We start from the raw sequence: 141,438 nt of genomic DNA, 5'->3' as shown, positions 1-141,438 counted from the left end.
CGAAAAAAAATTACCTTCCTACTGCGTTTGTTCTTCCTTCCTCCCAACTGGCCTGAATTATTTTGTCTTGCCTCTTATTTTTCACTCTGTGTCCTGAAGCTAAACATCTGAAATCATGTGAAATATTTACGCAGAAATGTGCAAATATCAGCATTTAATATGATGTATGATGGGACCAGGAGAGCTGAGCTCCAGAGTTTCATTTTGCATAATCAGTCCCTGAGATTGGATGGTTTCCCTGCACAGCAGCACATGCCAGCATAGCGTGTTCAAATAAAAAGAACAGAAGACCATAAATATTATCTACTGCAAAATGTGTGAAAAAGTTATTGCTTCTTTGCATATCTTGTTCTTGAAAACTGACATCAGAGATATGAGATACCAAGGTGGAGTATAAAACCAGACCTTAATTGGTTTAATTTTTAGCTCTGAACAAGAAAGATATAGGGTACACTAATGGCATACTGTCAAGTTGCATGTGCTTCTATTAAAGGGTCTTTATTTACCTGCCTCAATAAAAACACCAACACAGAGACCAGCAAGAAGCCAATATTCAGCGTGTTACTAGTCTCCTGGACATGTCCTTGTCCAGTTTGCCTTGGCCCCTTGGTTGATTTGGACAAAAACACCCTCCAGCACTGCCTTTGCATGCACCGGGAGGCTTCCCCTGCTTGTTTACAGATGGATGCTCACCCTGCACAGCCAGGAGTCCCTGCAGAATGACTACGTCCCAGGCACTGGGAAATGTCCCCCTCGTTCTTCTTGTGGGAGACACCACTGGACACCACTTCCTTGGGCTTTGCTGGAAACAGGACCATAGCCTCAGTATATAGTATTAACTAAGTTGGTCTCGGGACAATTTTTAGACCCTTATACGAGCACATCACAACTCACACTCACACTGCTAACGTTTTCCCCCCTCCAAAATGCCGTGGGCAGCTCCTAATTGCTTGTCTGTGCACCTAAATACTTCTGTTTCAAACCTGAAGCCCAAGTTTCTGGCTTACACCCAGGCAATAAAAAGGCAGCTCGCTGGCTGGCACACATATAGCAGGAAGGAAGGAAGACCCCTCTGCCAGCATTGCCCAGTGGGACCCGTGCCCCCCATCCCACCACGCTGCCACAGCTGATGAGTCCTCTCCCACTCAGCTCACTAGTGGGAGCCACCCTCCATGATGTGCTGTAACTCTAGAGGCAAAATGATTATAAAAGCAGGTTCTGTCCAGACAAGGGATACCTTCCCCATCCTCTGCACTTGCTCTATGTCCTTGCAGCATGTGGCCATCCAGCCTTCTCAACGTTCTCTTCACTTCTCAGAGAGCTGTGCAAGCCACCTTCACAGACACTTCAAAGGCAGAAAGCAATGTTTGGTATTATAGAGTAAATTCATTTTTGGTCAGTCTTGAAAAGAAAGAGCATGTTTGCACAAAATTCAGTGTATTTTCCTCAAACATCGTGTTTACTGTATTCTCTGTGCTACTTCAGTCAGATGGATTTTGTGCCAGTTTTCCACTGCTGTCAATGTTCTTTTGTTCCATCCCACAATAAGGCCTGTTTCATACAGCCTGGTGAATGGGCTGTCAGTCTCTCAGGGCAGAAAGGACTCCAGTGCCACACTTCTCACTGCTGTGGCTTCAGTAAATTATTCTAATAAAAGGTGTCCCCTGCTTGTATCCTTATCTGCGTTTTCGCAGAAAAACAGACCCAACCAGAGCTTATTTATAACTATTAAAGTGATGATTAAAGTTCCAGATGTTACATTATTGAAGACTAATTTGTACAGAGTGATTCCCTAGAAGCACTCTTGCTTACTTGGATTATGGGGGGACTCAGAGAAAGCACTCTCTAGAAGAGTGAAGATGATGATGACTGAAGTTATTATAATGAAACTACATCTCAGAGAAAATTAGAACGTAGAATCAGTTGATTTCAAGTAATATTTCTGTTTGTATTTTCCAATTTCCTGAATTTTCTCTGCAATTGTGTTCTCAGTTTCATTAATATGTTCCAATACTCTAGCACAGGGAAGGGGCAGGAATAAATCTTCATTGTCACACTTCTGAAAAAGGTACAGCCTGTTTACATAGACTGAGATTTACCTTTCCTGAGTTTAATGGTCTCTATTTGGTCTATTTTCTTTAGATTCCCCTTTTTAATGAAAGGAAAGAAAGGACAACTTTAAAAATGTAGTTTATCTGATCAATTTTAGGCATCTTTAAGCTGAGAATAATGAGATCCTTATTTCTCCCCACTGACTAGAGACAAGAGTCTAGTCTCAGATGTAAAACTTTACATGGTACAAAACCTCATTTGTCTATTTACTATGTTTCTAGATTCTACTTAGATCAAGACGTGCAATGTTTTCTATGCTTCCCGACAATTCATCTTCTGTTGATCTAATAACAGTTGTAGAAATTATTTCTTCTGCATTTTTTTTTTCACATACCTCCTTCTCATTGAAGGCTAGCAATAGCTAGAAACATGATGTAGAACTGTACCTTGTAATTCCTTGGGGTACTGATCTCATTTACGTGTTTGGTACCTCGTGTTCACATTTTCAGGACTAAATATTTGGTGACAGGAGGAATATTTCTTTCCCTTCTCCAGGTAAGATTGGAAGGAGGTGCTAGCCTTTTTGTGCTACCTCGCAGCCCAGTGTTGGGGCCATCTGCTAGGTACCTCTGGCAGTTTGATTAAATAAGTTTTCTCTCTTACAGGGACTTGCATCACTAGTAGTATTCTCATGTCTTCTGCTCACTGCCTGTGATGTATTACAGGTGTAAGAAAGCATGGTGACATTTTGGGTTGATGTCCTGTAAGAGCTTCCCAAAACACCTCTTCTTAGAACTCAAGGCAGTTGTTAATCAGATTATTCCAGTCCTTCCAGTCCTATACTCTTATAACTTGTCAGCCAGCAAATACTTTATCTGATTTCAGGGAAGAAAACAGGAGAGGCTAAGAGGAGATAAAGGTGAATTAGTACAAGAGTATTATTAAGTGATTTTCCCTATTATATTACTCATTAATTTTAATAATGTTTTGAACTGTAACTAGTCATTATAAACATTTTAGATGGAAAAAAGGAATACAATTTTACTACAAATTCCACACAACATGTTTAAGAAGCGGTTATAACCCTTGAGACCTTAGTCCCATGGCACGTTTCACAGCAGGACAAGTCACATGTAATCAAGACCTAAATTAATATGAGAGGCTTGGAGAAGGCAGGAATATGAAGCATCACTCAATTTATTCTAAATTGCATCTCCTGGCTAGCAGATCTTATTGTACATTTCTTTTTCCACTCATCCATGTGCAAATTATGTTATTGGAGGGCTAGGTGCTTGCAGAACAGCATAAAGGATGCTGTGCACTGTGTGTGCTACACAGACACTACCATAGCGAAGATGGGGGACACAGTCTTTCCCTTCTCCTCCCACCAATAAATCCATCTTTATGCACCCCAGTGCTCTTGGGGGCCGTATTTGAGCCCTTTTCCTTCGCTCCCCCTGCAGTTCCATCCACACATCACCTTGAATGGAGAGGTTTTATTGCATAGACTAAAACTTCATACTGGATCAGGAGATGGTATAAGACCACGTATTCATTGACGTATGCACCTCAGGGAAGTCATTTTGCGTTCTATCTAATCTGCCTAAGCCTTTATACTGCTGTCATTACTATGACTTCTAAGCATTTAATTATCATAGGTAATAGTCTGCAAAGATTGCAACACAATATTTCTATCTGGTTCTATTGTCATTGATTCTGAATTTGCTGACTCAAATGACAGGAGTCTACCTGGGAGTGTCTTCAAATATGCATGCTATGAGATGAAGAAGTTCGGTTTCCCATGGCGTATATGGCAACAGCATTTTGATGTTAAAATAAATTCCTTTCTTTAATGAATTCTTTATTCTTCATTGTGGTAGTCTCCACTGAGACTTTTCCACAAGATACCTATGCCCCAATTTAGTCTCTTTCAGGCATGTATTTACCAGAAAAAGAAAGACCTGAACTTCTTTGCACCTTTAGTAGTACCATCTGGCTCTACCACATGCATGCCCTGACATAAGGCAGCAAAAGTCTTCAGTAAGGCACCAGCTGCCCTCTCCACTTCCCATTATAAGTGCATTCAACCTAAATCTTCTCCCAAAATAGGGGAAAGCTGCTTCTTTTAGTGTGGTGGAAGAGCCCTGCACAACAGCCCAGAAGGTTCAACTATCAGGCTTTGGGGAAAGCTCCTTGTAGGATGGCACAGCCGGCAGGCAAAAAGAGTCAGCTAGCACTTAACACTCACATGCTGAGCTATGGCAAAAAGAATGTGAACAGGTCCATTTCCATCCAATTATATTTTATGTTCGCAGACCTGTCCTTTAGAGATTTTGGTTTTGTCTTTCATGCTAATTGGCCCAAATAACATAAATCAGATCTGATCAAAAACATTCAGCGTGCACTAAATGAGGGAAAGTTGAGAGGGGAAGGTCAATCATGTAAAGGTGTGATACGGCCAGTGTGAGCCAAGTTGCTAAAGGGTTAGCCCTTTAAATGGCCAAGTTAAATAAGATACAACTGGTGCTAAGTCAGCTTCCAAGAGCTCCCAAGTGTAGGCTTATGCATGCCTGGAGGGACAGGTTCAGTTCAATTGTGCCGTATTTAACTTGGCAATTTAAATGGCAAAAGTTCTTTCTAACTTGGCTCTTGATATATATATCACACCTTTATATGGCTTAACATCTTTTCTAAAGAGGATTTTCTTTTTCTTTACGTTAATTAGATATTGCCATATGTGTGTACATAATATTCAGAAATATAGACATACACAAACACACATAAAATGTATGCATCTATTCGATGTTACTGAAAATTCACATGAGGTAGGTAAAATTTTCCTACTTCCGGCATGTAACCTATACTCATAATTTTAGTCCTGAGGGAACTGGTTTTCTTAAAGCAAGCTCCTAATGCCCCAGATAGGCCAGGGAAAGAGAAAAGTGCAATGAAGGCTTCTAGAAAGAGATCCTGCCTAGTTAGCGTAAAAACACCGTGTTTGACTTGTTCCATTTTTTCATCTGGTAATTCTGTTGGATTTTGTCCACTTAAGGATCAATTGAATCATCAAATAAAGAGAACCTGGGTTTCCAGTGATACCCCTTTTCCTGATATCTCCCTTACAGGTTGATGGGAGTGTGCTAAAGATTAGATGAGGTCACATTGTGGGGCTATGGTGGGCATTATACAGATGTTCTCCACCATGGGAACCAAAATCAAATGACTGAGGGCTAAATCAGGTGGTGCGATTAAATCCTTAGTAAATCAATCTCTAGCACTGGCATGACTGAGACCAGAACCTCCTTCTCTCTTAGCTTATCTCTTAATTTTTGCTGTGATATGCAATTAGGCTCCACTACTATTTGCTATTTTGGTAACCCAGGTGTTCTTCTCTAGGATAGCAATAAGAAAATAATTGGACCTGAGTTGATCTATATTGAGTTTTTCTAGAATGCCAGCCTCATTTACCCTCAAATTTTAAACTGTACAACCTTAATCATGAAAGCTGAAATTAAAGCACTTCAACCCTCTGATTTCTAAAGGAGCACTTTTCTCTCCTAACAGTCAACCTGTTCAGATAATACAAAGAAAAATAAATATATAATTTTTTTGTTTGTTTGCATTGATTTAAATGATGGAGATACAGGAAAGCAGAAATGGATTAAAGGACTGAGAAGAGGTGTGTTTTCTGGCAGAAACAAGGAACTGTTTGGTTTGGGAACCTCTGGTCTGGAAAGTGTTTATTCCCAGGATGGGCTATTCCTTTATTGCATATCAGATTATAAAGTCAAATTTCACTTCCCCACCTTCTCCCAACAAAAGCATTGAAGTTAGAAGGCAGATTACATGCTCATGACACTACTGAAGGCTGTAAAAGAAAGTGCTTTGAAATGAGCTGCTTCACTACTTGCTCCCCTTTCAATCACATTCGTTTAACCATTGCGTTCTTCAATATAAACTATGAAAGCATCATTTCAAAATGGGTTTTCTTCACAGTATCAGTGGCATGTTTTAGGGTTAGGGCAGTATGCTTCTGCCTGTTTGAAAGGCACATCATGTTTGGGTGAAATCAGAAGTTACAAACAGTAGACTGGGCAGCAGTTAAACTGTTAAAGACATCGAAAGAAAGTAAGCAAGCAAATCTGTTAAGACAAAGTGCAGGATTTCATTACCTTTCATCATGTTTTATTGCATTGTCCATATCATCACTTATAATCCTTACTATCAGTAGAATGCCCAATTACAGGAAGCTTCAGATATCAATTATTTGTTTAGGTGGGCCACTGTAGTACTCAACCTAATGCATAGTCTTTCAAATAGAAGTGAATATCTCAAAGGAGAACATATAGTATCTCTAGTTGATGCACGTGCAGTTGCCACCATCACAAAGCCATTATTTCTTTGCAAAAAGGCAGATGTGGCAATGTGGTCTGCCTGGATATTTTATGCAAAGACAAGTAGACATTAGGAAAATGGTTTGAAGGAAGGTTTAGGAGCTGGGTTCAATTTACTGCTTAGTCAAATGTTTCCTGGGACAACCTGCCAAGTCATTTAGGACTACACCCACAAACAAACGATGCCTGGCTCAGGAAGATGAGCACGCCAAGGTCACAGCCTGAACTCCACGTATGTCACAGAGGGAGAGGAAGGCAGCAGAGAGAGGGATTCACAGCAACAGCCTTCTGGAGCGGAGAAGGAAGTGGCAGGTTAATGTAAACTGACAAGCTGAAAATCAGTGGAGAAAGGAATATACCCAAAATGTTTGCAATGTGGGAATAAGAATTCCAGACAAAAATACCAGCCTACATTTAGACTTGAAAGTTATGTAATTGGCTATTAATGTATTCTGCTTTTAAAACATAGCTGAAGGAAAAGGAGATGGTAATACTCTTACCGTTCATCTTTTGGACAATAGCTGAAATAGTTTTTTCCTTTAGTATTTCCTTCAGTTGTCCACGAAGTCAATGGAGGAAGAAAAGTCTCTGGAGGAAAAGAAATGAATAAATAAGCATTACAAATAGGCTTATTGCTTTGCATTTCTGCAACTCAAAACCATAATGATGACTTATAAGTATTCTGCCTTTTTTTTCAAAGGCTTGGTATGTAACAGTATGTCGCTGATGGGGATCTTTAATTTATGTGGTGTATTTATGAGTCACTTCCATACTAATTATTTTTCTGACTTAGGATACTGAACGTTACCATTTAAGATACCATTAAGACTATAATTGACTTCAGTGTGGAAAGGCAGTAGCATAAGCTTCCTTGAAAATACTTGGTGAAATCTTACTATATTATACTAACTGAAAACTGAGGAAATTTTACTATGCATCTTTCATTCTGTAAATCATAATCTTTAGAAAAACAAACTTCATTGCTGAAAATAATTAGGTATAGAAAGTATTATGTACACTGCTCAAGATCTTGTAATGAATGTCCCATATTCATTAAGAAGCTCCAAACAGTTAGTAAGCCGCAGTTTGGAGCATGGGTAGGTAGCAAAGAAATGGTAGATCCAAAATCAAAAAACTGTGGGGTTTCGTAGGCTCATTAGTCCGACACAGTTTGTTTCAAATTCTTTAAAATTTTTGTTTCTGACAAAATTATGTTCTTACAGGATTCATCAAAAATAGATAAATGGGAACTTAAGATAAGTAAGCTAAATTACCTGGACCTGTCTAGAGGTATCTGGAGAAGAATCAGGTCCTCCTATGTGATTTTGCTCCGGCTAGCAGAAGGGGGCCATGAACCTGGATGGTGCTCTGATCTATTCAGTTGAGTAACAGAGGTGAGACAGAGATGCTTCTTCCTTTTTGACAGTCACTTTTCATGAACGGGCAGCCAGGCAACACAGATGTATAACTGGCCTAGGCACAGTATTTTCCATAATAGTGACTGGATATTTCTTTTCTCTTATAGTGACTACAGAATACGGCTACTGTAGCCTAAGGAACTGCTCAGAACTGATGTCTCGTAGCATCCCTAAATATCTTCAAGATATGGAAGACGTGTTAAAACAGAGAGCAGTGCCCTTGCATGTGTCAAATTCAAACACTGAAGATACTTCACATCAAGTGGTAACAGTCATGAAGCATGGAGAGAGCCATCTGTTTCCCGTATTTGAAAGAGGTGTTGAAAAGGAAGCATTTTTTTCAGTTAGCTAAGAACATGATTTTCATGATACCACAGTGTATGCCCAAAGCAAGTGAAAACGAGACCTACTGTCCTTGGGATGATGGTTATTTGAGCTATAATATTCCTCTAGTATGACTGGAGGCAAAAGAATATAGGTGGGTGAAACAAAGCACCCGAGTGCTACAGTTTTATATCAGAAAATTAGGTGTGGGCCCTCTTGTTAATCCCTAGATCCCCGCCATCCGGTGTTTGTGGGAAACGCGCAACTTGGAACACTGCCATGGTCCTGCAGTGACAGTGAGAGACTGCTGATGCCAGGCCGCGAAGGAGTGCTAGAAATAACACCTGCTCTCCTTCAGATGGAGATAACTCTGTGAGAAAACTGTGACAGCTGTTACAGATATGGGACACGGCTCTGATGGATAAGAGCATTCAGAGGGCAAATTTTGCTCTAGCAGCTCTGCGAACGCTTGATAACTTCCATAGCACAGTATGGCAGGAGATCAAAGGCAAGCACCTTCTGGAAATCCCTTTCTGTCAACAACGCACTTGGATGGTTTCAGCTTTCTGTGAAGAAATTAAAAATAAAACAGAACCTAAATTATCTGTTCCCATTGCTTGGCAAGGTCCTCATGGGCGATTCCCACAGATCTGGAATGAATGTTTGTTATACTCCCTTCTGCCTTCCTAAGAGAAAAGCACTAAGTCAACACTGGTGTGTTCCTTGTTTACTGTAGAGATACTTTACTTAAAAGTATATTATAATAAAATAGTCACAAAGGAAGCTAAAGGAAAAACTGTAAGCAGGTCTTTAGGGGCACTAATTACACAATCAGAGATACTGGTATATACTTAAAAGACAGGCCTTATGCACCTTCCAGATGGAAAGCAGCTGCTGCTTTCATGCAGCTTTGCAGCATTTTCAGTTATCCAGAACCACCAAGTCAACAGGTTATTAGTATCTATATGTTTTGTACTTTTCCCAAAGCATTGCACAGAGAGAAAAGTTTGCTGTCATCAGCAAAACCTGAAGACCTTTGTGTTTTCAAGCTGTGCAGTGGATAAGGCAGTACTTTTATGGAATGTTGTTTCAATTTCTGAAAGAAATAATATTTTGCAAAGATTCATACTCCAGTAATAATGTAAAAGTAATAGCTAATATTACCTTTGCAATTTCCTAAGTAATGACAGGTCATGCCTTAATACTCTTAACATCAGCCAGGCAAATTTTCCGTTTTCTTTTTCCCCCTTGTAGGGAATGAATATCTAATCTGATAACCTCTAAGGTTAAGGACATCAGAAAGCATGTTAAACATTAAGCATCTGATGGCATTTGAAAATCATCGTCACTAGTAAGAGCTGTAAAAGGATTCCATAAAAACTACATTTGAAATGAAAGTAGAGGTGGAGTCAGGTGAAAAATAGAAGGATCCTGTAATTATTGCTAAATAAAGCAAAGTCTGATTTCAAAAGAAAAAATGTATCTGACATTAAGAAACTCCATTTCCACACTGCTTTCATACCTGATTGTCCATTGTTGTGCAGCTTTTAGAACTATTTTCACCTGTGACTTCCCAAGCGCCTGTGAAACATAGATATTCCATTGCATGCTATAAAACCACTGCCCTGGTGGGCTGCAACACAACCACTTGCATTATTTCAGACACAATTGAACTGAAAAATCACATAAGGATAAAAATGTTGATGTCGTAAGACCACACAGAGCCCATCGGATGCCCAAAGCTAAGCTCAAGCAGCAGTGAATACAAGAAGCAAACCCTGGGCAGGGTCAGCCTTGAGGTATAGGGACGTGAGTCATTGCACACAACATGGCATAGAGCCTGCATCACTCTACAAGGCTAATGCAGATGTAACTGTGGAAACTGCAAAGCATAATGCTGGCTGTCTATATATCTCTGTAAATATAATGCCTGGAATTTATTACCCAATAAACTCTGACCGAAAGGTTACTATCTGAAGGACAACTTTACAGAAAGAATACTTCCATCTGATAAAGAAGTTAAAAATTTTATTTACAGGAGATTCATCTTGTTGATATTACAAGATTTTATGTGGTACATGGATGTTTTCAGCATAGCTGTTAACATAAAAAAAAACACCTTTATAGAATACTACCACAGCTGGCGTGAACTCCCACCTCAATTTTGTTTTAATTTTGTTTCAATTTTGTTTTAAATTGTACCAGTTAGTTCATTGCACTGATGGTCATTGCTCCCAGTTTATGCCTCTTATGTTGAAGCCAGAATTAAGGCAGGCAGGCTGCAGAGATCCTGCTGAGATATTATGTTCACCACCTAAAGAGCTCCCTGCGCTGAGAGAATCCCCGACATCCTTAGGTGAGATTCACTGTATCCTATAACAAACCAGCTATATGGTTGTGTTTTGTCTTGGTGTTTCTCCTCTGTAAATAACGCATGGAACAAAAGAGATTCAGTGTCCGCTCATTATGTAGAAAATCTGTAGAAGATCTTCAGGGGCAGGGGAGGAATGCAACAAGAAAGGTTTCTATAAGAACAGCAGCAGCAAGAGGAAGGCTAAGGAGACTGTGACAGGTAACAGGGAAAAGCCTGTGCTCCCCAATCCCTTTCTTTGCTTCAGTTTTCACTGGCAAGGATCCATGAACTACAAGATAGTCAACCTCACCTCAGCCCCCTCCACTCATATGAAGTATCAGGTGACTGCAAATGGCCAACATGAATTTACCAAGGCCAAGTTGTGCCTGATCAACCTGATTGTTTTCTGTGATGAGGTGACTGGTGCTCTGGATAAGGGCAAGAGCAGGTGATGCTGCATACCTTGACTGTAGCAAGGCCTTTGACATAGTCTCCATATCACTAGACTGGTAAGATATGGGCTGGATAAGTGAACAATAATGTGGGTGGGAAATTGGCTGGGCTGCTGGGCCCAAAGAGTTGTGTTCAGTGGTGCAAAGTCCAGCTGGCAGCCAGTTAAAGGTGACGTCCTTCAGGGATGATTACCAGGACCAACACTTTAGTGCCTTCTTTAACACGGATAGCAGCATACTCTCTGCAAGTTTGCAGATAGCACCAAATGTGGAGGAGCAGTCAATATATTGCTATTCAGAGGGACCTGGACAATCTGGAGAAACAGGCTGACAGGAACTTTGTAAATTTCAGAAAAACTTCTAATGTTTTTATAAATGATATGGACATAGGAGTCAAATGTACATTAAATAAGTTTGAGGGTGATACTAAATTAGGAGGAGCTGTGGACTCCTAATTAGAGAGGCCTCACAGAGAGTTCTGGATAGACTAGAGACCTGGGCAATCCCCAACCATATGAAATTTAACAAGAGGAGGTGCCGGATTCTCCACCTGGGATGGGGTAATCCTGGTTATACATACAAAGTGGGGGACAAGAGGCTGGAGAACAGCCCTGTGGAAAAAGATCTGGGGGGTTGAGTTGATGGCAAGTTGACTATGAGTCAATACTGTGCCCTGGCAGCCAAAAGGGCCAACCGTGTCCTGGGGTGCATCAAGCACAGCATTGCTACCTGGTTGAGGGAGGTGATTGTCCCACTCTACACCACACTGGTGTGGCCCCACCTCGAGTACTGTATGCAGTTTTGGGCACCTCAATACAAGAAGGACATCACAGTATTAGAGTGTGTCCAGAGAAGGGTGACCAAGATGGTGAAAGGCCTCAAGGGCAAGACTTATAAGGAACGGCTGAGGTCACTTGGTTTGTTCAGCTTGGAGAAGAGAAGGCTGAGGGGTGACCTCATCACAGTCTACAACTTCCTCAAGGAGGGGGCAGTGGAGGAGGAGGTGCTGATCTCCTCTCTCTGGTGACCACGAGGACACGAGGAAATGGAATGAAGCTCTGTCACGGGAAGTTCATATTGGACATTAGGAAAAGGTTCCTCACTGAAAGGGTGGTTGGTCACTGGAACAAGCTCCCGAGGGAAGTGGTCATGACACCAAGCCTGTCAGAGTTCGAGGAGTGTCTGAACGATGCTCTGAGTCATGTGGTTTAGTTTTAGGTAGTCCTGTGAAGAGCAGGGATTTGGACTCAGTGATCCTTATGGGTCCCTTCCAACTCAAAACATTCTATGATTCTATGAAAAGCAAATGTAAAGTCCTACATCTCAGGTGGGAAAAAACCCATGAGACAGCACAGGTTAGGGGGCACCCATTTAGAAAGTAACTCTGCAGAAAAGGACCTCAGAGGCCTGGTGAACAACAAGGAGAACAGGCATCAGCAACTGCAGCAAAGGCCATCAGTATTCTGGCTGTAAAACTGTAGACAACAGAGCCAGGGAAGGACTTTTTGGTACTTGTGAAACCACAGTTGGAATACTTTATCCATTCTGGGGAATCCTTATTAGAAGGAAGAGAAGGACATACAGGAGCAAGTCCAGTGGACTCATTGATTAGAGAGAGAGAGAAGATTACTATCTCAGCTTGAAAACCTACGCTGTTAGAGAGGAAGTCACGTGAATTAGTCTACTGCAGGTATCCGAGTTGAGGCTATGTTACTTAATTTGTCAATGGAAAGGCATGGAGAGACAGCCTGAAGCATGATTATAGGCAGAAATCTTTTTTCAGAATCTGAAATGTTTTTTGCGGTCTCTTATGCTCCCACTGCCTATACAAGACAACTGTAACATAATGGAACCCTCCCTGAGCCTTAATTCTTTTCTCTTTCAAGAAAAAGTTCACAATTAAGTTGTATCACAGTTTAGAAGCTTTTGGGTTATGTAGGATTCTGTGCTTCCATTGTGACACCTGGGTGAGATTTAGGAAATTTCACACTCCATCTTACTTGTCTGCAGGGAGTCTTTTTTTGGTAGGCAACCTTCTGCTGCAGTACTGGTGTCAGATTTCCAATGGAAGGGGTTGTCCCACTTGAGATTACCTGAGTGACTGAAGGGTTTATGCAATTAAACTACTGGTATTTGAAGTATATAGAGACTCCATGGCTTTGATTTACACTCTACTATGAGGCTGAGCCACAGAAACCGTGCAAGAGATAGTTGACAATGCAGTCAGGACAAAGAAATTTTAATAGGAGACACAGTGTAAATATGTTATTTCATGTTGCTACTTTATTCTTTTTTATATTAATATTTTCATTCATGTCATTCGCTGCAGATTCTTTATAATGATATACTTTTTGTGCATAATGGGACTAACACGCCCCAAAATCCACTAAACTCTTATATGTTTGTTTCTGTGTTGGATAAATCAGAAATGGCGACTTGACCAGCTAACAACTACTCCGTCCTGTGTGGTGACATGCAGTCAGGCTTTGCTTGCCCTGCATGCTCTGTGAACCTCTATTTCCTCGGCTTCCCTGAACTGACAGTCTCTAAAACACCTATATATTGTCACTCAAGGTGTTTTCTACCTGGTTAATTCAATAGCATGACAAGTGTCAGGACTCAATGCAGAACTCCCAGCGGATGCAAGTCGTCTTATACAGACACTTGCAAGGGAATTTTGTCTCTCCATTCCTCACCCGTCAGAAATACTGGTCTCATTCTCCTTTGGACTCATTCACATCCCAAGTTCAGCTACAACTGCGTGCAATTGCTGCTGCTGCAGTGTTATTGGTGCAAAGCCTGGGGAATGGGAGGTGGAAAGCTTACATATCCATAGTGACTCTTAAATGTCTGTTTAAGTGTGGAGCAGGGGACATCTTAAGGAATATCTTTGAAGAAGCTGGACCTCTATCAGGTTCAAAATAGCTACTCAAAACTGAGGCTGTTTAAATAACAAGTAATTTTTTACACTATATGCATCAGAGCCAACCTTTTTCTTTATTTGCGGAGGCTGTGATCTGTAGTTTAGCCTAAAAAATATATGAAAAATGTGATAAGGTAGAGTAGGTCTATGTCCAAAGGCCTCTCAGCAAAAACACCAAGAGCTCTGAGATTTTTCAAAATCACCTGCAACTGATCATATACAAGACAAACATCTTTTGCTATTAATCTCCCTAAAAAGCATTTGTCAGACACATAAGGACACATTTTCATCTTAACTGCATCCTTACAACACCACCGTACCTAGCAAGTTTGCATATGCGCAATTAACAGAAGAATTTGGTCCATTGCCTTCTGCCAATTTTGATGACGATCCTTGACCTGTAACAATCCTAATAAAACAATCTCATGAATTGTGTAAGGCTATTCCTGAGAACAAAACAGTAAAATATTGGTCGACATACTTTATTGTATGTTATAAAACGAGTGAGAAAGAGTTTACTAAACTACTGCAGCTCATCATAATCTTATCTGCTTAGAGAGACAGCTGGTGCTGCTTTCACTTAGCAGCAGCAACGACAAGCAGTGAGGAGCATAGAGATAAATTCTTCACTGGCCAATATTTGCTTTATAAATCTGTATTAAACTCAGAATTTTGCAACATGGATATCTGAAATCAAGGGCCCACATCAATATTTAAGCCTTTTTGAGGAAGTGACCTGGTTTTTAATTGATACTGAGCAGCCGCAGTTTCCGTTGGTTTCTCTGAGCAGAAGTTAGGCACTTACCACTGATTTTGGTGCACAATGCACGTGTTAAATGTATCCAAAAATATACTTAGAATACTTATACTTAAAAACATAAACTTTTGCCCTGAGTTAACAAAACCATCATTCATAGGTGCATAGTACCAATTCTATCGCATTGCTAATAGTCTTCAGAGCATGGATCATGATGTTATGAGTCCCCCATTACAGAGGGGGGCCTCTAGTCATTTCATGTAATCAGTCCTATAATCATTTCACAAGGCAAAGTCTCTCTTTTTTTTTTTTTTTCTCCTGGACTTAATTCCAAGATAAGTCATACATAGAAGACATCATCATCCTTTTACTATGATAGCTATTGCATTTTGGGGGGTTGGTTTTGGTGGGGTTTTTTAAAATATAAATTAAATGGATCAGCAATCAAGATGGAGAAGTTGTAAAAATGAACACAGCATTTTTAAAAACTTGGAATATATGTATGACATCCAGGTGAAGAACTCTAACAGTTCTTGATTTTGGTATGTATTTTCTGTTCCATCGCTTGTTAAGAAGTTTATCGTCGCTTAGTACCTCTGAAGCACTATGGCTTTTTAAGATTCCCACCTTTTTGTTTTCTACCAAATTCCCCCTGCAGCTGACTGTACATTTCCCACACAGAACTGTGCTGGCGCTTCCTGGATCTTGTATTCCCAGCATCCAGAGGGACAGTTTCTTACTGTTGCCAAAACGTTCTCTCTGACCTCAAGAAAAAGAGACAATGTCATTGCTGGTAGTGTTCAGCTATTCCCACTTCCTTCTACAACTGTGTCCCCTTCCTTCTACTATAGTTGGCAAAGCTGCAGCGTATAACCTTAAGGTAGAGGAAACAGTATTTTTTTCTTAGGAGGTGCCAGCACATTCATTTTCAAAGCTCACATTTTCTCTCTCTTTGAAAGAAGATGACAGGGAAGCATTCTCATCAAAGCATTTTCCTGACCCATAGTTCTTTTTATAACTTCTATAGGCCTAATTGTCTCTGTCCCAGAAGGCTTTCAAGGTGTCAGTACTGAAGTTTTTATCTTTCTGCCCATAAGCTTTAGAACTGGTGATCCTAATAAATCATCTTGAATTGTGCTACAGTACTCCTGCAATGCTATATATAGTTCTTTTGAAACTTCCAGGACATTTTTTAAGTCAAGTTCATTGTACTGAATTGTTTAAAAACCAGTTTAGCTTTTCATACTGTACCCTTGAAACAATGAGTCCAAATGATATTTTAAAATAATCTCCTGAATTGGTTACCTAGCTTTTATAAACTCACCAGGGATTTCCTACCAAGCACAATGCAATGTACAGTGTTCAAACACTTAGTCTTCAATGCATTGGAAAACATTTAGTTCTATAAGACTTTGCAAATAATCTGCAACAGTCTTGAACTAAGAACAAACAGAATTCCTAAATTATCTCATTCATTTTTATATTTTTTGTTATTTTATTTATTTAAAAAAAAAAACAAAACAACCAAACCACTTTCAGCTTGATTAGAATCATTTATATATTGCAAGAGTAAAACAACTTTGTCTGTTTCTTCAGATGAAAGAAGGAGTTATGTTTGTTTTCTCTCCACAGAATGCTTTCCTAATTTTACCCATGTAGTCCAAAAAAGTTGTTGGAAGTTTTCTGCTGGTCATTCATCTGTAAAAGCTCTTAAGCTTTTACACAACAAGCTGGTTTTTCATTTCCAGTTTAAGACTTTCAAAATCATTTCTAGAAATTAATATCACTTGTTTCTTACTTTCTTCAAATCTTTTTTTCATAAATTTTGGAATTTTACTATTAACAGATATCTTTGAAATTCTGTGTCCACTGCAAGAAACATCATGTCTAGTCTACATTTCTTATTTAATGAAGTAACCATTTTTTGAAGCCTAGAAAGCTTGGAGATAGTTTTTAATAGCTGATACAATATGAATTGTGAGGGCTTATGGTCTTTTTCTACTCTAGCTCTTCCTTCGTGTCTCTTTTTGACTATGAATAGTTTAAAAATGAACTCATGAAAAAATCTACAGCAGCAAAAACAAACATCAAAATAAGTCCCAAAAATCATTCAAGTATAATTCCACTGTTCTTCATCACTAAAATTCTTTACCACTCAAACACTGGCACTAAGATTGTCACTTTGAAAATCACTAGTAAATTTTAAATATATGCTGATCATATATAAATAGACATTTACACGTGTAAATGTACGTTGAGTGTTCAAACAGCAACAGATGGAAACATCAATTTATGCAATTTAGGTAACAGATTTGACATTTCTGGCCGTAAGTCTAAAAAACGTTATCAGAATAAGACAGGCAGAGGAAGGAATGCTAAGGTAAAAAAAAAAAAAAAACACACAAACATTTAAAACGGAGAACTCCACCACTTGCTGTTCTCAGGGTGAAAGTTTTTATCTGAAAGAAAGGCTGCTGCTACTTTCCTGCAAGGATGGGCTCGAGGCTGTGTACCAGCTCTGGGCAGAGACAGGGCAGGCTGCCCCCAGGCAGCCAAATGTGGGGTCTGGCTCCTGGGGACTTCACACCTTCCTTGATCCCATTTGGAGGTGTCGGATCACAGCAGGCATTCCTGTAGGACCTCTGCCCAACCGCATTGCCCAGCAGCATGCAAAAGGACGAATGGAAAAGGCCCAACAGGCTTTAGCATGAGGAGTTAGCCCCAACCTCACAGCATGGTGGGCAGGGGATGCCTCCAGAAGGGATGCTTGCTGTCACACAAGAACTCATCAGGCATTTCTGAGTGAAGCTCTGAATTATAGATAGCGCCTTTTGTGGTTCTGAATTGTCAAGAAAGCAAAGAATTGCTTTTTTATGGTGTAGTGATGTTTTGAAAGAAGCAAATGCATCATTCATCCCACTCCCACATCTCAGCCAAGGGGATGGCACTGCATGTGTGAGAATTGGTGCTCTCTTGGCCTACTAAATATGAGCATTTTAGCTCACTTTGCTTCCCAGTCTCATATAAACTTTCCATTCTCTCTAGATATTACAAGCACATTGTGGCACTTGCTCACTTTTGTGTTTTCTGCCAGGCCTTGAAATTTGCTGATATCATTATGAGGTGTGATCGGAAGATGTTTGCGTATGACTCAGTGCAACAGGCTGACTTTCCCATAAACCTTCTTCCTTCATGCTCTTCCTCAAAATTGAATATGCAGGACCTCCTTAAGTAATAATGAGGCCTACGGTCATTTAAACAATGAATCATAGCACTTAAAGTTCTTGTACTACATAGTTCTTAACTTGATAATACTTCTTCTGAAATTATATTCACTTTCAAATAAAATACAAAAAAGGATGAAGACTAACATTTAATGTACTATTAGTATATACATTTGTGCCAAAAAAAAGGAAAATTAGATAGCAGCATTAATGCAGAGAAAACATGACAGATTTAATCTCGATCTCCTACTGGTATGAAAGAGAAGCCTATGTTAAAACTGAAACCTTCAGCTGCTACACCTTTATCTCATGGTAATTGTAACAGTTCACATCATCCCTCAAAACATTCTACATGACAAAGACGGCTCTTTTGATGTAGCTGTCTAGTTTTCTACAAAAAGAGGGCAAAGCGATTACAAAAGGCTGGGGTTTCATTCGGCAGGTATTGTTGCTCCTTTTAAAACTTGCACTGGGATGCATGAAGCATCAGATACTAGCAAAACAGGCATAGTACAAATACTTACCTTGTCATTCTAGAAAACCGTTGACACGGTGGAGGGCTTTGCCACCACCTGCTTTTAGGCACTCACTTAGTATTTCCGACCAAGCCTGGTTTTCCTAAGATCCTTCTATGCACAATGGGGAGATAAAGGTATTTCCACGTTGAAGCTCAGCCAGTTTTGCTCCAGAGCCCTAGTCAGTGGGAGTAACACCTGCACTGCTGACTGCCACAGCCTCTGCTTTTGTACATGCCAAGTGGCTCCCCTGCTGAGGAAACAAGCCGTGGCGAGATACCATGAGACAGCTCTATTCCCGTATGCAACCTCAGAGCACTCCAAATTATATTTCTGCTTTAAATCACCCCCTAAATCAGCCTCTCCCTCTCTAAAGGGAGTTTATATTTAGACTGATAGGGAGACTACTTCCTAAGCTAGGCTGAGTACCTAAAGTTTTAGTACCCAAAGTTAGAAAGCATGAACTACCCCTGAGTTTCAAGACAGATTTTCACACAGCCCATTCAGAAATTATAGAAAGTATAGAATAATTTGAAGCTTCATTTCACAAAATTATTCTTTACTTATTATTGCTTCTTACTCTCATGGATGCATGAAAAAAGGAATATATTTTGAAGCAAATTTCTGCTGTTCACTTTAAGGGTATGTTGTCAAGCTAATCATTACATGAGTTCCAGCAATACTGCCTGCGCTGTACTATTCAGATTTCATCAACTGTTAACTCTATAAAATCAAAAAGGGATAAAGTTCAAGATAATCACTGATAAATGAGTACTGCTTCGTGAAACAAAATAGTCCTACAGCTACTGTTCATTGGAATTTAGAGAATTTAGAGGTCAGAATTGCCCAAGGTTTACATTCTCAGATACATTACAGGCATTGCCTTTGATCCAAATGAAATGCTTAAGGACTGTATCAGTTTGTACCATTCATAGGAGTGAGAAGTTAAAAAGCATAAGAATCTTAATTTAGTCTCACTGCACATCAGGTAGTTACGAACACAGCACCCCGGTGCCCTAACCTCATCGAAAAGTACTTTAAATGAGTTACTTAAAAAGAACAGTCCTACCTCATTTGTTGGCTTTCATCCCTGTGAGATCTGGAATTTGACGCATCAGTCCCTGCGATGAAAACTAATGTTTTGTTGTGTGGATTGGTTTAGACCCAGCTGACACCTGGATCAGCCCGGAGTAGAACAAGGGAAGAGGACAGAGGCTCCGGGTGTTCAGCTGGTCGCAGGTACATTGGTATACATTGAGAGGAACTAAAAAGAAATCTGTAATATTACGGTATTTCCAAATTAGTAAGAATAGGAGAAGGTCACCGGAGCAGAAGGCTTAAATAAGATGATCTGACATTTCTAGGGAAATGATCCTCCTGCCTGTTGACCGTAGTCCTAAACTAAGAAGTTGCTAGGTTTAGAAGCAAGCTTCAAAGCTCCTTCAAAACAAAAAGTCAGACTTCGGATTAGATTTGAGATTTTACAGAAAGCCATACAGAGTGTCCAAGGCACCTCTGATTGATATGCTGAGAAGTCAGGGCTCCACGCTTTCATTTGGCCTGGGGTAGGCAACAGCTTCAGCGTATGTCAGAAACGTCTCTCTTCCTTTAGGGCTTTAATATGTGAACTTCTTTCCTGTGACTTTCCTGACTTTTACTTTGAACCCAGCTGCCCAGACAGTAGTTTTAGGTGATAAGAGAGATACATCTCTGTGCTTGAGCTCTGTCTCTCCTTTCATCCCTCTAATTCTTTGTCATCACAGTAGGAACACCTAATTGTAACTGGTGCCTATCAGAAACTCGCTGGTAGCCACTAGAGAGGTCTGTGACCCACTACAAATTATTAATGTACTGATCTGGGTATAGCAAATACTAACTTGCCTTGATCATGAATATAAACACCAAAATAGTATAACTGGCAACAGTATTTAAGTGTTTTGTTACATGGTGGTGGCATAGTCAGACAGAATGTGAAACCATTTTACCTCAAGTACGTAAGCAAGAAGATCACCTTAGGGACAAAGAAAGATGGGTGTCATTGTATGTAGGATTAATATGTGACAAAAAGCTGCTAGACAAAGGACAAGATAAGCACAAGGGAAAGGAAGAAGGCAGAACGTCCTCCCAAATACACAAGAAGGACGACTGGCAAAATCAAAACCAAGATAAACAGTATCAGGAGCAGAGAAGAGCCTTTTTTGGGGGGAGGGAGGGGGCAATAGCAGAAAAACATGAGGCATAAGCAAGGCAAATTGTAGAAGACAAGCCCACTTCATCCCTGATATCTTTTATGGGTTCTCAAGCCTGATCACTTCCACCTTGGTGACAAAGGACCGCCAGTGACTGTAGCCATCCATGATAACGGCGTCAGCTCCTTGATAATGTGTACTCACAGCTAATTCAGGATAAGAGTTAAAGACTTTATACTGTTTGTATACAAAATGGTGATTAATATTGTGTGAGATTTAGCCATTATCGAGAAGTATTCTGTTAATTAATTAATTTAGTAAAGTTAAATTTTAATGTTTAATGCTGGTCTGATTTTTCAGCCTTGTAAACATTCCTATCACAGTGATCTTTAATTCCCTAATGGATATATGTTCATTTGCAATGCTGTCTTTGCCTTTGGCTTTATCCTATTCCATGAAGTAGGCAGGAGTGTTACCATTAAACTAAATGGAAGCAGATCCAGAGTGAGATTGCTGTCTAGTCTGTTAGGTAATATTCCCCTTTTCTTTGCTTTAGCCATCTTCTCTCTCTCTCTCTCTCTCATACTGATTCTCATGCCTCTTTTTTCTCACTTTTGGAAAGGGTGTTCTTCTCTCACTCAACTAAAAAAAAATTCTGCATTTCTCTTTTTTTTTTTTTTTTGGTGAACATTTATTCTTCACGAAAGGCTGCAGAGGAGCCACCCATACACATGAGTACATTTGATGTCTTTTATTTAGCCACGGAGCCGATAGAAACAGGTGGGTGGAGTGCAAGCCCCAGCCGAGATGTCTAAATCAGCAGAGATGAATCACACTGTGAAAGTGGCGATTTCTCTTCATTAACTGGAAAGGGAGTCCAGGCACTTAACTTTGAGGTGATTCAAGTTAGCGAAACAAGTGCTGCCCAGAGCAAAGAACTGATGAACATTGCTTCATAATGCTGTCAGGAGTTCAAGGCCCCTGTTTAAGTGCAGGATAATGCAGGAACCGTAGTGAGCTGCACAGGCTTATGATGGATCTCTTCATTTTCTCCCCAAGCTTCTTGCTTCCAGGAAATACTGGAGGCTTGAGCTTTGGAGTCCTCACGCAATTGGTGCTGGAAAATATGAGATACTGAGACTGATAGTTTGCATGACACTGGTGATAAACAACATGAAAATTATTTCCTGTTGGGTAAAAATGCACTGATATGTTTTATGCAACAAAAATTCACCGGGCCATACGACCTTTTCATCATTGCTACAGAAATGCATCTGAATTGCCCTGAAACTACTCTGCTTTCATTGCAAAGAGATTTGTCTATTGCAACAAAATCACATGTCTATGTAGCAGAAGGATCTAAACTTCCTGGTAGGGTTGTGTATTGCCTCCTCTAATTATATTTTTGTAGCTTGCCACAAACCCACATTTCACCTGACTTGAGAAAATAAGAACTTTCAGTAAGATTCAATCCTTTTTTTCTTCTAAAGATGTAGAAACATATATCTAGCTCAGAAAAGCAGTAAACAGTGCAGCATTTGTGTACCTGATAAACAGTAAGTAGGTGAACTAATTTCTCTTATTCTCCTTCAGCAGCATAATGACATAGCAAATGTGGTATATGGTTTCCACTGCAATGTTAAACCATCTCATATTTCATGACCCTCAACTCTGCATAAAGTATGCTCTATAAAACAAGCTTTTGCTGATACACACATCTAGAAGCGTAATGAAATGAAATTCTATACTGTATGCTCAGTTCTCTCCTCAAGGAAAATGACAAATTTTAATGCAATAAAGGACAACACTGGAATGGTGCAAGGTTTATATACTTAAAGTAGGCTCAAAACAGAAAAGCTACGCGTATGCTTACCTCAGCAGAAAAGACAGGCTTTTTTTGGGACTGATCAAAAGCACCTGGAGGAGTAAGTATTGCCGTAATGTACATACCCTGAAAAATTAGAAGTCATACGTAGAGGGATTCATCCTCATCTGATTTTTCCAGTGTCTACAATCTATATCTAAGCTAGTCACCCCAAGTGACTAGTTAGCAGACATATTTTCACATATGGTTTGTCCGTTCTATGCTTGACATATTCTTTAGGATGGGAGATGCTTGTTCTGCCCTTGTTTAACCTGGAGATGCTTGTTCATCCCTGGTGCCTATAAAGGAAGTTGACCTGAGGAACCCAGACATAGATGTCTCCATGGTACATATGTATACCTGATCCTCTCATGATGCTGGATTTAAGTTACTCTGCATGTTTTGATTTCTCATTCTTGCCCTCTCACCGGCAGTATTCTTGAAACTACACAAAGCACAGAGAGAATGACAATTTGGGAAGACATTTCATCTTGGGTCATTGGTGTCAATTTGCCAGTGACACAGTCTTTCAGTGCAGGGCCACAAATCTCATATTTACATATACTGCTCTCGAAGGACAGCGGAGGACCTGGAGCTCAGTGATGCTTGCCATATGTTCACTCAAAGTAAAGTTCAGAATAACCATAAAACTATCCTGCCCTCTTTGGTGTTACCACAGTGCTAAAATTAGTGCTGAATTTCAACTTCTTAACAAATGTGTAAATATTTATACACACTTCATCAGCATTTTTATCCCACATGAAATTTTCTCTAAATGGCTTTTAGGTCACTTTTAAACACAATGTTGCATTTCAAGGGCTGTCTCATATTAGAAACACATTAGCAAACAATCTGAGTGCTGTCTCTGTTCCACCCGTACTAGGTGAAAATTGATCTATTAATACACAATACATGAAGTTCAATTTAACTTTTAATTTGCCTTGTTCCTTAACAAGTAGGAGAAGAGTACTCTGGAAGTGCCTGCTAATCGATGCATTTTATGCTCACCAACAAAACCAAGAATGCATGTGAATAAGATACTTTTCAATTTCTAGAATCAATGCCAACACCTCAGTTCTTCCAAGCTTTGAGAGTTGGATGGTAGACCTGAAGCCGATTATTTATCTCCATCCTAGTAGCCAAGAACTGCAGAAAAACAAGAGAGGCAAAGCTGCATTACGTTGGATCAGAGAGTTGGAAGATAAGTGGCATTTTGCAAGGGCAGAAATTGCTCTGAGAGGACTCTGTGAAGGGTCTGGTGATCATAAAAGGTCGCTAAGTCTGAAGAACAGTGGAGGAGATTTTGTCTGGGAATGGTGTCCTTTTTTTACAGAAGGTACTCTATCAGATGACTGTCCATAGAGCTTGTCCTCAGGGGAGGTGGCATCGAAGTAAAACCTGTGACAAGGAAGTATGTCTTGCGGGGATGAAATTTCCGACACACAAGAGAGAACAGAGAGAGAGGAAAGAATTCCTCAGCAGTCATTATCTCTTCCCTTTTGCACACTTCAGGTGGCCTTTTTCTCTGATCAACCTTTTTTTTTTTTTTTTTTAAAGAAGAGACTATGAACTGAAGCTTCTGTCTGCATTTTGCTAGCGTTACAGTGTCTAAAGTCCCAAGAGGGAATGTAGTGCCAAAAGTTAATTTATGCAAGTTCATTGGCCCAAGGTTTCTTCCCCTCTTGACTGACCTTTCCCAGCACCTGGCTTGACTTGTGCCCAGCCTGTTGTCACTACCTCCTTGATTTTCTAGTTTTTCATGCTGCAGCTGTATTTTTCACCATGTTTGTGGCTCCAGCAACAGTCTCACCCTCTGCATTAAATTCACAAGCAGCATCTTAGCACTCAGAAGGGTAAAGCACGAACATCGAGTTAACAGATGAAGTCAATAAATGTTTGCATTTATTCAGTTCAGCAGCAAAGGACAGCAGTGTAGGCAGAACCTGAGTGGGCAATGTCAAATGTAAGACCCTTCATCTTGGGATCACGTCAGGCCAGGGCAAGACTCAGTCCCCAGGACGTTGCAGTCATGAGGACGCTGCCTCCTAGAGCACAGGAAGGGGGTTCCTTCCCTGGAATACCGTGGTAAAGGAGCATTAGTTTGCATGTCCCTCTCAACGATTGTGCAATCCGGATATAACAGCACCACACATTCAAGTTGGCCAATACCACCAAAGTTACAGACACCTGTGTCTCATGGACAACAGCATGATCAAAGTGTTTAAATAAAAAAATGTTTGTATCACGAGTCACCATGGAACAGCTTCCAAGCAGAGTGCAGTAACTCCATATAGCTCCAGCTAAAGGACGGCTTCTAGGCCCAAGTTAGCAAGTTGGCACTAGCTCAAGGTTGCCTTGAAAATTATCATTTCAGTGCTAATTTTCCCAGCCACATCCTTGAAGACAAAGGGGTCAAAGTGTCAAAAGAGGCAGAACAACTTCCTTGAGAAAAGTATTTTGAAAAATGAGGACACTATGTGGTAGGAATGCTTTTCTTTTCACACTCCCTTCCCTCTTTCACACCCACTTCTTACACATGCTTATCAATTTATGCCTAAAATTATGTAGTAAATATTGTATAACATGATTTTCTCTCCTTACTGTTAAGTACCTGTCCCTCTTCTAGTTGCTGAATACATGGGTTAATAATTATCAATAATTTTGTAAATGTCATTGTAATATAGACATTTAAATATCTGACTATTCTATAGCTATAACAACCATCAAATAGCTATTTCAACTTTTCTTCAAACTGAATTTTAGTGTCCATAATATTTTATATAAATAACTGTATGTCTATTTCACACTTCAGGTTATTTATATGTATTAATAATAAATCCTTTCTAAAAATAATTCAAGACACAGGGCAATTTCACAAGTAATGGTTAGGTGTTTGGTAGTGATAAAACAGCAACTGCAACAAAATTAATAATAAGTAAAATGTTAATATACAGTAATAAACAGATGTGTACATCAAAGTTAGAAGCTGATAGACTAGAAATTACTGAATATCTAAAATTAAAATGCAAAAGCTGGATCAGTGAAATAATGAGAAACTGATTGACTCAATTACCTTAGAGGAAATGAGTTCAACAGTATAGAAATAAGCAACTGGGTCGATGAGTATCAAATAGAATATTTTATAGATTTTTTGAGAGAGCGAGTAGAGTTTCAGATGAGGGGTACATCATGGAGTAATGCATGGCCAATGAGATGAACACCTACAGCTGTGACTCGTAAGATGAGTAAGCTAGAACCTCATTCAGAGTGACAACATTTGTCCTGTTTAATTAATTAATTATGCATCAAATCCTATCAGGTAGCTTAAAACAGGTCACAGATAAGCTAATTCACAGAGATCAGGTTGATTTCCTCCATGGCCAATTTATGGCTGATAATTTGTGTAAATTACCTAATTTAATACAGCAAGTAAATAAATTAAACATCCCCTCTATAGCAATCCCTGTTGATACACAGAAAGCCTCTAAAAGGCAATTTACTCAAGTTCCCAAGTGAATTGAATACCCAAGGTCTCTTACTAATACTTTATTACTGTATTTTAATGTCACTGCATTTCCTTTTTCTGGTGTTTGCCAATGCATACAGTAAGTGCAGGGGGAGAGCATTTGGCCCTCCCTCCTTAGACATTCGTCTTGCAGCCAGATGGGATCAGCACTGAGGGAAGCAGTCCTTACCTGCTAGGCTTGCTTTTCATTCCCTGTGCAGCTAATGGAGAGAATTAGGTGCTTCTTTAAGCCTTGGAAGTCCTGGCTACTTAGGCTGAGACATCTCAGGTTACCCCTGCCTTTTGTGTCGGCAATGACTGCTGCTCGTTATTTCACACACAGACACGTTCCCGGCGATGGAGCCGTGCTATGTGCCAATCCTTGTCAAAACAAGCCAGCAAAACAACACCCCTGAAAAATGTGCTGTCATCCTGACATTTGCTCTCCAGAGGAAAAAAAAAAAAAAAAAAAAGGAAAGGGAATGAAAATAGATGGCTAGACACGCACGCAAGCCTGCTGAATGAGGCGTCACGTCTTGTGCCCAGCAGCCCGACGGTTACAGCACCCACATCAGGGATATGCGGGTCCCACGTGAGGGATCGCCCTGCTCCAGGAGAGCTTCCTAGTGAGCAAGCTGTGGGCTGTTCCTGATGGTGTTGTAATCCCTCCCATTGATGCCTCTCTGCTTCGTGTACTATTCTGAAATACTCAAAGTGCAACGAGAATGGCTCAGTAAGATGGAAACTGAAGCCAGCCCCAATCCTCTCTCTAAACCAGGTTTTTTCTTGGCTTAAATTCACAAAGGTAGTGGTGTCAGCAGAAGAGGCTGAGGCAACATTGCCAGAGGACCCTCACATTCACCCCACGTCTCTGGGAAAGACAAGAAGAAACAACCTTTAGGCAGGGGGAGAAGGTGAACCCTTGTCTGTGGCATCCTGAGCGAGGCAGATGTGCAGCCTGGGTGCGGAGAGGCCAGCCCTGTCCCCAGCGAGCTGACATCTCCTCCAAGGCAGAGAGTGAATAAAAACAAACCAGCAGCAGAGAGAAGAGGTGTTAAGTGGCATGAGGTCTACCAGTCAACCCACCCAAAGGACTAACAGGCTTCTAATTGGGAATTGAAGAATAACACGAATAAGGCTTTGAATGACGACCAGCAGGCAAGCCGCAGGGGTATGAGGAAGAAGAGGCAGCACACGTCTCCTCCTCTGGCAGTGCTGAGTCTGTCACCTTTTGCTCCTGTCGGTATGAGAACCTCACCCAGCAGACAAATGTGGGAACAACCATTTTGAAAAAGATCCAAGTAACTCCTCTGACTTTTCCTTACAGCTTACTGTCATTTTTGTGTAACTCAGTCTTTTGGCAAAACTGAGACAAATATCATGAATTATTTTCAGCCACCTTGAAACGGTAGGGGTTTTTTTGTAAATATGTTATTCAGAGAAAAACACTTTGCCTGGGTCTAATCAGAAACTAATTAGAATCAGCATATGGTTTTCTGCACAGTTACGGTGTCATCTGGAACAGCTAGATATACAAACCCAGACCTAATCAAACTGAGATGCTTAGCATTAGGAGCATTATCATCTGAAGAGTCTTCTGCAGTTGACAGAAAAAGAAATAGCAGCATGATTCAGCTTACCTAGTATCTTGAACCATTCTCTAAAAATGATTATTGCTCCCCCTTGATTATAGAAGGGGTCTGAGAGTGTGATTAAGTTGCCTGAGCACTGGTAGCCAGCACTATTTCGGATGCCCCGGAGTACCCACCTGGCCTGCACCTGCCCCTTTGGAAGAGCACAGATCTCTCCTAAGTCCCATGGCGTATCTGCCAGCCCCAGGCAGGTGTCTCAGGTACCGTGGACAATCCCAAATGGCACCTAGGATTTGCACCGTAACCACTTCTGCGTGCTTCAGGTAGGGCCTCAGGTCTTAAAAGATGAACCCAGGACACTGTGGCACTGCTGCAGAAACAAGAGAAGAGCAGCAGGAGTGGCAAAAGCTGAACCCACAGCTAGGCCAAGGCTAAGAGAGAGGCAAGGAGCAAGGGAGCTGTCGCAGAGCAAGCCATGAGTGCAGAGCTCCGTTTGTTCTTGGATGAGGCACTACTGTGTCATGAGGGGATGGCTCAGACACTATCATTACAAAGCTTATACGTCAAACTCTTTGCCTGAACCCACCCCCAACATATATGAAGTCATGAAGCCATCACACATATATATGCACAAATCACACTTTTCTGCAGCATTTTTTATTCTATACCTATTGACATTATCACAGTTAGACAAATCACACTTGATGGAAGCATTATATAGAGACAAGCAACCAAAGCAAAAGCCAGAATTTGCAAAATTGTAATCTTTGGCGACCACAAAATTCTTCTTTTTCAAATTTTCTTGCCCATTTGATGAACTTCCCACTTGTCCTTTTGGTGTTTTCCTTTGGATAAAGCGAAATATTTTCCTGTATCGTAAAAAAAATTCCTCAGTTTTATCATTAATCATAGAACTAAGACATTCATATGAAGCAATTTGTTTTATGGCAACACACTAGGCTTTTAAAAGGAGATATGAGAGGTTTTCCATCTTATGAGGATCAATGTTGTTGTTCAACCAAAAGCAATTTCAGTCCATTTTTCAAACCATCTGAAGTCCCATATATTGAAGAAAAATCATTCAGCAAGTATAGTTTCAATTCAAGTTGTAATTTATGATTCTATATGACTACAATGATATTTGTAACACTGGCCACCAAAGTTTATCACCAAAACTTTGCCAAGCAAAATGCAACAGTCTCCCTTCCTAACTGCAGGTTTTCACTTAAACAAATGTGCAAGAGAGGACTGATTATTTGCACGATTGAAAACTGTTATCCTGATTTATATGTAGATAACGATGTATAGTTGAACATGTTTGACCACTGCATAACTTCAAAGCAAACAGTGCACAGCCCCATCCTGCTGCAACATGATCCATCTGAAGGAGTCTAAGGCGGGTTCCTAAGCTGGAAACCTTGGCTGTCTGCACAGAGAAGCAGCATCTGAGCTCTTTCCCTGAACTGTCTACGCTGATTCCTAATTTGGGCACCTATAGTAGATACCTAAAGTCAAATCCTGGGATAACCCACCCTCCGTGTAATTCTGAGGCTGAATGAGAGGTGGATAGAGCGTTAATACTGAAAGACCTGTGGGAAATGTCTGGAGGGCTCCAAACAAGCAAGAATAGCAATAATTTAAAAGTATGTAGTATGTCACTTAAGGATGCCAGATTATAAAAACCCAACATGCAGAGATCTTTGCCAATATCTTTCAACTCCTTTTTAAAGACCAACTAAGAATTAAGAAGACAGACTGGGAAGACTTTCATTCATTTGCTTTATGCAAGTCAGTACTGTTTTGGTCTTCTGTGTTTGGGAGTACCAAAACACCACTTAGGTATTATGTTTAAAAAAATTTTCATTAGTCAATAAATGCTCCATCATGTTCTACTTGTTAGGACTGCTATGTGGCTGGTGAAGGTGAATGTGCTTTGATCACAAGGTGCATGGAAGATCGTTTGTATGTGATATTGAACAAGCAGCAGGAAGATCGTTTGCATACGACATTGACCAGGCGTAATCTGTGGAATCAGCCAAAGAACAGTGAGTTTGTAGAGGTCCAGTCATTTCAACCTTCAGCATGTGATAAGAGAAATAGCTGCAGTGCACAACTGGTATTAAACAACAGATGCACTGCTGGTAGGACTAAGACAGAGTGCCACCTGTGCTAAGGATGAGGGAGAGAGACGCTGTTGAAAAGTCTCAGAAAGAGCAGCACTGTTGGAGGCCAAAAAAGAGGACATGATGTAAATCCTTGAAGACATCAGGCTGCATAATCTGAAAGAAATAAATGGTTTTGCAGATATTCTTTGCATGATCCTTGCAAGATCATCCAAACATTGGACAGAAGCCCAGGTCTGCACCCCCAGGCCTTGGCTGGCCACCAGGCAGCACCACGGGCAACTGGATCAGGTTAACTGCAGAGACCAAGAGAAAGAATGAGTGAATGCATAAGTATGTGCTTGCAATGAACTTTCAGCCAACAAGAACACTGATGCTCTTCCTCTTGCAACAGCCACATCTAAGACAAAACAAATATTAAATATTAACCTGTTGAGAGAGAGATATATATACTTAAAATATGGCTGTATCACATACCTTAATCTTCATCTGCAGTATTTGTTCACCATGGCATGATATGGCCTGAGTAGATTTAGGTTTGTCTTTATTCTAAAACTTGTCCCTTAAACAAAAAAAAAACAAACAAACAAACAAAAAACTTAAGGGAAAGAGAGGAAGGTCAATCCAAAGCTGACAAGAGCACAACAAAAAAATCCTTTGAACAGACGTTGAAGCTGAATGATATGCTAGAGCTACTTACTAGTGAGATATGCGGAGCATGTGCTTGATGGCAATAATAATGCTGCTATCAACATGGAAACACTAGGTTTAAACTTAATCTTCTCCCTGATAAACTCTCCATTCATCCAGCCCAAGGATTTATAGCCTAGACTCCTAAAAGCGTTTCAAACTCCAACTCGGGACCAAACCATGTAGCTGTTTGTCCCATTTATTTAGGGATTGAAAGACAGTGAATTTTAAATATAAATACTTAAGGTCCAGACACCAGAAGCCAAGTAGCAGAGCTGGGGGATCTGAGGAGGTCCCTGGGGAGCCACGCTGCCTATGGAACCCAAGCGCAGTCGTCTGTCCTGAGAGCTGGCCCATCGGCACTCCATGCTAACGGAGCGGTAGCTGAGGTAGAAAGTGGGGGTGGCAGTATCCACCTGGCTGCTGCAAAATAGGGGAAATAAAAGTAATAAACAGATACTTAGTCGTTGCGCAATGTATATAGTCTTGTAAGGAAAATAAAACGAAATAAAAAAGAAAATAAAAGGCTTTCTTGCAGTAAAAATGCTAATGGTCCTTAACTTTTTTTTTTAGCAGTATGAGAAAGGTGTCTTCACTCTTTCTAATGCCCTAAGATGCACATTTATTTTGAAAATCATGGATATATTTACATCATGGATATAAATACTATATATATATTGAAAATATATATTTTTGTTTCAAATATTTACAGTGTTGCAAAAGTTTCAGATAAAGAATCAATAGTTATTGTAAGCAGTCAGAGAAAGGTCGTTTTACTTTTGCTGAGAGAGGACAGATTGAAAACAGCTGAAATCAAAAGTGCAATGTATTCGTACACATCATTTTCAGGAGCTTTGCCGTTCTTTCAGCCTTTTTTTCCTGTACTTACTGAAGTGACAGACTCATGTAACCAAAGGTAGTGATTGGCATGGGGTGACAGAAGTCTAAGAGGTGTGCCAGAGCTATGGCAGGAGAAATGGAAGGACAGAGACAAATCTGCTTTCCACAAATGGAGAGAGTCAGTCGTCGAGGGATCAAACTCATGCAATGGCCACTAACACCTCAATATACACTTTGCACAGAAGTACGTAGATACATGGAGTTTTCTCTAATGTCCAGGAAAATAAATGGCAGTGCCTTTCTGGTCTGCTACTTTTGACTAGTACGTGATGAGGAGGCAAATTAGTACATAAAACTTAAAGAGCAAAATCCGTTTTATGGTGGTAAGAGTAGAATGTACAAATATTCACTTGGGTTTTGTTGTTGATTTTCCAGTAGTAACATTCAGGTTGCAACATACAGCTTTATAATACAATAAACTTTATTTTGTATAGTATCTTTTATTAAAAACTGCCTCCCAAGTTGCTTTGCTAAATAATGGACTCGTCTCAGTTAAACAATAAATACAGTAGCAGTAGAGGAGAGCAGTTCAGAGCTGTAAGCAAGGAAAACAGTGTTTCAGAGCCGTCTGAGCACCAGGGATGGGTTTCATCCTTCAGATGTTATAAGCAGGGTCTCTTTTCAGTACATTTATGCCCACTAACAAGCAATTAGGACATGTTCAAAAGAATAAAAAGAGTTTTCTAAAGAGAATTTTGCTCCCTGTGACATTTAATTTGTTTTGCTTCAAAACAGCAGCTGTCATGTGTCACCATTCACGTAACTTGGTGCGGAACAGTCCTAGGACACCAAGGAGGAATGTGGACCCCGCAGCTGAGGACACCAAACCCTAGACTTCACATATCACCCGGCCATAATCCATCTGTAACAGGGCAAGGAGGGAATGATGAGTGCCCTCATTTTGTATCACTGCCTGGCAGTCTGAGCACTTGCCCAAGATGTGGGATATTTTGTCTCCAGGCCAAAGGGTTGAGAGTCGTATCTTCCCTGTTCTTCTAGTTAGATGTGGAAAACTGAGCATTATCGCACGTTAATGCTTATGGAGGCAACTTCCCCTGAAGTAGAGATAGCAGGAGTAATGTCAATTCCCTTAAAAAAGTCCCCAAAAGTGTACAGTATAAATGTATGCAAATATAAATATAAAATAATCTCATGGAGCAGTTATTGACTGGTCAACAGACAGAACAAGTCCTATATAAACCAAAAAGATTTTCACTCTTACCACTGTCAAGGTAGCAAAAGACAAACGAAGGCAGCAAACACGTGGGACCGAGAAGCACAACAAAAGCAAGAGGTCCTCTTTTGACAAGTGTCGTGTTCTACAACTAGAGCTTTAGAGAGATAATTTTTGTTCCAAAACCCTGCCTCTCCAGATGCTTTTTTGCCCCTCTTTCTCCCTGGGAGAAGGAAGATCTTCTTCCCCATTAGCCTCTGCTTCCTCTTGACCACGTTTTGCCACGCTCCTGGCCATGCACATGCTTAGAAGTGTATTTTCAGAAGAGACTTGGCGTCAAGGATTACCATTTAAAAGGTAATCTTTGCAAGCAAAATAGGCAGCATAGGAAAAAAGTAAATTGCTTAATGTCATGTCTTTCACAAAATAATGTGTTTTCAGTTAGATTAGAAAAATACCAGCAACATCTCCATTCAAGCCCATTCTTTCTGGAGGGTTATAACCCTCCATGGTTTTTTGTTGTTTTGGTTTTTTTTTCCCCAGTGGGTGGACCCAAGACAAAATTTAACAGAGCATATTTAATTTTGTTTCAAGTGTGTAGTCCTAACAGGAGCCCATAATAAGTACTTCTCAGTCCAAATCCTCTTATAGGAACACCCTAGACACTCCCTGTAGCAGCACATTAAGAACAAACTAGGCAAGCACTATACGTGCTGTTTCTACATTTTAAAGGAACAAAGGATTCTTTATGACAAGACTTAACATTTGAAACTGTTTATAAGGATTCCTCCTTTTTCCCTTTTTAGTAAAAAATAATATACCTTAATGCATACATTGGGACTACTAAGGAGAGTAAAATTAAGCATTCGCACAAAAAGTCACAAAAGCAAGACCTCAGGCTGTGAAGTCCTTGGACACACGCTCCTGATGCCCCTGCATTTTTTGATACCAACCACAGCAAAACAAGAACTTACAGTAGGAATAAATGGCAAACACTGGAGGATGGATTAGCAGCTCCGTGGCACTTTGAAGTCTAAATCCAGGAGTGAAAATGAAGTGCAGTTAAGTGTCGAGTATCATGGAAGTCACCAAACATAATTCTTTCCCAGCTCTCTTCAAAAGTGAGTTTAAAAGTTGAAGTGGGGAATTAACTTCAGGCTGGAGGTCTGTATTTAGACCTAGCAAGAAATCATTGAAAAGAAAGAATGGCAACCCTGAGACACAAATGAAATGAGCTGCCAAGCAGATTTTTCACAGTCACGATAATTATTTTTGAAATCTCACAGCTTGCTTTTCTCCAAGTAGAAAGCAATTCTCCTCACTATTCTCTTTCATGACAACTTGGGCATCAGCTCTCTCAAAACTGATTTTCACTTGCGGTGGTATTGTTAATTATTATAATGAGATATGCAGGAATTTAGGTCTTTAAAAAAAAAACAGATACGGTGCCTCATTGTCTATTTAATTAGAACACAATAAAGTGTAGAATTTATCCTTTTTAATGTTTTGCAGGCAATTTTCACACATGTGGTAAGTCTGTTAGAAATTTCATGCATAGTTAGGTTTAAAGCTTCCCTGATGTTTGTCAGATACAGCTGAAGCAGTGATTTTGTGTTGTAGATACAATTAGGTGGCATATTGCCATGAGTTTCCCTTTTTTCCCCCCTTCTTTTTGCAACTCAGATGTCAAAGCAAATTATTGATCAGCTGTAAGATGTGAGGAGGCCGATTATAGGGGGGAAAAAAAATAAGGCTAAATTTTCATTAGTTTTTCATTGAGATTTGCAGGTTTCTGAAGCATGTTCTCATCTAGATGGACTGAATCCCCCACTGCGCCCCTGTTGCTCTGTTATCCTAAGGCAGCTTATCGTTGAAATGTTCTCACCTGGGAAATAATTGCTTGTTTCAGTCGGGATCGTGGTGACTGTGTGTCCTACTCACAAGAACTATCACCCCGGCTGGTCTTTTTTGATTCCCCTGACAACAGAAAAGCCGAGAACTGAAAGAAGGAGAAATGTGTCTGCACAGTGTTTGAGAGCTGGCCCACTGCCACCCTAAACCAAGAGCCAAAGTCTGCGCAGGCAGGAGCTGCCAGCGCTGCTCGGGTACAAGGGAAGAGCACCCCATGAGGAGAGCAGACCATGAGATCCCCACCACCCCGATGAGCTGTCTGTGGGCTGCTTGCCCAAAAAATGAGTAGACAAAGATTTTGGGCTGGCCAGCAGGCACCTTATGCTAGCGATTGCTCTCACAGCCGCTCGTCAGAGACCACGTAGACCTGGTTAGAGAAACTGAATCTCCCTTCTGCCTGCATAGCTTTTCAAGGGCAGGAGGAAGTGTAGAGTACTTGGGAAATATTCCGCTGTCATTTCCAATCCTGTCTGCTCTCAGGACTCAGACGAGAGAAGGGGTGGGTTCTTCTGAACTTGCTGTGTCAGTTCCCTTCACCGCCGATGGCGAGGAACACGACTCATCTCATCCTTAGACAGACATTTAAAGCAGGACAGATGAACCGCATTTCCAAGCATCTATTTTAAGGCGCCCGGGAAGTCTGCTATCTAGCAGAAAATGGAGATGACAATGTAACTACGCAACATAAATCCCAGTCCAGAGTCCAGACATAGTGATCTAACCCTTTCCTGCACACACCGTGCAAATGTTTTGGGAAATATACACTCATCGGTACCTCCCATAATAGCAGACTCAAAATGGCAGTGAAAAATAATTTACTTTCATTTTAAATGCCTTTGCTGTGCTGTTTAAAGCTTTGGTTCTTTCATGAAAAGCTGAATTCCTCTGGTGTTATAACCATCATAATTCTTTGAATTCCCCATTCAGCAGGGGAATTTTGCATTTCTTTTAGTATCTAAATGTTAAAATCTAAATGTTTATTAATAAGAAATCGATATTGTATATTATATAATTATTTCTTTATTAAGGTGATTACATCTATAATGTTAAATAATAACAATTCCCTTTGTAATATATACATTTCGGATTCCCAGCTCAGAATACAATTCCTTCATCAATTCTGGTTGCATCTCAGTTGCTTGGATAGTTACGGAATTGATAATTTTAAGATTTCAGCAGTGCTAAATCAAGCCCTCACAATCTTGAGACTTCTCTAAAATGTAAAAGTGGTGGTTCTTCATGTTTTCTGCATTTGAGCGTATTAACTCAGACTTGAACTCTTTCAAGTTGCACTGGGCCAAATGAACGCCTACCTGCCTCTGTTCTTTGCAGTACCCATTCTTTGGTGTGGCTGCACCGACCAAATATCATGCCCATTTTGCAAGGTGAAGGGCAGCTGTGAATAAATCCCAAGAAAAAAAACCTTACCGCAAAGTTATGTGATGTTTAAGCAGTTACAGTATGACAACACCACCTCCCTGAGCCGCAGCTGTTATTTCCTGCTCTGAACACGAACAGACTAATGATTTTCTTCCTTGCCTATTTTTTCATACCTCTGCGGCTTGCCAGTGAATCCGGTAACATTTCTAACGTTACAGCCGCCTTGCTTTCAGTCTCCTGCCGAACAGCATGTCAGTAGGTGGCAGCCCATGGCTCATTAAGGCAGTTCTGCAGTGCTAAATTCATAGCAGAGTCTGGATTTACAGCTTTTTCAGTGGACAATTTATTATTTTAATGCCTTTTTCCACCGTCTGTTATACTGGGAATGATGGAGACTAGAAGCAATGTGTCTAAATCCAAATTTTACTGCAAATTGCCCAACTTTATGTTCTCTAAACTGTGGCCCACAGTCAGACATTATTATTCACCGTGTACAAAGTGTAGTGAAAGATAGGCTGGATATGTATGATCATGCATTACTGTAGTATCTACCATGGGGATGTGAGAGTAGCAGTCCAGGATACGTCCCTCAGCAGTTTTTAACAAAGCACGGAAAGATCTCATTTGTTTGTTTGTTCCTTTTTGAGAAGGAATGAAAATAAAACATGAAATTCCTTTGTGATCTTTTCATTCTAAGAGAGGACCTTGCAGAAGAATGTCCAAAATTGTGCATAACGCAACCAAAATCCCAACAGCTAGAAACAATCCCTGCTAATTGCCCACCCTCAGTGACTTAAGAACACACAGCGCCACGAGCAATCAGAGAAAATGCCTCCATTGCCCATGTAAGATAAAAAAAGCAGGGAAGGGAGCTTCTACCAAAGCAATGGTACACACGACATGAGCATAGGAGTGATCGCACGTACGTGTCCATCTGCACCCTCTTTCTGGGTCCTTTTCACACTCGCTGCCATATGGCCGAATCTTCTCAAGCTGAGGGGGAGGAAGGATGTGTCTTCACTGGTGGATAGCTCAGACCTGACAAACTGTTCATTTCAGGGTGGGGTGCTTTTTTTTTTTTAATTTATGATGTTAAAAATAGGAATGTGCAAGGTGCTGCAGAGGATGGCCACATCCCCAAGCTCCCAGCAGAAGTAAGTTCCAGCAGAGCAAGATCCAAATGCCGTAGAGCATTTAATGGCTGTGAAAAAGCCCAAACCCTCAGGACAGCCCCAGCAGGTGGAGAGAAGGGGTAGAACAGGGAGGTTGGCAGTCTGTCCTGGCATGTGTGTCCCAGCAGAAAGGCAGCCAGGCTTGGACAGCAGAGGAGGTTTCCCCCTCCCTTGTCTCGTACAGAGCTGCTCTGGTAGACATTGAGGGCAATCCTTGCACCTCTGCGTGAGCATGAAGCATGGAAACAGGTTCAGTCTTACCACAGAGGTGTCCTGGCAAAGACTATTACAGCATTCCTGACTTTGTTGGCAGTGCTTTGAGCATCCGCAGCCATGAGCAGATAAAGTCTCCCGTTTCGATAAGAGGAGAACTTTATGCAGCCTGTGTGACTGGTGTGCCTGAGCCTTGGAGCTGAGCACGGCTCTGACCATGACAGTAACACCCCCACAACCTTCAAAAAATTATCACAGTAGAGACAACGTACTCTCAGAAAGTTCAGACAAATAAAAGAAAACAACAGAACAGCTTACACAGGACTGAGCCTACCGAAGGGGAAGAGAAAGCAGGAGACTGAATTGTTCTTCCAGAGGCAACCTGCCATGAAGGAGCCAAGAAAGGACTTGGTGCAACCGTTGGCATGGATTGACACATCCAGTTATCACTACCATCCCCCTCTCTTATGTTTCATGACCCATAATAGCACAAGCTTTGCACTGAATCAGGCTCACAAGCGTACGCCAAGATGACTTGCTTTAATCTGCTCATCCCCAGCTAGAGGTTGGGTAGAAGTTACAGCTATCGTTTCATTAGGATTAGTATTGATAGAAAGAACAGGGAGACCGTGAGCAAGTCTAAACTGCAGAACACACAGGTTTTGGTTATTGTTCTCAGACATGCCACTGTGGTAGACACAGGTCCATGTGAAACAGGAGGTGCCACACAGCCTTGAGGAGAGTGAGACACATTATAGGCTCCTTAGGGAAATCCAGGAGGCGAAGGCAGCTTATGCCATGTCTGTCAGATAACCCTGTCAAACATATGGTAACAGGTCAAACAGCAGTCCTGGGAAAACAGAGGGAGGAACTGGTAAGCAGATGTGAAATACTGGAGTGCCTGAGAGAAGGCAGATACCATAGGACTCTGCAGGAAAACCATATTTGACTGATAGGAAAACAGGGGCAGGACCGCAGGGGCTTGCCCAAAATCACTCAGGCAGTTACAGATAATTAGTGAAGTTGAGCTGCAGGTACGTCACCCTGTGTTTGGTCCTGCTTCTCCTGGAGATGCTGATGTGGTGTTAAGGACAGACTGATGGATAATGTTTTTCAGATGCCAGGCCTCCTATTTAAAGCATGGCTGGTTTTTATAGGGTTGTCAGCCACAGTTTCTAATCAGGAGCTAGAGAGATGATTTTCCAAATTACACTGGAGGTCAGGATCAAATGTTAACTTTTCTAAAAAATTTCCCTTTGCGAAGTTGTCCTACGGTGAAATCCTTGCTGCAAATCCCTTGGAAACTACCTTCTCTTCCTCTGAAATCCTTCTCCTTGTCTGACGTTCAAATTGAATTGTAGAAAAAGGATGTAAACACAAAACCTTTTGGAAACAACTGAGTTGGCTGATGAGTTGTTAAGGGTATGATTTCCATTTTCTCTCTGAAAAGGAATGAAGGAGGTTTCTCAATAGGGAGCAGGGGCACCAGTGCCCAACTCCCCTCGTGTCTCTCCCTTCTGCACACGCCACCTGGACCCATGCACACACATGGTCCCCCCATCTGGAGATCACCACCGCATCTGGAGGCTTCCTTGTCCCTTCTTCTCCAGGTCTCTCTGGGAAACCCAGGTACAGCATCCAGACTCAGCCCACCCTCCGCATCCAGCCCAGACTTCTTTTCGTGGCAGCCTTTGCCAGGTTGCTCCTGGCAAACTGGGTGCCACTGCTCTCTGCTCATCTCTCAAGTGACTCAAATGTAGGCTTACACAGTGGAAGGAAAATTGCAGCCTTCAAATAAGGTCTCTTCTCACACTTGACTTTCAAAGAAACAAACTCAGAAGGCTAATAAATCAGATCAAACTTCAAAGTCAGCATTTTAAACCTCCCTAGTTTCTGCCAGCTGGAAGCAGAAAGCACACACCTTGACCCTCACATAGTGTCCTTTGTACCAGCCTCTCCCTTCTGTCTATAATTCTGTCGAGACAAGCCTTGTGACACGCAAGGATTTGGTAAACCCTTTGTGCTGGAGGGTCCGTACATCTTGTGGTACCATTGCCCAGCAATGACACCAGCCATGACCCTATTCCCCTATTTTCCCATTTTCCCCAGATGTCTTCACAGGCATTTTTACACTAGCTATCTTTTGTGTCTGGGACACCTGTAATGAACTGTCCTGGAATAGCATTTCTCAATCGTCCTTCAAACTCCAGCTCAGGACTCAATTCAAATGACGTATTGATTGCATTTACGCACATAGTGAAGTCAAATATGTCAATATTAATGTCCTAACAGCTCCTTAGACAAGTGAGAGTTGCTGTGCGAGTCCATGAAGATACCACACAACTCTAACAGATAACATCAGCCTTAAAAATATGTGGCCTGGGTGGCAATATTCCTAAAGGAGGGGTTGATGGAACAGTCATGAAGGCCCTATTGACAATCATTTCAAACATCTCTAACAGGAAATGAAGAGGCTTTCTGGACATTCCGTCACCAGGGAAAATGAGGCAACACATGATCTGAAATGGAAACATCAAAATCTCAAGCCCTTTCCAAATCTGTTGCCTCTATATTGAGATACATAGAACCAGCGGCTGCAGGACAGTAACAGACATATTACAAACCTGCCCTTGTAGGGCTGTGGTTCTCTGCACGAGCCCATTACAGGTGTGACACACTGACTGCATGCAGTGTAAGTATATAAGCAAACAGATTAACCTATAGGTTTCCACTCCATGATTTGGTCATCATTCCTCTTAATCCACAGTACACTTTTCTTCCAAGCCTATTACACACCCTTTGCATTATCAGTGACCAAACACGTGCATGAGGGTTATTTGCATAAGCTATCAGCTGTCAATACACATAATAAGCAACCAACACTTAAGCGCGCATGAATTTTCTATTAAACCGGCTTGTTACCACCTCCCTCAGAGAAAGACCCGTGACTGACCATGGCTTGTTTCTGCAATGTGCCGTATTTGTGAGCTTTTCTGCTATTTGGTTTCGCAGCTTGCCTTGCTTACAACGAGCTTCTTCCCGGTGAAACAGGCAGATTGCCCCAAGCCAAGCCTCTCGTGCTGCTGATAGCACAGATCGTCTTACTCACCACTGGGCATGGTTCTTCATAAAGATGGGTAATTCCATACAGGGAAGGTGTTAGCCCTTGCTTACTCATATGCTTCCTTCTGCATAGTTCAAAGGAGGCGGAGATGGGGGATCGCTCAGAGCTAAATTGTAAAAGGAACGCAAGGTTTGTACCTTAGGTAAGATGAACCTCGACCTCAGTGCTTTTAGGTAGATGTGGATCTACTGGACCAGAATCTCAGTCCCTCTGCGTCTTCCCTCACTTGTGCTTTTCATATCCTGTTTGTCTTTAGCTGAAGGTTTTTCTGGGGCAAGATCTATGTCTTCCCATGAAACATCTCCAAGGAGCAGCTGTTACACTTCAAGAGACGGGAAGTTTCATAAGCACCCAGGTAAAAGAACAAACTGATTCTGCATTTTTAAAAAGTTTTTACATTCTCCAACCCCATTGTTACACATCACTTGAAGTCAGGGGCATAGCTATGCCTGAGCACAAGCTTGTGCTGAAGCGCTTTGCTGCACAACCTTTTCAGGTAGGTTTTGCAGCCTTCCATGGTGTCACTGCTATACATGCAGCAGGTAACAAGTTTATGTCAAGGCAGTTTGGTGACAGAGCAGCTGTAGCCAGTTACCATGCTTGCTTATGCATCAGTGACCAGGAGTAAGGAGAGCTGCTTTTGGGTCCTGCCCCAAGAGCCTGGGTGCAGCAGGGCATGCTGTGGCTGAGCACGTCATCTGCCTGCTGGACAGCAGGTGTTCCACTTCACTGTCTGGAGAGCACAGAGAAGAACACAGGCAAAATTTCAAGAAATCACAAAACCCAGTAAGCTGGGTTTGGTGAGGCACTGGAGCAGGTTGCCCAGAGAAGTGGTGGAGGCCCCGTCCCTGGAGACATTCAAGGCTGGGCTTGATGAGGCTCTGAGCAACCTGATCTAGTTCAAGATGTCCCTGCTTACTGCAGGGGGGTTGGACTAGATGACCTTTAACGGTCCCTTCCAACCCAACACGTTCTATGATTCTATGATTCTAAGCTGCATTTCCTATATCCTCATGGTTTAGGTCTCCCAAAGAGATGGCCAGCTAAGGGAAGCAGAGGCTTCAGATATTTCTTGACAGGAAAATCTCTTCCCTGTGTAAAGGTGAGAGGATGGGAACTAGCCCAGTGCCTACTCTCTCACACCAAGCACTTGAAATCACGTAAAGAAGGAGCCCGTGGGAAGTGGACTCCTACAGTATTTGCTCAAAATAAATCCTAAACATGCACAAGTTTAAAAAATATGTGCCAAAATATGTCACATTTTGCAATAGGATTTTATTGTTTTTATCCCACAGTTTTCACACCGTAAACACAGAAAATCTCGGAACGCTCAATCTTTAAACCTTTTGCTAGTCAGTTGTTAATTAATGGGTCTCTTTCTTTTTGTAGAGCTACAGTGACCTCCAGTGGCTAATGTGAGCCTTTCACGCTTCTAAACTTATTTTAGGAGAGGTAAAACTATCCCTGATTATTATCTATGTGTGACAGGTGGGTCTGGAAATGGAGACAGAAATTGAATCCTTGAACTTCTGGATCAAAGCTGAAGACTACCTAACTATATTATCTCGAATTAAGTCATGAGAGAGAAGTTTAAAGAATTCATTATCTAGCCATTTCTTTACCTGGTATGCCTTTAATTTAACAAGGCTTGTTTATCTATCTATAAAACCTTTTAGCAGCATCTCTGCATTTCCAGTTTGGTGGGATACATTTTATGTCTCCTTATCAAACACGGAAAACATCACAAGTTACTAAAATCAAATATTGTAAAATATAGAAAAGAAAAATTAAAGTTAGAAGAACGAACAGCTAATGTGTGGCAGAAGAAGAATGCAGAAATGTGTACAGTAAGCAGCTAAATACTTTCTGCTGCTAGAGTTCAACAGCTTTATGTGTTTCAGCTTCTGATGAGTGCAACAGCTTTGTACAGGTGATAAATCTTTCCCATGCTGGACTGATGAGCTTTTGTGGGAGAAGGGATGTAATGGTGTAGTCCCTTATATACCCTATAGTATGGCAAATCCTACTCTGTTAACAGCTCCTGCCATGTAATGCCACATACGCACACACGTATTGCCAAGCCAGCAAGCTCAGCCTCTTCAAATTTGGCTTGAGATGGGAGCTACCATCTTACCCAGCACTAATGTTTGTAGGTGGCACTCTTCATTATGATTTCCAAGCTTCTAAAATACTATAGGGCTAATGGTTTTCAACGACTGATATACTGATAAAGTCAGCAATTTGATTGTTGACAGGCACAAATGAAAAAAGTTTGGGTTTAAGATGAGACCAGGTCATGGAAAAGCAACTCTAGCTGATCCTTTTCAATATGGTGCTATTGAGTTTGTGTATGTCAGTCAAGCAATATCTTTAGGGGCACACACAGACTCTCACTCCACTCCGCAGAAGTACCTTCCCCTAGCCCTAAAAGCATTGTTTCTTGTCCCTTCATCTCAAAGCCAGATTTCCAGGAAATCCTTCTAGGCCTGGATAGGACACGTATCAGAGCACCTACAGAGATTACATCTTTAAAAGGGGTAGATATTACTTCTTTCTTCTTCAAGAGCTTGCCTACGGGTTCATTCACTTTGCAGGTGCTCCCAGCAGCCAACACCCCTGAGAGATGAGAGGGTTCTTCGTTGAATAAAGGACGGGAGGACAAATGCAACGGAGGCAGCATCAAACTGAGATGTTCCAGTAGTACCACAAAGCTCCAAGCAGCACCTCATAAACACCCAAAAGGGAAGCAGTAAAGTTGTTTAAACAGTGACAGGGTCCACTTCTAATTCTCATAGTTGGTTTTCCAAGGATCTCATCCCACCTTTGCATCAAAATGGCAAGTCCTCTTTCAGCTGTAGACAAGTACAGCCAGGGTCTTCCTGAACAGTTTTCTTCTCCCATTATTAAAAGCCTACTTTACATCCAATGCTTGTAAGATGTTATGACAACCTCTCTGTTTATCATTGAGCCCAGTCACTACCATGCTCTTGGCTTTGGGAAAATATATTGGCGACAGACATAGCCACTGTTCAATGCATTGATCCACTGTACAGATGGATCACTGGGAGGGAAGGCTCAGACCATGGTGGTGCTGTGCATCTCCATTGACACAAGGTCACCCTGAATATGCAAAAGTGGCACAATTCCAGTTTCTTGCTTCCCAGAGATTCAGCACATTTCTATGGGGATCACATTTCACAGGAGAGTGCAGGCTGTTAGCCTATTGGAAAGAACTTCCTGGCTGAAGGAAGAGACACCTGCCACTGTCAACCTGGATGGCAAGGAACAGCAGAAGGGTGACATGAACTCCATCCAAATACTGAGACAAGATCAAGTGAGACCTTGCACACCAAGGGAAGTATTGCCCTCCTGTTGCAGAGAGCCCTCATAAGAAGCAGCCCTGTAAAAAGAGACTGAAGAACAGGGTTTGGGATTCAGCAGAGATACAAACAGCATTGTGCAACCTCAGATACTACACCAAGTGTAGTATTTCTCTGTGGTAATTAGTTCTTAAATCTGGGAATACCTAGATGCTTGCGCTCCAAAAAAGTGTATCACAGAAGATTATGGTGTCAGAAAGAAGAGAGGAGGGAAGGGGAGTCCCTTCAGTATTATTATCAAGAATCCCTAGATAATTAGCAGAGAGGCAATGCCTCCAGAGATCCGCTGAGTCTTCAAATGCACTTAACATCAGTGCCTCCATCTCTCCATTTATATTACACAGAACTTAAACACCTTGTCAATGATCTAGTCTACTTAAAATAAGTATCTCCGCCCACTGAAAGAAATGGAAGATGTCTCTTGATCCAGTGTGGGAAGTGGTGGTACACAATTTTATCTAATTGTCTAGTGGTTACAGCACTTATTTGAGAAGATGAAGACTGAAGTTCAAGGTCTTTTTTCCTCCTGGAGGTAGGGGAGAACAATCTCCACTTTGTTTTTGAGAATGAACTGTTCAGCATCCAGGAACGTAGGAACCATAGGGCCAGACCCCAAAGACCCAGGGGTAAGCTTAACCTTGCATGAATGACAAAGGGCTTTCGGCTGGGAGGATGCAGCAAGAAGGCTTCAGATCACTCTCTAAAACACATATACATTTTATATCAAAGTTTTATTAGGCAGAAAAAGTGGATAATGCCATATGCATGAAAAAGAATCCCAGATCTAGACTTTCTTCCTCTTTCTACACTCTGCCATCCTTTTTTCCCCAACTGTTACAACCTGTGAGGAAGAGAGAAAAAATTATGGGGAACTAACTACATTTACAGGAGAAAACAGAGAATTTCTGTGTTCGGTGTTGTTGTGAGACCAACAACAAGAAACTCACAAAGGAGATCTTTGTTCCCCCTGACTAGACTTTACTAAATTATTGCTCCCCAGATAGCTTTTAAACATTCCATATAGATAGTGATGCGATTACAAGTGGGGATCCTTATATACTTATTAAAAGGTAGATTTCTCTTCAAAGGCTGTGTCAGACAATTTTTCTTGTATGAACTTTCTCCTGCCTCTATTATTCAGCTGCTTATGGCTACTATATGGACTATCTGCTAGGTTTTTACTGAAAAATAGGCACTGAACTGAAAATAAGTATTGAATAAAGCTGGGCTATTTTACATAGCTCAGCAATAATTTCCATATGATTTCTTATCTCTACAACCTTCTGCACAGCTTGTTCAACAGATTTATTCCCACTGCGTCTTCCTAATTAGAATTAGCTGGGACTCTCTGACAAAGCTGGCTTACGGTACAAAACACCGGGTTTGCAGAAAATTTCAGTTTCAGTGAATACACTCTGTCTGAAATTATTTATTTGCCTACCATGTTGCTAGGAAAACAAGATTGCAAAAGTTGAAGAAACTCTATCCGCCATATAGTCTGAGCCAAAGTCTTTCAGGCACCTGTGCTCGAGCGTTGGGTACCACCCATCTTGGGAGGCAGGGCACTAGCAGGGGTCCTCAGACATTCACTGTCACCGCCCAAATCCCAGATGAGTCTCTGAAACTATGAGGCTTTTCTTCCTAATCAGACTAAAACACTCCTCAAAAGCTTCCTTTCGTTGATGAAGGACTCCAGTCTGGAAAGTGGCAGACTGTGTTTATGGAATGCACTTCAAAATATTTCAACACTCATCCATATCAGGCAGAGATGGGCAAGAAAGTATTCTTTCTGTTTGTAGTCTCCGATTCTCTAAATCAGACCTACCATGTCTCTCTTTCTGTGTCTTCCCATTGTAAATCAATTGTCCAAGAAAACACTGTCCAAGATTCATTAAACTGGAATAGAATGCTATGAAACTATGCTGGACCTTAAGTGTTCAAGGCCAGGCTGGATGAGGCTTTGAGCAGCCTGGTCTAGGGGGAGGTGTCCCTGCCCATGGCAGGGGGTTGGAACTACGTGATCTTTAAGGCCCCTTCCAACCCGAACCATTCTGTGATTCTGTGATTTGGTGAATCACATACCTTTCTTACCTTTCACATAAGCCTGACAGCAGAGCCTTCCAGGGTTTCACTGTCAGGGCATCAGGACCACTTTTTGTGATTGTTCAGGCCACTGGGGGAACATTGCTAACAATTTTATTTTGAGAGATCAGTAGAAGAAATCACAAAAAATCATTTGTTCCAAACAAAGATGGTCTCCACCATCAAGAAATCCATTCAGCTACCCAAAGTGCCCATACACTTCTACCAATTAACGCAGGAGTGCTAATACTACTGTAAGCTGATTGACTCCTGGCAGGAATGCAGCCAATATCTAATGAACCTTTTACTCTGGTGCCAAGGCTGAGCACCTTGGAGTGCAACAGTCATTGCTGCATACATGGGTGTAATAATCACGGGCATCATGAGAACAACACCACTTTCTGTTTTCATGAACAGCTTTCAAGCCTGGGAGGGGTGGCTGACACTCTGGAGGGCCGTGCTGCCATCCAGCGTGACCTGGACAGGCTGGAGAGCCGGGCAGAGAAGAACCTAATGAGGTTCAACAAAAGCAAGTGCAAGGTCCTGCAGCTGGGGAGGAAGAATGCTAAGCACCAGTATAGGTTAGGGGTGGACCTGCTGGGAAGTAGTTCTGAGGAGAAGGATCTGGGGGTCCTGGTAGACAGTAAATTATCCATGAGCCAACAATGTGCCCTTGTTGCCAAAAAGGCCAATGGAATCCTGGGCTGCATAGGGAAGAGTGTGGCCAGTAGGTCGAAGGACGTCATTCTCCCCCTCTACTCTGCACTGGTGAGGCCACAACTGGAATACTGCGTCCAGTTTTGGGCTCCCCAGTTCAAGAGGGACAGGGAACTGCTGGAGCGAGTCCAGCGAAGGGCAACTAAGATGACTGAGGGACTGGAGCATCTCCCTTATGAGGAAAGGCTGAGAGAGCTGGGACTCTTCAACTTGGCGAAGAGAAGGCTGATGGGAGATCTTATTATGGCATACAAGTATCTAAAGGGTGCGTTGAAGGAGGATGGTGCCAGACTCTTTTCAATGGTTCCCAGTGACAGGACGAGGGGCAATGGACACAAGCTGGAACATCAGACGTTCCATTCAAATACACGGAAAAACTTCTTTACGGTGAGGGTGACAGAGCACTGGAACAGGCTGCCCAGGGGGGCTGTGGAGTCCCCTTCTCTGGAGATTTTCAAGACCCGCCTGGATGCAGTCCTGAGTAATGTGCTCTAGGCAATCCTGCTTTAGCAGGGGAGTTGGACTAGATGATCTCTAGAGGTCCCTTCCATCTCTGAAGATTCTGTGATTCTGTGATTCTGTGAATGTGAGTAGTCAATAACACAGAGGATGGACGGCCTATAGCTAATTCATAATAATAATCTGACAATATATAACCTGTATAATTCAATAATGCAATAATCCGATACTAGAGATTAATTACATCTAACAATCGATTAATAACATTCTGTAGAAAATTCATGCAATTATGGACCTCCTGGAACATGAGCGCTCAGGATTTTAGTGCATTCAGACTTTCTGTCTGGATAGCTCCTAAGAGTCTGCAGCGTCTCGTAAGTAATCCTGATTTACTTGTCTCTCGATTTCCAATTACCATTCTTCTATTCTACCATTCTATAGTAATAGAATCACACTGGTATATTTCAGAGCCTTCTCTTTCAGACAAACAGCACAACTGCAGTGCTGTGGTCCACAGATCTTTAAGAAGGACAGGAAGAGAGGACAGAGATGGTGGAAGGTATTTGCACTCTATGTGAGGTAGAGGTTCCAGTGCATGGCACCCTGCTATCTATGAGGCAATGGGCTAGCCAAGAGCTTATGGGGAGGATCAGAGGGGAGACCAACAGGGACATCTGCTACAGACCATCTGGTAGAGACAAGGTAATGGACAAAGTCTTTAAATAGTCTAAGGAAACGTCAGGATCATGGTTCCTCATTCTCATGAAAAACGAACACTGATGCACGTTGGAAAGGCAACCTGCAACACTGCAAGCAATTCAAGAGGTTTCTGGAGTGCTTTTGGGTCAATTTTTTTGTTGCAGGTGCTGAACTGTACAGATAGGGAAAGTGCTCTGCTGAATCTGCTACTCATAAATAGTGATCAGGGATATGATAGCCTGTGGCTGCCTTGACTACAGCAACCCTGAGATGGTGGTTGAATATTCTGAGAGAAGTGAGGAAGGCAAGTAGCAGAATAAAGACATTAGATTTCAGGAAAGGAGAAGACAGATTGCTCAAGGAGCCAGTAGTGGGGAGCCCATGGTGGGCTGCCCTGAAGGGCAAAGGGGCCAAGCTGTTGACTCATCTTCAGAAACAACCTCCTCAAAGAAGGTTGGTCTATCCCATCATGTAGAAAGTTGAGCATGCTCATCAGAAAGCTAGTATGAAACAGAAATATATCCTGACTGAGCTCAAATGGAAAAAAGGAAGCACACAGAAGTGGATGCAAGGATGGACCACCCAGGAAGAACACAGAGCCATTGCTCAAACATGCAATGGTGGAGTTAGGAAGCCCAAGGCTCAGCTGGATTAGATGTGAAGGGTTTTATAGGTACATCAATGACAAAAGGAAGACATGGAACATATGAATACAATGCTGAATGGGACAGGGAATTGAATGACACAGGAGACGAAAGAGGCCGAGCTAACCCCTTCCTCTTTTGCCTTGGTCTTTATTGGCAAGGTCAGCTCTCAGGACTTCCATATCTCTGTACTTAGTGACAAAGTTGGGTGACAGAGGTAGTATTAGGGTGGGACAATCAAGTCAGGGCCCACTTAAGCAAACTCAGCATACAGAATTCCGTGGGACTGGGCAGAATGCTTCTGAGCATGCCAAGGTTGCTGGTTGCTGTCTGTCAAGTCTGAAAGGCAGAAGTCAAAGGCAGCTCCCAATGGCTGGGAAAATGCAAATATTAGCCTATATTCAAAAAGAACTAAAGAGAGGTTCAAGACGACTACGTCCAGTCTAGTTCATCTCAGTCCCCAGGAAGACTATGGAACAAACCCTCCTAGGAGACATTTCCAAGCACATATGTTTGCAAACAACTAATACAAATTTTCTACGGACCTGAACAACCTGGTTTCTGTCTGTGACTGGTCCTGTCCATAAGCAGACCACAGTGGATATAATTTGCTTTTCCTTTGATAAAGTTTATCACATTTTTTCCTCTAGAGGTTTTGTAGCTGAATTGTAGAGATGCAGAGTGGATTAATGGACTACGAAGTGGCTAAAAGAAGGAGTGGATCATTAGACTCAAAAGGTAGTGAGCAAAAGTTCAAAGACCAGCTAGCAGTCTGCAGGAGTAATGCAGGTGAAGTCAGGACAGGGATTGATACCATTAAGTGCTTCCATCAGTGGCCAGTGGATAAAATATATTGAAATGGAATGCTGTTAAAAAGTGGGAGAAGGGCAGAGCTGCTGCTCAGAGAGACTTTGACAGGCTGAAGGAACAGGCCAACAAAATCCATGTGAAGTCCAACAGATTAAAAACATGCATCAGCACAGGCCATGAGTTGACTGGCTAGCGAGCACCTCTGCAGAAGAGGACTTGGAGGTCCTGATGGAAGAGGAACAAAGACAGTAGTGTGGCCTTGCAGTTGACGCAAGCTAGCTGTATTGGCAAGAGTGTAGCCAGAAAATCATTCAAAGTGATTATTTTCCCTCTAAGTGTCATCATGATGCCCCACCTACAGTACTGTGCCTGGTTGTGAAGCCACTAGTAAGAGAGATCTTAACAAACTAGAGAGAATCTAGAGGAGGACTAAAATGATTCGGGGGCTGGAGGAAGCAGAGGCTGAAAGGACTGGGTTTGTTCATCCTGAAGGGAAGATTAGGGGTAGACCTAATGGCTGTCTTCTACTACCTCACAAGAAGGTTATAGAGAAGGTGAAGCCAGAGGTGCACTGCAAAATGACAAGCGATAGATGCCCAGTTGCAAGAGAAATTCCAGTTGGACATGTGGGAAAAAAAAAATTGAAATTGATAGGCTGCTCAGAGATGTTGTGGAATCTCCTTTCTTGGACATTTCCATATACCGACTGGAGAACCTGAGCAACCTGTTCAGACTTCGAATCTGGCCCGGATTTGAGCAGGAGGTAGGACTAGGTAACCTTCAGAAGTGCCTTCCAACCTGCATGATTCTGAAATTCCACGGTAGCCAATACAGTCTGTGTATGGTGCAGTTGGTTGGCATAATTATGTGAAAGGAAAATTTGAGATTTTACTCTTGCCTGTTGCTGAATGCTAATACTGTAAGAGGTTTTATAATCTATTTATAAAGTGGCACAGAAAAACATATTTTTAAGAAATAATAACACTAATTTAAATTTTTCCTTAATGTGAGCAAATTCTAACAAGTTAGAGCACAGGAAATGTTATATTCACTGGGAAAGAACTTCTGTACTGCACTCTCCACTGTGACTGAACGTCTCGCTTGCCATTTAGCTCAGTTCTCTCTTTGCTTTACACCTGTGTAACAATATTTCCTTGACGTCACCATAGCTATTATAAGAATGAACATATCAATTTCTGAAACGCATCCATGAAGCAATGACATCATGACAGCAGCTATTTTTCTTTCTCACTAAACCTATTTGAGATCACCTCATGCTGACCGGTGCAGTACCAGTGACTATGAGTGCACAAAAATCCTGTACCTTTCAGGTCTCCAGAGTTCACAGGGTGTTAGCTGAATCTGCGTCTTCTAAATCCATTCAGGTTTCAGGATCCTCTGTTGTTTGCTAAATGCAGTATTTCTTCAGATGATTGTGTTGCATGCGCTGACATACTCCACATCTTTAATGTGGAGTATGGATCTTTACTACCAATCGCCATTAAAGGAGGACACATGTGGCAGCTAGTCTTCTTTGTTCATCTAACACTGATTAGTGCTTATACAATAGCTAATATAAGTTGTTCATCATTCAGTTGCCATTTGCACCATGCGTAATTATTTGGGTAATTTTTGGCAGTTGCATTGCTTCGGCTGGGCCTCCGTTACTGCTTCTAAATGAAAACAGGGTTTACTAAGTACGTGTGTACTGTCATTTGAATGTTTTTTCTAAATGTGCAGCAGCTACAGCTTTTTCTTGCTGTTGTTACAGGAGGCAAAAGCCCAAATCAGTGGGTTTAATAATGCAAATTCAACCCAATCACTCAGAGTTGCAACACCACCATTCAACAAGACAGAGACAAAAACTCAATATGACCACATGGAAACCGTAAAATGTTGAAAATGTTTGTTACTTTAATATTGAGAAGGAAAAGGCAATGATTTGTAAAAGACCTTGATGGAGATGTTACATAATAAGCAGCAAAGTAAATCACTGTAATGATTTTATATATCCTCTAAACAAGAAGAACCCTTCCTGAAAACATTACCATTTGAAAAGCTTATTGTTTGTGGAAAATGTAACAAATGCTGTCAAGTTGCTTATATACATTGTTGCTCAATAAGTTATTCTTGGGTTGGAATACGGAAAAATCTAAGGAATTGATTGAACCCATACCATACATCCTGATTTATCTCTTCAATTGTTGTCATTACCATAACTCTCTAAAAGACACTGCAGAAGCCTGTCAGCTTAGGCAGCCTCTCTGGCATTCCTCATCGGTGGAGCTCTTTCACCCACAAATTTAACTGACCTTTTTTTTGCTCCACCTTTCAAAAACTACAGATGTAAATGCCATGTGTATTAGCAACATAATGCACTGAATGACAACTTGCTACTTTATTTGAAATATCAGAACAAAGAGTAGGTGATTATTAAAATTATGACTGACTTTAGGAGTCACTAATACTTGACATTCATGTGAGACTCAAAGGGCAGAAATAAACTCCATAGGCAAATGCCACATGTGACCTCCAGCCTCCATTGGTCATGGCTAATAACCTGCCCATCATACCAGAGGACAAAAGGTGGCTGTACAATAGAGCAGCCAGTCACTAGAGCTTTCCCAGGAAGCTTCACACAGTGGTGCTAGACAGACTTGTGAGAAAGAAGACTAATGTTACATTACAGTAAATATTAATAAGCTGTTGGGCCTAAAGGGCCCAATCCTGAATCCGTACTATGAACACATCTCTTGTTGAGCTCAGCAGGGGACAGCCCACAGCCCAAATATGAGGGCTAGTCAGCAGAACAGCTATTTAAAAGTGATTGCACTATAAAGACTTTGCTGTAGTCTTCCTTTTCCTCTTTAGCCTTCATCACTTTGGAGTTCACAAGATATTTTCACTGTTATCCATTAATTACAGAGCCAATCCATTTATCCATGAAACATCTTTAAACAGAGATGCCCTTTGGGATGCAGGGATTAAAGCATCAATTGCAGTGGATTTGATGGTTGCTAGGAAGCTAGGAGGAAGGACAAGGGCAGAGGAAATCTAGAAATGGCAGAGATCCATGCTTGTTTCTTTATTCACTTAAACTGAACTATTTCTATTACGCTTTGTGGAAAAATTATTTCCATTCTGTAATTGTGTTTTTCTAAAGCTGTAACAATCTAAGGGCATAAGTATAACATCTGTAAGTACAGATAATACTCCATACCAGCTGGCAGAGAGTCTAATTTTCTAGTTATACTGGTTGATCCAACAAAAGATACTACCTCTACCTAGCAATCTTGCCACATGAAAATAACTGATGAGGATTAGAAGATTTTCATTAATAACCTCCAAGCCAAAAATCTCACATGTGATCTCCCAGCAGGAATACCAGAAAGTAGAGCCAATATATTTGGCTTCCTTTCTTCTCATTTTGCACCCAACTGAAGGCCAACTCTATCCCGGGCTGCATCAAAAGAAGCGTGGCCAGCAGGTCAAGGGAGGTGTTTCTACCCCTCTACTCTGCTCTGGTGAGAACCCACCTGGAGTACTGCATCCAGCTATGGGCCCCCCAACATAAGAAGGACACAGACCTGTTGGAGCAGGTCCAGAGGAAGATCATGAAAATTATCAGAGGGATAGAACACCTCTCCTATAAGGACAAGCTGAGAGAGTTGGGGTTGTTCAACTTGGAGAAGAGAAGGCTCCAGGGAGACCTTATTGTGGACTTTCAGTACTTAAAGGGAGCTTATAAGAAAGATGGGGATAAATTTTTTAGCAGGGCCTGTTGCAATAGAACAAGGGGCAATGGTTTTAAAACAAAAGAGGGTAGATTTAGACTACATATAAGAAAGACATTTTTTATAATGAGGGTGGTGAAATAGTGTAGCAGGTTGCCCAGAGAGGTGGCAGATGTCCCATCCCTGGAAACATTCAAGGTCAGGTTGGACGGGGCTCTGAGCAACCTGATCTAGTGGGAGATGTCCCTGCTCATTGCAGGGGGTTGGACTAGATGACCTTTAAAGGTCCCTTCCAACCCAAACTGTTCTATGATTCTGCTGGCCCGGCCCAAGAAATACTGATTGCTCTACTATTATCAGAGTCATCCTTCATGTCTCTCCAGGGATGCCCTCCTTACAGTCAGTAGCAGGAAAGATGGTCTACCCTTGTGCTATTGGGTTCCTAACCCTTTTTGAAGTCAGTCTCACTGTTGCAACCTCTTCTCTTTCTCTTCCTCTATCTCACGTTCTCCTTTTCTCTGCAATCCTCCCTCCACCTCCAGTCCCTCTTGCCGCATCCTCACCCATCCTCCCTGCAAAATTCTCCTCACCACCTCCTTTCACACATGGGATCCCCAGATCCCACTGGAAGAGCTCGGCAGCTCAGACTCTCCTTTCTGCACCATTTCATCTCTAATGATGGGAATGTTTCTCCCAAGAAAATCAAATGTTCGGCTGGGAGTAAGACTATGTTCCAGTTATACCAGTCATTTGTCATAGGTCTGCCCCATACTTGTGCCAGGCAGCAGAGTAAACAAGTAACTTGCATCTGTCACAAGAAGTGGTACAAACACTAGTATGTTCTGTAAGTCACCATAAAAGAATGCTCAAATTTGAAGATACATAAAAATCTCCTGGAGGGAGTACAAAGAGGAGCTAAAAAGATAAAGACTGACAGCCCCCTGAGCCCTCAATATTAATAGAGCAATTGCCTGCTACAGCAGGGGTGGTAAAGCTCTGCATGGTCATTAGCACATGAGCTGTGTTTGCTTCTCTTCTAGCCCACAAGGGACTAGAAGTTCTCTCATACCCAATTACAAACAAAACCAGAAAATAGTGTGTGTCCAAAGAATTATTTTATTACTGTTCCCAAAAGACAGTTCTCCAATAGGCTTTCAAGCACATTAATCCGACCACTGAAAGGAGGAATACGCAGTACTGAGTGGCCAGGACAAAAGTATTTTGTTTGCCCATACGAAAAAAAAAAAAAGAAATCTAAGCTTGCCCATGCCTCAGCCACACCACGTCAGGCTGGTTTAGTTTTCTACCTCCAGTCACCACCAGCCGGCAGTGCAAAACTCCTGTCTTGATGGCCACTGTCGTTTTTCCATTGTTCTTCCCTGAGGTCCAGATAACCGTCTATTTCTGGAGGGGCAGACCTCCAAGAATGCAAGGTCTTTGGCAAAGGGCAGTTGCCGATATGCTGTACTCCTCTTATTCAAGACCTTTGTTCAAGCAACAAAACATTTAACTCCCTCTTGCCTCGTGTGTGCAGCTGTCTGTTGAAAAATCCCTGAATCTAAATAAAAATTGGAAAGGGAAAAAAGAAAAAAGAATAATCATTAAATCAAAGAGTAACACATATATTCTGTCCCTTTATTATGACAGTATATTTCCCAGATGGGGGTTTTTTTTAGCTAATTTAATGTCCTATAAAGGCTTTTCAAAGGAAAGATTTACACAATAGTGGGAATGGGGAAAGATCAGATTTAACACCACAGCTTTTAAATACGAAGATTTATCATACTCTTAAATTCTAAATGATTGGTTGATCTTATAAGACACTGTCCAAAGCTGCACTTGAAAGTATTGGAAATATTCATTACACATCCCATGACAATAGTGGTAAGACTTGTGAAAGTTATTAGTGTTGTCAACTGAGCACATAAAAGTCAAGCAAACATCAAAGACAGATTTCTTCTGTGTATAAAACATAGAAAATTCAATTTATGAATTCATTGGGGATGCACTAGGAACCGGATGTTTTGTTTTAGCTATCTCTAAAAATGTCATTATGCAGGTGGTAGCAGCTACTAACGTGGAAATTATTAAAAAAAGAACAAGCTGCAGAACAGCTGGAACTGTCACCCCCGTGTATCTCTCTTTCAGACTGTCACTTTGGAAGGTCTGGCTTTCATCCTGCCTTTCCTCATTGCCTTGTACAAGGTTATGTTCAAACTGGGGAAATCAGAAATCACCTCTAAGTCAAACAGTGTCTGAAATCTGCCCACAAATTGGTTCTCTTTCTCCAACCTAAATTTCATAGCCCACAGAATAACGGTGTCATTCCTGCACAAGTGATCAAAAGTCAGGAGAAGTTCATCCAGGAAGGGATGGTGGTAAACTACATCAGCAGCCAAAATGTAATCAAAGTGACAGGAAGGCTTAGGAAAGTTCTTTTCCAGATCAATTCCCCAAGACAACTCCTTAACACAAGGCTGGTGCTTGCATTTCAGCTTTGTATTTTGTAGAACATTGTGATGAAGGTTTCCCAGCAGTTCTGGCAAATCTGTGGCAGTCACAAGTGCACCTGTAACAGGGAGAAAACAAAGGTAATCTCTGAACATACTTCAAGACTTGAGTAAAAGCCCGTTCACAAAAGCCATTGCACAAGTGATTTTACCAGGTAGCCCTCACTGTGGGCAACAGAACACTGTAAATGCTCCCAATAGCTCTTAGCCGTTGCTTGTATGATAACTATTTGGCTCCTGGCAGTTCTACTCTACAGATTGCCAACTAAATGCGGCCAGGGATGGGTGGGGAGAGATCAGATACTTACAGGTCCTTGATATCATATTGGTTAAAAGTACAGTGAGCAAATAGGGATTGAAAAATACCAGTACTGACTCAAAAAAAAAAAAAAAAAAAAAAAGTCAGCATGAGATTTAAGCATTGACTCAGGTTCTTTCATTTTTACATAGTCACAAGATTTCTCAGACTACAGAAAGCTAAGATTCTGTTAAAATGCAGAAGTTACTGATTTGGATTACTCTTGAGAAAGAATAGGTTACCATGAGAGAAAACACAACAGTATCTGTAGCAGAAAAATCAAGGATCAATTGCTGAAAGAAAATGCAGAACAAAAATAGAAAGAGGGTGACCTGGCATCCAAGAGCTGTTTGGTCAAAGGAAGGTGACCTGCTGGTCATACCTACATCTGGCTTCATCTGGTTGCCACTCACATCCTGTGAGGCCACTAGTTTCTTATTTTGGTCCCCTGTTTAACACTGTTAGTGACAACATCATCTACTGGGACCTCATTTATTGCACCAATACACTCACAGCTTTACAGAAAAAAATAACAGAACAGGTTTCCAAACAAGCCTTTTTCTTGCTCTTGGAAGCTTTCAAACAATAGTATTTTAGAGGAATTGAGCCACTTGCTTTGCCCTCCAGTATTCATCCAAGAGATGTTTGCAAGAGCGTAAGAGCAATGGCATGTACTTACCCAGTAAACTGGCTACTATGGAGACCAACCCAGTTCCGGCTCCAATTTCAATCACATTTTTGTCAACCAAATTGTATTGTTTAGAATTAGTTTCCAAAAAATAACACAGAACAAGAGCCTGTAGGGGAGGGAATCCATTAACATGCTGAATAAATAAATGAACAAACCCCTTCACTAAAACCGCATTGTCATTTAAAAGCATGCAAAAAAAAAATTCTTTTGTGGTTTCACGTCTGTTCAAATGAGCAATATTCATTCAAGTGCTGTCCCTAAAGGATCACAGCTCACTATGATCTTTGAGCTCTTTAGGCTGACAAAATAAATGCCACAACATGCCTCAATATAGGTTTGCAAAGCATTACAGCCAGAAGGAACAACTGCAATTATCTAATCTGTCACGCTGCATAACATGAGCTATAAAATTCCAGTCAGCAATTCCTGCTTATAACTGCACTTACTTCTGGTTGAGCTAAAGCATGTCCTTCACAAAGACATCTTGATATAAGGACTGCTTGTAAGAGAAAATCCACAGCCACTCTCATTAAGCTCTTCCGGTAGTTAATTATTTCTAACAATAATTAATTACCGTAATGATTCAAAAGGGACCAATAGATTTACCCCTTTTCTGTGAGTTCAATTTGGTTTCAGGTCCTCTGTGCTTACCTTGTTAAGCATAGCTAGCTTTTACAGCAAACGAAGCCACAGAGCCCTCTACAAAAGGCTCCTTATGTATGCATTTATAAACTGTGACTAAGCTTCTTCAGCTCTTCTGTCCTGTCCCACACTGACCAATGAGTTTTAGTTCACTGTTGAAATAGAAATTTCTAATTTGACAAATATAGTTGCCTCACACATTTTTTCCCAGACTTAGATAATTATATAGTCTCCATTGACAAATACATATGATGGTTGCCACATCCTCTTGCAATAGTGACAACCATTTGGAAAGACAATTATTAGTGGCTTAGACTGACACAGCAAAATTATGCTCTTAGTTTAACTTTTAATCAGCTAAGAAGTAGAAGGAAAGGAGCAGGAGGAATATTGACCCAATGGACCCAATGTTGACATGCTAGAAATTCAAACAAAGCTTCTGGTTTCTACCTCTTCATTCAGAGCAAAAAGAGTAGGGTCTTCTATGTAAATTTACATATTTCTCATAATCAGCAAAGCTTTGGTGTAGAAATAAGTCTGTGAGCACCAGGACTAATTAAAGCCAGGTTCCTAAAGATTACCTCTGATGTTTGACTGACTTTTAAAAATCACATTATATTAAGATTTCCTGTTAGTCCCATATCTTCCTATAATTTCTTCCCTCAAAATTTTGCCATGTTCTGATGTAGAAATTAGCTGGCAGGATTAAAATTTCTGTGGGCGAAATTAGGAAAACTTTGAAATCTGGCTTCCTTTCCATGAAACATGCAGAAACTTTATTTTCCTCAAAGTTTCTGCCCTCTCAACAAATTTGGCTGACATTTTTCGAAAGAGTTCAAATACTGCTGGATGGAACAAGAAAGCAGAACATGAGGAGATACAGACAGAAGGGTTGCCTTCCTTCCACAGCAAAACTGGCTAAACCTTCTGAGAAAAAAAAAATTTGCTTTTCAGTACCGCTCACGATTTTGTGAGAATAATTGGTAGTCAGCCAACCTTTCCTCGAAGACATGTGCTGGGACTGCCAAGAGATAAAGTATAAATGACTTTTCCAGGTCTGCTAAGACAAGGAAAATCACTTGGAGTACAAAAGAGCAGAGTATACTAACTCTCCTCAGCTGAACTGTAGCAGTATTTCTTAAAAATGGTACAATCCTAGGAGACTGATACCATTGGGACAGAAATGGAACCTCTTGGGTTTTAGTCCTCTCCTTCCAAGAGAAGCTTCTGGAGATGGTTCTGTTTCAGGGATGTTCTCTTAATGCCACAAGCGTCAATGGTGCGTCGTGGCACCTCCCTGACCACAGTGGTTTCTTTCACTCTTAAATATTCCAAAACAGTCAGCCAGCTGCATTGCACAGATTCAAAACCTTGAAGAAGGCTCTTTGTATGGCAGGCATATTGATGGTTCTCATATCAGGAGCCAAGGACAATGTTTCTCTCCCACTAGATTTCTGGCTTTTTAAGAAACTGAAAGCTCCAGCTGAACCTTGTTGCATGTCTGCGTATTTACAAGGTAAATTTGTTTCTCACGCAAGTAGGTTGAGTAGCTTCTGAGTGCTAATACCTCATGAGCTCGTATCACAGCTGTTTCCGCAACCTGGATCTACCTGCTATACAGTGTCTGTATTTATAAAATGTACAGAAATGTAATCATCATACAACTGCCATATTTCTTTCAAAATATGCTTGTAATTGGATTGTAATAGGATCAAAAGTTACTAGTCGATGAGGAGGGGACACAAGATCATACATCTTGTGTGATAAGAGCACAAACAAGAAATACCACTTCAGCTTTGAGAACCAGGAATCCAGATGAAACCAGGCTAAATTCAGGTTTGGGATTTGCAGAAGGCAGACAGGGAAGCACAGAGTGTCTTCCCTGGGTTTACAGCATACAACAAAACATATTAATTGTGCAAAACAGATTAAAAGTTCTAGAAGACTCCAAAACTAAAAAAAAATAACAGTACTACATAAATATTGTACCGATGGCCAGACGACTGCCCCGTAACAATCAGTGGCTTCTGTAATTCTTATCTCATGGCCAGCAAAGTGAAAGCCTTCCCAGGCCTTATGTGTTATTAGAGCAGGAAAAAAACGCCTTCTCATGATTTCTGCAACTATCTCTTCATCTTCTTTTTCCCCTGGAAGCAAAAGTATAAAAGTTGAAACAGGCTGAGTGGACTGATAATGAAACTACAAATTTATATTGAAAACCTGATTCGGAAGCAAGAATGTGAATTACATCTGCGAATAAAAATATATTTCACCATTAATGGTTAGCATGATACATGGGAAATCTCCTGAATTCTAATTGAAGTTTTCAGTTTATGACTACATAATTTCTTGTTTTGCTGAAGAAGCCAAGTGCATAAAAAGTAAAGTGGAATGATACCATATATTGCTTTCCATTTCAGCAATCCAAAAGAAATTTTTAAACTTCTTTTTTCCCTTCAAGAAGAGCTGCCCTAGCATAGATACTCGTGCTCTTATGTGCCCGGATTTTTTTTTATTATTTCCCATATCCTTTTACTGTTCACTTTCCCCACATTATGCTTCTTTTTGACAGTAAACAAAAGGAGCCACAGTATCATTTATAAGTCTGTCACAAAAGTTGTGAAACAGATCCTAGCAACGCAAATTATGACAGACAGGAGCGAAAGCACTAGTGTTGTCAGGAAAGCTTATCCGCCCACCCCAACAGAGCCCTGTCAAAGGGATTCTTTCCAGTTGGCTTGATATCCTGAATGCCATCCCTGTTGCTAAGCGAAGGATGTTCATCATAGCTAACATAATCCTGGATAACTCTTCTAACAGGAGAGGATTCATTCTTTTTTAGCTGAATACCAAGCCAGTTTCAGTTTTGTCATCATCACACAAAGCTGCACCACAATGTTACCAAAAAAAAAAAAAAAAAAAAGTAAGCGAAGTTGCCCAGAGCATTTTCTTAGCAAAGTCTAGAATCATTCCAAGTTTTCATAGGAAATTTGCTTTCACAGCCAACTATGATCTCTTGGCAAATTAGCTAAAGCAAAACATGTTTACAAGCTACACGCCCTAGAAAGCATGCTAGACATTTAGATAACTGTGTTACCATCTTGTCCAAAGCAGAGTTTCTGTATCAAGCCTGCAGTTATCACTGAAATCACAGATATCAAGATCAGGATCTGCACAGAAACTGCAGGCCCAATGGTTATTAAAAATGAAAACTTTTATGTTTTCATCAGCATAAAACACATTAGTCTAACAAAGATTCTTCACATTTTGTTCCCACTCAAATCACTGCAGTTACAGTCCATGATGGCTCAAATGTTGTCACTTGCTCTGCTATGTGCCACAATATTTTTATTGCCATATCCTATTGACAAAGTCGCTCTCCCTTCCTTGTGATAGAAGGACCAAGGAACGAAAGCAGGGGTGAACAAAGAAAGAGATGATACCAAACAAAAAACACATCAGGAAGATGCTCAGGCTCCATTAGCCAATGCTTTAAGCTTGTAACTCAACTTACACTAAGCATCAGAGGAAACTAGAGAATAGCAACAAACAAGGAAGAAAAAGCAAAAATGTTCATGTTCAATCTTAGTATGTTGACACTAAGACATAATCTGAAAGTTAAAAAAAACAACTGACAAAAAAAAAAAAAACCAAAACCATACAACAACAAAAAACTAACCTACCCACAGTACTCCAAGAATTTACTGGGGAATAGGAACCCTAATCATGGGATACGGCAAAATTAAAAATAATGTAATGTATATGCTACTGGAAAAATACTAGTATAATTTTATAAAGGTAACTTAAATAGTCAACATTGAAACTATGGTATCTTAAGATGTTAGGAAATAAGTAGCATGTGGCAGCCCATTACATCTTCTGCAAGCCTCTAATGTTAAGTTGAGGGAAAACACATGCGTCATTGTGCCTGCAAGCAGGGAACTCTGCACAAACATGAGTTAAGTGCCAGAGAAATGCTGCTCCAGGGCAAAATTAATCTTTACTTATGAAAGAATTAATAAGACAGCTTCATATTACACAAATCGTAAGTGTATTTAATATATCATCCTGTTTCCAGGCATATCAGATAGAGCCTGCTTTTAATCTTCTCTGATTGCTTAGAGCAGTCTGATCTTGTTCTGTGATCAGTACTAGCTGTGGAAGTAAAAAGCTATTACTTCGATTACCCCCCAATTACAACCATTCTTCTTGATTCTTCCTCCCTTGACATCTGTTTTGGATCCAACCTTGATGAGAAGCCATAACTTATTAAAGTCTTAACTTATAAAACTTCTGCCAGAAGATCTATACTACTTCAGCAGCATTACAGTTACCCCTCTAGTGCTCAATAAACACTTCCCACCTATTCCCTACATTATCAGCAATCTTTCCGCCTAAGGCTTGCATGGCACCTACAGTAAAAGAATTTGTAGGCTACGGCTCCCCACCTGAGCTAAACTGTCCAAGTCCCTGAAAGAATAATCCCAAACCTGCTGATCAATAACACCACTTAAATCTTTGGCCATCTTATCCCTTTGGTAATCCCCCAGGTAAGTTATCTGGAGAAGTTTGTGTAATTTTTATATTTTTCTCTTTCCCTTAAGAAGATCTTACTATTGTGGATAAGCAAAAAGAGTGTATGTTTCATCAGAGACACCATATGGTAGACAGGTTTCAAAACCCTAATGAGAAATTTTATTGGGACCAGGATTCTGATGAAGAGTGCTAACAAAATAAGGCGTGCGGACTTTTAGTCAGATTTACTTACTTACATACAAGTTTCCCTTCATACTGCAAAGGGCACTCTTCTATTTTCTGCTTTATATCTTTCAGAATAACTAAACTTCCTGTGGGACAGCACAAAAGGAAAGAAGTTAATTTTTCTGTAACTGCCTTCCGTAACAGTCAGAACAGAAAAATAACAAACTAGTGGGAAATCTTTCAAGCAACAAGAAAATTCTTATCAGAGTAAGCAAAATCCAAGCAAGATGAAGTCTTTTAACACCTGCAAACATTGAGAAAGTTCTGCTGGTACTTTGATCAAACTAGTTTCTTGATAGCAGATGTAAAAAGCTGATAGGAAGTTATTCTCCTTGAAGCGTTTATCTCTGTGTTAGTCTATATTACCTTGTTCAGGAAGAAAAAATCTTGGAATTACAACTCATTGAATGGATTTTAATGACCTTTTAAGATGACAAGAGCTGCCTCGTCTTTAGAATAGGGTCAGATGAGAAGAGGAGGCTTGACTGACCTGGCTCTCAATTCTTGTAACGATGGAAGTGCATAATGGGCATTTCCAGCAATACTACTCGAGCAACCATGCTAAACTGTCAGAACTTAAAGGTCTGTTAGGACTGGTTCCTCCCTTCTTCATTTGCCTGGGTTTCACCAGGTAAGTTTGCTCCTCACTCTTCTTCTGTGGTGTGGAGAGGCATGGAAGTGGTATATACACAAAATGACTTTCTTCAGCCTATTCAACTCCTTGCATGAGCATGTATACGCAGAAACCACTGGAGTTTCAGGTGCTAGAACCTTGTTTACATAAAGATGAGGCAGTCTGATCCTGTTCAGGTAACATACAGAATTTGAGATAATTTTTGTTAGTGAAACAGACTCCTTTGGTCTTGAACTTGTGTTCACAAAGAAGTTCCCGTCTATAGATGCCCCAAATTCTTCTTGAAAAGGAATTTGAATGCCTTTAAGTTTCTTGAGACTTTCTGCCTAATAGGTTAATTTCTCACAGTGTTCTTTGAAATATTTCACAAAAGTCTAACATCTTTGGAGCATGCTTTGAACTCCCTTGATTTTAACTTAATATCAGGGCTGAGGGAGAAAAGTCATATACTGCTGACACGTCTTGCACTATATCAACCGCATCGTTAAGAAATAGCATAAACATAATTCTCAAAGGCGAAGCAATCATCATTACTAGAACTGAAATGCGAACATAGTTTTCCAAAGAGACATACTAAATCATGTGGAAGACTGGAGTTGTGAAGTCAGTGGCAGGTTAGAGAAACGTGTGTCAAGCTGCAAAATCTTGTGTAGGGAACCAGAGGATTTTGCTGACACATTCAAATGTCAAATGAAGTGGTTTATATTAAAACAAAACCTAAAGAAAAGGAATAGGACATGAGTTCTGCTGAGACAGAGTTGGAGATGTCCTTCAAGTGGGGAAGGGAAGCAGAAGTAAAATAACGGAACACAGGTCAGGTCACAATAAAACAAGTTGCAAACTGCAGCACCTTTTTCTTTAACAGTGAAGAAAATCACACGAATAGGCCTCAGGCTATCTTTCTTGGCACACTTTTTGCTTAGAATGAGTAGATATAGAACCTGTTTAGAAACTTGCTGCATGATCAGCTGCTGCATCTTCTCTTTATACCAATTGTCACATAAAATCATGCTTGAGACTATACAGCTCCATCAGGAAACAGTAACCTTAAAATTCAGTTGGGTATCTTCCATCAATTAATAGCATACGTTAAACCTGTCACTGCCTAACTAATGATACTGCCTACATTAATGGCAAATAAAAGGGGAACAGATTAGTCTCTCTCTGGCCTGACCCTTCTTAATCTCTTGAGGTCAAATGGTGTCACAGCCCAAGGTGATAAGGAAATAAGACCCAGCCGTCTTCTGCTTCTCTCCTGCTTTGATGGATCTTCTCCAACTGGCAAAAGGAATGAAATCAAAGCCTTCAGCATGAACTTGACCTGACAAAGTTCAGCCCTACAGCAACATATTCTCCCTTCTTCAGAAGGAGCATAGTCTCACCTGTAGAGTTTAGATTTAAAATTTACCATTTAGACTTGTACTTGCAACAGTTTTAAGAACCATGTGTCAACAGTTGTGAAGACGTACGTGGTTCCTCTAAGACTTCTCACCAATTGCCTGAGTTTGCTGAACACAGGAGGACTACCTGTGCCAACATTACTGATTGAGCAATGCATGAGAGGAAGTTTCAAGAATTCATGATAGCCAGGACTCTTCAGATCTCCCTACTCTGGACACATGGAACTGGAGTCATCCAAAGTAAAGATTCAAGATGTGTTTTATATATATTATATATATAATATACAATACCTATGTTACATATACATATATGAAATAGCTATCTGTATATCCCAACGTCAAGAAGATACCTGCAGAAAGGTCAGTAAGGGAACAGATCTGCAACCAGTTCTGTAAGAGATAACTGAAGAAGAGTTACATTACTACACTGATAGGAATCATCAGAAGGTAGCCCTGTGAATGCATCTGGGTATTTCCAATGGCTCAGAAGAAGTTTACCCCAAATCTACATTAGGACCCAATTCTAAGGGACTATGGAGTCTCACAATTTCTACTGAGCTACTGACACCTCAGGGTCAGAGCCCTGGTCTTGCAAGCATTACAAATGACTCCATGGAAACATACACAAACCTGAATCACAGAATAGTCCGCACATTCCAGGTGGTATCACTTTAGTATCTTCATTTCGTTACACTTATTTCTATTTCATTCCATTCCTTTCCAGCCTAAGGACCCTTAAAGGAAGGTGTCAGGAGGGAAATCTAATCATGGCCTTGACTTTCCAGAAGTCAGATGTAACCTATACCTTTCTAAGAATATAAAGCAAAGTACTATTCCAGTACTTACCTAAACTACACAGTTAATTTTTCCTTACTTCATCCCTACCTACCAAGAGGGAAATGACCATGTAACCAAGTGTAGGCATTCCAGTACATTCGTTACAAGCTCAACCTGACGAAGTGATGGCAATGACGAGGTATATTATATTGATCAATCTGAGATACTACGTCATGGTAACATAATGCTTGAAACTTTATACTTTGAAATGCAGAAATACAAAACTGCCACCCACGGGCAGCTTCTCCTCAGCCAAGAAACAAGAAGCACTTAGCTCAGAGCATGAGGAGAGAAGAACAGGAGAGGGGTATGTTCACAGTATCCAGTCTATGTATTTACCCAAGCTTGAGAGGCGCATTTTCAATTTGAAATTCACACCACTGATATCCCAGCCCCATCCAAGTCACGGGTCATCCAAAACCATTAGAAGGCTGAAAATAGAAGTACCATAGTCAGATTATCTCATGAACACATAACGAATTCAAATGTGCCAAGTACTTCCCTTGCTACTTCATCGTGTTTGTCGCTGAAAACATCTTCGGGTCTAGGCACAGCAGCTATTTAATTGCTAAAGATAACTAAATGATTTCCCTTTGGCTGCAAAACCAGACTGTGTTCTTAAAGTAGATGGTCTAATGTACATTATAAAAGGCCAACAGCCAATTTCCTGATGGATAGGAAGGCTCTGGATGAGTAATTTAAACACTGTAAGCCATTGTCTAGTCTAATCTTTCACTTCTCTTACCTTGCCCAGTCAAGAGGGCCTTGTGTCACTGAAAGCTCTTACTTCCTTGTAAGGACACGCCAGAACATGCCAGGTACCACAGCCAGCGGAACAGAAGGGACCCAACAAAATGCCTGTCTATTTTCCCCTACCAATAATTCTTTTTTTCAAAAATATTTCTTTGAGAAAAGGACCCGAAAGTAACCTAACAACACCAATCCATGCAAACACGCCACCTTTCTTGCGTGGCAGTTGAGAAATATTTAATTTACTGTTGAAATGCAGCTACAGCAAAGGGGAAAGATGTGAAAACAGGAAAGACGTGGGAGAGAATAATATGTTACAGACAAGGGCTTTGGCTATTTGTGTGTTGCCTCCAACTTCCATTCTATCCATACACAAGAAGTTTCCATTTGAGTTTAGTAACATCTTCAGCAAAAGCAGGTCTACGTGCTGGGGGGAGAGAAAAGGAACAGGGAAGTGTTAATTCAAATTAGTACACCTGATGTTTACTGTAGTATTTGAATGCTGCCACTTTCAAACCAAAGGCTCAGAGATAAGTTACTATAAGATAGCCAAGAGGTAAATTCAGAGAAGAGGTATTTTTAGACTATTTTGATTTGGTCTGAAGGTGCAGTTTAGTCATTCCTTAATTGGATTATACTCAAGTCTTATTCCACGCTACCTCTTTTAGTCTTTTTTTGTTTGAAGACAGCTTATTGCCTAAGAGGAGTAGAATTTGACTTATGACATTTCAGGTCAATCCTGCAGCGAAGAAAAAAAATGTAGGCAACTAATGGTGTGACTTCCATGAATTTGGGGGGGGTGGCACTAATGCTTTTGAGATGAGCATTAATGGAAGAACTTGTTTGCTTGCCATTGTGGTTTTTTTTTTTTTGAAGATAGCAGCATAATTCAAAGCTAAGAGACAAAAAAAGAGGAAGATGAAAGGGAAGGCAGGTGGTGGGAAGATATCGCAAAGTTTCATTTATGTATAGTATAATTAGGCTCATTTTTTAACCAGCACTGTTAGTTGCAAAGTCCACAATATAAACTATGGTTCAGCAATTTAAGCTCACAGAAAAGGGAGGAACTGGGTGCTGGACCTTCCTCAGAAGGATTCAAATTCACAGCTCACTCACCTGAAGTGTGTGTTCCGTGCTCCCCCCGGCTTCCATCACCACCAGAGGTGGACCATCAGGAAAACCAGGATTGCAAGAATCATGCTAGACGGACAAGCAGCAAGGAAAAGCCCAGCTATGAACTGGGTGACTCAGGTGTGAAGCGGCAGGCTTGGGCTCCACACCCTTGTGCCAGGATGTTTTTCACATTTTATAGCAAAGTCTTTGAAGTCAATGGAAAAGCGTCAGTGGGGAAGAGACTGAGAAAGGTAAGAAGTGTCTTTAGAATAGAAGTAACCCAGGAATTAGGAACAAGAGACTAAGTCAGTCCCTCTTCCCAGCTGGATATCTTAACTTCTAAGTTACAGAGTTATGCTGCACCTCCCTTGCCTCCATTCCAGCTATGTCCCATTTAAGGCACCTTTCTGGACTCCACATGGAGACTTGAAATGATGGCAGGAATTGCTGTCAATTAGGACATATGTCAAGCAGGGTGAGTAGAAGGAGTGTGTCCCTTCTAAAATGCCAGGAGCTATGTGAAGGTTACCAGGTCAGCATTTTCTCAGATATTTATGGATTAAAAGCTGAGCCCTGGCCAAGTGAAGGGAGACGACGGAGTGTCAAGGACAAGTACGCCTTGCAAACTTGCTCTCCTCCTTTTGTCTCAGAGATAAAATTATTCTGGAGTGAATTTAAATAATGAAACTGTGGTAAAATAGCTTACTATCCTAAGAAATGAAGATGGGAGTGGCAGAATCTGATCTTAGAAAAGTTTAGACAAAGAGAGTTAAAGCTAATGATCAAGAGAAATCATGAGAGGAAAGAGAGAGACATCTAAGGATGCAGGTGTGAAGAAGAACAGACTGGATAAAGACACCAGAGGAAAGATCAGACTGGGTGAGAACCTACCTGTAAGCTGAGAACCAGTGGTAATGGGAATCATGAACAAGAACAAGGAGTTTTAACCTGGAGAACTTGTGACAAGCCAATGAAGAAGGAAAGGGGAAAGCGCCAAATATAAAAACCTCGGACTGGAAATTGCAGAGAAACTGAACTGGAATAAGAAACCCCAGCAACAGCGATTGAGGCTGGGTACGTGAAGTTAATGAAATGGGAATGGGGAAGGCTGTAGAGGAAAATGGTGAGAACAAGAAAGGCACAGGCTCAGGGTGATTGAGCAGGTAAGTCTCCAGGCAGCAGATTCAGCACCTTTCACCTCCAGAATCTGGCATGGAATTTAATATGCCAAAGCCTGGTGTCAGATGAAACTTTAAAGATATCCCATTTTCCATTCCTTTCTCCTCAATCCTCTTAAAATAGTCTTTCTAGACATGGAAAAGAACCACCTGCTATCATTATCAATACAGTTACTCTTTTAGCTGAGTGGAATATATCTCTGCATTTGATCTGAAGATTACCCCTCTACTCTGCTCTGGTGAGACCCCACCTGGAGTACTGCCTGCAGCTCTGGAGTCCTCAGCACAAGAAGGACATGGACCTGATGGAATGGGTCCAGTGGAGGGCCACAAAGGTGCTCAGAGGGCTGGAACACCTATGCTATGAGGACAGGCTGAGAGAGTTGGGCTTGTTCAGCCTGGAGAACAGAAGGCTCTGGGGAGACCTTATAGCAGCCTTCCAGTGCTTAAAGGGGGCTACAGGAAGGATGGGGAGGGACTCTTTATAGAATCATAGAATCATAGAATTGTTAGGGTTGGAAGGGACCTTAAAGATCATCTAGTTCCAACCCCCCTGCCATGGGCAGGGACACCTTCCACTAGATCAGGTTGCTCGGAGCCCCATCAAGCCTAGCCTTGAATGTCTCCAGGGATGGGGCTTCCACCACCTCTCTGGGCAACCTGTTCCTGTGTCTCACCACCCTCATGGTGAAGAACTTCTTCCTAACGTCCAGTCTGAATCATCCCATCTCTAGTTTTAATCCATTCCCTCTAGTCCTACCATTACCCAACATCCTAAAAAGTCCCTCACCAGCTTTCTTGTAGGCCCCCTTGAGACACTGGTAGGCCACTATAAGGTCTCCTCGGAGCGTTCTTTTCTCCAGATTGAGCAACCCCAACTCTCTCAGTCTGTCCTCATAGGAGAGGTGCTCCAGCCCTCTGATCATCCTCGTGGCCCTTCTCTGGACACATTCCAGCATGTCCATATCTTTCTTGTAGTAGGGGCTCCAGAACTGGATGCAGTACTCCAGGTGGGGTCTCACGAGAGTGGAGTAGAGGGAGAGGATCACATCCCTGGACCTGCTGGCCGCGCTTCTCCTGATGCAGACCAGGATACAATTGGCTTTCTGGGCTGCAAGTGCACACTGATGGCTCATGTTGAGCCTCTCGTCCACCAGCACCCCCAAGTCCTTTTCTTCAGGGCTGCTCTCAAGCCAGTCACTGCCCAGCCTATATCGGTGCTTGGGATTACCCCGACCCAGATGGAGGACCTTGCACTTGGTCTTGTTGAACTTCATGATGTTGGCATGGGCCCACCTCTCCAGCCTGCCAAGGTCCCTCTGGATGGCATCCCTTCCCTCCAGCGTGTCATCCACCCCACACAGCTTGGTGTCGTCGGCAAACTTGCTGAGGGTGCACTCTATGCCACTATCCATGTTGCTGACAAAGATGTTAAACAAGACCGGTCCCAGTACTGATCCTTGAGGGACTCCCCTTGTCACTGGCCTCCACTTGGACATGGACCCATTGACAGCCACAATTTGGGTGCGGATGTCAAGCCAGTTCTTTATCCACTGAGTTGTCAGTCCATCAAAGCCATATTTTATCAGCTTGGAGACCAGGATGTCATGCGGGACAGTGTCAAAGGCTTTGCTCAGGTCCAGGTAAATGATGTCAGTTGCTCTCCCCTTGTCTATTGATGTTGTGACCTTCTCATAGAGGGCCACCAGGTTCGTCAGGAACGATTTGCCCTTGGTGAAGCCGTGTTGATTGTACCCAATCAGCTCTTCGTTATTCTTCTGCCTCAGCAGTGCCTCCAGGAGGTTCTGCTCCATAATCTTACCAGGCACAGAGGTGAGACTGACTGGCCTGTAGTTCCCTGGTTCCTCCTTCTTTCCCTTTTTGAAAATGGGGATTATGTTTCCCCTTTTCCAGTCAGTGGGGACTTCACCAGACTGCCATGACTTTTGGCATACAATAGAGAGTGGTTTAGCAACCTCATCTGCCAGTTCCTTCAGTACCCATGGGTGTATCCCATCAGGTCCCCTGGACTTGTTCACTTCCAGGTTCATCAGATGGTCACGAACCTGATCTTCACTTATGATGGGCAGTTCTGTCCAACCCCTGCCACTATCTTCTGTGACTCCGGGAGTGTGGCTGGAGCCCTTGCCAGTGAAGACCGATGAAAAGAAGTCGTTGAGAACCTCGGCCTTCTCCATATCACTTGTCACCAGCTCCCCTGTTTCCTTTCTGAGGGGGCCCACACCCTCCCTAGTCGTCTTCTTACCATTAATGTACCTATAGGAATTTTTGCTGTTTATCAGGGAATGGAGTGATAGGATGAGGGATAACAGTTATAAACTGAAAGAGGGTAGATTTAGATTGGATATTAGGAAGAAATTCTTTACTGTGAGGGTGGTGAGGCACTGGAACAGGTTGCCCAGGGAAGTTGTGGATGCCTCATCCCTGGAAGTGTTCAAGGCCAGGCTGGATGGGGCTTTGAGCAGCCTGGTCTAGTAGGAGGTGTCCCTGCCAATGGCAGGGGGCTGGAAATAGATGATCTTTAAGGTCCCTTCCAATCAGAACCATTCTATGATTCTGCCGTATAGGCTAATTTTGCATACATTGACCTAATGTCCTAGAACTCAATTTATTTTCATAATTCAAAAGCTAAAAAAAAAAATAAAAATACACGCGGACTCACTCCTCCCCGCTCTGAATCCTGCATGAAGAGAGTATCCAGATTGGATACTCCTGGACACGTTCCTGTGCAACCTGCTCTAGGTGACCCTGCTCTGGCAGGGGGGTTGGACTAGATGATCTCCAGAGGTCCCTTCCAACCCCTACCATTCTGTGGTTAGACAGCCAAGCTTGCAGAAGCATAGAAATGCCTGTGCAACTTTACCTCAGCCCTCGTATAGTATGGAATACATAATGACAGTTATCAATATTATAGTTAATGTATTATAATGGATATAGTTATATATATTATCAATATATATATAGTTATAAATATTAGTAGTTCTACCTTTAATATTTATACTTCTAGATGTTTCTTCCACCAACAAATGCACTTCATTGCGTAGAATCAACTCGAGCCCTTTGTTCGAGTTAGAATTACACAAATGGAAAGGGAACTGTATTAAAGGAAAACTCCAGGATTAAGGCACTTGAACAGTGCTTTGTGGAACAGCAATCTATACCAATCTCTGTCAGCCATCTCCTTTTGCAATGTCAGCTTTCCGGAGAAGGTCATCAATTTGTGGTACTTTATAAAAAAAGTATTCAAAAGCAAAAGAACAAGCATTAGTTTCAGTAAGCACGTAATTGAAGTATTGCAGTCAGGCTCAAAGCTCTGCCTTGCCTCGCTGAAGAAGTAGCAAAGCAAAACTGGACGCTGAGCTCTCTCGAAAAAGCAGGAGCCCAAAATCCTGGCTCTATATGGACCAGGACTCAGCTGAGATTTTAAACAAAAATATTATGAAAACCAAAATAATAATAAAAACCCCTCCTTCTTTTGCATTCAGCTGTAGAACGTAACTAGACCCCGCCGCAAAACAACATACGCACTTTCCCTAAAACCTTGGCTTCTCCTGGTGACCCCTAAAAATGAGATAATTCATGATGCTTTAGGATCTTGAAAAGCCGTGCAGCCACAAACTTGCTTACGAGAAAGAGCTGCCAACAGCCCCTGAAGGTATTTGAAGATTAGGTTGGACGCTGTCTAGACAGAAACCGAGCTTGTAATAACCAATTCTCCCTAACTGACACCCCGCAAACAAACCTCTCCTGAATAGCTTGATCATAGTCACGGCTTCATTCCCTGGAACCGGTTGCAGGCAGGATGCCAGGCACTGGTAGGAAACTGCTGGGACAGGAGCACGCCGGCGCGGCAGATACTCACTGCATAGCTAGCATACTACAACAGCGCTATCTGTTGTATTTTCTGTACAAGTGCCATAAACACAATTCTTCAGGAAAAAATGAATGACAGGACAGCTCGTTGTCAGCAAGACACCTTGTTCCCGATGCTTAAACAATATTGCTAAGTGCACCGAGAAAATAGAGAGAAATAAGAAAAATTTTACCTTCTTGTTTTTCCCGTTCTCTTACCAGCTCATTTTGTAGATGATTATGTTGTGATGATGTCAAGTCCATACTATGCCACAAAACCTGGGACAGAGAAACACAAGCCTGCCTGAACAAAATGACTTCATTTTTTTTCCCCCACATAACATTTCACAATATGTAAAAATTCATTTTTACATGTATTATGCTATAAGTTACTTCTATTGATAATAAAGACATACAGACACATAAATAGCAATATTGAAAGCATAAAAGAACCAGAAGCAGCAAATGAGTTCAACTGTTCTACTCTCTGAAGGGAAGAAGCAAGCAGATTTACAAAAAAGAAAAAAGAGCTTTGATAAACATTTAAAGCTATCTTATGAAATTTTAAAATTAGAATCAATTCAAATCAGGTTTTGGTAGGCTTATAAATGACTGAAAGGAAAGGTAGCAACAAGTGCCTGAAAGAGAAGAAAAATTGCACTGAAGGGATCTAATCTTGTTTGAATTAATTGGCTTGGAAGGGAAGGAAACAACCTATTAGTAAAAGTTGCACATGAGAATAAGCGGGAAGCAGGAGCTCTAGGCAACACGCCGGACAGAATGCATATGTGCCTCTATAAACAGACACAGAACATGCAGACTCGGGAGAAAAAAAGTAGCAGGAAAATGGTGACAGAGGACAATACGGTTTTCAGCTGTCTGCAAAAAAGCAGACAGACAACCAACAGTCTCCAGTTCTTGGCATTTTACGATCAGAAAAACACTGAGAAAAACAGAAAAAAAATAAAATTTGTTTTTTGCAGAAAAAAACAAATCAGTGCTCTGATAATTTTTAAAGCTCTTGCACTGTTATACAGAAATCTGACTGATTTTTGCACGAATGGTTATAGGCAGCATAGAGTTAATAATCTATAGATGTCTAAACACCTAATAGAGATGCAATTAAGGGAGCATCTCTATCTATTAAAGAAAAAAAAAAAAAAAAACCAACCACCAAAAAACAATGTAAAACCACTGACTATCAAGAAAACTTCCTCACAGTGCAAAGCCTGAGGATGGTTTTCCTCTCAAGACTTCAGATGAAAAAGAACAGTATAGAACAGCCCCATCTTGTTAGAGAGGACGCACCAAACTCGCTTGACTTCACCCTACAAAAGGTATCCAGGTTTAATGCTTAACCTTGTCATCGCAGTGCCAGCAGCCCTTAACCTATTCGAAGGTGAAAAATAACTTAGGGGGCTTCTACACATCACCGTAAATCTTGTAGAACAAAAATACTGCTATTATATTTATGTCTATCTATGAACTTCGCAATAGTAACAAGTTTATACGGGGAACAGAAGAAAGATTCACCAGCATTCAAAGTCCTCGTCTGCATCTTCAGAATAACAAGCAGCATTAGAAACTTACTGGGACATTAAGCAGTAAATGTTACACACATCCATCAGCTTGTCAGCCACCTCAGAAGCATAAAAAAAGACAAATTTTCTTCCCATTGGTAGATAAAAATAATGGGTTAATAATCAGTCCCTTTGCATTCTGAAGGACAAGCAATGCTGCATTATAAAAAACACCCTAAAAGGGAAAATTTTGTATTTTGTGGCCCTCTACGTTGTTTTTTTTCCTTCTAAAAAGAACCTTTGAGGTAACACTGAACCACGCAGCAACCTGCCTGATTTTTACATATGAATTCAGGGGTACTACAAGCGACCAAGCAGTGCAGAACAGCTCAGCTGCTGAATTATGCCGTTTAAAGTAAATGGCACGAAGTAATTTAAAGCCACAGACAAGCAAAAGCACCGCTGGCATCCGCCGCGCTTCGGCCAACATTACCTCTATCTCTTGCCGCTTTCCAAAGATGGGACGCAAAACAGAAAAAGCCCTTATGTGCCCGGCCGTTTCCCTCCCGGGCAGAAGTGTGCTCCCAGGCGCGTGTCGCGCGTTGCCAACATCCCCACAGCAGCAGCAAGTAATAAACCCCCGACAGCTGCAGCGGGAGCAGAGCCCGGGCACCACACGCCGCCTCCCTTATGTAAGGCGGCACAGATTTCCCAACACCCAGTCAAGGGAGCTCCAACCGACAAAGTAACCAACTTTGGGTATTTAAGGTGTTTTTGTTTGGGTTTGGTTTTTTTTTTTTCACAAAAATAAAATAGTGGCACAGTGTTGGTAACCGCTCGCTGTGACTAAGCAGTAACCCAAGAGCTAAATATCATTCTTCAGAGTCAAAGGCGTCTTCCAGGAGTGGAGGGCAATGTGCAAAGGGGCAGAGGCGCATTTGTGGCAGGGGTACATAAACGCACACGCACGCCGGAACGCAGAGCTGTAACAGGGTACACAACCCCCAAAATCCTAGCCCATTTTACAGCCAAATATCCATGAGGCAGCTGTCAATGTGCATAAATATACACCTACCACTCCTCTTATGCGTACACAAGATGCACATTCGCTCAACGGATCACAACCACTTACTGCCATGGGAACAAACGCCAGTATCTTTAAGACTTCTCTAGTTTAGACTGTAATCAATTTGGGACGGGAACCGTCTCTGATTTTACACACTTTTTAGTAACTAGGATTTCTAGGTGCCATTGAAATACTAAACAAAGCCCTACAGAGAACTGGAGGTCTCTGCACTTTACCAGACTTGGCAGAAGAAATTAATAGCAGCTCTTCTGCATTTAGAAACTATCAAACAAATCACCGAGACCCAATCTACACTTTCAAAACAAAATTCAGTAATACTAATGCATGATTTATAAAACACTACTGTAAACTGGCTGTCCAGGCTGAGAACTTTCTTGAAATATGATAATATTCTACAAAATTAATATCAAAAGGGATTGGTTTTGCCTAGTAAACACTGTACATGAAGTATTAGACTCCCTACCATTGTAAGGACCAAATCCTAACCAGTTCACCTCTACCCTTCATCCTTTTAGCGGAAGCTAGTATTTCATACAAAACTTCATTACTTGGACTTTGAAACAATGAGAAATGAAGTAGAAATATTATACAAGAAGACAAAAGAAGCAAGGAAGAGGACTAAAATGTAATGTAAGAACACAAGTACGACTGGCAGCATTCAGTGTTTTTCCATCTTAATCCACAGGAGCTATAAATAAATCCTACAATCCAGAGAGACAGGTGAGGTGGGGGAAAGCACGAGCCTAACACATTGTTTCTCTCCCAAATTAATCAAACACTAAGTGCTGCAACCAGTGGGTATTTCTGAACATCACTTCTGCAGAAAAATTCTATCTTTGGGCATTTACATTCAGAACATAAACAACTACGGCACCTCAGATCATACAAGGACTGTGTGATTTTCCATGAGATTTTATGAGGGCTTACATTATCTCATTAATGGTTCAATAAGCAACACCACTTTGAGCACAAAGCTTTCAAGGCAGGCATAGTGAAGGGAATAAGGAAAACATTAGTTGAACCGATTTTCCTTCTCCCAGCACCTAGAAATAAACCGAGTAGTTTTCAAAATTTCATTTAAGTTAAGGAAGAAACAGATTGCATGTGGTTTTTAACAGCAACCTCAGGTAGGATGCAAATGAACGGCCATCACATTTTGGCTCAGTTTTAAAATCTCAAAACTGGGAACTTCTATCAAGTCCAATCTAGGTCTTTATGACTAAATGTGGTCAATTTTTTTTGTTGTTGTTGTTTAAAATCCCTCCTATTTAAGTTCTGGACACAAAATGCATGACAAATATGTGACAAATAGGGATAATTTATTATTTTTTTTTATCAAAAATTCATTAGAATATTTACAAGCTTAAATCATTAAATCTGCACACACGGAGTCTCTCTTTAAGACCGTTTTCTCTTTAAGACTTTTTCTTTTGTCTTCCTCTCTTACTCCATGATTTCTTTTTTCTGGCCTCAAACACAGGTTTGGCAGTCACCATGACTACATTTCCCAGTTCTTCATCCTCATCACTTGAGCTACTGCACCCCTTTTTCTCTTTATAGTCTGCTGTCTCCATTGCAGAGACATTTTTCCTCTTTTTGCTTTTGCCTAAATCTCTGCTTTCCGATTCCTCTACTGAGGAGTCACTAGAAGTTTCTGAAAGATGCAAATTCCCAATAAAACCACCTCCATACAAATGTTCTTTTCTAGAATCTGAATGTTTTCTTCTCTTTCCACTTTGGACTTCTGTTGCCACAGCTTGATGGTTTGCGCAGCCTGCAGTACTTTCCCCTTTCCTTTGCTCATGCTGTTTAAATTCAGTCTCCGTAACAGCAGTGGCCTCCCGAATTTCATCAGCGGCTTCTTGTTCTTTTCTCTTCAGACAAGTCACAGCTCTGCGCAGCCTCTGACTTTTAATGGCTTGTTTTTCATGCTGTGCTAGCCTGAAGAATGAATCAATTCGAAGCTGAGTCTATTAAAAATAAAACAGAGAAAACACCTCTGAATGTTTTTGTGATGGGAATTCAGTTATCTCAGCTATATTATAAAGCATCCCAAATTAAGGCAGGACAAAGGACTAATGAAATTAATATGCATGCAAATACATGTGAAAAATAAGATGATTATAGTAATACCTATACTTAATTATAAATTATGTACCAAGAATCTTTACAGAAACTAAATAATTTGCGAACTCCAGTGAAAGTTTCCAAACACTGTGCTGCTGCTTAGACATATGTTGCTATTTTCAACCCTAATACAGAGAATCTCTGTAGCGCTCTTTAAGTACGTCCTTACAAACACATCCTTAGATTCAAGCTGTTAAAACAACAGAATGTTTACCAAGCAAATGTTGTTAAGTGCACTTTACATTTGCATGTGCTACCGCAACAAAATGCTGTCATTTGACTCAAGTTTATTGTAACACATGCTGCTACAGTATAAAGATTTAAGAGTAGATGTAGTCACGGAAAACAGGTCTGTGGCATTTAACCACAGCTAAGCTTGCTGTACAGATTAAGCTAGTTCTCTATATTCTCCCTAAAATTGTCTAGGAGAGACAGATGCTGCCAAAGGATATTCCAGTCAACCTAAAAATACGTGGATTTAACTAGGGGGTTTGGTACCGTTCACTACTTTAAGTGACAGAGAGAACCTAGAACACTCGTTTAAGACCGCGTATCTACCTTGCTTACGGCAAAAGGAGAAAAGAATCTGACCTTAGCTGGTCAGTTTTACAACTGACTTTCACAGTATGACAGCATGCAACTCTATTCACTTTTAAGTTTTATTAACGTTGACACAACATTTATTTAGAAAATTAGAGTAATAATATTAACAGGCACTTGCTCAATGGTTCAGTCTGCACTCCTCCTCAAAGGAGACGGATGGTACCAAATAGTCACTCTCACTTCACCAAAATTTCAGGGACAATTTTATAAATCATTTTTAGAGAGGGCATGCTGTCTTTTAGAAGTACTGAAGGTGCTTGATGTACCTGCAGTTTCAGATGCGTCCAGAACAAACAGCAACCTGGACTAGAGATAGGTGCTCGAAAGATACTAAAACTTGAAACCAACAATTGGAATTATGTAGAGTTCCTCACAGCACACCCAAATCACACAGAAATGAAATCTAGAGAAGTAAGTTTAATGACTTTTAAATATATATATTAAGAGGAAAAAAAAATTGGCCAAATCTCAGCTTTTGAGAAATGTACTTTAGATTAAAGCTTTGCTGTTCATTTTTAAATGCTTCTCTTAAAATTTTCCAGTTACACTTAAACCATACATAGTTTTATACTTTACCTGCTGCAAGTTCAGCTGTTTTATCACAGGCAAAAGGATTTCATCTATCTTTGTCCTGGTCCAGCCAAAGTGATTCTGACAGAATGTGCAGAAAGTTAAGGAACTTTACAAAATGGATATTACTAGTATTTTGTAAACACACAAACTGAAAATTCCTCAAATAAACAATGGCTGAAGAAAAGTTACTCTACTTCAAAGCTCTTTCTACTAGAAAACCAGAGAACATACTCTAAGTTATTACAGCTGACTTCTGTGGATGGCTGCAGTATTACGCTACACATCTTAATCACGTTGTTATGTCTCTATTAGTTACAGAACTTTTTCTCTAATGTCAACATTTCCAAAAGCGTGTCTCAGTGAAGACAGAACTCATTTTGGCTACACAGTGCTGCCATAAGACAAAATACCTATAAGTAAACCTTATTTTTACACTTGCACACACTGGAAGTTTCATTTACTGTTTAAAACACCATTAGCTCTGCACGCATTGCCATCTACTTTTCAACAATTCACTGCAGCTCAAGCTGCAAGGGATGCAAGAAAAAGACTTTATTGCAAGAAATGCAGTGGATAACTAGGGATAAAGCACAGACTGAATCACCGTTTCTGACTAGGTTTTAAAACTTATTTGTGAAAGATGGGAAACATACATCAGGAGTGCACAAACAATCCTGCCCTATGTCTAGAAATAGGCACAGCACAGTTACAGAAATGTAACATCACAACAAACCAGTCCGTCCAGCTATGAGACTCTCTTCGCATGCAAAGTGAAGCAGCCTGTGCCCTCAGGAGGGCAGAGCAGCCCTGAGCGCCACACATGCACGGCTGCATTCCCTTCCATTCCAGAGCTGGTACCCTTATAGGAGAGCGTACGGAGACAGGGCAGGGGGCCACCCCTCACACAAATGAGATGTTAAGAATTTGACAGTCTGTTACTGACTTACTAACTAGCCTTATGAACTTTGACCCGAGTACTTTTAGCTAACAAATCCTGACATGGAGTAAAAGGATATTCTCTGATCTGCTCCACATCAGGCTTCCCCCAGACGAATGAACCCCTTGTCTCATCCACTACAGGCTTCAGGTACGCTTCTGCCACTGCTGGATTTGGGAAACCTGAAGAAAGCTGCAGCTCCCGCAGTTTCTTCTTGACTTTGGTATCACGTGGATTAGGTCTCAATTTCTTATTCTTCTGAGCCTCATTCCACCACTCACTGAAAAACAGAGGAAAGTATTCATTTACCTCCTTAAAATATAATTTGGAATATCAAGAGCCACGACGCTAATTTCAATTAGCCTCAATTAGCGTCCCTAGTTGAGTTACTACGTGAGATGAGGTAGGAAATTTCCAAATAAGAAACGGCCAGAGGGACATACAATCTGAAAGTAGAAAAGACAAAACACACACAGTAAATGCAGCCACTGTAAGCCACAGCAGCAATCACCTGGATTCCCCATAAACTGCTAAATAGAAGGCCTCACCTGGGGAGGATTCAGCCTCACTCGGGGAGAATGTTCCACACATTATGATAATTTTTGGAGGTTTTTTGGTATGCAAGAACAAAAAACAAACAAAAAAATAAATAAAAAAAAAAAACAAAACAGAAAAAAAGATTTCTAACCATCCTCGCCATTGCCAATACAACTGGCTTGGCCCTCTTCAAATCTTGTTCTCTGCCACAGCCTACCTGTCTGTTTCTTTCCAGGTCATCCATTCCTCACTCATCAAGTCTCTTTTCTCTATGAGCAAGCTACAGCACCTTCTCACAAAATCAGGGAGAATAAACCTCCACTCCACTACGGATCCAGCTCTGCAATGAACTCAAAGGCAGTCGCACAGTTCTACAGCTGTTCTATTGTCTTCATTAGTCTCACTGTAATTGCTGTATCAACATGTCACCTTATTTACCTGCCATTTCAAATAGTGATATAATGGAGTCACATATTTTACAGTTAACTTAATCTCATTAATGATAGCCATATGTTTTGTTTTATGCTTAAGCAGCAGAAAAGTAGATTCACTAATATTCATATTATGGAGACACAAAAAAGCAAAATACAATGAAGCATACGCGAATTTTAAGAGAGGTTCCAAGCCATGCCCAGGAAATTCATTTAAAATCTCCATCGCTGTTACAAAGCCAACATTTGGGATGCCCTCAGTGTAGTCACTTCCAAGCAAGTACGCCAAATTAATTAGCTTGCTTCGATCCAACCCTATAAAAGAAAATGCATAAACCAAATAAAACCAGTGGATTCAGCATCTGTTCTCCTACAAATTTAAAAAAATATATTACCTGAAAGGCAAAAACCAAAAGAACACAAGGGCATTAACTCTACATAAAGTTACATTTAATTCAACATCAGTATTTGCTAAATTATATTCTGGAGCTGTGTCAATATGCTACTGCTAGCTCAAGCACCAGTAGTTGGGCTAACTTGGCAAATACATCTTGCCAAAATTAAAATGTTACAGTGTAAAGACCATTGGGAAATTCTGGGTTTCTAAGAGCTAAGAGATATTATTTTACATATATTTCTCCAGTTACTGTCCTGCTCTCATCTAATGCTGACCTGAATTTAATAACCCCCAAATCAAAAATAAAAACATTGTTTGAATTCTAGTCCCTAACATCAATGCCTCCGCTTCTTAAAAGTGTTCCCAAACTGGAAGCCTTTTGCTTTGTGCCAGTGCAGTTACTAATCAGACCAAAAGAGCCCCTGAAACAGTCAGAAAGAACTCAGCTGACCACTTCTACTTGGTACGCTGGATGAGGCTTTGAGCAGCCTGGTCTAGTGGGAAGTGTCCCTGCCCACGGCAGGGGGACGGATTGGAACTAGATGGTCTTTAAGGTCCCTTCCAACCCAAACCATTCTGTGATTTCCAGTGACTAGCCTCAGGAGTTTAGATTTAAAAAACAATAATAAAAAAATATTAAAAAAAAAAAAAATCAGTGGAGAAAAGGAGGGACGCATGTCTAAGCGCACACAGTGAGACCATCAGCATGCTAGCCAGGATATCCATCAACTGTCAAGAAAGAAGAATTGTGCAACACATGGAAAAGGAATAGAAGTACAAGACTGTGGAGGAATGTGACATGAAGACTGATGGTTACTATTCTTCCCCAATAAACAAATAAATAAAAGCTCTAGTTTATGACATTAATAACAGCTTGGGAAAAAAAAAAAAAAAAAAAAAAAAATCACACTCATGCTTTTACAGCAATCCTTTCCAAGTAAGCTACAGTAGCATACCTAAGTAGGTATAAGTAGGGAAAAATTTCATTGAATTTGCTGAAGAAGAAACCGAAAACGTATTTTTCATCACATAACCCCATGAAATTTTACATGTTGAAGACATTAAAATATTATTTCAAAAATCTATAGTCTCTCTCAAATTTGAAAATGTCAAAACTGACATTAACAAAGCTCTGCTTAAACAAGGCATAAGAAAAACTTAAAGTTGGCTCATATTTCCCTTAATACACTACAAAACACTGAAGTTTAATAGTTTAACATAATTAGCAACAATTTGATTAGACTGGTACAAAAGCAATCTGAAAGAAGAACAAAGCTGTTATTAAGTAAATAAAAACCTTTTACAGAGCATATACATACGCTGGATCCTTTTCTAACACATTATGTGTCAATATGTCCAAAATTAACTTCCATTTCCAGAAGACTACAAATTTGATGGCATCAGAATATAATTTTCCTACCACCTCAGAAAAGCCATGCTGACATTTACCCAGAAACTGGTACTGTAGTTACTCCAGCTTTGATGACCATCACACTAACTCAGTGTATTGAACGCAAGTCTAACTAACAGCTGCAAATTCAGAGGGGTCACCTGGCAGTAAAAACAGCAATCCAACCGAATGCCTTCAGAGATTCTCTAAAGAACAGGCGTAGTAATAACAGAAACACAAAATTCTGTACAAAATACAACTTCAGATAGATACACGGCAGCACTGTCTTACTAAAGACTGTATCTAACAAATCAATACCTGAGGCTTACCTAGCTGGTTTTGAAAATCAACATACTGATAATATTCCACGTATTTGTTTTGACTGAAGAAGTTTTTATAAACATGTCGTGCGCCAAATAACCAAACATCACTATCATCGGTGATTGTCCCAGAGGTCTGATCAGTAAGGTCCAATATAGCACACTGTGCCTCTGCCTCCATCGGAGCTTCAATATATGGAATGCCAAACAGACGGAGAAGCTCCTGTAGGACAGAGAGAAATTACTTCATTTTTCATCCGAAAAATGAACTTCTATTATACTTCCGCTTGACTCAGAACTACTAGATTCATACTCGGGAGGTATTTAATATTTCATAGCTAATCTAAATTTCTGCTAACAAGCACCAAGCACAGTTAAGTCAAGGGGGAAAACCCACTTACTCCTCTCAGGCAGACAGTGCCACATGAGTCAAGCACTACTTGATCACATTATTACTACCCAGTTAGAGAATCTGCTATCTTAATTACACAAGCATACTTAATTATTGTGCTTTCTGTAACTACTACTTTAACATGGAGAAAAGTCCATGCATTACAATTATGTGGGCTCCATGACATAAACATGCAGGTTAAAAACAACCAAAAAAACCAAAACACCACCAACCAGTCATCACATTAGCTCAGAAAGTGGTATGAAAGCATATCAGAAACATTCATATCAAGCAGGAAACAGTGGGCAGACTAGTCATCCTTTGGATGGTGTTTTGATATACAAGTATTTTGATGCATTTTACACAATTTTCTTTTAAGGAATACATCATTTAACCTCAGTTAAATATTCCCCATCTATAATTAAGCAAAGTTACTAGCAGTTTTTGAGAAAATGTTTGACTGGGATGAAGGGGGAAACCACATCATCCTATATCAAATCAAAATGTTTCAACAAATACTACCTGGCTTTCCAAGAACATCTGTCCTGTTACGGAAGCAGCAACACGTTCCTGCTGCTGTTTTTGAGCCTGAAGCATATTCTGCTCAGCAGAAAGGTCATTTTCTAATTCTTCCAGTTCTTCCTGAAACATAAAACAAGATTTTCATCATATCTAAGTATACCTGAATTGCTGAAAAGTAAAGCACTAAGTCTCCAATCATAATTATTCTAGTAGTATATGCTCCATTACGTCACATTTGGAAATTGTCATAGCTTCTCTAATGCCGTAAACTATAAGACCAGAGATAGGCCTATTCATCAGAGCACTAAAACTTTACAGTTTCCCTCTGATTTCAGAGAGATTATGGTTAACCATCAGCTTTAAAGAAAAATCAGTTCCCACAGAATTAAATACATATATGAGAAAGCAATGAAACAGTAACAAGCTGTCCAACAGTTTCCCTTAAAAACTACTTGGGGACAGAACACTTCATTATTAGCTCAAAACAAGGAGTTACCAAACTGATGTCTTGCCACTCATCTGCTGCATCTTTACCATCATCTTCTCTTTCAACATTCTGATCGTTTGCCAACTGCACTTCATCAGACTCCTGCAGCAAGTCCTGAGTGACAATATCATGTCTGTCTGTCTCCACTTCTGGAAGTTCTGTTTCATCACCCAGTTTTTCATCATATTTAGTAGGAAACTCAGCCTCATTACTGATTTCACTATCCACTTCAATAAAGCTTCCTATTAAAGGAAAATAAAGACTTCAGCTTCCTGCTGCTTGTTTAAAGAGAAGTATTTGTATGCATTTTTAACTTGGGCAGTGATTTTTTTTTTCTATATGCAGTAAATAGATACAAGGATTGTGAAATTACAGAAATCACGTGGTTGACCCTTAATACACCAGGTAAGTTCAACGTACATAACAGCACGTTTTCCTGACTCTCCGTATTGTATTCTCAGGTTTCAATGACAAAGCTAACACCAAGGGGAAAACATAGATCAGATCTTCTTCACACCTCGTACATACGTAGGAATAGGTGTATTTTAAAGCATTTCTTATAAGGAGAAAAGGTTAACTTCAACTGACTACAAGTACTATAAGGTCCTATTTTCTTATCTTTTTACACCATTAAAAAGCACATACCATCAGAATCACTGTCTTCAGATTGTGATATTCCTTCCTTTTCCTCCTCAGGACCTTTTGCTTCTGGAAAAAATCTAATATCCTTTTGTACCTCAGATACATACTCTTCTGTTTGTGAAATTACTTCCTCTGTATTTTCAGAACTTGTCAAGTTCTCCTCATTTTTAGAAAGGTCTGTTGTTTCAGCACGAATCAAAGCCCCTATACTAGTTTTTACAGGGGAACAGCTTGGCTTCTGCATGCACAAGTTTATATCCTTAACTCCCAAAGAATTTACATCCATTTTGGCACCATTATCTTCTTCGTCTACATCTTCTTTGACTTTTCCAGTATCATGAATACAAGAATAATTTTCAGTTCTGGGTATACTGGTGTCCTTGGGTGTAATAAGATTTTTTTTCAATTCCTGACTCTGTTGTTCAAACTTAGCGTCTTGCATAATCACTTGGTTTGACGAATGAATTGCAGATATAGGTATTTTTTTTCCTTCTGTAATTTCAGGAATCTCATCTTCCTCATCTGAGCTACTAAGCAGAAAATCCTTCACTTCCGATCTTTCTGGTAGCACTCCATCTGTTCTAAGAGTAACAGCTTCCTCCCTTGTATCATCACCACTCAGAGCTTGCTGAATTGCCCATAATGTTCTTGGAGACACACTGCCTTCCTCTGTTACAGTTTGGTCCACATTCTGTCGTCCTGTATCTTTATCCCCCAGTTCTTCTTCTGAGCTGCTTTCTATAATAGCTGCCTGGATAGCAAGCAAAGTCCGAGGAGAGGGTGGTGCTGTCACCACATTGTTATCTTTCTCTGTCTGCAGCTTGTCAGATGTAACAAGCTTTGTGTTAGCAGGAGATTCATTGATCTTATTCAATTTAGTAAATTCAAGCATTTTTGATGAGGGTCCTGCAGTAGTTTCCAAGTCTCTACTTGTAGCTTCTTTTGTTTGAATTCCTGAAAAAAAGTTTTTTGTTTGTTTAATTTTTTTTTAGTAAAAAACTGCTTTACACTAATATTCCATTTTACATACTGAACATCATTACTTAAAGATTAATAAACTAATTTTCTACGTATCTATAGATCAGTTAATTATGTCTAACTAATGCATATTTCGTACAAAGTATCGGCTACATGCGCCCGTAAACAATTTTCAGGTTTTTCTTAAAACTGACAGCTGCAGATGGCACACACTGAATGAATGGTTTTACAAAATTAAGACCTGACACACCTTTTATAAGGATATAGTGAGAAGTATCTTCAGAGACTACCCTCCTAGTTTCCACTTCTTTCACAAAACCACCTTCATTTTCATACTGTGTTTTGATTTCACCTGAGTGCTGTTGGTTCAATTCTTTTTGTACATTTTCTATGCACCGATTGAGGTTGCTTTTCTTAAGTAAACCCCTAAGCTGGTACTGGGAAAAGTCATTGGACTCCTTAAAAAAAAAAACAAACAAACAAACAAAAACAATAAAACAACCAAGTCAATTTAAATAAAATGCCACTAGCTGCACCTTTTAAGCAAGTTTATTTACAATGCTCTATAGAGCCTTTTAAGAGTTTCCTTTAAGCTGGTAACATTTGTCTTTTACTGACTGCTGCGCTCTCTAGTGACAGCAACACTAGCCCAGTAACACACAACAATTCTAAAAGGTACCATTAAGTAGTTCTGAATACTGGCTAGATATAATGAGATCTCAATGATGTGACCAACAAAACTTAGCTGGCTGTGGGCCTGGTCCCCATCTTAAAAACCATACAATTGTAACAGAATCCACATGTGGACAGTTTTTAGATGATGGTTCTCAGCTTATACTTGGGCACAAACTATAATTTGATCTGACATGTATTGTGCTTTAAAAAAATCTAACTGTGCTTTGAAAAGCTATTGTAGAAGTGCACTGCAGGATTCCCTGATTGTCTATGAATGGCTTTAGTAACATATCTGCCTAAGTTACACAAGCCTTTCCCCAGCTGCCAGCTCCCCTAACAACCCGAGCATTTGGAATTCAAGCTGCATTCATTCTGCCTGGTTTACCCACACCAGTAGTATGTTCTTGCAACTGGAATCTTGAGCGTACTGATGAAGAGACATGAGACACAGCATGGCTTTTTTTCCATTCTTGCCAAACTGAATTAGTTCTGCCAATTTTAGTGGAAATCAAGAGATAGGACTCTAAATACGCACACAGGATGGCTCTGTTAAGAGTCATTATCTCATTGGGTTTTTTCCCCTCAATGTAATGTCTCTTATTAAACAGGCCTGAGGGTAAAATTTTCCAGATGTGATACTCTCATCTAGTCTTCATCTGCATTAATGGCAATATCTCTATTCTGATGCCATGAAAACTATTTTAAAATATTACCTCTGGCATTGCTTCAAATAACGTTCTTTTTCGCTTTGTAAATTCTTTCATATCAGTCAAGATCTCATGTTTTATTTCTGGAGGCAGGTTGTTGAAATCTTCCGATTCAATATCTACAGAATGAGGATTTTCACATAACTCCTCCTATAAAAATGGAAAACTACATAAACATGTATTTTATATTACAGCACAGCAAGAACAATAAAATATTTAGAGCATAATTTCAAACAACAACAAAAGACCACACAAAAATCTTTGTTGCTATTTCCTATACTGTGAAGGAAACAGTTAACAAACCCAAAAAGGTAACTACTACCTAATAAAGTACATAGTTATTGACGTACACTATGTAAGAAACTTGGTTTTATTCTTTTTACAAAAAGATATTTAGTATTAATCACAGAAGCAGGTCCTACAGCCTCAGCTAGTCTGATTTTATCCTTCCAAAGAGGTTCTCCTTCTGAATGAGTACTTCAAAGATAAACAGTATTTCCAAGAGGTTTTCTTTTACCTTTTTTTTTTTTACTTTGATGAAAGCAGAGAAAGTTTTATTATTGATTACACCTTCTTCTTCCGTTATATATTTCTCCTCTTCCCATGAAATCAGCACATCAGAAGAGAATATAGAATTTATATATGAAGACTCAAGGATCAAAGTGCTTCAACATCAATTCATATTTGGAGAAGCGTGGGAGTTTTGTTGAATATGCTGTCCTATAAGTGCATACACATGCGCACAAATGCATACATCTCACTTATATCATTACAAAAAACAATTTCTTTTCCACGTGTCCAGAGAAAGTAGTCAGAAGATAAAGAAAAAATTATACCATAGGAAATTCCTATTCTGATGGACTTTAGTGAAGAAAATTGCATTCGGATTTCCTCATTAGTAGGAATTCATTGAGTACTTAAAATTAACTTGTTCACTTCATAAGTAATGCTATAGTAAGACCTACACCTCCAAACACTTTTTTTTTTAACCTTTTTGTTTGTTTTTTAAGCATAGCACGTAAACGACAGGATTGTTCACAGTAACAGGGCAATTAGGCTGCACTTACCTGCAACATCTGTTTTTGGGTCATTCTCGCTTCCCATTCTTTTTCTTCTTCCTCCTCTGAGCTAAAAATCAAAGAGAAAAAAAAAGATGTAGATATTTAACTAGGAAAATAAAATTCCTATTTTAAGCAAAGGGACTTTAGTCATCCCTTCACTGATAAGTACAAAAATTCACAGATAAATATACACACACATACATGCACACACATAGAAATACATACACAAGTCAAAAGGATCTGAAGAGAACACAAGGCAGCAGACGTATCTCAGTTAAAACTAGACTGAGACAACTGTTGCTGTTCAAACCATTACCCGATTCTTATTTGGTCAGAATTTAAGGTATATAAAAGTATATATAAGACGTGAAAAGAGTAACCTAATAGATAGCTCCACATTCCCCCCTCAGTGTTACTTAGATATGTCACAAGCTTGACAAGTACGTAGAAAGCCTACTTCTGCTGAACACATCTACACTACCGAATGAGAGGACACAAACCAGAATCAAGCTGCCACACGCCAGCTACCCAAACTTGAACAATCAGTTCCATTCAGTTGTATAGATATGGCCACAGAGACTGAGGCAGCACTTTCATCCTTAAACATGAATCCAGTGCAGAAATTTAATCTGTGGGCAGAAAGCTGCTTCTGTTACTTTCCCATAAATAACTAGAAGGCTTCTGTATCCACAGCTCTAAAGTAAACTCACCAAAAAGAAACTGAAATAAAATATTAAAGAAATGTACTTTATATATTATGGAGTCTCACAGGCCAAAGGCCTTTCAGCAGCATCAAAAAATGTGGTTTATACTTTTATCTGAGTTTATTATAGCCATTTAAGCTATTTTTCTTAATTTTACCTACCTGTTCTTCTCTTCATCTAAAGAAGGCAATACATACATATCATCGATTTCTTCTCTTCGAACTTGTGTAATACTGGGGAAAGCTTCATTGCTTAGGGAAAGAAAAAAAAAAAACCCAGAACCGTGATTAATAGCTACACAAAACCTTAACTGCCACTTATAAATAAGGGGAAAATAATTTATATTCTTGCCTTTTGCCTGTAAGAGCAGTTTTGATAACTTGTCTCTTCAGAAACGTTTTCAAGAGTTTCTCTGTAGTTTTCCTGGAATCACTGATAGCAATTTCCTTTCTTTGTCTTCGCTTAGCCTGTGAAAATAAGATTAACACCAACTAGATTTTGCTGGATGCTGTAGATACTTATCCAGTGAATTAATGTTATTAATCTGTATGCTGAGTCTACGAGCAACTTCTAACTCACCCTACATCAACGGGGACAGAGCCTTCAGATCCTCTAAATCTCTCTATGTCAGTTTCCTCTGTGGGACTCAGGAACAGTTTTTAGTTTCTGGGTACAAATGCTTGCAAGAGTTGCGTTCAGGTCCATTCTGGAGCAAGGCCCAGACTTACGCCTTCATCTACCTCCCTGCAATCTGGTTTCCATGCAAATCAAACCTGCATATATCAAAAGGCAGCTGCTTCACGGTCCAACAGCTAACCAAGACTGGGACTGCAAAGAGCAGCTGCACAGCAGTGCACTTCAAGCCCTCCATCCTCATGGCTCAGAAGCATAAGCACAGGAAGAAGGACACGGAAAATGGCTACTTCGTATCAGCAGAGGTATCCTATCTGGCATTGCAATGACTCGGCAAAGGTACTTACCAAGGTTTGTCTCTTCAGAAGCGGTGCCTCTCCATCAAAAACAAAGACAGGCCGAATTCGGAAAAACAGTAACTTGCACAGTCGATGAAACAGAGTGAGGAGGTGAGCATTTTGTACGGAATTACCACGATGATCTCTGGCTCCCTTTATTGCTTGGTTCAACCAAATACTGATATCTTAAAGAACCGTTAAGAGGAAAAAGTGTGCTATCTTACACGTATACCATATTAATAGTTTCTATAAAACACACATATTTGACTGAGTGGCTTTTGCTTACTGTTCCAAGGCTTCGCTTATCGAAGCCAAGGTTATCCAAATACTTGAAAACTTCAGAGAAGAATAAATTCTTGCCCCTACGACCCTGGACAAAAAGTAGAGTTGAAACAACTGTGCAGCAATTAGTACCTCCCCAGTTATTTTTACAAATAAATGGAGGGTAACTTCTTTCCACGTCTTTCCAGCATTTAACCAAGTATGTATGATAGGAAAGCTGATACAAGAGTATTTAAGACTTTTTCATCTTACAGTCCTACTGAGACCAGCACATTTATTTACAAAGCACAAAATCCTATAGCCCAACGCTTGTGTAAGGAACCTATTTAAAAAATCTCTCTTTTAAAACATTAAAAAAAAACCAAACAAACATAGAGAGCTTAGCATTCCACATACTATAAAGCATAAAATCTACTTATTGCAATATTGTCATGATTTAAAATAATAAAAAAAAGCAAAGCACCATAGATCACATAGAAATAAGTGATATAGAATAACCTCCCACACAAACTTGGTTCCTCAGCTTTACTTTCAAAGGATACCGACAGCAAGAATTTTCCCTTCTAGCGTTTCTGGGTTTATTGGCCTCCCAGCGCATTCAAGCAGTTTCCAAAGTCCCTGAACTCCCATTGTCCCTTCTCAGCTACTCCGAGAGTAAAGAACCTACGAGGGACGAAAGAAGGAATAACCCAAAAGCTATAAAAGCCCACGTATGCTTTATTAACGAGGACGCGTTATCACTGCAAACAGAAGGAAAGGGGAAAGGAGTCCCGCCACCCGGCAGCCGCCCGAGCCAGTTCCGGACCATTCCCTCAGCTTTCAGTACGCGAAAAAACCCCCCAACTTTAAAAAATTCCGCTCAAGCGCAGCGTTACAGCAGCTCGCCGGCCGGCCACCGGACAGGTCTGGGGAGCCTCGACTCCCCTGTCAGCGGAGACCGCCATCGGCTCAGACAAGCCCCTCCCGCCCCGGGGACACCCGCGGGGCCGCACCGACCGAGGGAGGGCAGGGGAGCGGGACTCACCTGAGGCGGAGGGCGCGGAGCGGGTGGGAGCCCGGCGGGGGGACGGGAACTGGGACGGGCCGCCTCAGGCCTCCGAGCCCCTGACAGCCCCGCGGCCTCCCCGCGCAGGCTGCGCATGCGCCGGCCCCGCCCCGCCCCGCGGCCCGACGGGAAGAGCAGTTGGCGGGGCGGAGGCGGGCGCTGGATCCCGGCCGGCCTGACCCGCTCGCCCCGGCATCGTTCTCTGAGGTTCCCGCCGCCCTTCTCGATGGGCCCCCGCGGGCAGCCCCAGGCGGACGGACCCCGCTGATGCCAGCGAGGAGGCCGGCGGCCATCTGTGGGTTCCTCGTCTGCCCTGTGGAGAGCGAAGTACCAACACCAGAAAAACGTCGTATTTTCTTTCCCCCCCCAAATATGATCTGCCTTGCAACTCTGTGCTGTCGCCGCGCTGCTCCCACCACATCCCCCTCACTGCACCCACCTCCCAGCTGGGAATCCCTACTTAAGAAGGGCAGCAGGCTACTGTCAGAGAGGAAATTCCCTGTTCCTCGAGGCAGCGATCATCATTAAGCAAAACTTAGAAGGCATTTACATAACTCACTGCAAGCCTGAAGCAGCCGAAAGAACACAGCTCAGCTATGCTAAAGAAATTCCAGTCCTCAGCCCAAATTCAGCTTGCAAATATAAAGCCTGAAAGTAGTTAATCTGGAAAATTAGTTTTCCAAACCTATGGAGTTTGTTCAGCTATCAGCCTGCAGACTTTGAGAAATTACATACTAGAAGTTAAAGTCACAGTGGCTGCATAGGCTTATGAGCGAAGAGATCCTACCTCCAGGATTATTTCGCTAAACAGGAATTGCAATTCTGATCCTTCGCTTACCTACTTTCCTGAAAACCTTCACTAAACATAGGGTCACCATTCCCAAGACAAATGAAAAGCAAACAACAAAATAGAAAACAAATTTTATTGAATGAACAAAAGTCTAAAAGTCTCCCATTTTTGGTTAACAAAAGCAGCAACCTATACAAAACCCCTGCATTCCATGACAAATCTTTTTATGTCAAAAAAATTAATCCTTGAGCAGGTATGAACATTTGTACACAGAAAGTTACAACTGTTCAGATGTGTTTGGGCAAACAAGTGGATAAATTTCACATCAGGGAAAAAAAGAAAAAGAGACTGCACGTGGACACCTGAAACAGCTTGAATTGTTTTGCTGGCTGAGAGGTATATCATCAGGGCTGCCAGCAATTTTCGGCACTTGCATACCCTTCATACAAAACGAAAAGAGCAGCAGAAAAATGACAGAGGTTTTAAGACTGAACAAGGAGAAGAACTGCCAACAGAACGCAGTGTTCAGCTAGCTCATTTGGCTAATGATAAATGCAGCTTTTTTATACTGAGTTTCACAAGCTTACGTTAAGGGAGTCCATGCTCTCAAGAGGCTCCAGGGTAAGAATTCAGCCACTGTACCCACAGAGCAAAAGCAATAAAGACGGTCCGTCCTCAAACTTTCCCTGCCACAGGCAATTCCTCTCAGCCTAAAACAGGCATCCAGCTACAGGAAAACAAACTGAGACCTGCTTGACAAAATATGATTATCTGACTGACAGAAGTCTACTGGGAACTAAATGGAGAATGTACATTCACTTTGTAAGTCTGCCATGGTTTTCTAACCTATATAATTTTTTTTCCTTTTCACTGGATATGGGCAGCCTTAATAAAATGGAGTGTTAAAAAGGAAATCAATGTCTACTTTTAACCCTACACCATTTGCAGAGTAACCCTTTTCATAAAGTCATATCATAAGTTTTCATGCTTTTGAATACTAAGTGTTTTCAATGAAGTCTGTTTATTACATTGACTAATTTCAATCTGTTCTTTTGTTTTCACAGATCAGGACATAGTACAATTATTTCAAAAGAAATGATTGATTTTGCTGTCATATTTACTTTTGATTGCAAAGGTACAATAATCTGTGCTTATCTGTCATTTTATACATCAGATCTCATCCATTGCAAACGTATCATCAGATTTACTTAATAATTATGAAGCTATATCTTATACCATAATTTCTAGTCATATGTATTCTAGGACTAAAGATCCCTAATATGCCTTGATTAAAACTAACTTTAATATGTCAACTCTATTATCTAAAGTTAATTTTAATCATTTCCATCATAATCATTATAACTCTGATACCCACTGTTCCTCCTCTCACGAAGATTAGATTTCTTCCACGTAGATTCTTGATGAAAGCCAGCACTGAAAGATCGACCAAGTCGCCCATGTTGTTTCTTAGAAATATTGTCTTCACTCTCAGATTTGGAAATTCCTTGTCCTTGTGTTTGAGATTGTTTATTCTGTCTAACATTTCCAAATGGAAAATTCCAAGGACCAAATCTTTGCCAATTAAGTCTCTGAAAGGCAATGATGCAATGAAGATTTCCTCCAACCTAATCAAAGTAAAAAGGTTCTTTGTTAAATGCACACAGGCACCTTTCTAACATACATAGATATTTGAAATGAACATCTTGTCAGGTAACAGAATTCTTCAAAAAAATTAAAAAAAACCCCCACCCTGTACCAACACACACAAAAAAAACCCCACCACCAAAAAGCCATATCCACAAACAAACAACTCAGCTCAATCAATTTTTATTGTTTTCCAGATTCAATTACTGCCTCCTTTCTCATCTTTTTAAGCTATCCTTTTTAACTTTCATGGGCTAGTATAACTTGTCTTCTGCTAGTCTTTTTTACTCTCCAGCCACTTTGACACAAGCTATCTCTTTTGGTCCCTTCTCATCTTGCTGACAGTCTTCCACAGGGTCTCCACATCTGAAATCATCTCTTCAGCCTATTATTTCTCATAGACTTTAAATCTGCAAATCAAAAATACATCCCTACCCACAAGATATAGTCTTATCTATAGGAATGGAAGCTGTATATATTGACAGTAAGTCCACACAACAAATATACATGCGTTCTTTTATGTTTGATGCTCTACTGTACTTTCTTTCCTGCTTATATGTCACTAGAAGGCCATGCACCAAAAGGATGTCTGTAATTTGTCTGCAGAGTATTTCTATACTTGCTGCACCTACATTTTAAGCAGCAAGGTTAAACATTGTGACCAAATATACTGTACACACAGATACCTTGGTTCATCCTAGCATATGCCAGGCTACTGCTGTATTGTATCTTGTCCTGCAAGTAAATATAAAGGACTCTGGTACATTTGGTTTTTATCTTTAGCAACACTTCATAACAAATTTCTTTCAGTGAAGTTATCTTACAGTGCTGAAGGATGAATAAGTTCGACAAAAATCTACTATGAATTCCCTCCCATCTAAGTAAGTTTACCTACCTTCTTTGTTTTTCGATGCTGCAATCCTCTCTCTAGGTGTCGAATATCTAGATATTCTGGATTTTGGGTGTTTAGGTCAGTGACAATATCTGCCCACCTACAGAATAAGATCATTACTACTCAGCTGACATTCACGAAGCCTCAGCACCACTAAGACTCATGTACACACGCATGCAAATACAGATCTGCAGCTTTAAATAGTCTTACCAGTGATTTAAAGCTAAACATGTAAAGATATAAAAGCCTCAGTATTAGAGACATCAAGCTAGATATAAAAGCGTCACTTTTAATCCAAGCACTCGGTGATTATTCCTGCTCTTGGCAAACACTTTCCAAAATGAGAGAGAGAACCATGAGTCATTAATTGCATTGCTTACCCTTACCAATTCATCAGTTTGTGAAAGGAAGCAGCAAAGTGTGGCTTAGGCAAGAAGAAACACTAGCTTTTACTTATTTAATCATCTCTTACCCTTTTATATTACTTTGTTCAAACCCTTGGGGGTTTTTTTTTCGCCCACTAAATCTCTTTTTACCAGACAATTCTCACCATAACTTGCTACTCTATTTTATTTAATTCCATCTGTAATAAACTATCAATTTAATCATTCCCCATTCACTCAGCTCTTCAGAATTTCACAGCTCCTTCTAGCCCAACTGAAACAAATATCCCCATATTCCAGACCTCTTTAAGCCTACACATTTAATTTCTGTCAATGTCTAATTAACTGTTTTTCTTTAACACCACCCTCCAAGTTCAGAAAATCCATTTCCACCCCCATCTTTTCCCTCCTGCCTTAAGCACAGAACTTTCTGCTAGCTCTCATTGGGACCGTAGCAGGAGGAAGAATGTCTCCACAATCAAAAAGGTAATATTACAAAGGTTTGTATTCTATATTCAGAAACCTTTTCCTGTGCCATTTGTAGCTTATATACCACAGGACAAAATTCTGTTAGTGGGATGTACAGTACGCCATTTCTCAGTGCAGCAACCACAGGCATAATGTGATTTTTATTTTGTTGCACTTAATCTCATTAGTCCAAAATATGCAGCTATTTGCAGTTATTGACAGTCACATCACTGACAAATCAAAACAGAAAAAAAAAAATAGCTGGGGTTTTGGTACTGGTGTAGATCTGACTGGCTATGAAACCATCAGATAAGGACTTTGAAAGAATTTTTCAAAATAATCAGAGAATAAAGAAGATGAAATAAAGCAGAAGTTGTTAAGTTGTGTAATTTTTTTTTATTATTTTTTCACAGCTGTTTTATCAAGAAAAAAAATATCTCCACAATTAACTTGGGGGTGTCAGAGAAGCTTATGTTTTGTCCACAGAATTGGTTTCTTGAGAAATACTGTTCTTTTGCACTGTTCTCATTTCAGAAATTAATATTAAGCATTATGAACTCATAAGTCAAGTAAAACTAAGAAAGCTGTTCTATTAATTTATCATGACAAGTATAACTGATTGATGAAATTTCTACATAGTGCCCTCTAACTCTCCTTGTCTGTATGCCTAGTTTTAGACACCAACTTCATATGAGCCAAACATCATAAACGTGTTGATAAAGTAATAACACAGCAGAGTACAGGCTGTACCTTGCATCTGGGCTAGGAGATCTTGGTAGCGGCATAATATCCTGTACACACCCCAGACAAGCCTGTGAACACCCTCAACTGCAACGTAAGCTCCTCCAAGGTTCATTCGGCCTGTAAGTCACAACTGGCATAATCGCAGGCAGCTGAGGTGTCTTTTTCTTCCTGACTAACATGAGCTGTGTCACACTCAAACAGGAGAAACGGGCTTTGGCTTTCAGAGCAGCCCACACGTGTCCTGCCACATGATATAAAACTGTAGAGACAGCCTTGAGGTCAAAACATGAAGCTTCTCACTAAAGCGCCAGCTTCTGTTAGAACTATAGTATATTCATTTAAAAGAACCAAAGAGTCACCTGGTGACTCTCAGTAAAGAAATACAAGTTGTTTTGAAAGAAAACATATTTTTTTATATTCTTCCTAAGTAACATACCTTTTACAGTGTATTGTTGGATGTTTTCTGCTCGGCTCTCCAATTAAGATCCAATATTCTACTTCTTGCTGCAAGCCACGACCTCTGTTCAATAGAAGATACAATCCTAGTAAGATTTATTGTGCATACTAAAAAGAAAAAGAGAGATTAACATTCCATTGTTCCTTTTAGGATTTTTCCAACATTCAAAATTGTTTCCTCCTGCTCTATAAATACTGTTTGCAATTGCATACAGCGAAACTTTTTGTTTCACAAGGCCTGGAAGCAAGATGCAAGATACAAGCTATTGCTTATTATTTGGGGAAAAAGACAGATCTTCCTAAAAAAATAGCGTTACTTGGATGAAAGGCAGTCTAGTAGAAGATGCAAATATAAATATATACATAACAATGGAAGTAAGAGTTGTGGAAAGCCACATGAAGGTGGAACAAACATCTTCCTCCCTATCCATGATGTCTATAACAGAGTCAGGAAAGAGCCTCTCCTACTATTTTTAAACTACACCCCAGCTGACAGTTGTTACTAGCATCTGTAGGGTAACCCACGTAAAAACAATGGTCACTTCAATCCCTTCCTCCTAAGCATCTAGTACCACATATTTAAAAAAAAAAAACAAAACAAAAACACCACCACAAGCTCAAATTATACTTGTTCAAGTTTGTGAGAAACTTCTAAGAAACTCAAAACCTGCAGTAGCCTTCTCAAGGAAAATTTGTGACAGCCATCAGGACAGACCGATGAGATACAGAGGACTGTTCTGTGACTTCCTGTGTAAAATTACCCCGTGAAAGACTATTTCAGTTTCTACTGTAACAAAACCTGAGATTTTTCTGTCTAGGGAATTAGACAGCATATGGCCTCACTGCTTGTAATGATTTGTTTACTTATAATTCCCTGTTAAGATAACAAGGTACGCCATCATTGTACAGATGGGAAACCAAGGCACAGGATAGATTAATTGACTTACCTAAAGTCACACTGGAAGTCTGTGGTTGAACTGGGAACTGAACCCAGGTCTCCCGAGTCCAAATCCAGCAACCTAAGATCATACAGGAAGTCTGTGGGTGACCTAGGAACTGTCTCCTAAGCTCAGCCTAGCAACCTATCTACCCATTTCTTTTGGAACTTAAATAGTCTTAGCTTGATTTTTAAAGAAAAGCTCTATTTTGTAACTTTAATGCAAAAAACAGGCAAACAAGAACTACTGCAGAATCTATTGACAGTGCTTCTCAAACTTAAACATAACTTTCCCCAGATATTAGAAGATATGAAGAGAACAGGATGCTCTTCTGTCTGACCTCCAGTCAAAAATAAGGCTATAAAAGCTCACTACTTCATGGTACACTGTTAGAAGAGATCTGTTTTTAGGAAGAAAATCTAATACTGACTGAAAAATAATATCACTAGTGACTAAGAATCCATTTCAACCATGGGTAAAGTATTGACATTTCTGCTCTCAGCCATCACTAAACAATATAAACTCAAACTAGATATAAGGCATGTTAAGTTTCCACACACTAGACCATATTATTTCTCAAACTGCATTTTCAATCTAGTAAACAAATTTTTTTTATTTTTTTTTTTTTTTACTTTGCTCTCCCAGTGCAGATTCTTACTTAGTAAGCCTTAACCTTAAATAAGATCAAGTAAGCAAGCCATTAACCTTTTGCTAAATTTAAGTAGACTGATGTGTTGGGACTTCTGTTTGGGGCATATTTTCCAAGTTCTTCTCACGCATTTCTCTCTCACTCACACTCATGTCAGTGAATACAGTCTTAATAAAAAACTTCTATATTCTTTTGTTTACATACTAAAGCTTTCATTATCCACATGGTCACAGTGTCACACTGGGAACAAATTAGATGTTGATGATTACGCTTTATTACCTCCACACAATTACCATTTTGAACTCTAAAAGCAGAGCTAGCACTCTCCATTGCTTGACGTGACTCTCCATCTTCAACACAGCCAAAAGGCAGACTGCTTGGTAGGCACATTGCAAGACTAAGGCTCACCTTACACCAGGGACCTACTCTTTCCACTGTCTGGCACTCCCCTCTATCAGTATCTGCTAATTTTGTCAGGGATTGTCTTCTTTTGCTCATGTTATTTAGGGCGAAAAGTGGTATCAACTTGCAGTAATTTTTTCTGTACGTTTCCTCCACTGAAATCAGCATAAACACAGTATCTTACCTGTACGCTTTACTAGCTTTTACTGGGGTTGCTTCAAATCCAATTGGGCAAAAATAATGGTTTTGGCAATGGTAGATGTAGGCCATTGATTCATCTTTTAGTCCACGAGTTAACTTTGCAAGGGCCCCTGCAGCTACAAAGAAAGACCAGGTTACAGTACTGAGCACTTTGGATCCTGCATAACATATTAAGCAAGAAAAGACCTACTTGATAACATAAAATAGTTACACTGCTTTTTAAATTAGAGGACATGACCTGACAGGCATGCACAAAATACAGTTTTGATTTCAAACTTCTTTGTAATTAATTTCCTGCCTGGTACAGAAAAAAAAAAAATAACATCTGCCACACAGTCTGTACTAGGGAAATGCAATATAAAGTATGCATGGTATTTAGATCAAAGTCATATTAAAAATCACCTGTTCTGCAAAAACAAAAAAAAAAACACCAAAAATATCTCTTAACCTAGGAAATGCAGTCCCACTGCACCAAGTCAAATGTGGCACATCAATGATAATACTGATGTAATATCAACACTTTCAAACGTTTTGGTATCATGAGCTTCCTACTCTCAGGAATGCATTCCATATTTGGGCATACAATATTTTGTAATTTGACTGCAGCGCTCAGTTCCAGGAAAAGACTAGAAAAGGCTCTAAAACGTGACAGAATTCTCAAATGAGATACCAAGAACAACAACAAAACATTTCCACTTTAGTAATTTCCCCAAAAACTTTTCAGTATGGTTTTATCCTTTTAAAGAACCCTCCAGTTAGAAAATAATTACCCAGACTATACCAAAGGCTAATAAACTGTGTATAAAGGTATAATTTTTCTTTAGGTAGCACACTTAAAAGTAGGCATTAAAATGCAGCTTCATAAACTAAATATTCATCTAGTGTTTAGAGTCAAAGTCAGGCAGAATGCATGAGTTTACTAACCTTAAAACTGCATTTTTTAAAAGCATAAAACATTTGTTAGATACATTAGTACTTTTGTGCTGTACATTCTAAATTTTTAATACAGATTTAATACAGATCTTCCAGGATACCAACACAGAACTTAAAGTGCAGCATCCTCCTGGATACCTTACAATTCCAGATCTCTAATAGCACAATATATAGGCACAGAATATATTTTATCAAAATAAAAGTACAAATGAAAGTTTTAGCAAAATAAGAAATAAAGTAAAACCAGAAAAGTCAGGCGATTTGGAGCTATTTGATAGCTTATTTCAAACTGAAAGTACTACTTACAGAATTTGTCCTGTCAAATGCTACACATTGTAGGATTTTTTTCAGTTTATATACCGTAAGATTAATGCTTTAGGATTAGCTACATACCAGTTTCTCCAGCTGTCTTGTTCTTCCCGTGAGGTTTATACAGAACATATGAGCATCCCTTGATACGGAAGTGATCGTTTATTTGCCTAAACCATCTGAAACAATAAGCTTAAAGATTGTAGTAACTCAAGAGTTATTAAATGCAATTTTCTTTCCTCCTGCTTTTCCTTTGCTTGACAGTTTAGAAAAAAAGCCTCTGTGTGCTACTAAGTACCTACGACGTTAGTATATAGATTGTAAGTGACCGTGGTACCCTAACAGCAAACAAAACTTAACACATCCTAGAGACATAAATTAATACTTAAAGCCGCCCCCTTCATTTTGCTTTTTCAGACCCCACATAGATCTGTAATAACCAAAGGGCTGGATTTGAAACGTTGGTTCTATTGTGCTCAGTCCAGTCACCTCGAGCTTTCAGTTACTCAGCCTTTAGAAAGACACTCAAATTCTGAGGTGCCAAGCTTCAACCGTGATTTGAAAGCTACACGAAGGGAATCTGCTAAGACACCAAAAGGCAGGACCCTTCAAGTGAGACTTTCTGCATATCGTGTTAGGCTTCTGTCACATAAGCTTCACAACACCCAAGCATTACAGGAGTCCCTTACTGCAACTCCTCACAGCAGCAGTAAGGAGAGGTCCACAAAGAAGATTTTGTCTCAGATATTACTTTTCCACATTAGAAGGTTCAAATTCACATCTCTGAAGATACCTCAATCGTAAAGCCATGACAGGTGATGGCGTTGGCTCTCAGCCCTCCTGCTTTCCAGTCTGAGTACTTAAAAATTATTTGACCAGGCAGAAAAAAACGTAGTAAGGGGTAACTTTTCTGCAGCGCATAAGGCATTCACAGAGGAAGAAGAATTACAAATTTAACTTTCATCTATATAGACTGTTGACGTAAAGAGACAGAACATTTTATCACCTTTGTCTATAAGGGTTGCTATACCCTGACACACTCATAAAGGGATATAAAACCTAGATCCACATCTCCTAAGGCATAAAAGGAAGTTTTCATAACACTCTTCAATGATCTAGCCAGTATGCTACCATCGAAGAACAGACTGCTGCCACATTTTCAAATCCAGCACCTGCATTCTGTGCCGAGCCCTATATATTGCCTTCAAAAAATACCAACTATATCAGATGCAACTCATGAAAACAGGCAAGAACAGCGCAAAATTTTTAAATCTCACAGAAGGGTAACACACCAAAGCCCTGTCAAGATGTTCAACACTCATTACAATATGTTCCTGGCCCTGTTTAATACTAAAATTCCTTATGAGTTGAATTAAAAAAAAAAAAAATATCCACACAAAACAAAACACACAACAAAGATTTTAGAACAAATTCATCAAGATCACGAAACAGCAGAGCAGAAATGAAACAGAATTTGCAAGTTCAGGTGTTCTCTGACTTCAGCCCCGGTTTTTTTTTAGTTTGGTTTTTTTGGGGAGTTTGTTGGGTTTTTTTTGCCCCTCCTCCTCCTGAACAGGTCACTGCAGCAGAGGTGCAGCACTCTACCTCATTTTCAACTCTGAAATTATTCTTTACATAAAGCTACTAGTATATCAATTGCCTTTTCAGGCTGTTTCAGTGACTTAACAAGCGTTTAACACACATTTTCAAAAGCAGGAAAATTAGGGTAAAGAAAAAATTTCCTGACCAGGAGACTGGATTAATTAGAGTATTATATAACCATTAAACAAACGGAACCAAATATCAAATAGAATTTCACATTCACCTCATCTGTGTAGCAAGTTGGCACTATACAAAATGGCTAGTGCAAAACACTCTTTGAAAAGTTTCTTTGGGCACTGTCAGAGTACCCAGGTATGCTACATTATTCTAAAACTTAAGAGGATTAACGTGTTCATTTCAACTTTTTATTTTCAAATATTTATTTTCAAATAAATGAACTACTACTGTATTTTTAAACGTTCTATCTCTTGTTATATCTCTCTATATTATTTTTGCATACGTTAACAGTTTAGCTGCACCAAAAGGACCAAGCATACCTCATTAAAGTAGTATTTCCAGTGAAGGGACCAAACCTAATCTCCTCAAATGGGGGCTGAAAGCCCAGTATATGCAAAGCTTCTTCTTGAGTAATAGGTGGTAAACTGGGGAAGGAAAAAAAAAAAGGAAAAAAAAAGTATTGTTTAATCAAGTAATTAGCAACACATTTTAGACTCTCTGGAGGCAAAGCGGTCTATGTGTGACTTACCTTCCAGCTCCTAGTGTACTATATAAGAAATTCCAGCAAGACACTAAGGATGAAATTCCACAGGAAGTCTTGTATTGAGGTCGGCTAACACAATACCTAAAACAAACAAAATCCCAAACACATTAGTCAGCATTCTTGATTGAATTACAGGAGCAAGCTGAACTACTTTTCTGTATGCCAAGCCACTGAAGTGCCATGTTATATTAAATGTTTTTATGTCACCTGTATATAAAAAAGTGCATTCTTTAGGAAAAGAAAAAAAAAGGGGGGCGGCAGCACATACATTAATCAATTCCTTTAAGTTTGTCAGATACTACTGTATTCAGTAAACTAAGTGAATTTAGTGAACTATATGCATATGATATAGGTTGTATAGAACTGACGGATTCTGATCAAGTATTATGCAGTGAAAAGAAAAATCAGGAGTCAGAAATAGCAGTACTATGTTTAAGGTTACTTTTTGCCTGACCATGCTAATGAATTTGCATTCTTTTTTATCAATGAACCCCCACAAAAAAAAATTCTTATTGAAAGAAATGTTTAGAAAGAAAAATGGTTTTATAATTTCAACTGGTGGGAAAGAAGCTCTCATTCTCCTTGTAGAAAGCATGAGATTTAGTGTATGTACAATTAATATATCCCCATTTCTACTAAAAAAAAAATAGTATGAAGACATAAAGAAGTTTGAAATCAGATAACCAGCAACAGTGTTTACCAAGAAGCTTTATGGGAATAATTTTAAATACAAGTAATAAATACTACCATCTCCGGAGGTCCAACACTTTCCTCTCCTTCACATCTTCAAGAGCAGAACGCTGAGGACACTCCCTGTATTGTTTGCTTTTTTTGTCAACAGATTTTTTCTTTGCCGCTTGTTTCTTCATGTTGCCTGCAAAACAAATTTCAGAAACGAATGCCTATTTTACCTTTCAAATCTTTCTTCTTAAATATTTTTAGTAATAGCATATACCTCAAATAGAGATGCTGATTGTGTCAGTAAATGCAAACTGGAGCTAAACATTAATTGAAGGAAAAAGCTCAAATACATAATCAAGTCTGTCAACAGGTTTGTAAAGCTGACATTAGCTCCATAAACATCTGAATAGAATTAATGATGACCTGCCCGACTGCTTAGCGAGAGCAGTTAATCTGATTATTCTAATGCGTTAAATCATTCATCCCAGAAATAAGACTCTCAGACCAACATGGACTTCCCATCTCCAACATTAAATGCACAGCGAAATATAATGAAACACTTGTTTTTCCACAGCCAAACTCTGTAACTAGCTACACCTTCTGATGAAAGCTTATATGCAAATACAGTAATAATAATATACCCACCAAGGTCTTTTCCTTTTTGTAAGCCACTGAGGTAGTGGAAAAAGAAGAGTTGGGCCATATGCTAGAGCAGGAGTATTTCTGTCCCATTTTGAAACCATCATATCCAAATGAAATATACTACATATATTTTAGCAAAAATGCCCATCCTGTAAGATATTATCATTTGTTTCATATTTTTATTTAAGGACACTACATGTACACATGAAAAGAAAAGAGCAACTTACCAGACACGTCTTTAAGTTTTGCTAAACTGGTCTTATACTAAGGTACAGAAAACAGCAATTTGACTAGCTAGCCAAGCCATTAAGAAAAAAATTTATAGCCCTCTCTAGATAAGCAGAGGGATTACAGGACAAAGAAAACCAAGTGTGTATGCAAGTGCTTGATTCACAGTGACTAGGCAGAGAGAGAACACAGGAGGCAGCAAAACAGCCAGTTTTAAAGAAATGGGCTCCCTAACACTGTCTAGATCTAGCAAATCAAAATAAATACAATTCTGTTACAGAAACCAGTTGCTTTCCTAGGTAACTGTACTGGTTTAATTTACTTCTTGTCATAAACAAAACATATCTTTAATTGCAAAATACATTTTTGAAGTACCTTGAAACATTTCTGCAAGTGACAGACCTGTACTTAACAGATAAAAGTAACGACTGCACAGTGCACTTTCCTACTGAAAAGAAAGAAAAAAAGACCACAAAAACCCAAGCGGGGGAAAAAAAAAAAAAAGAAAACACAAACATAGGCAAACCAGAAGCCATCCCAAACAATACCCCAAAAAACCACACACAGTTAAGCAGGAGCCAGCCTTGGTTTAGAGCCACTTCCCCAGGCAGCTACACTTGACTTTCACACCTCCTACACCTCTCCTGTCCTGATGAGCAAATTGTTTGAAATGACGTACAGGCTCATCTATAGCACTTCCTCAAGAGACACCTGTGCTGAGCAGCCCCCCCCCACGAACAGGTTGTGAACATGAAGCCTCTTCCTATCACATTATCAAATCTTCACCACCTCACCTGCTTTGTTGTTCAGATTTGTCGTCATGCCATTGAACTCCGATTTGTCGATTTCCCATGCCAGTGGAAGCTTTCCAAGATCACCAGGTAAGCTTTCCAAGTTAGTATCTTCACTGTAGATTATCTCTGAAGCACCAGTTTGAATGCTGAGTAAGCTTGGTGTGGTATTTCCAACATTTAAGGCAGCGCTGCCTGACAGACAGGCACTAACTGAAGCACTTTGGCTTTTACAAATAGATGTTACTCTATTTAAAAAAGCATAGTCTGAGCAGATGGTATAAAATTTCTCTCGTGTATGAGTCACAGGGCATCCCCATGGATAATGCCCATCTCCCCTAGACACCAAGGATGCAGTGGAGGCGTCTGACACGCAGTATGGCTTCACCGGATCGTGAAGAGAAGCTTCTGGGGATTCTTTCCCGGGTTTGTTTTCAGTGTTTCCATTATTTCCAGAACCATTCTCCTTTTCATCTTCTGAAATGTTAGGCATTGAATGATACTGAAAGAGTATGGTACAGATAAGAATATTTTTTCTTTACGTTTTAATTACAACAGAGTTTGCATCATTGCTTCCATTGCCTCTGCAAGCTACCCACGAGGTACCTGAAAGAAATTGAGAAGTTAGTACAGGTGTCTCTATCAACATAAAACACACAAAGCTTATTTTTGAACTCATATCCAATAAAAGCGGAAATACCTTTTAAGATACACTACACCATACACCATGTCTTTTCCTAAGCACCTCTAGAATTCTTCAAACAGCACTTTTTATTATTTGTGAGGTGCCAACAGCATACACCACAGTGATATCATGATTAAGGCATCACAAGTAGACTTGTAAACCAATACAGGAGTGGGGGGAAAAAAGACACCCAAACCAGACACCTTCCTACATTTACATAGTTATGGTTGATCACTTCTGTTTCTTTATAGTCACAATACCTTGCGTATGCGGAGCACAAAATAATTTATGCAAATTAATAAGTCAGAAACAGCAACTTAAAGTCACTTAATTCTGAAGAATCCTGCATACTTTTGCTGTGAGTGGAATTCAAGCTTACAAAAAATTACAGTAACTATTACTTCTGCTGATTGTAAGTTGACAACACTACCCTCAATCTGTTCCATTGCTTTCCTTGTACAGCTGTTGAGGGTTCCCTTTTATTTTTATGATATGAGAAAGAAACGCGTCAGATTTTGTTTATAGTAGCTAAGAACTATCAAAAAACAAATTTAGAAGGCTGGCTTGGCTTTAATGATCTGTTTTTGAAAAGCAAATTGACAGTATGCATTCTCCATCATCTCAGCAGCTTGCATGTCTGCGGTGCGAAGACACAGATGGGAAACCTGGCAGGCAGGAGCTCCACTCGAGAGCCTCCTCCTGCGACACTCGACTTCTGGTCACCGAACCGAACCGACAGCGCGCCAATCCTCCTCCGCCAAAAGCGGGCCTTCCAACCGAACGCGAGCCGGGCTCTACTTGAACGATTACAAGGCAACGGGAAAACACACGCACGGACTCCGCAACTGCCGGCCACGGAGGCAGCCAAGCGGCGCCCGGCCCCGACTCCGCCGAGCAGCGCCGGCAGGACCCGCTCTCCCCAGCTCCCCCAGGACTCGCCCACCGGGGAGGCCCACACACCCGGCCTCAGCACCGGGGAGGGGCGGCAGGGTTGGGGCGGCGCCAATCGGGGCCTCGGCCCGGCTCCACCCCCCCGGCGCCGCCACCGGTCGGTTCCAGAGTGAACAGCCCCGGGCTGGGGGTAGGGCTCGCGGCTGGCCGGGAGGGTGGGCCTGCTCCCTTCCCCGGCGCCTGCGAGGGCCGGCGGCGGTGTGGGGAGGGGAACGGCGGCTGCTGCGCGGCGCGGCCCGCGCTCCCGGCCCGTTACCTGCGCGGCGCCCGCCTGCGTCGCCTCCCCCGGCGGCGGAGCGGGGACGCGAGCGCGCCGGAAACAGACACGGCGCACGAGAGGGCGGGGGCGGGAGCCACGCGGCGGGCTCACCTGCGCCCCCGCCGCCCCCCGCCTCCTTAGCGCCGCCGCCGGCCCGCACCAACTCCCGCAGCCGAAAGGGGGGGGAGCGGGCGCGGGGCGGCCCGGCCGTGGCCCCGGCCTGTGCTCCCCGCTGCGGGCCCTCACGCTGTCTCGGAGGAACCGGTCGCGCGTGTCCCGGCGAGGCGGCGGCTGCGCCTCGGCGCCGTGAGAAGCACCTCTGTGGCCGTGTGTGTGCGCGCGCGCGTCCCCCCCCGTCTGCGCCCTCGTGGGCTCGCCCGCTGCTGGCCCGCCGGCGGGGGAGGGAGGAGCAGGTCGGGGATGGGGCGGGGGCAAGTTGTGGGTCGAGTTCGGCGTGGCGCTGGGGACATGGTTGCGTCCCCTCCTCAGGGCCGGGGAGCGTAACCGTGAGCGCTGGGTTCCTGCTGGACGAGGGACAGGGTCCGGGCCTCATGTGTCCCGAGTTTCCCTTGGTGTCCTTCGGCCCACAGTAAGCATCCGTGTGACAGAAACGCCTCGGGAGATCCGTATAAAGGGGCAGGAGGTTGTTTCAGGTAACGGTGTCTGGAACTGCCGACGGTATGTCCCGTCTCATCTTCACCGCGTATCTTCAACGTGAACAAACAGAGTGACGCTGAATACATGAGTGGGAGCGCGTTCGATACTGCCACAATTATTAAAAATGGATTTGGTTTGGAATATTCAGATTCGTAAGCTATAAAATCTACAATAAAAAACCAAAACGGATCAAAAAGTTAGGTGGTGTGCTGCTGACGGAGGGTTTGGCGCTGGTGATGACAGTGGGGTGCCCTCGCCCATGGGACCCCCGGGTCCCGGCAGTGTTTCTTTGAAAGGGGCCTCAAATAATGGAAAGAAGAATCAAGTCTCTTCTCTAGCGTTATAGTTATGTGACTGCTGTCAGTGGTTAGGCAGAGCAGAGTTGCAGAAGTCTGCAACCTGGCAACGGTGGGCACAGACGAGTTTGCCACCACCTGGACAGGAGTAAGACGAGACCTTGGATCAGACTGGGGACCTGCCTCTGCTGCGGAGAGTGTCCCGGCTGCCTTCGGAGAGCATCCCGGCTGCCTTCGCCAGCTGGAAGTCTGCTGAGCCTCCGTCGGCCAACAGCCTTTGAAGTAATTAAACAATTCTGCCTCCAAAGCATTTTTTCTCCGAGCCAAATGATAGGCATTAGGATAGCAGCAGCGTTGGCTTTGCCAGCCAGGACTAAAATTAGGTTGCTTTTTTTTTTTCTTCACGGCTTGTTTGGGTGCTGACAAACAGTGCCAGAGCTGTACGCAGATTCCCCCGGGCTGCGACTGTGTGGGGGGGAAAAGCTGGAGGAGAAAGAGGCAGGAGGGGAGAGCTGTGTGTGTCACCTTTACTTCGTCGCTGCTCTGCCTTTTTTTAACGTGCCGATGCCGCCCTGCTGGGAAGAGGACGGATGTTCTGTGAATTCTACAGCTATGAAATTTCTTTTTAAACAAAAACATCTTTAAAGTTCCCCCTCACTAAAGGAGACTGGCTGAGGAGGAATGTGATTGCAGCCTGTAAAGTACATCAAGAGAGAAGGGAGAGGAGCTAAAGGGTCACAGAAATAAAACGGGGCTTGTGTGAATTTTCAGAATGGAAATCCCAAGACTTCTCACTGCTGAATGTCCTGAAAAATCATGCCAATGGGAACAGCAGGAGATGAAAACCATGCTTTAAAAGTTGGAGCTTTGTAATTTTTTAAGGCATTTTGTGATTAAGTTGGTTGTTGGAAAAGCCTGTGTTCATTGACCCAAATCAATGAACTTTTTCAGCTTGCAATTTTCTCTAAGCAAGAAATTTTTTGTGTGCTTTTCTATAAACACATTTGCAGTATTTCAGAATGTAAAATAAAAGATGTCTTCGAAATCTATGACTCCTTGATGATGAGGTTCAATTGTCCGTATTCCTTCCCTTAACAAGAGAAAAGCAATAAAGAGCAAAACTGAAAGTACCTTCTGGGAATGAAGTTCTCCCATGAAGAAGCCTTAATTTGTGTGAGGTTTACATACCTAAGTGACAAAGGAAAGCATTTGGGTCTGTGTGTGTGCGTACGTACTTAGTGTTGGCATTTCACACTTGCTTTCTGCATCTGCTGTTCTGCCGCACAAGTTGCGCCGCGTTTCAGAGTCCAGTGCTATTAACCATGACCAGTTTGAAGAGACCAGTTTCAAATTTTCAATATTTTATATATATACACGTAAAATCATTCAGAAAAGCAGAACATAATAGCCAAACTCCAACTTTTAGGAAAGCTTTAGGAAAAAAAGGAAAGCTTTATTTAGGAATACACACGAGTCATTACCATTAATCCAACTGGAATCACCTTTGGCTTGCTTGCTTCTTGATAACTCATTTCAGAGTTTCATGAGTGAATGCTGAAATAACGGAGACGCTGACTGTTTACTAGTACTAAAATCAGCGTTACTTCTGGTTCTCAGATCTTCAATAAACCTTGTGGCTTTTTTAAAATGCTTTTCATCCGCCTGTTGAGTCACCCAAGGCGCACGCAGGGTGATTGCCGCCATGGCAGTGGGCTGGTGAGGTGCCCATCCATCCAGCACGGTGACCTGAGCTTCTGCATGTCACGCACCCGCTTCTGCCACTCTGCGGAGGATTTTGAAAACACATTTTCACGATTTTAAACGCTTTATTTCTCACCCTAACGTTACGAAAACGGAGCGAACGGGGAGGGCGGGCTTGAGCCCATGACACGGAGAAAACAGCAATGTCCGAATGTGTAAGTCAGAGTTACCGGTAGAGCTGCCTTTCCCCGGTCCCCTTCCTCTGAGGCGATCCTGGTGGTGGGTCCCAGCAAAGCCCCTGGAGCTGGCGGGACGCTCGGGGGCTGAGGCAGCTCCGGGATAACCCGGCGCTGGCGGCCAACCGCCCCCCAACCGCCTCCCGGCCGGACTACACCTCCCAGCAGCGCCGCTCCGCGCCGGAAGTGCGGCGCCGCCCGCCCCGCTCCCCTCAGGCGCCGCCGGGATGGTTCCCTGAGGAGCCGAGCCGGCAGCCGGGACAGGGCGGCGGCTTCGCGGTTTCTCCCCCTCCACGCCCCCCACCCCATGCAGCCGCGCCGAGGGCGGGACTCCCCGGTGCGGCGGTGAGGGAAGGAGGAAGGTCCCCGGCTGCGTTCCCTCCCGCGCCCCGGCGGTGTTTCTCCGTCGGGGGAAGCGCTGTAAATGCGTGGCCTGTGGCCGCTCTGCCTCGCCCTGGGAGCCGTCGCGGCGGGGGCCGCCGCGGGCGAGGGCGGGCGGCTGAGCCCCGAGCGCAGCGCGGTATGGGGGCCCGGGCTGCGGGCAGAGGCTGCCCTCCCCGCCCGCTATTTTTACGTGCAGGCCGTGGACGCCGAAGGGCAGAGGTAAGCGCGGCGGGGCCGGCGGCAATTTTGACGGAGATTTCGGTTGTGGGCAGAAAAAAAATAAATCCGAGAGAGCGGTTAAAAACTCAGGCTTCCAGCACACCTCCCCGTTCCCGGTCAGTAGGGTGAAGTGAATTAGGCCGGGAGCAGCGGAGATTTATATGTGCCCTTCCCCAGGCATTGCCACCCCGCAACGGGTGTGTGGGTGCGTGACTTTCCCCACCTTGGGCAGCCGCTTAAATATTTCGAGGCCCTGGGTCCATATCGTAATTACCGGATTTTTTGTGAGGGAGCGAAGCGTCCCGCTCCCTGCCTTCAGTGGCAGCAGTGCCAGCACGGCTGCGTGCCCCATCCTCGGCAGGGCTGACCTTGCACGCTCATATCCCGGCTGAACCACTTTCACCTTTTAGGCAGAAATTCACTCGGGATTTTCTTGCAGAAAGGGAAGCTACTGGTGATGAAGGCTTCCTACATGACTTTTTTCTGTATATCACTTAGAAAAAGCTAATTAATTTTCTTAAGAGTATCAAATAACTGCACAAGGGGATGAAAAAAGATGGTGAAAATATTCAACAGCAAAACACACATGTTGGTCCAGCCAACAATTTATGATTTGTTCTGCTTTGTCAAAACCTTAACAATAACTAATATATTTAATTTATTATATACCTGCTCAGGTGTCCTGCTTCTTTCCACTGTTATGAACATCAGTATTTCTCCTAAACACATAGGCACAAGATGAGTAGAGTCATTTAGGAAGTACTCTATAGACCATTAAGTCAACTTAATGGAGGAATGAAATAGGTAAACTTGGTTTTCAGAGGATGCTCATGGCTTTCTATTTCTACAGGAAAGAAACCCTGACCATACACGCTGGATAGGAGCTCAGAATGCTCCATCCATGTTGTCCAGATTAGATGCACCATGGCACGCACAAGTCTGGAAGCTGCCAATTCAGCTTGTCTTGGACAGTAACTGTATTTATTTGAACTGGCAGCTCTCTAGTGTGTCTGGACAAGTTTTAGGAAAGGTGACCAGGCTGCTGGGCAGTAATCCATTAGTCCACCCACTCCCACCCCCTCTCTCTTTATCCCAAGGTCTCCCTACATATTTGTGACTGTGTTTAAAGAGGTGGAAGGAAGTTGGCAGGTGCAGCGTTTTCACTGTGCCAACTTTGTTAATACCTCTGTGATATGTGATAACTTCATGATTTTTCAAATTATTTGGTTTTATGGAGATTTTTCTACAATTGGTGTATGGTGAATTTTATCAAAATGTCATAAGTACGCACTGAATTACATGATCTCACTAAAATGTTTTTTCCCTGCCAAGCCACAGGCATTTGTAATATCCTTTTTTTCCCCTGGATGAGCTACCATAATGATTAAAATGTCTAACTTTGTTCTTGACTTCCTTAATTCTTGGAAAAAAAAGTAAGCAGGAAACATTTTGCTTCTGTATGTAAAATAACAGACTTATTAAGCTGCTGAAGTGAAGCTTGTCCTGGTATTTTTTTATAGAATCGTAGTATGGTTTGGGTTGGAAGAGACTTTTAAAGATCAGCTAGTCCAGCCTCCCTGCCACGGACACTTTCACTAAATCAGGTTGTTCAAAGCCCCATCCAGCCTGACCTTGAACACTTCCAGTGATGGGACATCCACAACTTCTCTGGGCAAGCTGTTCCAGTGTCTCGCCACCCTTCTCATAAAGAAATTCTTCCTTATATCCAATCTAAATCTACCATCTTTCAGTTTCAAAATGTTGCCCCTTGATATATATATCCACCAAGATCCATTTATCTGCATGCTCTTCTTCCTTCCCATCATTTTACACTTGAGCTACTATTAATGAAGAGTTATGCTGGATTTTTAAAGTTGTTCTATTCCCATATAATCAAAGACCATATTTCTAACACTGTTCAACATGTGGCGCACCAAGTAATTTTGGAGGTGTGCTCATGAGTATCTGAGTGGAACCTTCTTGATACCTAATGCTTCTAACATTGTGAGATGTTTTAGGTAGCCTAACAAAATTCTCTTCAGAAAAATCATGCCTTGCTTGTGAACATTAGAATCTGCTCATAAAGACCTACCGTGGCTCAGTGAACTCACTGGAAATGTGTCAACTTGAAAAGGAATGTGTCACACTGAGAAAGCTGGTGTGTGTGTCCTTTCTTATTGAACCTCCCACTTACTCTTTTGGTAGGTTTACTTCGTCACCAGGTGAAAATGCATTCCAGGTGAAGATCACTGCTCCTGATGAACAGTTCACTCGGGTTGGTGTGCAAGTATTAGACAGGAAAGATGGTTCCTTCCTTGTGAGATACAGGATGTATGCAAGCTACAAAAACCTGAAGATAGAAGTCAAAACTGGAGAGAAACATGTCGCAAAGTCTCCATACATTTTAAACGGTAAGAAGCACCGCTACACACAGACTTTTTTGTCATGGCTTTTTCTCACAAACTGTGTCCCAGAATGTGTTCTAGGATTAGCATAGGATTCTGTGGGACCTCAGTACTTCTAAGAACTATCAAATTCCATTGGTATTATAGATTCATTATAGGTGTCCTGCACGTACTATTCAAAATAGTAAAAAGAAACAAATGCCGTGAAGCTGTTGCCTAGCAAATATATGTAGAGGGCTCACACAGAAGCTGATGTAGCTAGGTGTGACTCCATTGGAGTCAAAAAAAAGTTCAAATGTGTCCGTTTAGAGTTGATGAAGGTTTGGCCCCAAGCAACGAATGCTGGGTGCCTGACCATCTTTTCTGATCACAACAGCTCAATAGTGTGACTTATTAAAATAATAATTGTGTTCCTGATAGGACCTATTTACCATGAAAATTGTGACTGCCCTCAGGAGGAGAGCAGTGCATGGCTGGAAGAGATGAACTGCCCTCAAATCATTCCACAGATTCAAAGAGACCTAGCAAATTTTCCCATTGTTGATCCAGATAAGATTGCAAAAGAAATTCCACAGAGGTTTGGACAAAGACAGAGTTTGTGTCATTACACCATCAAAGATAATGAGGTATGGCATGGGTTGATCTGAAGTCTATATGGGCACTTGGTGGCAAGTCACACAACTAGGCTGCTTTTAGCTCTTCCCAGTTGAAAGGCTTATTGTTTTGTGTTCTTTAAGAAACTTACTTTGCTTGCTTCTCCACCCTTGAACATTTTGCAGTTTGTATATGAGCTCAATAGTATCTGTCCTACTTTGGAAAGGGCTTTTTGTCCATGATACAACTGAAGCAACTAAAGCACAGAAGCAACTCAAGCACAGTGAAGGCAAATTAACTTTCCAAGCAATCAGTATGAGTACTGGGCACAGACTCAAGTCTCTTAAATGCTAATTCGGTTTCCTGTTCTCTTGAGCAATACTGCTGTGGCGTGTTGTGATCATCTAATTTGACATACATCAATAAATTACATTGTGCATAATTCTGCAGTACAGAAATACCACTTAGCTCGATGGAGGATCAGAGCTACAATTCCTTTTAACAAAACTGTACTGACTTCAGTAGAGTCTCCTATGGAAATGAGAACAAGGGAATACAACAGAAACAGGCAGACAGTTTCCATGGGACAGACCTAAAGCATCTGCAAAAGCAAGCAAAGCAAAGCTTCTCTTTTTTTTTTTTTTTTTTTTTGGTCACTTTTCTGTGATGAGTTAGAGACATGAGATTTCTAAAGCTTCACAGCTGATTCATCAATCTATACAGCTACTAGTTACTTACTACGTGATTAAAAGAGCTCTAAATTGTGCCAGTCATTCTCTGAAATGAAAACACCAGACCAATAAAACCTTTGTTTATTTTCAGGTTTATATAAAGACATACGGGGAACATGTTGGCTTCAGAATTTTCATGGATGCCATACTGCTTTCCTTGACAAGAAAAGTGAGTACATCTGTACAGTCATTTATTCTATATGTCCTAATTTATAGACGCCTGGGGAACAAATATACTTCAGCATATTTGTTGCTATTTCTGTTAAAAAGCCCTTCTTGTTCTTTGACTAGTAATGGAAAGGTCATTTTCCTTGTTTGAAGTTGGCATGTTCTAGACTGCTTATTTGATCAGTGTATGGAGTATCACAAATGTTAATTGAATAGCAAGTTTTATAGGAGAGTTTGATAGATTCGGACAGAGCGTGGGATTTTGCTCCCTGTAGACTAAATAAATCATCCTGCAGCATCTAACAGAAAATTCTGTCTCTGCTAGCACATCTTACAGGATGACTGAAAAAAATAGGGAATGTATACCATTCTCCATTAAATTCCATATATTGAAAACAAGACGGGAAGGGTTGAGAAAGAGCACCAAAAGCCTAACAGGTGGCATGTGGGGAAACTTCCCTTGATGTATAAGCAAAAAGCACCATGCAGGCTCTTCCCTGGGGAAACTTTGGAGAAAAAATGACATTATGTACATAGTGACAGAATATAGCAGGGCTGAAGTTTCAGCATACACAAATGTGTGATTATTACGTGAAGAGAGTAGTAAGAGAAATACAAAGATATCCAAGTTAATATCTATTTTTGACTGTAAAAAGACAAAACACTTTGTCTTTTAAAAAGAGAAGAAAGAAGAGAGAGGAGCTACTGAAATGTGGAGTTGTTCACCTAAAAAAAAATCCTTTAAAATCTTAAAAAAAATAAACACATTATTTATAAGTAGCTGAAAGATAAGGTAATTGGTATGAAACAACATGGATTTAACATAAAAATAGGTCATAACTATACATTTTTTATTCTATAACAAGATAACAGGCTTCCTGTATTGATGGCAAGTATCTTAATTTTAGTTAGGCTTTTGAGGATAAGTCTCACAAACAAGACAGGAAAATGTTGCCTAGAAGAAACTACTGTAACCTGCTTGGAAAGCCTTACTTAAGTAATAGTTGCCAATGTTTCCAGAGAGGTGAAAGGTGTCACAAATGTATTCTTCAGTGGTTTGTTCTAGGTTCAGTCACCATTTAATAACTTGACTGAAAGATGGACTTAAGAGAATATGCTTATTGATTTGTCAGATAACAAAAATGAAAGAACCTGCAAGCACCTCACAGTCCAGCGTCATAATTAAAAATTTTCTTAACAAGTAAGAAAAATCGTATGGAAAATGGATAAAATAAAGTGGTGAGGGCAGGATACTACACAAAGGCGGGATAAGTCATATAGTTATGACACCTATTTAAAATAGGGGGTGAGCGGTTATTTTCTGCAGAAAAGTGTCAATGTTACCATATCACAAATTTAACGACTCAATAGTGGCATGCTGTTGCAAAAAGCTAAACACACACATTAACAGAACAAACACATGACAAATGCGAAGTAACCTTTCCACTATACTCAGGATTAGTAATGGATCAGTTATGCTACTGTGTCCACCTTTGGGTGTTGTGCTCCAAGAAATATTGTTCAGTTACTGACATTGCACAGGAAAGTGGTAAGAATGACTAGACATACAAATGAAGATTCATTTAAGTGTGGATTGTTTCATCTAACAGTGTCTAAGGGAAGATGTGAATGTAGCCTTTAATTATCTAAAAGGTTGCTCGATGGAAGTAAGCTGTTCTCAGTGTCAGTAGTGTTGGACAAGAAATAATGGAATTAAATTGCATCAAAGGTCTTTAGGCTAAATGTTGGAAAAGATTTGCAAGTTCCAAAGACAGAAACACAATTTGTCTCACCCACATTAAATACTGCAGGAATTTCTGTTAAGACAGTGTCACTGAAAGATCTGTTGGGTTGGAGAAGATGATTTAACCTGTTGAATGATGTTACCATTGAGGATGTAGATAAGATATAATTTGTAGCTTTTCTATGTCTGTTATAACCATTAGATGGCACTGTACTAATATAGTTCAGTGCTGAAGATTAGCACGTGTAGCCAAAACCCCCTGTGCAATGAAGGTACACAATGAAACCTTTTGTGTTGTATACTGAATACAAAAAGTACTGCTTTGGGTCTCTGTCTTTAGAATTTCTGGGGGTCTTTGCTGAAGGCTTTCACACATCGTCAAGTTAGAGAAAATATTTTCAACTATTTAAGAGGGTGTTTGATATTTGGCAAATTATTAATTTCTACCTCTGTCCATAAACATAAATTAAATCAGAAACTTAATGAAACGTATTTGGGGCACAGAAGAATCCTGAAATGTTAGCCTGTCACTAGCCATTCTGATCTGAAGAATGAAGGGGTTTGAGAGGAGAAATGCTTTGATGCGTATATATGATGAGGAGTCAGCAATATGTTTAAGCTCTATTTTTATGTGTATATGTATATTTTAATTTGAGAATTATTAACATTCATAATTGTTCTTTCTTCAGAGCAGATATTTTCTCATGTAGCTATTAAGATCGTTGATGATAACACTTGAACAAAACATCCTAATCACACGTCCTAATCATGATCTCTAAATTATCTGTTAGTAGTCTGGACAGAGATCCTGGAGTTATTCCAACACTTTTTCAACAATGCCACTATAATAATCAGATATTCATAATAGCCAAATACACAATTAAGACTTATTAAGGAGGGAGGCAAAAATAAAAGAAAAAAGGTGATGATACAGTATGAAACCTGTGACATGCCTATCTTGTGAAAACAGTGCAGTTCTCATTTCACTTTCTTGAAAAGAGTTACACAGCAAGAAGGCTGTTAGGCATGCAAAGACAAGCTAATTTGACTAGGATTCTTTTGCTGTGAAAAAGGCAACTGAGGGGGATGTAGTGGAGATTTATATTTAAAAAAAAAATACCATGAGAGGGTGAGTTTAAGAACAGACACAGCACCAGTTCTGCACTGACAATATATGTGCCTTCAGGGCATGTAAAACTCAACCATATGTTGCCATCAGCCTTCTGCTGTCCAAATTGAAGTGTCCCACCATTTTCAGCTTCTCCTCGGAAGGCAGCTGGTCCATCCCTATTACAGTAGCTGCCTTTTTTTGTACCTTCTCTTACTTCACTTGCAAATACCACATTCCTGGTTCTGGTGCTCAACATTCCTGGCCATCAACAGTGTTTTACTTGCTTTTTTGGCTGCAACAGTGATTTCAGATATGGTTGCATACTACCAATTATTTAAAAAAAAAAAAAGTGAGGATGTTATGCTTAATAATTAACCCCAGCGCTGACTAAATGTGGTCTTCCCATCATGGCTGTTCATTTCTGTTACTTCTCTTCTGTTAGATTTAGTCATCATGCAGACACAGGGCAAATCAGTTCACTGATGTAACAGAAAACTAATTTGCCACCCAACAGCAATTTTCCATACAGTCAACAAGGTGGTTCAACTTACCTTGGAACTATATGATTTCTTACTAGGTCCCAGTGCTAGCCTGGTACAAAGATTGTGTGGCCAATCATGAAATGTATAACAAGAAACCATCCCCTAAAGCGGTGTGTTCCTATCCCTTAAAAAAAAAAAAGAGAGAGCATTTACGTGACTTCCTGCAAATCTTTTTTTTTTTTTTTGTTTTGTTTTTTTTTAATAGTATCTTGTAGGCTTTACTCTACGGTCTCAGTACTTCTAACATGTTTCTGAACTTTAACAATTTATTACAGGTACATTAAGTATATTAGAGACCTGGCTATTTTTTCTCTTAGTGAGGTTGTTTTCAAAATGTATGATTCCAGCAGAATTAGTAATGCTTTGTATTAAAATGCACTTGTGCCTACTTTGCTTCTGTTTAGGTGAAAATGCCAGATGTAGAATTTTTTGTTAATTTGGGGGACTGGCCTTTGGAGAAAAAGAAGTCCCCACAGAACCTGCACCCCATCTTCTCATGGTGTGGGTCCAGTGAGTCAAAAGACATTGTTATGCCAACATATGACTTAACAGACTCAGTTTTGGAGACTATGGGACGGTAAGAAATTGCTTAAAATTTTCACAAAATTCACAGTGAATGATCTTCCAAAAATGTATTTGTATTAACAGTATATTAACTGTTTTACTCTTTATTTATTCATTAAGACATTGGCACCCGAGAGATAGGTAATAACTGTGTAATCAATATTTTACCATTAACCAAGTTATGTATTGTGCAATATAAATGACAAATATTAAAATACTTCACTGTTTCATTTCAAAAACAAAAATTAATCTAAACATGGTGAAGTCACTGAAAACAGCATTTAGAGGGTAGGTATTTTGTTTGCTTGCTTTTCTTCCCTCCCCCATGAACATGTTGACAACTGGCCAGGCCTCTTTTTTACTGATTTTCCTAGAATCTTTTTTCTGTACCTTTTAAAGTCCAGTGTAGCCAGAACTCTCAACCTAGGACCTACCATCTCCCACTTTGATTACTGATGATAACTGGCCTTTGTGACTGCTCTGTCACTGTCTTGAAACACTACAAAGCCAGCTTCTAAAAGATCTTTGTTATCCACTTTGAACCTGTTTATCATTTCACTGCATTCAGTTCAGGTCCCTTGGCTTTATCATCGAGACTTTTCCTAAGTTTGCTCCCCCTTGCCCCCACAGTTCATGTGTTTTAATTTAGCAAAGGAAGTGAAGTATGTTGTGTTAAGTTAGTTACATAAAACCCTTGCTTTGAGCTATTGTGACTGCTTCATCACCATTATCGGCTATTGCATTGTCTGGTATCACCTTCGTCTTTCTGGCACCATAACCCCTTTTAGCCACGTTTTTCCATGACAACTGACAGGTACTTTTTCCACGTGCCATGTTGTAGTTGAACTGATACTGCCTTGCCACAGGCCTATAAACTTGACATTCCTTACCTATTTTTATCGCTGCAAAAATACTGATACAATACATACATGGGTGTCCTCATGACTTACCTTCATCCTTGGTATTTGCCTATTGGTACTGTAAACTCTTTTAAGTAATTGCACTTAAAAAAAATTCCAGTAGGCTTCACTATTAAATCACTTCTTTCTCCTCCAGAGTCAGTCTGGATATGATGTCAGTTCAAGCAAATACTGGCCCATCATGGGAAGACAAGAATACCACAGCGTTCTGGAGAGGACGTGACAGCCGAAAAGAGAGGCTTGAACTTGTAAAACTCAGCAGAAAATACCCAGAGATTATAGATGCTGCTTTCACAAACTTCTTTTTTTTCAAACATGATGAAAGCCTCTATGGCCCCATTGTTAAGCACATTTCATTTTTTGATTTTTTCAAGGTAAGCCAATAACCGTTTTTCATAGAACTAGGTTCTCGATGTTTCCCATTATCAAATAACTTTGTATATATTATTGATAATAAAGTGATTTTTAGCTTTTCAGCACACCACCAATAACAAGCGTGAATAGGCATCCCTTCCTGTGGGATTAACTGCTCTGTAGCTCTTACACTGAGGAATGATAATGTTGATTTACATCTAAAGGTTCTGTAGAACCTTGTGTAATCTATATAACTCCAAGTTCCTTTTTATTTCTTTTTCCTGATTCAGCGATCAGGTCTACTAACATAACTAACATAGTGGGAAAATCAGTGGATGAAGTGGCACATCTACCCTCACATCCGAGGATGAGCGTCTAAGAATTTCCGGAGAACTTAATTGATGAAGAGGGCATCTCTGTGTACCCTGCACTGTGATGAATTCCAAACTAAATAATAAAAGCTACTTAAACATTGATGCTTGCCTAGCCAATCCTACATTTCTCAGTATCGGCAAGTCAGTAATACCAGTGCCCTCAGAATAATATAACCTAACCAAGCTACTCGGATCTTCTGTTTGTTAATAACTGATGGTCGTTTTCTTTCCAGTATAAATATCAAATTAATATTGATGGCACAGTGGCAGCATATAGATTGCCTTATCTACTAGCAGGAAACAGTGTGGTGCTAAAGCAAGATTCCATCTACTATGAGCATTTTTATAATGAGCTGCAGCCATGGAAACATTATATTCCATTTAAAAGTGACCTGAGTGATCTACTAGAAAAACTACAGTGGGCAAAAGAGCATGATGAAGAGGTAAATATACATTTAGAAGTACTCAGTAATGTTTCTAGACAAAATAGAGCAAAAAGTAAATTTCTTTAAAAAAAAAAATCTATAAGAAGGACGTACAAATTATTGGTATCAGTTCTACAAACAAGAAAAACACTTAAAAAAAAAAATACATAATACTGTCCGTAACTTGAAATTAAATTGAACTTTGGAAAAATCAAGAGTATTTTCATAAGAATGCCTTACTTCTAAGAATGCTTAAATAAAACTAAATAAGTTACCCTAAACTGTCAACACTGAACTCCAGAATCAATACCAGCATCCTGAAATAACTACTATTTTTTGAGAATTTAAAATAAAAACCCTTTTATTTTCTTCGACAGGCAAAAAATATTGCAAAATCTGGACAAGAATTTGCAAGAAACAATCTCATGGGAGATCACATTTTTTGTTACTATTTCAAACTTTTCCAGGTTAGTATATTTTTAATGCCTGCTACCACAAAAACAGAAATCCCACAGAAAGAATTCAGGGCAACGGAGTTGCTGGAAATGGGCCAGTCCAGTACTTGAAGCCACAAAGCAAGTAGCAGCAATTAAGAACTTCAGCTGGTTTACAACCATTGCATGCAGTTATCTCCTATGAAACCCCTTAAGGCTACGCTGGCGCTTTGAGAGAAGCGATCGGACCCATAAATCTTGACCTAATCTGCAAGAATATGTTGCCCACAATGATCAAAGAATTCCACATCAGACACGCACCCTGTGAACCGCAGCTGAAAATATCTGTGCATTAGCACCCAGATATTGACACTCCAGTGAGGCACCTGAAGGGGCTCCTGTCAGCAGCTAAGTATCTGCTTACCCTGTCGCTGACACAGTGTGGAGTAACAGATTGTGTAGCCCCAGAGTTTCTACACAATTACTCAGCTGAGTTGGTGCAGTATTTACAACCAGGTGTACAATCTAACAAGTTTATGAATTTACGATACCTTCCTTTTTTAAAACCCAGGAATATGCCAGCTTGCAAGTGAGTGAGCCAAAAATCAGAGATGGGATGGAGAAAGTGCAGCAGCCTGATGATGACCTTTTTCCATGTACATGCCACAGAAAAAAGGTACAGTACATACAGCATTAAATGTAAAGTGATGGATGTCTTCAGTTCTTACTTAAGCAACTTGGAACAGCCGTTGCTCAATACCCCACAGTATCAGTTACCAGAACATTAACACCTATCGAACTTGAAAACATTTTTTCATGTATTTGTTTGACTAGACAGTTAAAACCTGAGTTTCCAATTAACTGAAAAATGTTTCTTCTTTCTTGTCTACAGGCCAAAGACGAACTCTAATAGAAAAAAATAAAATGATTTTTTTAAATATTTACCTACATTCAGACTGTCTTCTTAAGGAAAGAAAAAAAACTTGGACTAAAATACCAATGGATGCTCTCAATGGATATTGTGAAGTCTACTGTGTCATGATCTACATATGGTAGAAAAAGCAAGCACCCCCTATTTTCTTTTTATCATGCAGTGGTTGCAAAGCCTTGTTCAAGAACCTTTTTATAATTTTTTTTAAATAAAAAACATGTTTGTATCAGTGATGTGTTACTGTCGTGAGATAACTTGGAAATGCAGATACTTCCTAGCAACCTTATGAGCAGCCTGGTCTAGGGGGAGGTGTCCCTGCCCATGGCAGGGGTGTTGGAACTAGTTGATCTTTAAGGTCCTTTCCAACCCAAACCATCCTATTGAGGAACGACTGAGGGAGCTGGGGTTGTTTAGTCTGGAGAAGAGGAGGCTGAGGGGAGACCTTATCACCCTCTACAACTACCTGAAAGGAGGGTGTAGAGAGATGGGGGGTGACCTCTTCTCCCTGGTGACAAGTGATAGGACAAGAGGAAATGGTTTCAAGTTATGTCATGTCAGGGGAGGTTTAGATTGGATATTAGGAAACATTTTTTCACTGAAAGGGTTATTAAACATTGGAATAGGCTGCCCAGGGAGGTGGTGGATTCACCATCCCTGGAGGTGTTCAAAAAAAGGGTAGATGTGGTACTTAGGGACGTGGTTTAGAAGTGGTTTTTGTCAGGGTAGGTTAAAGGTTGGACTTGATGATCTTAAAGGTCCCTTCCAACCTCAGCAATTCTATGATTCTATGAATAAGAATTGTAAATCTAACCCCCCCCCCCCCCAAATTGATGTATTTATCCAAAGTCATCTTTTTTGGACCATAACTTTATTCCTTCTGAGACAATCAGTATGCTCAAAGACAATGATGTGGCGTTTATAATATATTTTTTTAATCTGAAGGGAAAACACAGTGCTATTGGACACTTCAGGAATATTAGATAGAAGTTTTAATTTCCATATGATTTTCACGGATGCTTCGTCTCTGAAACTCAGTCTCTTTGACAATATGAAAAGAATTAAGTAGCATCGAACAGTGACTACTGAAACTAAACCAATCATTGTATCAGCAGCCTAGTCGATTTTTAAAATACCTGCTTTCTGCTCATACTAAGTAATTCAACTGTTACTTTTGAGCCTATCAACATCATCTGAAAATGATCTATAGGTGAATTTAAAGTCAAGTCTAAATTCATCGAATTCTAAAGTTAGCACATTTCCAGTCCAAAGCGAGGATCTATTTTCTCTGTAACACAGCCAGTCAATTTAAAAACCACACAGTTATTTTCTTTGCAAAGATCTAAATGTTTGCTATGCTTATTGAACGACACTACTGCTGGGAGATCAGTGTTCTTGAGGCATCTTGTGAGAAACAACAGAAGAATATCCTATCTGATTTTTAAAAGGCTATCTGATCTAAGCACTTGGACAAAACGTCAGAGAAATCCTCTCAGCTCACCAGGGCTGACTCAAAGTCCGTTTAAGCAGCTCTGTGCTGTCACACACAACAGCTCCTCCCAAGAACGACCTCCAGGCTAAAGCTGCCTGCTCACCTTCAGCTGGTGGCACCGCAACAGCGAGCAGCAAGCCATAGAGATGCAGAACAACCGGAGCAGGTTTTAGGGAACTGACGGCAGCGGAGATGGGATCACCGTCTCAGGAGACAAAGCCAAGATGCTTTTCTGAGGACCAGCCAGCCACTTCATCTCAGGTGTCATCACAGAGAGTCATCATTCAGCTGATACTTGCTGGTGACTTTGCTGAAAGCAATTAATGTATTGCTATAACCTTTGGTTATACCAGCAGGTTACTCACAGCCCGTAATGGGGAAGTCTGCAGCTGCAAGCACGCACAAAGTATTTCATCCACTCCGCAACCTCAGAGCTCAGCTGAAGGCCTCAGCTCCTTCTGTTAAGGGGTAATGAGGTCCAGACCCCCATCTGCCTCTTCTGAGCTCTCCTGACAGGAGCCTCGTGCAACATGCCATAACTCCTCCCTCCTCCAGGAGTTCCTCCACCGCTATAAACTTACTTTGTCTTTTATCTGTTCTACATAATAGTTTTCCATGCCCATCTCTCCAAAGGGCCACTGCCATCAGTCCTTTACGCAAGGGAAGTTGCTGGAGGGTGACTTTCCAAAACCAGCCCATGTTCTTTGCTCTTCATGTGCAACCATGCCTGCGTTACCTCCTCCTCCTCCCCACGCAGGCTGAGAATCTGTCCCCTTGGGGTAGTGACATCATAAATGACAAGAGCTTCCTCCCCCTGCATCACTGGAGTGCCAGGATATGGCACCAAGGCAGGGTAGTTCAAGCCCTGCTGGCCACCCTCAGGGCATGTGCTCACAGAATTCTACAAATCAGCAGGTTTTAATTTCAAATAAGCATAGCATCAGTAATATACTCAGAAATTAAACACATCTAAAGATTTGCTGCCAAAATAGATTCTTTCCAGTGTATTCAAACATCAGTCAAAAGCGTTTAGCTGTTAATGGAGAGCACTCAGTGTTGTATACAGTTATTTGCATAGAAACACAGAAAATAATGGTGCCATGGTATTAAATATGCAGTAAATTTCCGTCCTTCCTTTAAATAATTCTTTACTGTTTTGCATAATGTTATTCATTCACACAAAAATGTTTTATTTGCATTTACACTTAGACCTCTGAAAATACCTGTTTTAAAAAATGCGTCTCAGAAGTAACACACTCTTAATTTGCTGCATTTAGGGACATCTAAATGAAGATACTCCTTAAACACTTCAAATCATTTGTGCTCCAGTTCAATATTCTCTCTAAGCCACGAAAAAACTTGTGCATTTATTTCTTCCATGACATCGTCTGTTGTTCGTCCTTTGACTGCCATCCCATGGTTTGCTTTATCAATCCAATGGATTTTTTTAGGGGCTTTCATTTTGCTTGCCACACCTTCTAGCAATTGCTGTGGAGAAAATAAGAAAGAAAAAGTTGGAGAATCAGCTGCTGCAAACTGTGCAGCTCACAGGTGTCTCTTGCTTTGCCTGGCCGACACATAATAGGCAGCTCTTAAAAACAGAATGGATCTGCGTGCACATTAAAAACATGTTGATAGAAATGGTGTGATGATACCATTTTCGGTAATGGCGTTTCCTCAAAGGTTAGCCCTCGCTCAAACACAAAACAGTAGAAACTTAGAACTTAAAAAACTGCAAAGGTCACAGCCCTGTGTAGGCTCCTTCCCACGAAGGGAGAAGGATGAAGGAATCCACTTTCGCTGCCAGAGGGCAGCACTAGCAATAAAAATGACAGAACTTCTTCCGTCAGAGTTGTCTACAGTGGCAGAGCAGCAACAGAATTGCCTAGAGATTGGCTTTGGCTCTCTTCAACTTTCTCAGCAAACACATCTAAGAACGAGCTCAGAAATTCTTAAAGATTTCCCCATGCAGAGGGCACTCCTTCAAGGACCTGCTGGTTGCTCGCCTCACTTATCGTGGTGACAACTCCTCGCGAAAGCATTGTGACTCCTTAGAAACTGTCCAAGCATGGAAAACGCCAATTGTGCAGACCCAAATTCAAGCTAAATAGTTCAAGAATAACAGATACCTACTCTGCAAGAAAACAAGGCAGAAAGCCACTGTGGTCTCATCTCTGCACACCTGCTCTTCATCTCTACAAAAATGTCACTTTCTACCACAGAAGCCTGACTTGTGGGTGGAACTGCTTTGCTAGAAGAATTAGTTATGAAAATGTGACAAATGTGAGACTGGTTGCACAGCACAGTGTTTATGTTTTGTAACCTGACAGGGTTAAAACAGAACATCAAATAACTTGCTCCTTTCATAAGCTGTTTTTGATTTATACAAGCCTACTAAAAAATAGAAAACATTTAAATCAGCAGTATTTTAGTGGCCCAAAGATGAGTTTGCTAAAGTGGATGATCAAGCACAATCCAGAAGTTTTAAGCAGCAAAAGAAAGCATCCCCCAAACCCCCCGCTTCCTTATGTCCAATGAAGTTTCCTGCCTAAGGCTTCACTTAAGAAGATACAGATATATATTTAGAGAAGGCTTTTAATCAAGGCCACCGTTGTGTACACCAGTACGGATGTCACTCAGGTTCATTCCTATTCCTCCATGCTGCCCCTTCACAGCAGGATTTACAAGGGTACTCACTTTTTCACACATCTCATCTGCTGATCCCGAGACAAACAGTACCGGACACCCGATAAATAACAAATCTTCATCCCGGAGCTTGGACTGAAGTTTTGGTCGATGCAATGGGTAAGATAAACATATTAGACCTTGAATGAAGTCATCATCATCCTCCTGGCTAAGATGGCGTATCACAGAGGCAGCAGCTCGTGAGCCCATGGAACGGCCTTTCTCCCATGTTAAAATAAAGGAAAAAAAAGTGTATCTGCTGTCACCTATTCCACATTCTGTTCGAGTAAATAACTCTTAAAACCAATCCATCTGAGTGAATTTCAGCATACCAGTAGTACAAGATGCTAGGGATGTTTTTATTCATCTACTCCACGAAAAATATTAATCCTAATTTCAACATTTTATGCTAAAATATTTGCCTGGTTATATTAATGTTTTCACATGCCCATTTAAAAAGAAGAAGGGGTGAAAGAAAAAAGATAAATGGAGAGGGATCCTTTGCAATACTGGAAGGAACGGCAGTCCATCCTAGGGGCAAGAGGAAGAGAGGGACAGGTCCTATGCTCCAGAACCTTGAAATTCCAGATAGCAATGCTATTATCTTGTATCATTTTTTCATGCAACCTTAACCTGCTCAAATTAAAAACAGTTTCATGTGCCTTACTCCCAAAACAAATCCAGCAAGTGCTTATGCACACCTCAAAATTCAGCCTAAAAGTAAAAGTAGAAGGGGGGGGGAAAAATAACGAAGTGTGAACTTGTAGCATGAGATCAGTCAGTAACAGCAAGGGGATATCAAAATATCTCCTCAAAGAAGAGGCATACGAGCTGACAATGCTCTGTAATTGAGTGTCAGAAGTAGCTGATTCCAGCGGGATTAACTTGCATCAGCACACATTTAGTTTCGCTTAGTCACAGAACACTCAGGGTCTCCTGTATCAAGTTATTCCTAATTGCACCCATCTACTTTCCTTTTCCACATAATATAACAGATTTTCTATCTGCCACTAGGTTTTCTCTACCAAAACCTGCTTTGGTAAAATGGTTTTCCATTTACCAGTAACTGGAATTTTTCAAGATACACAGTTAAAAAGTACATACGGATTATCAGAGAACTCGTGCCCTATCACTTACAAGTGACAAGGAAGTTTTCTTCCAGACTACCTGGAAAACATGGTCTATTGCTCTTTCCATCCTCCTTCTGGAGCGAGACCTGGGGCATCATGAGGGGGGTGAACAGGTCTAGACAGCCGTGCTCCCAAGAGAATGCGGTGAACGCGGCAGGCTGGGTGTTCCCGTTTGCGACCCGGGAAGCAGCGCTGCTCAAGCCAGTCACGCACCCGCCCCACGCGGCCACCAGCGACAGGGCTGGTAGCGTTCAGACACCCTAATGCAGATCTGCAAGCGGGCTTGGCACCTACGTTGCCATGGCAGTCGGTGGACTGCTAATCAATTAATGAAGACTACAGAACATTCAGCTCTTTGTAAAAGAGGGTTCTCCCAGCAGATAGCCAAATTGCACTCCCTAGGCAATACTGACCAGGGGGAGTTTGTTCAGCTTGTTCCCACGTTAGACAGCAAGCTTTTAGTGCCCACCTCACACTGAAACCTGTCATCCACATCTGTTCCTTCACTTCTTACCAAAGTGGGACAGACTTTAAAAAAATGGAGTACAGTCTGCTATCATTACAGACAGTATAAGAAAAAAAATTATAGGTAATAAAAACAATACCTGCAAGGAAGACACCTGAAAGTTTATAATCGTCAGAAAGCTTTAAGTATTCCTAAATAAATAAGATAAAGAGAAACATTACAAGTCAGAATTAAGGCAGCTGAGAGGTGGACAATTTTTTTGTTTGTAGCTACTAAACAAAACACGAAGCTCTTTCAGCACTGCAGATTAAACAACGAACAGATACATACAAGTTGCTATCTTGTTTTTTCACACAAATGATTTCATAACATTTTGCAGTAACAACATAATAACCATAAGCAATTTCACACTAGTTCTCACCAAGTCTGAAATTCCAGATGCCCTGTGAAGTCACCAAAACATAAGCAGCTACTGTGTATCAACTCAGTTGTAGCAACAGACCACATGCAGGCTCTGAGCCCATCAAAAGGCAAAACAAGTTAGCAAAAATGCCCTTTACTGAGACTGAGGTCACGTATTTCCAAGGAAAAGTTTAAGACACAATCAGTTATGTCTGACAGAGAATATAAAATTCAGCAACAACTTTTTCAGTTTTTAGGAGATAACTAATCAGGTGGTATATCTTAGCACAGGCCTTTAAATTACCTTTACACAGCAAAATACTAATATAAACTCACCAACAACATTATGCTTCTTCAAAAAAGAATGGAGAACATCCCCATTAAAGCTAGCAAAGTCTAACCTCAAAATAATGTACATCTAATCATAATGACATCATACAAATGAATTCCTTAAGAACTGGACTTAGTTCCCCAATAAAAATGTCTGATGCTCAATGCAAAGCACTCAAGCTACCTTCCCATGTCCCAGTAAAAGCAGCTGATCCGGAGAAAATTTCCACTTTTTCCTATGCGCTCCAGAACAGGAAGATATTCTAAGCTGATACCATTACAACAATAGGTTGCTCATTTTAATACAATCTAGGTATATAAGAACATCTTAGATAATGTAGCAGCAGCAGAAGGAGATAAACTACACACATATAAAACTTTAAACTCATTTGGAAATCAAAGACTATTTAGGTTCTAGGGCTCCCATATGCTACTCCCAATCTCTTTTGCTTCAACTCCTCCTGTGACCCAGAGTCCCCTACTCTTTCCCCAAAAGTCTTGTTCTCCCAGCTGCCAACCCTCAGACACCCAGCACAATTCCCAGGTCAGCTTCTTTCCCCTCAAAGCTGCTCCCAAAGCTGTATCCCTTACTTCTCTTCCCCCCACCAAGCCTTTCCAGAACACCTACCTCTTGTTTCCATCCTAAATACTTCAATTTTTTCAAGCTGTAAGTTTTCCCACAAAGCACCCTTGCTTTTTTCACATCCTTTTGTCAAGCTTTTCTTTCTCTCCCTGAACTCAAACCCACATACCTGCTGCAGCTGTTCCAGCTACTGCCCACGTAAAAATTGCTCCTGCTGTTTCTGTTCACAGACAGTGCTCCATTTAGCTAACCATCACTTCTAATTTTCCCACTGTTGCTTGACTAATCTCTGGTCATAATTTAAGAAACTCAGAAGATGACACTCATGGATTTGAGCTTTGGCATAATTTGGTCACTTCTTACCACAACTGCTTTGAAGGCTTTAGTCCTATAAACAATGTTAAGGCCTTTACAAGTAAACCGCAGGCACAGAACTCCATGGGATGCAAGATAGGCTGACAAAGACACTAAGTGAGGGAAATTCATATCTCCTCCAGCTCCATGAGTAAGAATCACTCCATATGTTGATTTCTTCTCTGGGACAGAAAAGATAGCATCAAGATATTTGTTTCCAAAAGGTATTTTCACTTTAACCTAGAAATGAAACAAAAAATAATATAATTAAAAATAAAAACAAGCGTGTTCCCAATCTACACATTATGATGAACAATTGGACAATTAAGAAAGAAACCAAAATTGCAAGTCCACTTTTGTTTCTTCTGTATTAGAGTAACAAAAAAGTAACCCTACCTCTGGCTCAAAGATTTTACATGTAGTAATGAGCAAGTCACCTTATCACTCCACACATTATTTTCTCCATTAGAAAATGACGCATCCTTATCTTCAAAGGATGCTTCAAGGCATAAACTGAAATGCTTCTTACCTTCTCTACATATCTATATTTAGCTATTCAAGAGCTAACCGCCACAACTGACTTGAATATTAATTCTTCCACAATAAGAAAAAACAACTCTTCTATGAGACTCAAAAATAAATAGGAAATAAAAACTCTTCTATAATTACAGTTCCCTATAGTGGAAAAAGTATTTTTATCTCCCATCTCTCACAGACATTATTAAGGAAAAGAATTAAGGAAGCCCCTAAACATTGATTACAACCAAATTACTTTGGGTTTATAGAGCCATATGGAGTATATAGGATTAAAAGAACTTCACGCTGGCAGCAACGATTTAATCCTGTAGCTTTAGGATCCATGTACAAGCTTGATTACACAGGGAAAAGACCAAAACAGAGTAATATGAAAAATGGATTTCAATACACTAGTTTTAGATCTTACATGCAACTATAAGAAAAACAACCTCAGGAATTACTTTTTTCATTAAGTGTTCAATAATAAATATTGGCAGATGTCACAAGATACATATTTCATATATTTGTATAATTGATATCCTAAGATGAGCAAGGCACACACACTCTTAACTAGCGACAGCAGCCTAAGCCACAGAAATATAAGACATGCAGGCACAGCCCAGCAAGCATCTCCAAATTACACAGTGGCAACCACTCAGTGGAGCAACAGCTGCATATAGTCAAAGACTGAATTCAGACAAAGCCAGCACCAGGCTGGCAGAGGGCCTCTAGCCATGACAGACATCTGGAAGAGCTGAATGAGACACAAGGGCAGCTGACGTTGGGCTGAGTGAAAGGGGACTGGACACCACATGTGTGTGCCACAGTTTTTGGAAGCAAAAAGGAGAACACGCCGGGGCTGGGATAAAACACTATTTCATGCTAGAGCCCAAAGTCTCTCCTTGGCAGGGATCCTACAGAGGCACTGTGTAGGTGAAAGAGGTTGTCAGTAGCCTCAAGGAGCTTTACAGCCTGAGGATGCCAGGCAGAGGACGGCAGCGGACGCGTGGGACAGCCAGCAGCCACACCTGTGTCTACAGAGATGGGCAGAAGCCTGAACCAGACAGAGATGCTGCTCCTTGACTACCGGGGCCCAGGGCAGACACAGGCCAGGCAGGGCTTAGCTTACCAACAGCCGTGTTTAAACCTCCCTTGGGAAGGCAGGGGCAGCAGCACACCCACCCCACCCGCCTTCCCCAGCTCCGGAGCCTCCTTAGAGGGGCACGGCAGCTGACACAGCCTGCAGGGTTTTACACATCCAAAGGCAAAAATGCACACGGACCCCGACGGGCGGTTGCTCCGCCTTCAGCCGCTGCCTCCGGGCCAGATCAAGCACCCCGCGGCCTCCCCACAGCAGCCCGGGGCCGCCCCGAGCGCCGGCTACCCCGCGGGGCGCCCGTGCCCGCCAGGCCGCGGGGCTCCCCCCGGTCTCGGGGGCTTCAGGAACCCCTGGCCGAGGAGAGCAGCCCGCCTGCCGGCCGAGCGAACAAGAAGCCCTTGGCGGCCGCGTTCCGCTCGCCCCTGGCGCCGGGAGGAGCGAGAGGACTGTGGCCATACCTCTGCCTGCCCGCTCATCCCGTGACGTCACGTGAATGACAGCCTTCCTGCCCGCAGCCGCTGAGAGGGGCCTGCCCAGGGCGGGCGGCCGGCGCGGCGTCTGATTGGCTCGCAGGTGTGCGAGGCCCCGCCCCGAAGGGAGAGGGGCGGGGCGAGGCATGCCGGCCGTCCGGACACTGTGAGGAGGGATGATGGCGGAGGGGGGAGGCTGGCGGCAGCGGGGCGGTGGGGTGCGCAGCCGGAGTGGCCGGGGGCAGGCGGCCCCAGCCCTAGCCGTCGCCCCGGCCGCTGCTGGCCGTAGGCAGGGGCCACGCTGGAGGAGAATTTTGGACGGGGATTGGGTTGAGGCGCCGCTGGAGTAGGCCCGGAGAGAAAGGGGGGGGCCTGGTGTAGGCCAGCGCTCGGTCCCTGTGGGCATCGACAGTGTCCCCGAGTTACCGGGTGAGGTGTTTTAAGTGCGCGTGGTGTGGGCGTCAGGCAGTACTTTTAAAAAATGTTGGGCTGCCCAGAAGGAACGTGCCTTAATAATCATGGCGACGGGAGAGGGAATTAAAAAAAAAATGATGGCTGTTTGTTTGCTGAATTAATTAAGTCTGAGTTACGTTGTTTAGAGGGTTCGCGTCACTCCCCATACGTTTTTATTCATCCACACATGGAAGATAACAGTGCTAGTGATAATTCAGAATAAATAAAGACAAATGCTTGGAAAATCAGGTTCTCGCTGCGTCCAAGGGCTACAGATACGATCCTTACTATGAGTTGGTTGTCCAGAATGACACCAGGTGATTTTTGTGGCAGCTGTCGGCACACTGGACCTACGTGGCATTCACAAACAAGAGAGACAAGGCTAGTGTTTTAGATACCAACATACAGCTGTCCCCTGGGCTATGCTTTATGGCACAATAAAACACCTTAGCGTGTTTAACTGGTGGAAGACAGCACCGATACTGTACAACAATGCTTTATAGTATTTATATATTGGGTATTCCCTAGATATGTAAAAAAATTTTTTTCTAAAATCGTCTATGGCAAAGTATTTAGTCAGAGAACATGTTTTCTTTCATTATCAGTGTATCAAACACATATAAATTAGGATACCCTATTACTTAGCTGATTGAAGGTGCCATCACCAAGTGGAACTTTTATTTTTCACGTGTTCACCTGCTGGAAAATAAGCGTGCTCTGGCTTGTGCTCTGAATGTCTCGACATCATTCTGCTGGCTGGATGTTGTCAAACTCTGGGATCCAAATACTGCAGCCCTCTGAGAAGTGAACCCGGCAGGGCAGCTCGGGTGTACCCGCTACGTCCGCATATTTCAGTGAGAACCCCTGCCATCTGAGGAATGCCAGCCTCATAGGCAGTTTCCCAGCCCAGGCATTATTATTGTAAAGTGTAAGCATTAAGGACAGAAGCGGAGAAGTTCAGCTGTAACCAAGCTGAAAAAGACAGTGAGCTTTATTTGTCTAAATTTCTACCTTGACTAAAAAATGTCAAGCTAAAGCGAGATGGGGAAGCACAAAGCTGAGTGAAAGGCACCAGCACAGCCTGCCCGAGTTGTACACCTTTTGCTGGGAGCTGAACTGTAAACGGCGTTGAGGTAGTAGCTGCTTGAGCCATAGCTCACATTCAGGATGTCTAGCAGACTAGGGGAAAGAAAATGCTTCAGAGTAATGCCAGATTAATTAATCTTGGGTGGAGATCACACTATACCAATTAATACTTAACACCCATTAAGCCATTATAAATGAGATACATTTATAGTATAGTATAGTATAGATACATATACATCCCCTTTTGCTAAAGGGGACTGAGAAGTTTTGTTATCCCAAAGCAGTTATGACCTCCACCTCAAGAATGCAAGGAAGAAGAAAAAGAGTTAAGAATAACTTCATATTAATTTTCTAGGTTTTTTCTTCTTCATTGCTTTCTTTCCTGTACTTAATGGATGCTTATGTGCTCTGGTATAGTTTATATTTTTGGTGTTGTTTTGCTTTCTTGGTCTGATTTTTGCATTCTCTCTTTTTTTAAATTTTTCCTTCCTCTCCAGTCCATCTGTTGTATTTCACCTGCTGTATTTCTCCTGCTTTATGCACATACTGTTTTCAGAGCAGTCCTTCAGGAACATTTATCCCATTAAATCTATCCATGTGTAACTTCTTCCCATTGGTAAAATATTTTCGTATGCTTTCTGCAGACAGCAAGCTGCTGCCAGTTTTCTTCCTATTTTCTCGGTTCATTTTCTTAGCCCCTATCTCCTTTCAATACTTAAAACTCTTCTCTGCATAAACACAGTGTTGAAGGTAGGCTAGCTAATACCCAGCCGAGTCTTGAGCAATGCAAATGAATGCACGAGTGTGCAGAGGAAGGAGAGGCTCTGTAGTTCTTTAATCCTCTGATCCATGGGAATAGGGTCAGACCAGTTTATTTTTGCCACACTTTTCATGCAATAGCTTTCCTTCTGGAAGATAATGGTCCTTTATAGTGGCCCAAGTATTGCTAATGTGTCAAAGGCTAGGAGCTTTAGATACAAATATGTATATTAGATTCAAAATCATGGGTCTATATTTTATGATGGATAAATGTATGTAACGAAAACTGTTGATTAAAATGTGAAGGAATTGGTTTTTAACTTTACAACATTAGGCAACTCTCACATTTAGCTACTGAAAATTAGGTTTCTGTGGTTTTAGGGGGACATTTAAGTAGATTCTGGTTGATTTTCAAGTGTGCTGAGTAACTCCTCTGCAATCCAGAGGTATTCACTGCCAGGAGTCATTGAAAATCATAATGCCTTTCTTTACATGCTTAAATATGAAACAAGAGTCTAAGTGTAAGCTCTCACCCTTGAAAATACTGATTATAAATCTTTTCTGAACTTCTGAATTAATATTTTTAATTAAGCATCTAGGAGAACGTGGTTTCTTAGATGCACTGCATCATTTTATAACTTTAACCTTACATCACTCCTGGAAATAGAAGTTTATTCTGAAAACAACACATCGTGCATAGTAATCTAAATTTGTCATCAAATATGAAAATTATGAAAGGTATGTGATGTGACATGTCTCAGTGAGAATATATGCTGCGTGTTACAATAACCTATACACTGCTGTAAGCACCTCTGACAGATTTGATATGCCAAAGACAGCTGGGTTTGAAGAAACAGTGGCTGTTTATCAAAGAATGACATTATCCCCAATCTAAACTTGGGACCTGTTAACTTTCAGTAGCGCATCAGACAATCCCTGTTCTTTTCCTTGGATTATAAATACAGCTTTTCATACCAGAGACTTAGATTTATACGCAATAGGAACAACAGAGATGACCTTTCCCACTAATCTTGTGTCGGAATAGATTTGTTTAGAAAAATGTATAAAAATAACTACAAAAATATAAAATAATATGTGGGGTTTTTCCTATATTTCAGTGCAAAATAACTAAAAGCTAAAGGGCATGGGGATCAGAAACAGATAGGGTTTTTTGTTTTATTAAACTTTTTAATAAAAGACCATCAAAATCATTTTTTTTGTTTTAGACTGGAGACATACATATTTGTTTTAAAAGTTCTGCTCTCACTCTGAATTAGAAACTTGACTTTTGACCAATACCCTTAATTTTTTTTCTTCTGCTGAGGATGTGGATACACAGCAACACATGCACGTGCTGTGTGCACAGGTATCAAAAGCACCTTTCCTAATTTCCTGAAAGTGATCAGCAAGCTATTATTTGATTAGGCAGTATAGTTTCCTGGGTTAAAAAGTAGTGATATCCATAACACTGACTAATTTTTAACTATTGTATCGTACTTCTTGAGGGTCTGAAAAGATTTTGAGGTCCTCTGTGGAAGAGGAAGCGATGGGCAGGTGATGCGCAGAACCACTATAATGTGCAGAAAAATACAGGATTTTAGCGTGGTGTATGTAAATCTCCATGTCTTTATGATGAGCTGGAGAACTTGGCCATTTGCGTTGGATGACTTTCTCTGGGAAGGGTGAAGGAGCAAGCCAGATGCACGCGTTCTGCAGATATGGATGTCAACCGCCAGCAAGGTCAGAAACTGTCTTGGCTGTACCTTCCTTGGGGATCTTAGGTTAGACAGAAGGTGAATTACTCAAACAAAACAGAAACCATTTCTGTTAGTGGTAATTCTGTAATTCAGTCTCATAAAATGTATTTATTAGGTGATTTGTTCATTGGACATTGATAACAACATTGTTGTTTTATTATTCTAGTTTTTCCTGTGATCTCAGCTTTCTCATTGTGTTCATCCATCATTAATGAGCCTGTTCAGACTGTATTGTATCAGTAACACACTTACTCTAATATGTATTTGTTAGATATTGATTTTTATGAAACTATGACCTGTACAGAGAACTGGTGTCCTTTGTAGCATTATATTGGTCATGAACTCTGGGAGCACTGATAATGTCAGATAACAAATGTGCAATGCATAAAAACTTTCCTTTTCGAACTGCACGAGACTCTCTGGCAACATTTCTGGCGTTGTAATTGTGGTGCTAAATGGCAGGTCCTTACTTTAATTAAGGAAGGCGTCATCATAACGCGTGCTTCTGGATGGCAACTTTTGGATGCTCCACATTTCCCAGGATCTTTGGTAGGGATTTTGTATTCCCACATTGTTCTTGACAAATGCAACCGCTTTGTTTTCCAGTGGCAGCTGTTAGAACTCATTCGTGTGCTGGGACCGCACGGGGGACTGCTGGCAGGAGGTCACTCTGGCTATTCTCTCCCCTTGGCTGATGGGGAACTGACCTGGCCAGGAGCCAGTGGAACAAACCTTTCTGCTCCCGTTCCTGCAAGGGAAGAATTAATAGTTTTGGCATGTTCGTGCAATCTTTGAATGCTGAACTCCATTCCGTGTGTGTTTCCACTCTGAAGTTTCACTCTGTTTCTATCTGTTGCTTCTTCAGATGATTAGCGGGGTTAGGGATGGTAAAGAGCGTTATTGCCACCACTAGGATTAACTTTATTGTGAACATTGTGTTAAGATCTGAAACTCAACATTTAATTCTTAGTCCGAAAAAACTGATACCCTCTGCAGTCATGTCATCAGTCACCCAACTGAGTTACTTATCTGGAGATTATTGCTATTTATAATTATAAACACCGTGTTACAGCCCTAAATGTGGGAACTCAGTACATTTTGCATCTTGTTGCAAGTCCCTAGGCCATGTTCACTTCTGTTAATAAACTGATTCATTCTAAGATGGAGAAAATGGCATTGCACCTCTCTTTACCTTTAACTCACACAGATTCACACAAATTAGAAAATGAAGCACTTTGTTTATCCGTAAATTGTCAGAGCATGGGCAACTGCAGAGTAACCCTGAGGCTCTGCGGATGTCTGTCCTACCTTCCTCAGTTGTTCCTCCAGGTTCATGTCTTTCATTTATGCAGGTTTGCCTTCTAACCCTGTTCTCCAAAGCATTCCAGCAATCCCTCTCGGCTTCACGTCACCTGTACATTTAAGAAGTACATTATCTATCTACTCTGTGATCCAAGTTATTTCTAAACATAGTGAGTTACAGAAAGGAGCGTGTGGAACTCTCTTTGATTTACTCTTCTGTTCTGATAGAATATCACTCGCATCACTGAGAAGCATTTTCTGGTTTTGCACGTGTACTGTTGGAAGTTTAATTTATATTATGATTCTCTGGTCTGATAGAAAGAAACAGTGGCAAAGTTTACTAAAGTCAACATTTACTGCTATTCACAAAATCTGCTACACTGGGGTAGGAGGAAAAATAATTTGCCTTGACACAACTTAGGACATCCATTCTGGATGCTGTTCATTAATGAATAGATTTCAGTGTACGCAAGGAGTGTGCATTTGCTTTAATAGTGCCTAGGAACAGATGTTAAACTGAAAGGTCTAATTATTGGCTTCTCCTTATTTTCCTCTTTTAACTTACACGTTGTCATGAACGTACATAAGTAACAGGATCTAGTTTGCTACCAGCTGTATATTTTCAAATATAAACATCCATACTCATACATACACACCAGAAGTGTTAGCAAGCAAGGAAACAGGTTTCTAAATGTCTGAAAACTGATAGATGTGGCTATGGATGGCCCCAGAAAGAATTTTTTAAAGTCCTGGTACTGCTCAGAGACGTCTTCTAGCTCACAGCGTGGACAAAGGACAGTTCAGACGTGACCTAACTCTGCTTGATGAGTCTTAGGTGGGGGAATGCTTCCGTGGCTATTGCCAGCTATTTTAAATCCTTCTGGTGTCATGCAAAGCTACGCTCGATGTTCGGCAAAGTAGTTATTTCATCGCGTGTGCTCCATGCATTGGTCCTTTCAGGAGTTAGTATCTTGCTGCACTTGGTAGTCCAAGTAGGTGGACATTCTCGAAGTCTTGCATTTAGTGCCATTTCTAAAACCAATCTGAGTGGATCTGGAGAGATGACATTTGTCTTGGAGTCAAGTGTCTTTGATGCAAATCTCTTTTATTTACAAGACCTGCCCTTCTGAGCACAGGAGAAATCAACTGTGGAGAGACCTGCCTTACAGCGCTCCTGTGTTCCCAGCCACAGCACTAGGTGAAAAGCCTTTCCTTTACCCTTTTCCTGGTTCCTTGTATCCATACTCTCTCAACTGAGCAGAAACCCGCCACTTTCTGTTTCTGTATGCTGTATTTTTTTCCACCACAGCTGTCCTACATTCACCCTCCTTTCTTCTCCACATTCTCCCTGCCAGTGACAGGCCATCCAGAAACGATGTTGTTCAGGAGCTTCCAGTCCTCATCAGCTGTACTGTCACCTCAGTTCTTACAAGTGGGCTTCCCATCTTTTATAGCTACCTGAAACGCAATGGCTAAGTATGGTGTCAGTGATCTCTACCCCAAGCGTTTGTGCTCTGTAGTTTTAGTTGCAAAATTTATAGAAGACATGCATAGAAGATTGGATGTTACATGGTGACCAAACTAGCAATGCTTTTTGAATAAGGCTGAAAGACCTGCTCTGACTATGCTGGGTTTTTTTTCTCTTGCTGGGGTCAGTCAGATGGAGCTCAGCTGAAATTAATGGATCAAAGCTGTTATAAAATTCTACAGAAATGGCTCTTACAGCTATTGCAAAGACTTTGATAGGCTGGAAGAGAAGATTTGGGAATGGTGTAGGTAGTAACATGTTGTATGTGTGGCTCATTTAAATCCAGATTTTAAATAAAGCTGAGCATCATAAAAGCTTCCCAGATACACCATTAAATGTGTCCTGACCTATTTCTTCTCTGAGATTCTTGCTATGTAAAGTTAACCATGTCAGGTATCCTGACGTCCACTTGAAGTTATGGGTTGCGTGTCACGAAATCTGCCTTCCTTTTAGAAGGACTCATGTAGTGCCGAGTGGAAAATCTTCCATGAGATGCTGCGAGGGCAACAAATTACTGGAGTCTACGTGACAGCTTTTAGGCCCAGACGTGTTTGGCACTTTTTTTCCTCAGTACTTGTCAATCAATAGATTATACGACACGAATAGGTTTAGAAGAAAGATGAAGCACAGGACTTCATCCAAGGTGAGTACTTCAAAGATCCTGTAGCATCACATGACTTTTATTTATGTGGGACTGGTCATCCCAGTTTTAACCTTTGAACTTTGGGACATGCAGCCTTGACTAGATCACCTGGTTACTTCAGTAAGAGGAGACCCATCGTTTACTTTGAAGATTGGTCTCTCACATGTCTGTTCCGCAGTAAATCCTATTAGATGAAAAACAACCACAAAAAAAAAAAGTTCATCGCACTTTATCCTTCTGGGAAAACGCTAAGGATAGTAACATTACACTCAGAAGTCGGAGGACTCGTTTCCATAGGGAATTCGTAGGTCTTTGCCAATGGCAGCACATCAGACTGAGGATGCCTGAGCAGTGACATCAGGCACATCCCTGATGTGTCACATTTATGGAGTCAAGAGGCAAGTTGGTGATAAAGTCGGGAGGAGGCAGGCTTGGCAAACTGCATCGCCCCGATGCCAGCTTGTGCTGGGGCACAGGGCGAGGTGTCGGCCTTGTGCTTTATAGCGTGATGGACGGGGGCAGAGCTAATGAAAGGGGCGATGAAAAGAAAAGGGGACCTGGGGAAAGATCGTCTGCAAGGTGAAATTTATGGTGCTATTTGTTTTGTGGTTTAATTGGAAGGACTGAAAGCAGCAATTTTATGCGCTCCAAAGGGGATATTTGCTCCCTGTGGTTTGTTTTGGATTTGTGGGTTGACCTTTTTTTTTTCCCCCACCCATGACTGAAGGGTTTCTGGGCAGTGAGTTTAGAATTTTGACCTTTAAGAAAATTAATCACTTCCAGATTAAGGGAGATCAATCAGCCCCTAGTTTGGATCAAGATCAGATTTAGCCCAGTCTTGTACTGTGGCCAAATCAGTCTTAGATGGCCAACTGTGTTTATTAACTTGTCATTCTTTTGGATGCTTGGTTTGCTTTGAGCTCTTGGTCTTGTCTAAGTGCTGGGCTGAGATTATAGGCCCTCACATGGTCTGTAGCCTATCTAAACCAGAAGTCAGGTATGAATTTGTATCAGCAAAGGAGGAGGTCAGTTCAGTTGATTGGTGAGACTGCTCAGTTGATTTGTCAAATAAGAGTTGGAAGAAAATAACGGGTTTGCATCAGGTTTGCATTAATGTGTCAATCTATTAAAATTCTTAAAATCTTTCTTTCAATCTATATTAGTGGGGTGATGCCATGAAAGGAGATGCAGCCAAAATGTGTCTCATGTGTCAAAATGTGTCTGCTTTGACATCACCGCAGTTAAGTATCTTGCTAGTGGTATTTTCCTAGGACCGTAGAAATTAGAGAACCAGAAGCCAGCTATGGCTGGTCCTATCCCTGCCAGTGCAGCGTTGTGTGACATTCGTTGTGGTAGCTGTTGAGGACTTTTAAGACTACATTATGGCAGCAACCATTGTGATTGTATAGGAGAGGAGAAGGAAGAGGCTCTGCCAGTACGAACACAACAGATAATTTAGTTCCTTTAGCCCTCTCAGTCCCAGTAAGCTTATACCTATATTAAAGAATATCATTAGCATCAGATGTTTGTCCTCTCACCTTCTGCCTAGGGCAAGTGTGCAACCAACCACGTATCTTCTTTTGAAACTAATTTCTTGTTCTCTATTTGCACACACCATGCAGGTCAGTGCATATATATTTTAATGTTCACACAATATTTTTGTGCAAAGTCCAAGTCCCAGGGCTTGCCAGTATAATACTGGATACTGTCTCATAATATTTGATACTGAACTGTACTTACATTTCATACTGTGCTTATTCGACTGTTCCCAAGAATGTTTCTCTTTTCTTTTGTCAGGGCAGGCAGATTTTCTGCAGTCTGGCACAGTTTGTGGGCACCCCAAGTGGCTTGGCCTGAGCAGATTGTGCTGACTTGAGACCAAGCAGGGCTCTCGGGTAACTGCAGGTGAATCCATCAAGAAGTTGGAGGATGTTACATACCATTTTGGGGATGCCTTTTTCCTGGACTGACCTCTGTCTGTCCTTCTCTCGGTCCTCTTTCTGATTTGTTTCAGTGGAGGATTCTTGAGAGGAATTTGTTTTCTGCAACCCTCCCATTCTTTAACTCTTGCAGACCCAACTCCGCGTTTCAAGGTAGCAGAGTGGGCAGAAATGCCACGTTATCATCTCTCGTATATGTCCCAAAGTTGTTTGTTACCAAAGCGGTGAAATTGGATAGCTGGTAGTTAAATGATCAGCAGCTGAGTGTCTTTTCTGCCAGCCTGCTTTCCTGGATATGCTCATACCTCCGTGAAACCGAGCGGTGACTTGCAGACCCTGCTGAGGTCTCATCACTGTCCCGCTGGCTGAACACCCAAGAGACTCCGGGGAACCTGAAGATGGACATTTCATAGTTTCATGAAGAATAACTCCTTTAAGTTCTTGTTCTTGTGTGTTCTTGTTCTGGAGACATTTTTCAAGTTTTGGGGTTTTTTTTTGTCAACTTGAAGAATGTTAAGTCGTGTTACTTGTGCTAACAGTTTCTCATACTGAGTGCAGGCAGCGTGGCCTGCTCTCTACCTGCACATACCACGGGATATTGGTTCAGTAGCAGGAGCGCTGAAGCCACTAAAGTGGTAGCCATGCTGATAAAGCTAATATACGTTGCAAGTTAGGTCTTCATCCATATGGATGGCCTATTGCTGTCTCTGTGCACTGAATTACATGGTTGTCCTGGAGCCTACCGAGTTCCTGTCTCAGCCAGAACTGCAGGAGTGTCGTAAGCATAGGCTTCCTCCTCCTGCATCTTAGAGATGGTGAGAAACTGCTGAGAAAAGCAGGGGAACAGAATGACAGAAATATTAATAAAAAAGGTCTTTGATTTCCCAGTTTACTTTTCCCAGTCCCAAAACAGCTGTAAAAATAAGGATGCACCTTTGGAACTTACATGTACCTTTATTAGACCATTTATATGACAGCGGGTCTTTTGACTAACCTGCAGGCAATTGATAAAAGGATTTTCCAAGCCACAAGGACTGGTTAGAGCGTCTTGAGCCTCGAGGGACCACAGGGAACATTGGTAACACTTTTTGTCCAGCACACTGTGGTTGCAGATGGAGACTTGCAGTAGAGACTTGCAATACATATATATCGGTGGGCTACATGCACAGTCCTGGAGCTTCCCATTCTTTATTTGCAGTGCTAATGTTGTGCTTATTGCATACAATAAAATACAGCAGAACCCCCCCCCATCTCTTCTCCTGCTTATATTTATACCTTTTAATCTTTGTCCAGAAACTTCATGGGGTGCAATTGTAAATACAAGCACGTAGGAATACCCACAAAATTATGCAGATATGCTTATGCACATGTAAAGCAGCACTTTTTTTTTTTATTTATTTATACCAGAGTTGCTTTCAAGTTCATGAATATTAGGCCTGTGGGCTGAAATTAACTTTCTCTCTGGAAGGTCTACTACAAACTCAGCATTTAAGCCTCATTAAAGCCCTATTTTGAGAGCTTAAATAGTATTAAATGTTGCAGGAGCCTCATGCCACGTCTCTGGAAGGGGAGTGGGTAGAGTTCATTCACTGTGAAGTAATGCTTGTGTTAATAGTTACAGGTAGGGTGACTGGGAATCCGTGCCTGGAAAACCTGTGATCTTCCTGATTTCGGTGCCCTCTCTGGCATCCTGTGAAAAATCTCACATGACATCTTTGAGGGTGGCTGGATCCCTTGCCGGTCAGCTGCTCCCTTCAGAAAATTCTTCTCCAGATATTCCCCCGACGGCAGAAATCTCCATCAAAATACCCGTCAGAAGGGAAAGAGCAGTGGTGCTGTGAAAACAGCCCGAGGTACATCTGTAGTGCCCTCATTTCAGATAAGCCCATCAACAAGGCTTCTAGGTGGGTAGCGTCAAACCAGTAAAGCATTGCAGTGTGGAGCTCAGCTTGGGCTGTTCTGTTCAGTTGTGGAGCAGGTTTTGAAGCCCAGGCTGAACCCCATGCTGCTGCGGGTAGCTGGCCACCAGTGCTTAGGGTAAAGGGCTTGAAGGCGCATCCATAGGGCAGAAACACATATTGAGTATCTCCCTTACATCCTGGTCCTTCGGGATAAAATTAGTCAGCAATATATAAGTAAGTAAGTCTTTGTGCAAGGGAGAGGCACCTGGTGTGAGGCTTAGGCAGAATGTGTGTGGCTAATGCCGTGGAGGTGAGGGCTTATGAGTAAGCTCGGAAAATGCCTGCCAGGGCAGGGCTGCATGTGTTGGTGGCAGTGTCCTCCTCGCTTTCAGCATTCGGATGCTGCAAGATCAATTTTTTTCCCTGGGAAACACCATTTTTTAGATATGCTCCTCAGGCCGTACTTGGTATACGTAGTATTTGTAGGCATGCTGCATGAGGCAGCTCCGTCAGCAGAGAGCAGGCACTACAGTCAAGG

At 41.1% G+C, this 141,438-nt stretch overlaps 5 protein-coding genes and 1 long non-coding RNA gene across 23 annotated transcripts; 1 reads left to right on the top strand and 5 right to left on the bottom strand.

Annotated features, from left to right (window-relative positions):
* Positions 1–53,867: 53,867 nt before the first annotated feature.
* On the bottom strand, positions 53,868–73,633 carry LOC128901741 (protein-lysine methyltransferase METTL21E-like). 4 transcript variants are annotated; one of them, XM_054183920.1, is made up of 6 exons: positions 73,475–73,633; positions 71,656–71,740; positions 61,688–61,762; positions 58,905–59,062; positions 56,262–56,379; positions 53,868–55,343 (listed from the first exon to the last, which is right to left on the bottom strand). In XM_054183920.1, exons 2-6 carry the CDS (start codon positions 71,723–71,725, stop codon positions 54,919–54,921), a joined length of 846 nt encoding a protein of 281 aa, XP_054039895.1. In that variant the 5' UTR covers positions 71,726–71,740; positions 73,475–73,633; the 3' UTR covers positions 53,868–54,918. The 4 variants fall into 4 exon arrangements, with proteins under 4 accessions (XP_054039895.1, XP_054039879.1, XP_054039885.1 ...); XM_054183904.1 differs by having other exon boundaries at positions 61,684–61,762; positions 71,681–71,740; positions 73,475–73,524; XM_054183910.1 differs by lacking the exon at positions 73,475–73,633 and having other exon boundaries at positions 61,684–61,762; positions 71,656–71,723.
* A 1,737-nt stretch (positions 73,634–75,370) lies between these two features.
* On the bottom strand, positions 75,371–89,962 carry ERCC5 (ERCC excision repair 5, endonuclease). Of its 5 annotated transcripts, XM_054189340.1 has the most exons (16): positions 89,828–89,962; positions 89,346–89,466; positions 88,531–88,706; positions 87,902–88,017; positions 87,712–87,801; positions 86,853–86,913; positions 85,792–85,935; positions 84,654–84,861; positions 83,429–84,379; positions 82,793–83,025; positions 82,297–82,416; positions 81,393–81,606; positions 79,447–79,591; positions 78,388–78,588; positions 77,375–77,459; positions 75,371–76,038 (listed from the first exon to the last, which is right to left on the bottom strand). In XM_054189340.1, exons 2-16 carry the CDS (start codon positions 89,431–89,433, stop codon positions 75,484–75,486), a joined length of 3,387 nt encoding a protein of 1,128 aa, XP_054045315.1. In that variant the 5' UTR covers positions 89,434–89,466; positions 89,828–89,962; the 3' UTR covers positions 75,371–75,483. The 5 variants fall into 5 exon arrangements, 3 of the variants coding, with proteins under 3 accessions (XP_054045315.1, XP_054045316.1, XP_054045317.1); XM_054189341.1 differs by lacking the exons at positions 88,531–88,706; positions 89,346–89,466; positions 89,828–89,962 and adding an exon at positions 88,130–88,501; XR_008464618.1 differs by lacking the exons at positions 75,371–76,038; positions 77,375–77,459 and having other exon boundaries at positions 78,459–78,588; positions 79,063–79,591.
* A 791-nt stretch (positions 89,963–90,753) lies between these two features.
* Positions 90,754–105,351, bottom strand: BIVM (basic, immunoglobulin-like variable motif containing). Of its 8 annotated transcripts, none has more exons than XM_054189358.1 (11): positions 105,215–105,351; positions 103,326–103,928; positions 101,728–101,854; positions 100,966–101,061; positions 100,757–100,861; positions 98,742–98,836; positions 97,399–97,531; positions 96,173–96,244; positions 95,206–95,289; positions 93,178–93,274; positions 90,754–92,263 (listed from the first exon to the last, which is right to left on the bottom strand). In XM_054189358.1, exons 2-11 carry the CDS (start codon positions 103,813–103,815, stop codon positions 91,973–91,975), a joined length of 1,590 nt encoding a protein of 529 aa, XP_054045333.1. In that variant the 5' UTR covers positions 103,816–103,928; positions 105,215–105,351; the 3' UTR covers positions 90,754–91,972. The 8 variants fall into 8 exon arrangements, with proteins under 8 accessions (XP_054045333.1, XP_054045360.1, XP_054045369.1 ...); XM_054189385.1 differs by having other exon boundaries at positions 105,329–105,345; XM_054189394.1 differs by having other exon boundaries at positions 103,326–103,824; positions 105,215–105,340.
* Positions 105,352–107,602: 2,251 nt separating this feature from the next.
* Positions 107,603–108,305, bottom strand: LOC128904764 (uncharacterized). The gene is made up of 2 exons (XR_008464634.1): positions 108,102–108,305; positions 107,603–107,953 (listed from the first exon to the last, which is right to left on the bottom strand). It is a non-coding gene; the product is annotated as an uncharacterized LOC128904764 (long non-coding RNA).
* On the top strand, positions 108,306–120,236 carry POGLUT2 (protein O-glucosyltransferase 2). Of its 3 annotated transcripts, XM_054189433.1 has the most exons (10): positions 108,306–108,710; positions 110,916–111,121; positions 111,536–111,741; positions 112,532–112,609; positions 116,410–116,582; positions 117,626–117,863; positions 118,451–118,660; positions 119,020–119,109; positions 119,648–119,752; positions 119,969–120,236. In XM_054189433.1, the coding sequence occupies exons 1-10, from the start codon at positions 108,532–108,534 to the stop codon at positions 119,984–119,986; spliced, it is 1,503 nt and encodes a 500-aa protein (XP_054045408.1). In that variant the 5' UTR covers positions 108,306–108,531; the 3' UTR covers positions 119,987–120,236. The 3 variants fall into 3 exon arrangements, 2 of the variants coding, with proteins under 2 accessions (XP_054045408.1, XP_054045422.1); XR_008464627.1 differs by lacking the exon at positions 119,020–119,109 and having other exon boundaries at positions 119,110–119,752; XM_054189447.1 differs by lacking the exons at positions 108,306–108,710; positions 111,536–111,741 and having other exon boundaries at positions 110,989–111,121.
* A 2,395-nt stretch (positions 120,237–122,631) lies between these two features.
* On the bottom strand, positions 122,632–129,585 carry TEX30 (testis expressed 30). Of its 2 annotated transcripts, none has more exons than XM_054187946.1 (5): positions 129,520–129,585; positions 127,456–127,686; positions 125,917–125,968; positions 124,194–124,399; positions 122,632–122,984 (listed from the first exon to the last, which is right to left on the bottom strand). In XM_054187946.1, the coding sequence occupies exons 1-5, from the start codon at positions 129,535–129,537 to the stop codon at positions 122,811–122,813; spliced, it is 681 nt and encodes a 226-aa protein (XP_054043921.1). In that variant the 5' UTR covers positions 129,538–129,585; the 3' UTR covers positions 122,632–122,810. The 2 variants fall into 2 exon arrangements, with proteins under 2 accessions (XP_054043921.1, XP_054043922.1); XM_054187947.1 differs by lacking the exon at positions 129,520–129,585 and adding an exon at positions 129,245–129,504.
* Positions 129,586–141,438: the final 11,853 nt, after the last annotated feature.

The sequence above is a fragment of the Rissa tridactyla genome, chromosome 1 (genome assembly GCF_028500815.1).
Source record: "Rissa tridactyla isolate bRisTri1 chromosome 1, bRisTri1.patW.cur.20221130, whole genome shotgun sequence".
Classification (NCBI taxonomy): domain Eukaryota; kingdom Metazoa; phylum Chordata; class Aves; order Charadriiformes; family Laridae; genus Rissa; species Rissa tridactyla.
This window is presented reverse-complemented; position numbering and strand designations above follow the sequence as displayed.

Excerpts from the sequence above, each read along its gene's own strand:
- TEX30 (XM_054187946.1), bottom strand. Across the intron at positions 125,969-127,455 it reads AAGCCTTCAAAGCAGTTGTG|GAATACTTAAAGCTTTCTGA; the intron begins GTAAGAAGTGAC and ends TTATTTATTTAG. Across the intron at positions 124,400-125,916 it reads TTCAGGTGTCTTCCTTGCAG|GCCGTTCCATGGGCTCACGA; the intron begins GTATTGTTTTTA and ends CATGGGAGAAAG.
- LOC128901741 (XM_054183920.1), bottom strand. The coding sequence starts at position 71,725 with ATGGACTTGACATCATCACAACATAATCATCTACAAAATGAGCTGGTA. Across the intron at positions 59,063-61,687 it reads GTATGAAGGGAAACTTGTAT|GGGAAAAAGAAGATGAAGAG; the intron begins GTAAGTAAGTAA and ends TTTTGCTTCCAG. Across the intron at positions 56,380-58,904 it reads GGGCAGTCGTCTGGCCATCG|GCTCTTGTTCTGTGTTATTT; the intron begins GTACAATATTTA and ends CCTCCCCTACAG.
- ERCC5 (XM_054189340.1), bottom strand. The coding sequence starts at position 89,433 with ATGGGAGTTCAGGGACTTTGGAAACTGCTTGAATGCGCTGGGAGGCCA. Across the intron at positions 85,936-86,852 it reads CCCAAAAACAGATGTTGCAG|GAGGAGTTATGTGAAAATCC; the intron begins GTAAGTGCAGCC and ends CCATTTTTATAG. Across the intron at positions 76,039-77,374 it reads AACAGCTGAACTTGCAGCAG|ACTCAGCTTCGAATTGATTC; the intron begins GTAAAGTATAAA and ends TATTTTTAATAG.
- BIVM (XM_054189358.1), bottom strand. The coding sequence starts at position 103,815 with ATGCCTAACATTTCAGAAGATGAAAAGGAGAATGGTTCTGGAAATAAT. Across the intron at positions 100,862-100,965 it reads AGTACACTAGGAGCTGGAAG|TTTACCACCTATTACTCAAG; the intron begins GTAAGTCACACA and ends TTCCTTCCCCAG. Across the intron at positions 93,275-95,205 it reads CCAACAATACACTGTAAAAG|GTGGGCAGATATTGTCACTG; the intron begins GTATGTTACTTA and ends CTTATTCTGTAG.
- POGLUT2 (XM_054189433.1), top strand. The coding sequence starts at position 108,532 with ATGCGTGGCCTGTGGCCGCTCTGCCTCGCCCTGGGAGCCGTCGCGGCG. Across the intron at positions 112,610-116,409 it reads TGCTTTCCTTGACAAGAAAA|GTGAAAATGCCAGATGTAGA; the intron begins GTGAGTACATCT and ends GCTTCTGTTTAG. Across the intron at positions 116,583-117,625 it reads GTTTTGGAGACTATGGGACG|AGTCAGTCTGGATATGATGT; the intron begins GTAAGAAATTGC and ends TTTCTCCTCCAG.